Source organism: Cervus elaphus, chromosome 8 (genome assembly GCF_910594005.1).
Source record: "Cervus elaphus chromosome 8, mCerEla1.1, whole genome shotgun sequence".
NCBI classification, from domain to species: domain Eukaryota; kingdom Metazoa; phylum Chordata; class Mammalia; order Artiodactyla; family Cervidae; genus Cervus; species Cervus elaphus.
The window spans coordinates 52,822,398-52,966,576 of NC_057822.1; the positions used below are offsets into that span (position 1 = coordinate 52,822,398).

General features: G+C 37.4%; 1 pseudogene; it reads left to right on the top strand.

Moving 5' to 3' along the window:
- The first annotated feature begins 51,502 nt into the window (after positions 1–51,502).
- Positions 51,503–97,626, top strand: LOC122698210 (annotated as a pseudogene).
- Positions 97,627–144,179: the final 46,553 nt, after the last annotated feature.

Sequence of the window (144,179 nt, forward strand, 5' to 3'; positions counted from 1 at the left end):
TTATCTTTTACTTCCTATCTTCCACATTCTTCTTCTTGGAAGATTTCCTCATTTTATTCTCTAAACTTTTTTGTTTTTAATTTATACACTTTAATTCTAATTTTGAAGAGCACATTTGCATTTTTCAGATATTCTTTTTCAATATAAACTTATTCAGGATTCCAGTAAATTCTCTTATCTCTCAAAGATAGATAGCAAAGATTTCATTTATCTATATAAATGATCTGGCTGAGGTTTGTCACTGGAGACACACCATTTTATGTATTTTTAGGTATTTCTTCTTTGACTTCTCAGATTTCCCAGAGAAATATCTTCTGTTCTCCTGCTGAAGGGTATAAGTTAGGCTGCAAATATTCTGTAAGCCCAAAGGACAGCGACATCAACACTTGGAAAGAAAACTCTCATTTAATTCTTCTGATTTTAGTATAGTATCCTTGTATTCAATGGTACTTGGCTTGTCCTAGGTTACAGATACTGTCTTTTATCTTTTTACTAAAGTAGTTCTCCACCTTCCACAAATGCAAATAAGAGGAAAGCCACCTGTGGTAAGCCATTATGTCTACACTTAATAGGTTAATAAGCAATGTCACCTACAAAAGACTGCTACACATTCAGTCCTCTGAAAGTTTGAAATATAAACACAACAGATATGCTTTTTTTTTTTTTTTTTTTTTCCAGTGGCACATAAATTTTATTCGTGGTACTGGGACGCACTGGGGATTCTCCCCTGGGGCAGGGGCCGGGCTGAGCCTGAAGATAAAATTTATTGATCACTTGTGGTAGAATCAAGGATTCTGGTTATCCTGGATGAAGGAGAGTGAGGACCAGGCTGGAGATTGCCAAGCCCAGCTTTCCTGGTTGCATCTGAACTGGGAGCTGGGCTGAAGCCAGGAGTCCAGAGTTGGGAGGCAGAGCATGGGGATACATAGGACAAAGGGAAGGTGAGTCAGAAAAACCAGTCTGCTGGTTACTGTGTTCCTGTGGACAGTGACTGCAGCTGTGAAAATCACTATGGGCAGTGACTGCAGCCATGACATTAAAAGATGCCTGCTCCTTGGAAGGAAAGCTATGACAAACCTAGACAATGTATGAAAAAGCTGAGACATCTCTTTGCCGAGAAAGGTCAATAGAAATCAGCTCAGTCCTGTCCAAATCTTTGTAACCCATGGACTGCAGAACAGCAGGCTTTCCTGTCCATCACAAACTATCAGAGCATGCTCAAACTCGTATACATCGAGTTAGTGATGCCATTCAACCAACTTATCTTCTGTCATTCCTTTCTCCTCCTGCCTTCAATCTTTTCCAGCATCAGGGTCTTTTCCAGTGAGTTGGCTCTTGGCATTAGGTGGCCAAAGTACTGGAGCTTCAGCTTCAGCATCAGTCCTTCCAATGAATATTCAGGACTGATCTCCTTTAGGATTGACTGGTTTGATCTCCTTGCAATCCAAGGGACTCTCAAGAGTCTCCTCCAACACTGCAGCTCAAAAGCATCAATTCTTTGGCGCTCAGCCTTCTTTATGGTCCAAATCTCACATCCATACATGACTACTGGAAAAACCATAGCTTTGACTAGACAGACCTTTGTTGGCACAGTAATGTCTCTTCTTTTTAATATGCTGTCTAGGTTAGTCACATCTTTTCTTCCAAGGAGCAAGTGTCTTTTAATTTCATGGCTGCAGTCACCATCTGCATTGATTTTGGAGCCCCCCCCCAAATAAAGTCTGTCACTGTTTCCATTGTTTCCCCATCTATTTGCCATAAAGTGATGGGACCAGATGCCATGATCTTAATTTTCTGAATGCTGAGTTTTAAGCCAACTTTTTTACTCTCCTCTTTCACTTTCATCAGGAGGCTCTTTAGTTCCTCTTCCCTTTCTGCCATAAGGGTGGTGTCATTTGCTTATCTGAGGTTATTGATATTTCTCCCAGAAATCTTGCTTCCAGCTTCTGCTTCATCCAGCCTGGCATTTCACATGATGTACTCTGCATGTAAGTTAAAAAGCAAGGTGACAATACACAGCCTTGACATACTCCTTTCCCAATTTTGAACCAATCCATTGTTCCATGTCCAGTTCTATCCTGCTTCTTAAGCTGCATACAAATAGCTGTATAGTCAAAGCTATGGTTCTTCCAGTTTTCTTGTATGGATGTGAGATTTGGACCATAAAGGGTGAGCACTGAAGAACTGATGGTTTTGAACAACTCTCATGATATGTAAGAGCAAAGTAAGAATGCTTGGATTAAAAAAAAAAAAATCTAATTCTTCATGATATCTCAGAGTCCATCATTTCAATACTCATTTTGCTATGTATTTGAAATTCAGTTTTAAAGCCAAACTATTTCTTTGGAACCTTTCTTTTATCTATTTTTATCTACCTTCTTATTCTCATTAACTGCTCTTATTGTTCATTATCTCAGTTTTATCTTCATCTCATAATGGAGACTTGATGCCCTACTTAAAACTATGAACTTGGCTCTTCTTGATATTTTTGGTTTCTTTCCTTAATAATGCTTTTCTTCTACTCACTTTGACTATAATAGGAATCCCACTGTCCTACTGCCACCATTTCAAGAAAAGCTCATGTTTCAAGCCTACCCTGAGCATATGGAAATGTTCAAATTGAGGGATTTGAAAAAAAAAAAAAAAAAGACATCAATTTCCAGGAGCCAAGTTAGTAAAGAGATCACTTTAAAAAGTGCCTATCTATTGAGTATTCAAATATGAATTATGAAACATTGACTATAATTCTTAACATTTCTGAGGAGGTATAGAACAAAAGTCAATCATAAAAAATAATTATGTCATAAGAAAGAAAGCACTTATTCACTCAGGGAAAAATATCTGAAAATGAGGATATATAATTATATTGCAGAACATAACACCCTAAAATAAATTGACTTTAGTGAAAAAAATGAAGGTTTAGAGCTTTTTAAAAATGATTCTAAGGCAGTAAATCACAAATCTGGAATACAGATGCCAGATTCCAGATGGCTCATGCAAATGATTGCATAGAATGTGTACGGTACCTGGAATCTAGGTTTCTGAGCTTTCCAAATAAGTTTAGTTGTAAGCCACTCTTTATCACCTAAGGGTTTAGTTTTTAAAAAAGCAGCTATTACTTCTCCCTTAGAAACAATATGTTAAAAATAAAAGCATATGTTTTCAATAGATGCATATATATTCCTATTATAAACACAATTGTTCAGTCACTAATGCATGTCTGACTCATGCAACTCCATGGACTTCAGCACATCAGGTTTCCCTGTCTTTCACTATCTCCCTAAGTTTGTTCAAACTCAAGTCCATTGAGTCATGCCATCCAACCATCTCATCCTTTGTTGTCTCCTTCTCCTCTTGCTCTCAATCTTTCCCAGCATCAGGGTCTTTTCCAATGAGTCAGATCTTCACATCAGATGACCAAAGTATTGGAGATTCAGCATCAGTCCTGTCAATGCATATTCAGGGTTGATTTCCTTTAGGATTGACTAGCTTGACCCCCTTGCTGTCCAAGGGGCTCTCAAGAGTCTCCAGAAATCTTCATTCTTTCTGGAGCTATGTCTTTGCCCTTCCAAAGCAACATATTGGACACCTACCAACCTGGGGGCTCATCTCTCAGTGTCATATCTTTTTGCCTTTTCACACTGTTGATGGGGTTCTTGAGGCAAGAATACTGAAAAGGTTTGCCATTTCCTTATCCAATTATACACAATATGTCAAACTAATAAGTTCATCTCACTTTATTCTATAGATTTGTATAATTATATGTTCTTTCCACTAGAATCTCATGATAAGAATAATAGTTTGCACTTTTATAGCCCTTGCTATGTGACGAAAGCTCTTCTAAATGCCTCATATGCATTGACTAATTCAATTATCATAACGTATTTAAGAAAGTGCCACTGTTACTCTTTTCCAAAGGAAGAAACTGAGAAACAGATTAATCAACTCTAAAATCAAAATGGAAATAAAATCTCCCCAACATTTGGCATTCTTTGTTGCTTTCCAGAAATCTTAGGTCTAATTTAAATATAATTTAAATTATTTCAACAGGAAATTAGAGGCAGGGTGGGATGGGGTTACTAACAAAAAGTATTCTCAAACTCTCATTTTAAATCAGAATTCAATAGCATATCTCACTTATATCAAGGTAACAGTATCTGCACAGTTCTCTATGTATGTAAACAGAAATGGCCCCCTTTTCAACATATTCATAGACTGTTTGGAAGACAATTAGATTTTAGGATGTTGACTTGAAACCTGAGTTATCATACCTAGAAGTTGTGCAATAACTTTAATAACCTAGATAAAAGGCCAGTCACATGTTTCTAGTCCATTATATGAAATAAAGGATGAATGATGTCTTTATTATGTATATACTATAACAATTATTTTCAAACATTAAAGAGGCAAAGGAATATAAAGATGCAATTGTGGTTTGAAGCCATGCAATTCACTTTTAAACTTAGAGGTCATTTGCACTATCTGAGTCTATGATCTATGCATTCAATAAAGAAGAACATTTAATTTAGTTTCACAAATTAAAGGAAATAAAATAATGGATGTTAATGGCAAGTAATTTGCATACATATAACAATTATAAACCAAATACATAGAGAAGAATTAATTCCAAGACAGATTTTCATACCTGAAGTCTCAAGTGAAAAGAAAAAGAAATAATAATAATTAAGATTCTAGAAATATCATTTTTTGGCTGAAGATTAATTCTCACCCTACTCAAGAACAAATCTTATCAATCTTATTGGTAGTTTAAAATATCAGTGTTGGGGGTGGGAGAAAAAAGATTGTCTAATATTACCAAAAATTCAGTTCAGTTCAGTTCAGTCGCTCAGTCGTGTCTGACTTTGGACCCATGGACTGCAGCATGCCAGGTCTCCCTATCACCAGTTCCTAGAGTTTACTCAAACACATTTCCATTGAATCGGGGATGCCATCCAACTATCTCACCCTCTGTCATCCCCTTATCCTCCCACCGTCAACCTTTCTCAGTATCAGGGTCTTTTCAGATGAGCCAGTTCCTCCCATCAGATGGCCAAAGTTTTGGAGTTTCAGCTTCAGCATCAGTCCTTCCAATGAATATTCAAGACTAATTTACTTTAGGATGGACTGGTTGGATCTCCTTGCAGTCCAAGTGACTCTCAAGAGTCTTCTCCAACACCACAGCTCAAAAGCATCAATTCTTCAGTGCTCAGCAGATGGTGATTTTAGCCATTAAATTAAAAAATATGTATATACCCATTTGAGTGCAGAGTTCCAAAGAATTGCAAGGAGATATAATAAGGCCTTCCTCAGTGATCAATGCAAAGAAATAGAGGAAAACAATAGAATGGGAAAGACTAGAGATCTCTTCAAGAAAATTAGAGGTACCAAGGGAATAGTTCATGCAAAGATGGGCTCAATAAAGAACAGAAATGGTATGGACCTAACAGAAGCAGAAAATATTAAGAAGAGGTGGCAAGAATATACAGAAGAACTATACAAAAAAGAACTTCATGACCCAGATAACCACTATGGTTTGATCACTCACCTAAAGCCAGACATCCTGGAATGTCAAGCCAAGTGGGCCTTAGGAGCCATCACTACAAATAAAGCTAGTCGAGGTGATGGAATTCCAGGTGAGTTATTTCAAATCCTAAAAGATGATGCTGTGAAAGTGCTACACTCAATATGCCAGCAAATTTAGAAAGCTCGGCAATGGCCACAGGAAAAGGTCAGTTTTCATTCCAATCCCAAAGAAAGGCAATGCCAAAGAGTGCTGAACACCCTCTGTCCATCAGATCTAATCCTTTGAATCTATTTGTCACTTCCACTGTATAACCGTAAGGGATTTGATTTAGGACATACCTGAATGGTCTAGTGGTTCTCCCTACTTTTTTCAATTTAAGTCTGAATTTATCAATCAGGAGTTCATGATCTGAGCCACACATAGCTTCCAGTCTTTTTGGCTGACTGTGTAGAGCTTCTTCATCTTTGGCTGCAAAGAATATAATCAATCTGATTTCAATATTGACCATTTGGTGACGTCCATGTTTACAGTCTTCTCTTCTGTTGTTGGAAGAGGGTGTTTGCTATGACCAGAGCGTTCTCTTGACAAAACTCTATTACCCTTTGCCCTGCTTCATTCTGTACTCCAAGGCCAATTTCCCTGTTATTCCAGGTACTTTTTGACTTCCTCCTTTTGCATTCCAGTCTGCTATAATGAAAAGGACATCTTCTTTGGGTGTTAATTCTAGAAGGTTTTGTAAGTATTCAAAGAACTGTTCAACTTCAGCTTGTTCAGCATCACCGGTTGGGGCATAGACTTGGATTACTGTGACATTGAATGGTTTGCTTGAGAAAGAACAGAGGTCATCCTGCCATTTTTGAGATTGCAACCAAGTACTGCAGTTTGGACTCCTCTGTTGACTATGATGGCTACTCCATTTCTTCTAAGGGATTCTTGTGCAAAATAGTAGATATAATGGTCATCTGAGTTAAAATCACCCATGCCAGTCCATTTTAGTTCACTGAATCCTAAAATGTTGATGTTCACTCTTGCCATCTCCTGTTTGACTGCTTCTAATTTGCCCTGATTCATGAACCTAACATTCCAGATTCCTATGCAATATTGCTCTTTACAGCATTGGACCTTGCTTCCATCACCAGTGACATCCACAACGGGGTTTTGGTTTTGCTTTGGCTCCATCTCTTCATTCTTTCTGGAGTTATTTCTCCACTGACCTCCAGTAGCATGTTGGGCACCTACCAATCTAGGGAGTACATCTTTCAGTGTCCTATCTTTTTGCCTGTTCATACTGTCATTGGGGTTCCCAAGGCAAGAATACTGAAGTGGTTTGCCATTCCCTTCTCCCATGGACCATGTTTTGCCAGAACTCTCCACCATGACCCATCCTTCTTGGGTGGCCCTACACAGCATGGATCATAGTTTCACTGAGTTAGATAAGGCTGTGGTCCATATGATCAGATTGGTTAGTTTTCTGTGATTGTGGTTTTCCGTCTGTCTGCCTGCTGATTGAGAAGGACAAGGGAGATTCCTGATGGGAGAGACTGAGGGGGAAACAGTCTTGTTCTGATGGGCAAGGCCATGCTCAGTAAATCTTTAAACCAATTATATTTTACCAAAAATACTCATGAACTTACATTTAGATCTTTAATCCATTTTGAGTTTATTTTTGTGTCTGGTGTTAGAAAGTATTCTAGTTTCATTCTTTTACAAGTGGTTGACCAGTTTTCCCAGCACCACTTGTTGAAGAGGTTGTCTTTTTTCCATTGTATATCCTTGCCTCCTTTGTCAAAGATAAGGTGTCCATAGGTTCGTGGATTTATCTCTGGGCTTTCTATTCTGTTCCATTGATCTATATTTCTGTCTTTGTGCCAGTACCATACTGTCTTGATGACTGTGGCTTTGTAGTAGAGTCTGAGGTCAGGCAGGTTGATTCCTCCAGTTCCATTCTTCTTTCTCAAGATTACTTTGGCTATTCGAGGTTTTTTGTATTTCCATACAAATTGTGAAATTCTTTGGTCTAGTTCTGTGAAAAATACGGTTGGTAGCTTGATAGGGATTGCATTGAATCTATAGATTGCTTTGGGTAGAATAGCCATTTTGACAATATTGATTCTTCCAATCCATGAACACGGTATGTTTCTCCATCTGTTTGTGTCCTCTTTGATTTCTTTCATCAGTGTTTTATAGTTTTCTAGGTATAGGTCTTTGGATGGCTGCTATCCAAAAGTCTACAAGCAATAAATGTTGGAGAGGGTGTGGAGAAAAGGGAACCCTCTTACACTGCTGGTGGGAATGCAAACTAGTACAGCCACTATGGAAAACAGTGTGGAGACTCCTTAAAAAACTGGAAATAGAACTGCCATATGACCCAGCAATCCCACTTCTGGGCATACACACTGAGGAAACCAGATCTGAATGAGACACGTGCACCCCAATGTTCATCGCAGCACTGTTTATAATAGCCAGGACATGGAAGCAACCTAGATGCCCATCAGCAGGTGAATGGATAAGGAAGCTGTGGTACATATACACCATGGAATATTACTCAGCCGTTAAAAAGAATTCATTTGAATCAGTCCTAATGAGATGGATGATACTGGAGTCCCTTATACAGAGTGAAGTAAGCCAGAAAGATAAAGAACATTACAGCATACTAACACATATACATGGAATTTAGAAAGATGGTAATGATCACCCTATATGCAAAACAGAAAAAGAGACACAGAAATACAGAACAGACTTTTGAACTCTGTGGGAGAATGTGAGGGTGGGATATTTCAAAAGAACAGCATGTATACTATCTATGGTGAAACAGATCACCAGCCCAGGTGGGATGCATGAGACAAGTGCTCGGGCCTGGTGCACTGGGAAGACCCAGAGGAATCGGGTGGAGAGGGAGGTGGGAGGGGGGATCGGGATGGGGAATACGTGTAAATCTATGGCTGATTCATATTAATGTATGACAAAACCCACTGAAATGTTGTGAAGTAATTAGCCTCCAACTAATAAATAAATAAATAAATAAATAAATAAATAAATACTCATGAAAAATAAATAGCTTTCAATGTGCAGTGCATATCCAGACTTGATAGAAAGAAATAGATTTTTGGATTAAAATAATACTCAGAATTCAAGAATAAATATTTTCTTTACATATGTGACATATTAGAGTATCTGAAAGAATGTTGATCCATTTAACTTAAAATAAATGTATGGTTTTTTTTCCCCAAACTTTCTGAACAGTCTCCATATTTAATAATTTCAAAAGTCAAAGATAGCATAATATTGTATTTGTTAAAATAAGTTACACTCATGAATTGGATGAAGTACTCACAAGCACCAGAACAGGCTCTTTAAATATGTCTTTTATTATTCACTCATGGATACCAATAAAGCAACTGAAGGGAAAACACATCTATGGAAGGAGAGGAAAAATACGAACTTTGCCATCTATTTCTTTAATTCTAGGACCCTTAATGTGCAATTCTTTAGGTTTTCATTCAAACTGGAATCTTCTTTTATTATTTAATGCAACCACAGATCTACAAACACTTGTTAAATCCTCAATATCAGTTTGTTATCCAAACTTGACCTGACATTTTATTGCATTTAATACTGTGAATACAAAATTTTTATGACTTTGTCCTCCTCATTTTTTTTCTATTTGTTTTTTGTTCAATTTCATATTCTGCACATAACTGCTTCCTACATTAACTTAAGAAACATGTGTGGAGCACTATATGCCAAGTTCTGAACCTGAATAAAGTGCTTTAACTAAAGAGCTACACCATTGTTTCATTCCTCCAATACAAAAGGTGGTAGATTGTCCCCATGAATGTTCAGTTCAGTTCAGATCAGTCACTCAGTCGTGTCTGACTCTGCGACCCCATGAATCGCAGCACGCCAGGCCTCCCTGTCCATCACCAACTCCCGGAGTTTACTCAAACTCATGCCCATCGAGTCGGTGATGCCATCTAGCCATCTCATCCTCTGTCATCCCCTTCTCCTCCTGCCCTCAATCCCTCCAGCATCAGGGTCTTTTCCAATGAGTCAACTCTTCGCATGAGGTGGCCAAAGTATTGAAGTTTCAGCTTCAGCATCAGTCCTTCCAATGAACACCCAGGACTCATCTCCTTTAGGATGGACTGGTTTGATCTCCTTGCAGTCCAAGAACACCACAGTTCAAAATGTTACTTGTGTTCAATTAACTTCAAGTGATGAGGACAATCAGAATACCTACTAAATCAGTGGTACATTGCCTATTCCTTAAATAGAAGGCTAAATCTCATGAAAACCCAGGACAAATAGTGTCTGAGGAAGCTTGAATGTAATTGGGAAAGTAGAATCTCAGCTCTTACACCTGAGCTATTTCACTGACCCTGGTAGCAATCTAAATTTGGATCCCTATTCTAGCAATCTTACTTTTAGCAAAACACAGATGTCCACAACATTTCCCTCTTTCTCTGCCTCATATTCCATTTCTAACCAGCTAACCAGTTCTATGTTAATCTAGTCCATACTCCTGAGAGGAAGAATCCAGTAAATGAATAATATCCTTCTTATGCATACACTTGTGATTTAAGGATTTATTTTCAGGAAGTTCCTTTGAATTATATTAACTTGTGAAGAATTCATTGCCTCAGCTTACCCAAGGCACTGTAGAAGATTTCATGCTTACACAATCACAGCCAACCCTATATTTTCCAAGAGCCATATATACCTATGTAATACTCTTTGACTATTGAGATTTTCTCCATTCTCCTCCAATATAAGCATAAATTTCTTTACCTGGTTTACATGATCCCCTAAAATCTATCACCATGCTGTTGGAAAGTGTTTATTGCAATAGTCAAGTTTTAATCAATAAATTATAAAGATTTCCTGGTCATTTTCATTTATTAGCTCTAGCCAGCGTTAAGTAATTTGTGGACTATTATACATGGGGAAAGCAGGAAAATGCACCTATATTATACACGACTCACACTATATAATCGGCCTTGGATAGCTGCCTCTTATTGCCTCTTTGATTGCATTAAAAATACCAGGGAACAGGTACAGCTATATACTCTTAAAAAAAAAAAAGTTTACTTTGAAAAACTATATTTTAACAAAAAGCAATTGCTTAATGATTTGTTATTTAGGTTTCAGCAGAATTTGTGAGACAACTTGTTCAGAACTGAATGACAAACTGGTTAATAGAATTATTTCCATTTTCTCTCTTCAATTTCATTTCTCCAATGTTACATACAAAACCAAATTATTTGGTCAAAAATCCTTTGTACTGTGGTAAAAATAGATACTGTGAAGAAAAGTGAAGAAAAAATCCTAATGTGAGCATCCCAACAGCTGTCTCCAATATACAAAATCATAAAGTTAATCACTTAAGCAGGAATAAAACTCTATTCAAATAAGTCCCATGAAAATAAAATTTTAAGATGAATAACTGGCATAACTGCCAGTTATGTATTAGATGTTATGTAATAACTGTAATATGGAAACTGTTAGAACATAAATTATTTAGGTAGAAAATAAGAGTTACAATAAATATAAAAACTATATTTTGTACCTTTACAAAATAATTTTAAAGCAAGCTTCAATTTTTCCTCAAAAATTACCACATATCAAACTTCTGCATTTGATATCAAATTTGCTGCTATTTCCTCCAATTTTCTAAATGCAGCTTGACCATCTGAAAGTTCTATGTTCAGGAACTATTGAAGCCTCACTTGGAGAATTTTGAGCATTACTTTGCTAGAGTGTAAGATGAGTGCAATTGTGTGCTAGTTGGCACATTCTTTGTCATTGCCTTTCTTTGGGATTGGAATGAAAACTAACCTTTTCAGTTCTGTGACCACTGCTGAGTTTTCTAAATTTGCTGGAATATTGAGTACAGCACTTTCACAGCACTATGTTTTAGGATTTGAAATAGCTCAGCAGAAATTCCATCACCTCCACTAACTTTGCTTGTAGTGATGCTTCCTAAGGCCCACTTGCCTTTGCATTCCAGGATGTCTGGCTCTAGGGAAGTGATCACACCATTGTGGTGTGAAGAGATCACAGATGAGATGAGAGGAACCAGAGATCAAATTGCCACTATCTATTGGATCACAGAAATAGCAAGAGAATTCCAGTAAAACATCTGCCTTATTGACTATGCAAAGCCTTTGACTGTGTGGATCACAACAAACTGTGGAAAATTCTTCAAGAGATGGGAATATCAGACTATCTTACCTGCCTCCTGAGAAATCTGTATGCAAGTCAAGAAACAACAGTTAGAACTGGACATGGAACAATAGACTGGCTCCAAATCAGGAAAGGAGTACATCAAGGTTGTGTATTGTCACCCTGCTATTTAACATATGCATAGTACATCATGCAAAATGCCAGGCTGGATGAAGCACAAGCTGGAATCAAGATTGGCAGAAGAAATATCAATAACCTCAGATACACAGATGACATCACCCTTATAGAAGAAAGTGAAGAGGAACTAAAGAACCTCTTGATGAAAGTGAAAGAGGAGCGTGAAAAGGTTGGCTTAAAACTCAACATTCAAAAAAACTAAGACCACGGCATTCAATGCCATCACTTCATGATGCAAATATATGAGGAAATAATGGAAACAGTGACGGACCTTATTTTCGTGGGCTCCAAAATCACTGCAGATGGTGACTTCAGCCATGAAATTAAAAGATGCTTGCTCCTTGGAAGAAAAGCTATGACCAGACTAGACATCATATTAAAAAGAAGAGACATTACTTTGCTGACCAATGTCCATCTAGTCAAAGCTGTATTTTTTCCAGTAGTCATATATGGATGTGAAAGTTGGACCATAAAGAAAAGTTGAGCATGGAAGAATTGAAGCTTTTGAACTGTGGTGTTGGAGGAGACTCTTGAGAGTCCCTTCGACTGCAAGGAGATCCAACCAGTCATTTCTAAAGGAGACCAGTCCTGAAGACAGATGCTGAAGCTGAAGCTCCAAAACTGTGCCCACCTGATGTGAAGAGCTGACTCATTGGAGAAAACCCTGGGGCTGGGAAAGATTGAAGGCAGGAAGAGAAAGGGACAACAGAGGATGAGATGGTTGGATGGCATCACCAACTTGATGGACATGAATTTGAGCAAGCTCCGGGAGTTTGTGTTGAACAGGGAAGCCTGCTGTGCTGCAGTCCATTGGGTCACAAAGAGTTCAACACATCTAAGCTACTGAACTGAACTTGTTGCTATTTCAAAAAGTTTGTTTGTCTCTGTCAAAACTTGGTTGTAAATATGTGACTACAAGTGGCAGTGATATCTTAAATTAAGGGGATAATTGATTTAGTAATGATCTGAAATGAATTAAGTCTGAATATCTTATATCACAAAACAAAGATAACTTATTTTGAATTCAGGTTAAAATGGGGGGAAAGTGAAAGCTGCTCAGTCGTGTCTGACTCTTTGCGACCCCATCGTCTATAAAGTCCATGGAATTCTCCAGGCCAGAATACTGGAGTGGGTAGCCTTTTCCTTCTCCAGAGGATCTTCCCAACCCAAGAATTGAACCTAGGTCTCTCACATTGCAGGGGGATTCTTCACCAGCTAAGACACAAGGGAAGCCCACGAATACTGGAGTGGGTAGCCTATCCCTTTTCTGGTGGATCTTCCTGCCCCAGAAATCGAACTGGTGTCTCCTGCATTGCAGGATGATTCTTTACCAACTGAACTATCAGGGAAGTCCTAAAATGGGAGAAGAGGGGTCGGGTGGTATTTAATATGCCTTCTACCATTCAAATTTATAATTTTTGAAAATTGCTCTGAAACAATCCTGTAGCTATAGATAAGATGCAAACACTGATCTATTCTAAATTTATGCTTTCCCGCTTAGTTTCCTTTTCAAAGTTACAGGTCATAGACTTGTTTGAGACTGGGATAGAAACATTTTTCCCTCACCACAGAAAAAATGCAATAAGTATGCCTTCTCAAAATTTTGCCTGTAATTGATTAGGGTTATGTTGTAGGCCATTATTCAGATCAATGTACACTAGATTAAATATTTCTGCCCTAGAACTTTGTATTTAAGGATATAGCTATCCAGTTCCCATTGTAAATTTTTCTTTCATTGATTCAACATGCACTCAGTAAAAACAAACTGCCTGACTTCATATCAGTTAGGACTCTCACGGCAGATAATCCAACTCTGTCTCTGAAAATTTCAAGGGCAGACTTTAGCCATAATCAGATGTAAGACCTCTAATGTCACTGGAGTTTTTCTCTATATATGCTAACTCCTTTTTTCTCTGTAGAACTCTACTTTTTCACAACTCTCTTCAAGGTAAAAGGTAGCATCAACAGTTTAATGCTTTCTACTCTCATTCTATTTTAATTATAGAGAGAAAAAAGTGAAATGATTTTTCTCAGAAGTCACAGCAACATTCTAATGCATCCTATTGGCTCTGATTATAAACCATTTATTGTAGTTATATTCTGATTTTCCAGGCCTGTGTACCCATCCTTGCTCCTATATATCCTCAAGATTAGGGAAAGAACCAAATCCATCAGAAACACTTGAGAAAAATACATTAACACCTGCAGGTAATCTGGAGTATGATTTTCAGAAGAGTAAGTGGCTATGTAAAGTTAAAAATAAATAAATATACCAATATTTACTCTCTGGCACATATGCCCTTAGTGATAAAAATAAATAAAATCCTAGGTCTCAAAAATATCTCTGGTTTATAGACTGAACATCCCATACACCAAATAGTACAAAAACAAACACCTAGATAACAGGCCAGTGAGTTCTCTTATTACTGCATAATTTCTGATACTTCCTAACTGGTGACCCTGTTCTCCAGTTAAAACTTTCTCCAAATGTAATTTCTAGTGAAAAGTCTTCTTTATAAAACTAATCCAAATGATGTTAAAATATAAAATGCTTCCAATAGATATTAACTGTTTCAGTAAGCCTTACCTTTTATGAGCTTCCCTGGTTGCTCGGATGGTAAAGCGTCTGCCTACAATGTGGGAGACCTGGTTTCAATCCCTGGATTGGGAAGATCTCCTGGAGAAGGAAATGGCAGCCCACTCCAGTATTCTTGCCTGGAAAATCCCATGGACAGAGGAACCTGGTGGACTATAGTCCGTGGGGTCACAAAGAGTCGGACACGACTGAGCGACTTCACTTTTATCTTTCAAAGCAAAAGTAATCCTCCTAATAAATGCCACTTTTAAATGTCTTTTTACCTTTTTTCTGACAGATTTCTCAAGGTTATTAATGAGAATCCTAAATAATTATGGTGCAAGGCCCTTTATGTTCTGAAACCTCCAATTCCACCTATTCTGAAAAAAACTTTTGATTTTCTGGATACCTTAGCCATTGAGCCACTTTATTTGCTCATTTACACCTTTTTTCCCACTTTAATTTCCAGTACATGTTTATTGTTACTGAGACCTGTGCTTAAATCACAATTTCTCTTTCAGTAGCTATGTGATATGCATAACTTTTCTATTTCTTTATTTCTATAGTAAAAAAATCACATTTGTTAATCTATGGAATCATTGCAATATTTATAAAAATACTTTATATGAAAGCAACATGTAAGTAATATTGCTTAATCAATATTAGGGCTTTTTGGTGCCTCAATGATAAAGAATCTACCTGCCAGTGCAAAAGACTCAGGTTCAAACCCTGGGTCAGGAAGATACCCAGAGAAGGAAATGGTAACCTACTCCAGTATTCTTGCCTGGAAAATGCATGGACAGAGGAGCCTGGCAGGCTACAGTCCATGGGGTCACTAAAGAGTCAGACACAACTTAGCGACTAAACAACAACAGTCAGCATTAATTTTCATTTTCTCCTCACTCCTATTTGCATCAATGTCACTCTCTATTTTCATCAATTTATTGCCAACCACCTTACAAGTTTTGCTCAAGCAATCTCTTTAATGTATTCATGGTCATTCAGTCACCTTCTACTAATAATGTAAATCTTGAATTGTAGTTTTTTGTAGAGCTCAAGTTTTATTTTATTTATTTACATATTTTTTTGAAACAATTGTAATTCACTTTTCCAGACAGACCCTGCACTCCATAATTTTTAAAATGTTGATGAGAAAAGTTTAAAAAAAAATAGGACTAATCTTGGTGCAGATTCAATAGTCAACCTATTAGTGACGCTACATATATATATATATATATATATATATATATATATATATATATATATATATTTTTAAATTATACAGCCCAAACTTTGAGCAATGTGTTGCCAATCTACTGCATTTTTTTTTAATTACATGTGTAGCACTCAGTATAAAAATAATCCACCAAATCTGAGTCCATGGGTCAGCTGTCTTGGAATATAAGGCTTGTATATACTCAGGAAAACTGGTCCACTTAGAGGTCATAAATCCAAGATGGCTGGCGCCATTATAAGAAGAAGGAAATCTGAATACTGAAATATAAGCACACAGAAGAATGCCACGTGAACACAGAGGCATCAACTGGCATTGTGTGTGCTCAGTCATGTGCGACTCTTTGCAACCTCATGGACTGTAGCTCACCAGGCTCCTCTGCCCGTGGGGATTCTCCAGACAAGCATACTGGAGTGGGTCGCCATGCCCTCTCCAGGGGATCTTCCCAAACCAGGGGTGAACCCAGGTCTCCCGCATTGCCGGCAGCTTCTTTACTGTTTGTGCTACCAAGGAAGCCCTACCACATATCAAGAAATAGCAAAATTGACAGCAATTACCACAAGCTAGAAGAAAGGTTTTTGTCAGGAAATTAATATAGTGACTATCAGAATCTTAACCAAAGAAGTTGAGGTGGGAAATTAAGTTTTGAGTATTAAATGATTTGTTCTATTGTATAGGTTTGTATGGAGTGAGGCTGTAACTTTAACTTAAGCATTGTTTTCTGAACAGAATTCATGTTATTACCATTACCCTAACTGGCTGAAATGTTTTTAATATCTAAGTTTAAGATGTAGAGGGAGGTAAATTAATTCCAAAATTTCCCTGAATATGCTGAATTTCCCTGAATTCACTCATAGGTGTGTTGAGTGCTTGCACACATACACATGAACACACTTTCAAACATGTCACTTTACACCTAATAACATGAGTAGTTTAATTAGCCTTGTGAAAGGACCAGGCTTTATAAACACAAGACAAATCATTAGGATAAAGAACATAGCATCAGACCATAAGAGTAAAATAGTTGAATAACTGATATACATGACAGATTATGGGATATGTATTGTGTCGTACACAATACATATTATGTGTTATAGTATGTGTTGATGTCAGTAGGTGACATGTTGTAGTGATTTAGTTGACATTCCCCACAAATTATGGAAATTTCAGACATTTCCTCAGGATAATAGAAATAAGTAAATGCTCCTAAGCACAAGTGTCATTTTGTGGAATTCAAGTGATGATAGGACTTTCCCAGGTGGCTCCGTGGTAAAGAATCCGCCTGCCAACACAGGAGACACAGATTCAATCCCTGAGTAGGGAAGATCCCCTGCAGGAGGAAATGGCTACCCACTCCAGTATTCTTGCTGGGAAATCCCATGGACAGAGGAGCCTGGTGGCATATTATTTACATATTATATTATAACATTATGAATTAAATATAATTTATCTAAATATAATAAATTATATACTAAGTGGTTAGATATAATTATAGATATGGTTAGATATAAAATAAGATCACTGCCAAAACTAAGTCATAAAACATGGGAGCAAAGTTGGTGTATCTGATGTGTAAAAAATGGTGTATCTGATTCATGTACATTATAGTTAATCTCAAGTTATGGTGGATCAGATGACCCTCTTGCCCCAGAAAGAAAGAAAAAAAAAAAATCCTACCTCTATCCAATATTCTTTTGGTTTAAACCACAATCTCCTCTAAAATGAGATTATTAACATATTGCAGCTAGCACTTCTCAGCCTTATGCATGAAAGTATTTAGCAAGATTTTCTTTAAGAGCTTCTGTAAAGCTAGGGGAAAAGGGAAGCAGATGAGGAAATGGGATGGAGACACCAAATCCTAACTTGCTTCCTGATTTTATACACAGCTGCTATTGGGGAAAGCATTTAAAGTACTGGTTCACCAGTTCTTTTAAGTTTTCTTATAGCTGCCATCAGAAGGTTTACAGAATTGCCCTAATATTTGTGTATATCTCTTCAGACTCTAATTTATTCCAAATCTGCAGTACTTATAATATGTACATTAAATAATACAAAATTTTAAAAATTTTCTCTTGCCAAAGGATAAAATGACAACCTACACACTGGAAAAGAATATTGGCAAAGTACTAATGGAAAAAGACTCATTAAGAATACATGAAGAACTCTGAAATCTCAACCATAAAAAGAAAAAAATTCAATGGACAAAAGACATGAATAAATATTTCACAAAAGAAGACATACAGATAGCAAATAAGGTCATGAAAAGATGGTCCACATCATCAGCTATTAGGGAAATGCAGATTAAAATCATGATATCATTTCAGTCCTTTCAAAATGGGTAATATAAAAAAAAAATAGTAACAGCTCCAAATGTTGCAAGGATATAGAAACATTAAATCACTCACATACTGCTGATAGAAATATAAAATGGTAAGGCCACTCTGGAAACAGTTTAGTTTGTAAACTGTTTTAAATATAAACAGTTTACATTTTAGTTCTTGTAAAACTAAATATACTACTACCAAACAATCCAGCAAAACACAATCTCACACATTATCCAGAGACATAAAAATGTTTTCATGCAAAACTCTGCACATGAATGCAGGTAGGAATGATTAGGAACTTTATTCATAATGGCCCAAAACCAGAAACAACACATTCACCCTTCAAAAGGTGAGTGATTAAACAAACTGGTAAGATACGGTACACATCCATATCATGGAATGCTCAGTGCTCAGCCGCTCAGTCATGTCTGACTCTTTGCAACCCCATGGACTATGGCTCACCAGGCTTCTCTGTCCATGGAATTTTCGAGGCAAGAATACTGGAGCAGGTTGCCATTTCCTACTCCAAGGGATTTTCCCAACCCAGGAGTCGAACCCATGTCTCTTGAGCCTCCTGCATTGGCAGGTGCATTCTTTACCATGGAATACTTCTCTGCAATAAAAATGTGTTACTGAAAAACACAATAAACTGAATAAATTTTCAGGGAATAATGTAGAGTGAAAAAAGCCAATCCTCAGTGTTCACATACTATATGATTCAATTTTCTTAGCGTCCTAAAATTATACATTTATAGAAATAGAGAACAGATTAATGGTTGCCAGTGGTCAGAGTCAGAGAACCTGAGGAGTAATGGGTATGGCTTTAACAGGGCAACAGGAAGTATCCTTATGATGATAGATTTTCCAGGAAGTGGAAAAAATCAATGCCAACATCTTGGCTGTAATGTTATCGTAATATAGTTTCATAAGATGTTATCACTGAGAGAAACTGGGTAAGAAATACAAGGGATCCCTCTGTATGATTTCTTAAAACTGAATCTGTATCCATATTTATGCCAAAATAGCTTAATTAAAATTTTGATTTTTAAAAAATCTTGAATAAGAAATCAGCCTATTTTAGTATATCAAAATAAGGCATTTAACTAGATTAATTTACTTAAATTAGTGTTTCCTTTCAAAGTTAAACCACCTGCTTTTCAAAGAGAAATTAGCATATCTTTTGTAATTCATTTAAAATCAATGTTATCTGAAAAAAATAATTTCTATCTTAACACATAGCATTTTATCAAAAAAAAAAAATTTAACTTGCCTATCTCCTCTGACAGGCTGCTTTCAGAACACCATTTTCTTTATCTTAAATACCTAGAACAGGGGCTAGCTTTTAGTAAAATCAAAATGAAATTAAATCAAATGACTGAATAAATTATAGGTTGTCAACTCAATATTGCAACCAGAAGTAAATTATTAAATTGACTTTGTTAGCAGTACACTGAAAGACAATCATTTAACTGAACAGTATGTCCTCTTTCCCCCCATTATGGCCCTTGCTTGTTTCATATTGGGTTTGGCCAAAAAGTTTGTTTGGGTTTTTCTGTTAACATCATATAGAAAAATCTGAACGAATCTTTTGGCCAGCCCAATATATTCATTAGTTGATTAATTCCTCCTCTTCTCTACACAGTTGGTGCACATTTAGAAGATGCTCCTCACCTCATGTTAATTTAGAAGGCAAATCCATATGGACAATTCAAGATGCAATAGGACTGTAGACACTACAGTGGCCATGTTATTTACATTTAAATATATAAAGGATGTGTGTATATATATAAAACTCCCAACTTAAAGCTGACCCAGTCAGTATATAACAGTGAGCGACTTGCAGTCAGTGGCATACTGCATAACTTCCCATGGGTAAGGATAAAGGATGACGTCCCAGGAATTTACTTTTATTTTTAAATATGTAAAACTGTAGTCAACATATATTACTAAAATGTCAAAACAGTAGTGCTAACTCTGTTAAGGGAATATGTGTGTCTCTGAGGGTAGAATATATAATTTTCTTTGTAAGCATCTTTCTTAATTCTAGGAAAATGTCAGAAAAAATAAGATCTATATACTATCTGATTTGGTGCCTAACTTAAAGAATCAGTATGACCTCATGAAAAAGGACAGACTTTATTATACTATTCTTTTAATTTCTTGAAATGTGTATTCATTAACTTAAAGGGAAGTGAATGGAGAAGTCACAGTATAAAGGGAATGGCCTCAAACACTGAGTATAATTAAAATTGGAATAAGGATGAATAACTGACTGATATTAAATTGTTAGAATTCTTAAAAGGAAACATTATCATGTAAGAAATTATTTGATACAAACACACTAGGACACAAACACCAGAACACTTTTTAAAACATAAGACAGAAATATTTTGAACATTTTAGATGTGGATCAATAATACAACTGATGACTCATTCCAGTTTAAGAAAGGATGCTTTGGTAGAAGTGAGAAGACAGCCTCAAAACCAAAAACCACACTTCTACTTCCCCAAGTCAGAGAAACGGTTTCTTACAGCTACTCCCCAGATCCAACGACACAGTCATTGTAACAGGGTAGGATGTGATGTATCCGTGAGTGTACTGTGGAGAAAAAAGATCGAGAACCACTCAAATAGAGTACAGAACTCTATATGGTGATTAAGAAATGAAATGTGATTCATTTTTCTGACAAAAGAAAAAAGATGTTGAATAGGATTATCTTGTATTTAATTTTTTTCATTTATTTTTATTAGTTGGAGGCTAGTTACTTTACAATATTGTAGTGGGTTTTGTCATACATTGACATGAATCAGCCATGGATTTACATGTATTCCCCATCCCGATCCCCCCTCCCACCTCCTTCTCTTCCCGATCCCTCTGGATCTTCCCAGTGCACCAGGCCCGAGCACTTGTCTCATGCATCCAACCTGGGCTGGTGATCTGTTTCAACGGAGACAACATCACTCATTATCAGAGAAATGCAAATCAAAACCACAATGAGATATCATTACACGCCAGTCAGGATGGCTGCTATCCAAAAGTCTACAAGCAATAAATGCTGGAGAGGGTGTGGAAAGGGAACCCTCTTACACTGTTGGTGGGAATGCAAACTAGTACAGCCACTGTGGAGAACAGTGTGGAGATTCCTTAAAAAACTGGAAATAGAACTGCCATATGACCCAGCAATTCCACTCCTAGGCATACACACAGAGGAAACCAGATCTGAAAGAGACACATGCACCCCAGTGTTCATCACAGCACTGTTTATAATAGCCAGGACGTGGAAGCAACCTAGATGCCCATCAGCAGATGAATGGATAAGGAAGCTGTGGTACATATACACCACGGGATATTACTCAGCCATTAAAAAGAATTCATTTGAATCAGTTCTAATGAGATGGATGAAACTGGAGCCCATTATACAGAGTGAAGTAAGCCAGAAAGATAAAGAACATTACAGCATGCTAACACATATATATGGAATTCAGAAAGATGGTAATGATAACCCTATATGCAAAACAGAAAAAGAGACACAGATGTATTTAATATTTTATATAAATTCCTAAAATATGAAGAAAATTATTTTAAAGCCCTTCATTTCAACTAATCCTCAAAATGAAAATATTAAAAAAAATTTAGATTTAAACATAATGTAATTAGTATATACTTGCTTCATAAATTTATTTTATTACTGTCTATTACTAATTTAAAAAATAACAATGCAAATACAAATTAAGGTTGTTTTGTGGTTGTGTACTAAAAATAATGTCTAAATAATACCACTAGGAAGTGTTAAAGCAATAGTATAGTACCATAACTCTATTAATGCCATTTACTAATGAATAAGAATACATTGTTTTTCTTTATCACAGCTTGAAGAGCTGTGATGTTTATTCAGTTGAGTTCAGTAGGGCACAAGACGCTTTCCACTTTTACTGACTTAAACACAACAGGAACCATATGCTCAAACTGTGACGCACTGACTGGCTGTTAGAATGGCTTTCTTCACATCAGTATGTTGAAGGCCTGCCTGTTAGTCTTTCCATTATGAATTATACATTTAGAGACCTATACATCAATGAAATTATTATTACTTACTTTGATATTATCTCATAAATTGTAAACCCACAAATATAGAATCGTGATCTCTATGTCTAATTGTACAAAAATATAAATATATACATATACATGCATGTTAAAATACAGATTTCAATTATATTTAAAAAGACTGAAGGATAACATAAAATTCAGTAAATATATCCATAGATCTTGTTTTTTTCACTGATTTCAAGGTCCAACATTACTAAATTATAAAAGGATACAAAGTTATAAATTTCATCCCAAAATACAGATAGCTATCACTGAAGTCATCTAGCTATTTGATATTAGTTATAATCAGGTTGATTCCTCTTCTCTATTTCTATGGGAAAGCAAATCTGTCTTCAACATACATAAAGAAAAAGAGTGAGAGTGAGATAGAGAGAGAAGGAGGGAGGGAAGGAAGAAGGAATCAAAAAAAAAAGGAAGGAAGGAAGGCTGATAGAAGATATATAACAAGTATCTTTCCTATTTCCAGGGTTGCCAGTTTCTGTCACATTTTAAACTTTTTTTCTTGTTTCTAACTTAACTGTTTTTCCTGTTTTCCATTCTACTCAGTGAAGCTTTGTTCTGTTCTGCTTTTTTAGTTTCCCTCTACATTTACTTATACATTTAACTATACACGGTTCTTGTTTGTGCACTAAAATAATCTGGTCAAGTGTGGGATTTTACAGTTCAGCCTCTACCTTGACTTTAACCTTTTTTCAGATCCCTGATCTTTAGAAGCTGCTCACTGAACCACTTGCTCTCAGCTCGAGCACATTCCTACTGCTCCCTCATCATTCCTGTCCACAATAATCCATTGAAATCCTAGATAATTATTGTGTACAACACTTTCATATCACTGTCTTTTGATGAATCCTTCTCTTCTTTCAGAAAATGGCACAGAAAAGTTATTTTCCAAACAAAGGAAATGTTTGTCCCACAAGAGGAATTCTAATGCTAGCTCTTAATTACTTTGTTGTTTGGGACTTCCCAGGTGGCACTTGTCAATGCAAGAGATGTAAGAGACACTGGTTTGATCTCTAGATGTGGGTCGGGAAGATCCCTGGAGGTGGGCATGGAAGACCACTTCAGTATTCTTTCCTGGAGAATCCCATGGACAGAAGAGCCTGGCCAATGTCCATAGGGTCACAAAGAGTGCATGCTAAGTCACTTCAGTTGTGCCTGACTCTTTGCAACCCCATGGACTGCAGTCCACCAGGCTCCTCTCTCCATGAGATTCTCTAGGCAAGAATACTGGAGAGGGTTGTCATTTCCTTCTCCAGGGATCTTGCCAACTCAGAGATCCAACTCCTGTCTCTTACTTCTCCTGCATCAGCAGATGGGCTCTTTACTACTAGCACCACCTGGGCATCCTATACACTATTACCTTACTGCTTCCAAACTCAGAGAGAAACTAGTTACATTTCTTCTCTCTTATCTTTTAGTTTATAGGTAAAGATGAAGACAGGGAGTAAAATGATCAAAGGCCATTTCAAATCAACAGTGCTCAACTTCAACATTTGAAAGCCTGGCTTCAAATAAATGCACAATAAATTCTTGACCACTCCTTTCTTCACTAACTATTAGCTTTTAAAGATACAAAAAGGAATTCATATTCTAATAAGTCACATTTATATAAAAGGGATGTACTTTTGTCCTGAGTTTGTGTGCTTAGTATTTTTTTTTTTTTGTAGTTCAGAAAGAAAAGGAAAACACAAAATTCTTCTGCATCAAATTGCTGAATTTTCAGAAATTACCTAATTCATATGTTCTCATCAGATGTGATATCATGCCCTAGACCTGGTGCACTGTAAATTTCTGGAAGTAATTGGGAGGATTGAAGCTGACATTTTATGAATGGAGTCAAAGATGCTAGATTACCTAAAATCTATAGGTCTCTACCACCCAAGAAAGATTTATACTATATTCTTCCTTAATCTTTGAATATTCAACTGTGGTATTCATGAAACAAAAAACATGTATATAAATATCCAAGCATAGAACCTAACCCAAGCATTTAATGTAAACACAAAGGCTTTTTTTTTTCTTCCACAATATGCATAGTAAATTTGAGAAGCACTGTTCTAGAGTACATACTGAAGTGGGCAGCCATTCCCTTATCCAGGGGATCTTCCCCACCCAGGGACTGAACCAGGTCTCCTGCATTGCAGGCAGATTCTTTACTGTCTGAGCCACCAGGGAAACCCCACAGGTGAAAGAGAAGAGTGAAAGAGCTGCTTTAAAACTAACTCAACATTAAAAGAAATGAAGACTGTGACATCTGATCCCATCACTTCATGGCAAACAGATGGGAAAAAAGTGGAGACAGTGACAGATTTTATTTTGTTGGGCTCCAAAATAACGATGGTGACTGCAGCCATGAAATTAAAAAACACCTGCTCCTTTGAAGAAAAGCTATGACAATCAAGCCACTGTATCAAAAAGCAGAGACATCACTTTGCCGACAAAAGTCCATCAGTCAAAGCTGTGGTTTCTCCAGTAGTCATGTATGGATGTGAGAGTTGGACCATAAAGAAGGTCGAGCACCAAAGAATTGATGCTTTTGCACTATGGTGCTGGAGAAGACTCTTGAGAGTCCCTTGGACTGCAAGGAGATCAAACCAGTCAATCTTAATGGAAATCAACCCTGAATATTCGTTTAAGGACTAATGCTGAAGCTGAAACTCCAAAACTTTGACCACCTGATGTGAAGAGCCAACTCACTGGAAAAGACCCTGATGCTGGGAAAGATTGAGGGCAAAAGAAGGAGGCAATAGAAGATGAGATGGTTGGAGAGCATCACTGACTCAATGGACATGAGTTTGAGCAAACTCAGGGAGATAGTGAAGGACATAATATTTCAAGATAGTGAAAGTAGTACAACAAAATCTATGCTACATAGAGTGGCAATGATAAGTTCATGACATGAAAAGACTAATCCAGACACTTGTCAATCTTTCAGAAGTTATATACTTATAGACTTTTATTGAATTAATTCAGATTTTTTTTTCCCCAATTTTGCTTCTTCTTCACCATGGGCAAGTTTCTTAGACACTTTATGACTCAGTTTCCCTATCTATAAAATAATACCCGTTTCATAGACTTATTGTAAATATATATGTGCTAATATGCATAAAGCACTTGGAACTGATAAGCACCAAATAAATATTCCAATCATCATTACTATTAAAACTGATAAAGGAGGAATAAAAAGTGTAAATTGCAAGGACAGCTTTTTTCAGGGGGGACTGAAGAGGATTTACCTAGGCAAGCATTATAGTTAACTCATGAGGAAATGATGGGGATATTAAGTTGCTGACAATGATGTTAGAAATATATCAGGGAGAAGCAAGCTTCAATTTACAAAGTATCAGGATAGACAAGGAATATATAAGGTGATCATATAATTGAATAGAAACTTGAGCTGACAAGAATAGTTCCACATGTGGTATGGGGAATCTATGGTCTTATCTAGAGAAATGAACAAAGGAAAGGTACAGAGTATGTATTTCCACATAATTTTAATATAAATGAAAAAAAGAATAAAAAGGATATCAAGAATAATCTTCAGTGGGAAATTATTATAAAAAACACAAAAAGCTAAAGGGAATATGTTAAAATGGGAGGGGAAAGCCCCACCTAATACAAGTATATGTATGTTATTAACCATAGAAAATCACACCACTTGATGGTCAGCCATCTTTTTCCAACCAGAAATTTACCTAAATCATTATTCCAAAATCCTTGAAGTTATTAGTCTCATGTAATAACATTCATCATTCAGTAATAGCCACAGTAATAATATTAATGACAATGATAATACTCTTAATAATAATATGGCCAATATCTAACACTACTTATTATTTATTTTTGATACCAAAGAAAAAACAAAGTGTCAATTGTTATGAGAAGACAAATGTACAAAGCCATTAACAAACAGCTGTATTCTAAACTCAGTGCTTTTGACATACAAAACAATGACTCCAAAAGTCAGTTTACTGAAACAAACTTACTTTTAAGTTCTCTTATAACTCTTTTCACTCAGCTTTGTTCATAAATGTTACTGGATTTTTCAGTTTCTTCCCATCCATATCAGAACTGTGTCTTTTTGACAAGTTTACTTCTTAAAAAATTAGTACATAGATATTTCTTGCAATTAATGTCAGCAAAATACAGTAAGATTCTCTAAGTCACAAGAATTCAGTATGTTGGTTCATTGGAAATACTTGTCATTGGGGTTATCTACACTGAGACTTATGTACCAGAAGGCAAAATATTAATGTCCAAAATATTAGATTTGAAAACAGAGTGACAAAAAGACTTAATAAGAAGGATTAATATAATATTAATTAATAAAGAAGTATTTTTGAACTTCTAATGAATTATCTAATCTTTACAATTACCCAGTGAGAAAATATTCATATCACCATTTTGATGAAGAATATAAGACACAGAGAATCAATATTCTGAAGATGACTCTGAGAATGAAATCTTAATGAAATGAGTTAATGTAACCCTAAAGGAAGCATCACTATGAACAAAGCTAGTGGAGGTGATGGAATTCCAGCTGAGTTATTTCAAATCCTAAAAGATGATGCTGTGAAAGTGCTGCACTCAATATACCAGCAAATCTGGAAAACTCAGGAGTGACCACAGGACTGGAAAAGGTCAGTTTTCATACAAGTCCCAAAGAAAGGCAATGCCAAAGAATGCTCAAACTACCAAACAATTGCACTCATCTCACACCCTAGTAAAGTAATGCTCAAAATTTTCCAAGCCAGACTTCAACAATATGTGAACTGTGAACTTCCAGATGTTCAAGCTGGTTTTAGAAAAGGCAGAGAAACCAAATATCAAATTGCCAACATCTGCTGGATCATCAAAAAAGCAAGAGAGTTCCAGAAAAACATCTATTTATGCTTTATTGACTATCCCAAAGCCTTTGACTACGTGGATCACAATAAATTGTGAAAAACTCTGAAAGAGATGGGAATACCAGACCACCTGACCTGCCTCTTGAGAAATCTGTATGCAGGTCAGGAAGCAACAGAACTGGACATGGACTGGTTTCAAGTTGGGAAAGCAGTACGTCAAGGCTACATATTGCCATTCTGCATATTTAAATTCTATGTGGAGTATACATCATGAGAAACGCTGGGCTGGGGGAAGCACAAGCTAGAATCAAGAGTGCCGGGAGAAATATCAATAACCTCAGATGACACCACCCTTATCGCAGAAAGTGAAGAGGAACTAAAAAGCCTCTTGATGGAAGTGAAAGAGGAGAGTGAAAAAGTTGGCTTAAAGCTCAACATTCAGAAAACTAAGATCATGGCATCCAGTCCCATCACTTCATGGGAAATAGATGGGGGAAACAGTGGAAACAGTTGCTGACTTTATTTTGGGGGGCTCCAAAATCACTGCAGATGGTGACTGCAGCCATGAAATTAAAAGACACTTACTCCTTGGAAATAAAGTTATGACCAACCTAGACAACATGTTAAAAGCAGAGACATTACTTTGCCAACAAAGGTCTGTCTAGTCAAGGCTATGGTTTTTCCAGTGGTCATGTATGGATGTGAGAGTTGGACTATAAAGAAAGCTGAGCGCCAAAGAATTGATGCTTTTGAACTGTGGTGTTGGAGAAGACTCTTGAGAGTCCCTTGGATTGCAAGGAGATCCAACCAGTCCATCCTAAAGGAGATCGGTCCTTGGTATTCATTGGAAGGGCTGATGTTGAAGCTAAAACTCCAATACTATGGCCACCTGATGCGAAGAACTGACTCATTTGAAAAGACCTTGATGTTGGGAAAGATTGAGGGCGGGAGGAGAAGGGGACAACAGAGGATGAGTTTGTTGGATGGCATAACTAGCTCGGTGGACATGAGTTTGGGTAAACTCCAGGAGTTGGTGATAGACAGGGAAGCCTGTTATGCTGCAGTCCATGGGTTCACAAAGAATCGGACATGACTGAGTGAATGAACTGAATTGAAACATTTAGCTGCAATGGCAATTCAGAACACGATTATATTTATAATTGGTTTCAACTGTCAAATTATTATTAACATGTCTGTCTACCTTTTTATCTATCTATAAAACAGAATTATTTCTTTTTTAGTTTTAATGACTCTTGCAAATTTGTTCATGAAGGATTTTAACATATAAATATATCAAGATTAATATGAATTCAGCTTCTCTTTCTAGTACAGAATTTCTAAAGCAAAAGTGTATATTAAAGTGCTTATTAGAAAACAAAGAACTTATTTTTACCCTTACCCTAGAGTCTAAATGAAATGTGGCAATAAAACAATTGCCAATTGTTTTATTAAACAATTAAGTGAATAAACTCAACCTTACTCTTAACAAAGAGCAAGTATTCTTATGCCATATATCCTTTGAGATGGTATTTTTACTTTGGAGAAAACATGAAAGAAGAGATTGACAGAATAGCAGTAAGTACTTTTTTCTCTCCAATCATATTTTTATTTGATTTAATCTAGTTTTATTGCACGATGATATTTACATTAAATCGGGTTGCTATGGAAATAAGAGTGAGATCAGGTATCTACATGACATGACATTACCTAACTTATTCGCCCTTAATTTAATAGGACATAAATTGAATTCACATGCAAGATGCTTAAGGAAATCTGTCACTGGTTTTGTGGTTTGATTTCTGTATATGGCCCTTTTACTTGACAACAATAATAAATTCACATCATAGTAAGACTAGTCTAGGAATCATTCCTACTATCCATTATCCTTGATTAAGAAGTGAAGTGAAGTGAAGTTGTTCAGTCATGTCCGAATCTTTGTGACCCCATGGACTGTAGCTTACAAGGCTCCTCTGTCCATGGAATTTTCCAGGCAAGAGTACCGGAGTGGGTTGCCATTTCCTTCTCCAGGGGATCTTCCCAACCCAGGGATTGAACTCGGGTCTCCTGCATTGCAGGCAGACACTTTACCATCTGAGCCACCAGGGAAGCCTTTGATTAAGAAAGCATCTGTCAATGTATTTATTTATACATGACTGCTTTGCACATTGTGCAAAATACTAAAATTTGTAACCAATAGGTATATATTTTATCTTCATAGAGTTTACAATCTAGTAAAGAAGACAAAATAGCTGTATAGAAAAAAACACAACAACTATAGATTTTAAAATGCTCAAACTAATAAAGTAGATCATAAAATATGGAGGCGGGAAATCTATCAGCTTGTGAGTAAGTGATTTTAGAGAAGTTTAAAATAGTTACATTTTTAATAGTTCACTCTGAATATACAACTTAAAATGTCAAAGTATAAATGATGTTTAACACTATGTTTGGGTTTTTGAAAGTATTTGAAACAAGTAATGTTCACAACAATGGAATTTTACATATCGTTTAATAATAATGAATATTTTAAAATATTGTACAAATGAGATGATTAGGCTATAGAACACTTTATAAATTAATGCTATCACTTCATATTCCACAAAAAGTGAAGCTCAAAAAGCTTTCACTTGCCCAAGGTGATCAAGTTAGTTAGCAACAAATATAAGAATACAAATTCAGTTCCTGATTTTAAGACCAGGAACTTACTATATCTCTCTAGAATAGATTATGATGTCTACCATAAAACCTCAAATTCAGAAGGTACTCAGGATACTGTAGAGCTTTGGGAAACAAGAATGTAAGCACTATTTCTATCAGCCCACTTCCTACAGAGTTAAAAAAAAAAAAATGTGATTTATCTGTTTTCAAAACCAGATGGAGATCTTATATTTGAAAGAAAAAAAGATGAAAAGATGTCAGGCAATAAATGTGCATTATCTGTGCAAACGTACTCAGTGGCTAAGTCATATCCAACTCTGTGACCCAATGAACTGTAGCCAGCCAGGCTCCTTTGTCCATGGAATTTCCCAAGAATACTGGAGTGGGTTGCCATTTCCTTCCCAGCCCAGAGACTGAACTCACGCCTCCTGTGTCTTCTGCATTGGCAGGCGGATTCTTTACCCAGTAGCTACCTGTTTATTATCTGAATGGGCCTAATTCTAGTGTTTTACATACATCACATAAAAATTCACAAATTAAGAACAAAATATGATTTAATGTAATATCTTCTATAAATGAGGTTTTCAAACACACACAAAGAAGACTAGAACAAAAGCTTTTTAAAAATTTGGGAGTCAAGGAAGCTGTTGTTTAGCTCTAACAAATATTTACACGTATATGTTTTGTTTTTTTCAGATTTCATCTTATCAGTTCAGTCAATTCAGTCACTCTTTGCAACCCCATGAATTGCAGCACGCCAGGCCTCCCTGTCCGTCACCAACTCCTGGAGTTTAGGCACACTCATGTCCATTGAGTCGGTGATGCCATCCAGCCATCTCATCCTCTGTTGTCCCCTTCTCCATTTTCCTGTGTTTGGGAATGATCTCCAATAATCCTATTGCTTGCTTCATTCAGGTCTCTGCTTGAACTTTCACTAATCTGTTTCATTCCTTAACATTCTATTGAAACTAGTACCTGCCTCCCAACTTACATCTTCCTCTCTCTTCTTATACTACATAATCCTTCTTCATCAAATGTCTTACCAGCTGAAATATTAATATATTTGTTACTTTGTCACCTGACTGTTGGTTTATATTTACTGGAACAGAAACTCTACAAGAAATGGGAACTTATTTTATTCACTCTTTTATCCACCATGCCTAGAAAAGAACATGACATAGAGTAGAAACTGTACAGATATTTGATAAATCCAAAAAAATTACATAATTTTTACTAAGTTCCTCAAAATTATTAATGACTTAAAAAATACTAAGTGAATGTGATCATTTATTATTAAACACTAATCTCTTGAACCACATGTTTAGAAATAGGCCAGTCTATGTGCTATGCACTAATTATTTAATTCCCACAGCATTATGTGAACTTTTCACACATGAAAAAAATAAGGTTCAGAGATATTAGGCCACCAGCTGAGTTAACATAACCAGTAAATGGCAGAACCTAGATTGAATTTGGCTTATCTAATTTGGAATTCCAGGTTCTTTTGGTAGATATCTCATGTAATAATTAAGAGCATCAGGTGGATTTTATTTTTCCATTTCTGGATATAAGTGAAATGAATAATTCTGTGTATGCATAGTGGTCATATAGTAATGATTAAAGATATAATGGGAAACTATCACACTTTAAAGACTTTTTTTCTGTCTCAGAGAAACAAAAAATTCTAGGCTTTTCCCTCTAAGGAATGATGAAAGGATCTAAAAACAGCCCCAGAAACATAAGATGTCAGGGTTAATTATTGCTCTGGACACTCCAAAATCTAATGTGGAGACACTTTTATGAGGATAATCTGCTTCAAAATATGTCAGCCCCAAAATTCTAACTCTTTCCTGAGGCTTCCTGAATTACAAATTTTCTGAAGCTGAAATACAAGAAAGGGTGATTGTGAATCAGACACTCTACAAAATGCCCTTTTCCACATGCCATATTTTAGAAGCCTCTCCATATTCAAACCATTGCACTCTGGCCCTTTAATTACAAGACAGATCAGGAAGAAAAAATTAAATGAGCAAAATGACAAACTGATGTTAAAATCCATTCCTGAATTCACTCATAATGAGGTTTGTGTCCATGCCCTAAAACACCTGGCCAAGCCTTACAATGTCATTCATTTTACTAAGTAGATAAAATGTTTTTACTGTCAGAACATACATAGCAGGTGTGGTAAAAGAAGTAACAATTTTATTACATAGGGCTTACAGCAATGAATGTCTTCCTTGATAGCTCAGTTGGTAAAGAATCTGCCTGCACTGCAGGAGACCCCAGTTCGATTCCTGGGTCAGGAAGATCCCCTGGAAAAGGGATAGGCTATCCACTCCAGTGTTCTTGGGCTTCCCTTGTGACTCAGCTGGTAAAGAATCCGCCTGCAATGTGGGAGACCTGGGTTTGATCCCTGGGTTGGGAAGATCCCCTGGAGAAGGGAAAGGCTACCCACTCCAGTATTCTGGCCTGGAGAATTCCACGGACAGTCCATGGAGTCACAAAGAGTTGGACACACTGAGCGACTTTCATTTTCACTTTCAGCAGTGAAACCAATGTGTTTGGACACTTTGAGTATATCTTACAATGCAAACAAAGGTGACTGACATGAGTTTGTTCAGGGTCCACTCTAGTTGAGCATGTAATGAGACATGCCGAGTACAAAAACTTCCATTTGTTTTCCTAAGTCATCTGAAACTTCAATGTTTTCTTTCACATACTTTTGTCAAATAACTAAAGGACTAGGCAGAATTACTGAGTCAATTTTAGATGATGTAAACTTCATTGTTCAATTAATTTCTCATTTTAAAACAATTCTATATAATGAGAAAAATACATATCTAACCAAAGGAATTTGCACTTTATTCGTGATAGTCTCCTTCAGCTTAAATTAGAAGTATAACACAGTTCTTCAATATTTTATCTTTCTTTTGATTCCATTTAGAATCAAATTCACAATTTTTTTTTTTTTACTTACATTTTTATTCAAAAGTCTCAGACCTGGTTTCCCCACCTCCAGATTTTTTTTGGCCTTTCAACTCATAACAGTTCATGTAGTCAGATTAAAAACCATATCACATTGCTTTAATTGTCATCCTTCTATTAATAATTCTTCAGTGATAGGTATACCTTAAAATAAAATTCAAGTTCCACAGCTTGGCATTCATAAGCCTCTGTTTGGCCTCAAACTGCTCTATCAGTAATAACTTCTACTTCCTCCCATCTCTGTGCCTATCCCCCTGTCTGAGTGGACCTCTCAACCTTTCAAGACTATTTTAATGTTTATTTCTCCCACAATGCCTTAATTTACAATTAGATTTAAATATTAAAGACACCTTGTATATAGTTAGAACTGACCTCTTATTTCTTTCTTCAAAACTCAAAGTTGGTCTGATTATAATAAAAAAGTGAAATATTTGAAACAAGCAATTAAGAAGTAAAATTGTCAGGAACTACCAACTGATTAGAACAGGTAAGAATTTGGGATAATGTTTAAGTTTCTAACTAATTTAGTTTAGTAATACTAGTAACTGGTAACATATAGAATACAAAGGAAACCACAAGACAGAAGAGGGTAGAGTTGGGTAACAGAGGTGCTGAGCTCAGTATGAGGGAAAATAGATTTGAAGAATCCACAGGACACAGGAGGAAGGAACATTTGGATGCATCATTTTTAGCTCCAGAATAAGCCAGACTTAGAAATTACCGTTGGATCATTTAGCATAAATGTAGGGTTAACACTAACAGGGAATGAGATCAATTAGAGGAAGTACATATAGAGAGGAAAGACTATGGAAGACCAAAAAAGTTATAATAGCAAAATGAGAAACTCAAGAGACTAAGAATAAATAGTAGTAAGAAAAGAATTCCAAGGAAGATAAAGAAGTGAAACACCAGAAAAGCTAAAGAATAATAAGTCATTCATTAGGCAATATAGCTTATACTTATACTAAGATATATAACCAAAAAGTGTTTATTATATTTGTCCATAAACAGACTACGGTGTCTTTTTCAAGAGAAGCTTCTGTGGAGTGATATTATCAAGGTACCTGGCCACTAGAAGAGGAGTGATTGGTACCCAGGAAGTAAAGAACAGGGATTTGCACTATTCTTTCAAGGAGTTCAGTTAAGAAGGAAAGGATATAGAATGTAAAAAAAAAAAAAAAAAGGGAAGGGAGATTGTTATAAATTTGTACATATTGTGCTACAGTAGACTTAGATGTATTTATACTCTTTGGGAAAGAAAAGAGGAAGAGATAAATATGAAGATACTAGAGAGAAAGAGAAACAACATATATATCTAATATAAACCTGTATTTGTTTTTAAAAGTGTATGTATGCATGTATACATGTATACATACATATATATACATATATGTGCATATTTTGTTGTTGTTCAGTTGCTAAGTCATGTCCAACTCTTTGTGTTCCCATGGAATGCATCATGCCAGGCTCCCCTGTCCTTCAGTATAATGCAGAGTTTTCTCAGATTCATGTCTATTGAGTCAGTGATGCTATCTAGCCATCTCATCCTCTGCCATCCCCTTCTCCTTTTGCCTTCAACCTTTTTCAGCATCAGGGTCTTTTCCAATGAGGAGGCTCAGCATTGCATGGCCAAAGTATTGTAGCTTCAGCATCAGCAAGATCCTTCCAACAAATATTCAGGATTGTCCTACTTTAGGATTCACTGGTTTGATCTCCTTGCTGTTCAAGGGACTCTCAAGAGTCTTTTGTTGTTGTTCAGCCACTCAGTCGTGTCCAACTCTTTGCAACCCCAGGGACTGTGGCATACCAGTCTTCTCTGTCCTTCACCATCTCCTAGAGCTTGCTAAAACTCATGTCTGTTGAGTCAGTGATGCCATCCGACCATTTTTCCCTCTGTTGTCCCCTTCCTCTCTCACCTTCAGTTTTTCCTAGCATCAGGGTCTTTTCTAATGAGTCAGCTCTTTGCATCAGGTGGCCAAAATATTGGAGCTTCTGCTTCAGCATCAGTCCTTCCAATGAATATTCAGCCAGCAGTGATTTCCTTTAGGGTTGACTAGTTTGATCTCCTTGCAGTCCAACAGATTCTCAAGGGTCTTCTCCAACACCAGAGTTCAAAAGTGTCAATTCTTCAGCACTCAGCCTTCTTTATGGTCCAACTCTCACATCCATACATGACTACTGAAAAAACCATAACTTTGACTATATGGACCCTTGTCAGCAGAGTAATGTGTCTGCTTTTTAATATTCTGTCTAGGTTTGTCATAGTTTTTCTTCCAAGGAGCAAGTTTCTTTTAATTTCAAGGCTGCAGTCACCATCTGCAGTGATTTTAGAGCCCAGGAAAATAAAGTCTCTCACTGTTTCCATTGTTTCCCCATCTATTTGCCATGAAGTGATGAGACCAGATGCCATGAACTTAGTTTTTTAAATGTTGAGTTTTAACTACCTTATTGATTCTCATCTTTCACCCTCCTCAAGAGGCTCTTTAGTTCCTTTTCACTTTCTGCCATTAGAATATTATCATCTGCATATCTGAGATTGTTGATATTTCTCCCAGCAATCTTGTTTCCAACTTGTGACTCATCCAGTCCATCATTGTGCATGATGTACTCTGCATATAAGTTAAATAAGCAGGGTGACGATATACAGCCTTGTCATGCTTCTTTCCCAATTTTGAACCAGCCAGTTGTTTCATGTATGGTTCTAACTGCTGCTTATTGACAAACATACAAGTTTTTCTGGAGACAGATAAAGTGATCTGATACTTCCAACTTTTAAGAATTTTCCATAGTTGGTTGTGACCCACATAGTCAAAGGCTTTAGCATAGACAATGAAGCAGAACTAGATGTTTTTCTGAAACTCTCTTGCATGATCCAATGAATGTCGGCAATTTGATCTCTGGTTCCTCGGCCTTTTCTATACCCAGCTTGTACATCTGAATGTTCTCAGTTCATGTACTACTGAAGCCTAGTTTGAAGGAATTTGAGCATAACCATGCTAAAACGTGAACTGAGCACAACAACTGTGTGGTAGTTTGAACATTCTTTGGCATTGCCCTTCTTTGGGATTAAAATGAAAATTGACTCAAGTCCTTGCTGAGTTTTCCAAATTTGCTGACATATTGAGTGTGGCACTTTAACAGCATCATCTTTTTCAGGATTTGAAGTAGCTCAGCTGGAATTCCATCACCTCAACCAGCTTTGTTTTTAGTAATGCTTCCTAAGGCCCACTTGACATCTACTCCAGGATGTCTAGCTCTAGACGAGTGACCACACCATCATAGTTATCCAGGTCATGAAGACTTTTTATTATTATTTCTGTGTATTTTGCCACCCCTTCTTAATCTCTTCTGCTTCTATTAGACTCTTATCATTTCTTTTCTTTACCCTGACCATCCTTGAATGAAATGTTCCCTTGGTACCTCCAGTTTTCTTGAAGAAATCTCTAGTCTTTCCCATTCTATTGTTTTCCTCTATGTCTTTGCACTGTTCATTTAAGAAGGCTTTCTTATCTCTCCTTGCTCTTCTCTGGAACTCTACATTCAGTTGGGTATATCTTTCCCTTTCTCCCTTGCCTTTCACTTCTCTTCTTTCCTCATCTATTTGTAAAGCCTCTTCTGACAACCACTTTGCCTTCTTGCATTTCTCTTTCTTTTTGATGGTTTTGGTCACTGCCTTCTGTATAGTGTTATGAACCTCCTTCCAGGTATTCTGCCTACTAGATCTAATCCTTTGAATCTATTTGTCACCTCCACTGTTCAATCATACTGGATTTGGTTTAGGTAATATCTGAATTGCCTAGTGATTTTCTCTACTTTCTTCAATTTAAGCCTGAATTTTGCAATAAAGAGCTCATGAGCTGAGCCACAGTCATCTCTAAGTCTTGTTTTTGCTGACTGGATAGAGCTTCTCCATTTTCAGCTGCAAAGAACATAATCAATCCAGTTTCGGGATTGACCATCTGGTGATTTCCCTGTGTGGAGTCATCTGTTAGGCTGTTGGAAAAGGTATTTGCTATGTCCAGTGTGTTCTCTTGACAAAACTGTTAGCTTTTGTCCTGGTTCATTTTGTACTCCAAGGCTAAACTTGCCTGTTCTTCCGGGTATCTACTGACTTCCTAGTTTTGCATTCCAATCCCCTATGATGAAAAGGACATATTTTTTGGTGTTAGTTCTACAGGTCTTATAGGTCTTCATAGAACCAGTCAACTTCAGCTTCTTCAGCATCAGTGGTTGGGGCATAGACTTGGATTACTGTGTTGCTGAATGGTTTTCCTTGGAAATAAACTGAATTTGAGGCTGCAACCAAGTACTGCATTTCAAACTCTTTTACTGACTATGAGGGCTACTTCTCAGGGAGTCCTGCCCACAGTAGTAGATTCAATGGTCATCTGAATTAGATTTGCCCATTCCTGTCCATTTTAGTGCTCTGATTCCTAAGATATTGATGTTGAATCTTGCCATCTCCTGCATGACCATGTCAAATTTACCTTGATTTATGGACCTAACATTCCAGATTCCCTATGCAATATTGTTCTTTAGGGCATAGGACTTTACTTTCCCTACCAGACACATCCACAACTAAGCATCATTTCCACTTTGGCCCAGCCATATCATTCTTTCTGAAGCTATCAGTAATTGCCCTCCACTCTTCGCCAGGAGCATACTAGACACCTTCCGATCTGAGGGCCTCATCTTCTAGTGCTGTATCTTTTTGCTTTTCCATACTGTTCAGATTTCATGGGTGTACATTTATACAGCTGTATGTTCTGATAGACTGTTGCTCAGTCGCCCAGTCATGTTCGACTCTTTGCGACCCCACGGACTGCAGCACACCAGGTCTCCCTGTCCTTCACCATCTCCCAAACTATGCTCAAGTTCATGTCCATTGCATTGGTGATGCCATCCAACCATCTCATCCTCAGATGCCCTCTTCTCCTTCTGCCCTCAATCCTTCCAAGCATTAAGGACTTTTCCAATGAGTCGGTTGTTTGCATCAGGTGACCAAAATACTGGAGCTTCAGCTTCAGCATCAGTCCTTCCAATGAGTATTCAGGGTTGATTTCCCCTAAGATTGACTGCTTTGATCTCATGCATAGTTCCATGTTTTATTTTGTTATTGCAAAGAAATAGTCCAGCAGGATGCAAAACAAACTGAAGATTTGTAATCTATGAAGCTAGAGGAAATTCTGGTGGGATGTTTATAAATTCTTCCTTTTTTCCTTATTTCCTATCATTGTCATAAAAACAAACTAAAAGTTTAGCAAGAATAACATAAATGTTTTAGGATTAAGAAAAGAGGACAAACACCTTTGGAATTTTGAAAACATAAAGAAATCTAGACCTTAGTCCAGGAAGCTCCTCATTTGGTGACGTGAGTTCCTAACACCTCATGGGGATGTATGGCCAGGGAAAGACAAAGAACTCCTGCACATCTAGACAACTGGACATTAATCCAGAAAGAAGGAATCATGTCAATGCAATAACTATGTGGCACATTTGAATTTATGGAGTTAAATCAGTTTTTTTATGACTATAATTTTCTTAATGACGTATGGTGAAATGAATCATGAAGCTGTTCATCACTCATTGAATGAATGAATGAATACATAAATGAAATGAAGATGGTACAAGTACTAATTTCTTAATACTTATTATCATCATGCTTTTAGGCATCACATTTCATTTGGTATTGGTTATTGTTGTTCAGTCACTAAGTCATGTCCAACTATTTGCAACCTCGTGGATTGCAGCACATAAGGCTTCCTTATCCTCCACTATCTCCCAAGATTTGCTCAGGTTCACATTGACTGGGTGATGCCATCTAACAACCTCATCCTCTGCTGACCTCTTCCCTTTTGCCTTCAATCTTTCCCAGTATCAGGGTCTTTTCCGATGAGTTGGCTCTCCACATCAGGTGGCCAAAATATTAGAGCTTCAGCTTTAGCATCAGCCCTTCAATGAATATTCAGGGTTGATTTCTTGTAGGACTAACTGGTTTTATCTCCTTGCATTCCAAGGGACTCTCAAGAGTCTTCTCCAGCACCATAGTTCAAAAGCATGGTGTTGGTAGCAAGGAAGTAGCATGGACAAATAGCAAGGAAGAAGGATCTATTAGGGTAACTCTAAAGCAGAACATGCCTGACATTTTAGAGCACAAAGTAGCAATGTTAATGTTATAGTTCAGGACCCCATGAGAATCTATTCATTTGATCATTTAGGTCCTTTAAAAAAAAAAAAAGATTTAACTAGCCTTATATTTTTAAAAGGATATGTAACAGTCAGACTACTTGAGATTTTAATTTCCTTTTTAAGAGTTTAATGTTACTAGCATATATCTTTCTTCATCTTTTTTCCTACTGTTATATCTAGACAGACCTAATTTTGATCTTCACTCTACTTTTTACACATAAACTAGCCTCCCTTTAAACATGACTAGACTTGTTTTTTCTGGTTTTTCCAGTAATCACATGTGGATGTGAGAGTTGGATTATAAAGAAAGTGGAGCACCGACGAATTGATGCTTTTGAACTGTGGTGTTGGTGAAGATTCGTGAGAGTCCCTGGTACTGCAAGGAGATCAAATCAGTCAATCCTAAAGGAAATCAGTCCTGAATATTCATTGGAAGGGCTGATGCTGAAACTGAAACTCCAATACTTTGGCAACCTGATGCAAAGAACTGATGCTCATTGGAAAAAACCCTGATGCTAGAAGGCAGGAGGAGAAGGGCACTACAGAAGATGAGATGTTTGGATGGCATCACCGACTCGATGGACATGAGTTTGGGGAAGCTCCGGGAGTTGGTGTGGACAGAGAAGCCCGGCATGCTGCAGTCCATGGGGTCGCAGAGAGTTGGACACAACTGAGCAACTGAACTGAACTAAGGCTACCTTTACATTTGAGATAATGACAATCTATATAACGGTCATATTCCTAGAAAGGATTTGTTATTTTAAGCATTATTCTCTTATAAGAAGTTATTCAGAAATAGATTTAATATTTAAGAGTTAAAAAGAACTTTCAAAATGTAAAGATTCCTGACAGCTCAGTTTGCAGTTTTGGTTTTAGATTTCAGTTCTCAACAAATAATATCTTACAGCCCTATGAGCTATAAGAAAAAACAATATATCAAAGACACAAATATGAATAGTATGAAATATAAACTAGTGAAAATTGTAAGTAAAATCACATTTGGAGTTAATAAAGACCAAAACCAGTTCTTATTCAATGTTAACAAAAAAAGCAAAGAAAATGTCAGCCCCACTGATTCCTGGATAAATGCCATACATTCAACATATTGCTGACTCTCTTATACATTCTAATAATTCTGCTATCCTAACTTACTAATTTGCAGTAATTATCTAATTGTAGTTCATAAAAGTCTTAAAAATGATAATGTTAATTGCTGGGATGTCATTAGCTCCTTTTCTGCACCTTTTATAGCTAGACATGAGAAGAGTAAGGAACTGTTTTTTAGTTTTTAAATTTTCAAAGATCTTAATATACTAATATTATTTTTAACCAAAATTCTTCCTATTACATTCTTTCAAAATATTGGATTTTTCCCAAGCCTCATTAAAATGGTAGATGATTTTCAATGGGGCATATATTGCATTATCAATTCATATCTATATTTATTATAAACAATATACATAATTAAATAACAGTTTTACTTTTCACTAATTCAAATTACTAGTAGTTTTTATTAAAAAGAATGCAGAAATTATATCTCCACACTGACTTAACATGCACATAATTTTCTTAGTTTTTACACATCAAAATTACTAGCTGGAATTATTATTCTTCCTTGGATCTGTCTTCCTTGAATCTATCTTTCTAAGAGACACCTAACCTCATCTCTGAATTTAAAATCTTGGCTGAAGAAAGAAAAGATGCCTTTGAAATATAAAAGTCATTTTAGAAGCAGCAGGATATTGGACATTACTGAAGGTCATCCTGTCACTGAAATGAGCTTACGTGTGTGTGTGTGTATGCTAGCTAATTTCTTCAGTCATGTTCAACTCTTTGTGATCCTACAGATTGCAGCCCATCAGGCTCCTCTGTTCATGGGATTTTCCAGGCAAGAATATTGGAGTGGGTTGCCATGCTCTCCTCTGGGGGATCTACTGACCCAGGGATGGAAATGTCATCTTCTGCAACCCCTGAATTGCAGGCAGATTCTTTACTGCTGAGCCACCAGGGAAGCCTGAAATGAGGTTATATTTCCTATACTTCCTTTTAAAATGACAGTGTCTTGCATACAGCTATTTTTTTTTTTTACTAGAAAATAAGAAAGTGTTGGTCCTTTAACGGACCAGAACCTGGTGGTCTGAAGTCCACGATGAGAAAGTGAAAGAAGGAAAGAGGCTAATATTCCCTGGGTTATGCAGCCAGCTTTCTCGCTCCAGGGAATCAGCCAGAAATACAGAGATAAAGAGGGGAAGAAAGAAAGACACTGGGACCAAAGCTCTGATGCAGCAAAGGTGTTTTAATCAACAGGGCTTGGGCATATATATTGTCTTACAAGGTAGTTATTCTCAGCAAAGATAAAGATTAAAATTCCAGACTTACAAAACACAAGGTGATCCCTACTAAAGAGAGAAGAGGGTACTTATCACCATAAGGAGAAACAAACAAAGGAAATGCCTGGATTTCTCAGCCCCAGGAAAGGCGTGCCTCTCCTCTTAATTCCTGAAAACTCAGGAATTAATAAGGGCCAAAGGTTTCCTGACAGATGCAAAACAGCACACGGGAAGCCTCCTGTTAAATGCATCCTGACAGAAAGCACCTACATTTCCAAGTTCTGACTCCTGTTCTAATTTAACTGATAGAGGGGAAACTAAGCTTTTTTTTTTTTTTTTTTTTTCCCCATATCCGATTTAGCCCCAATCACTTTCCATATTAGTAAGTCTAGACTAGGAAATATATGTGTGCTTGTATGTGTGTGCATATGTGTGTGTATTCATTTATTTTATTCTCATAGAATGGTCAAACTCACAGAAGCACTTGCTGTCATGATTTTGATGACTATATTCAAATAATGGATGACAGGACTTAATGAAAACATTCTCCATAAGAGCAACCCCAGCTGTCACTGCTTTAGGGCAAGAGTCCTATTGGGGTAGAAACCCAGTGATTGGTTAATACGACAAGTGAGATTAGATTTAGAAGAGATCAATAGAACAATCCTGTCCCACAAATTTTATTATTATTTTTTCTACCCTCTGAGCTGAAATGTAGGATCTGATTGATTCATTATATTACTGTGTCCTCAAACATAGGTCACTAGACAGAGTGTGTAATGCATACAAGAGAGCCTTAACTTTTAGTCACTGTAACCACCCAATAAATTCCATATATCGTATTGTTTTCTTTAGCTTCAAGGTTTATTCTATGTAAAACTGTCATTTGTCTTATGATTCCTTCATGGTTTAACTGATATCAGATGGAGACAGTAAATAGTAGCCTTTCAGCATTTTACCAGTGAAGTTGTACTTCTGAAAGAGAATAGTGTTGAATATTGTGAAAGCTAGAATGTCTATGAGTCTTTTTCATGTTGAAAGATTTTCCTCTATTCCTACTTTACTGAACTTTAAAATTCTTTCTATGATTTAGAATACAGTCCTTTATCAGATGTGTCTTTTGCAATCCGTGCTTTTCCAATCTGTGCCTGTCTCCTCATTTTCTTTACATTGTCCTTTGTGGAGAAATTTTTAAGAAAATCCAGCTCATCAATTATTTTTTCAAGGACAATGTGTTTAGTATTGTATTTAAAAACTCATTGACACACCCAATGCCATCTAGCTTCTGTCATTATTTTCTAGGAATGTTACAGTTTTGTCTGTGATCCATTTTAGTTGTTAAAAGAGCTTAGTTACTGATTCATTGTTACTAACTGAATGCTACACCTGTCATCATTTTAGTCTTTTCCATATACTTATAAATGGCACTAACATAAAAATGATACAACATAATTGTTCCTCTCTTGCAATGATTTTATCTTCAAACATATCTTGCATGTCCATTTTCTATTGTTATACAAGGTATTTTGTTATTGCTAATAACTGTGACACTGTTAAAATCTCAGTTTCAAGCATCTTAAATCACCACTTATTTTCTTTTCAGCTGATTATCATCCAATACCTCCATATTAGGAATATTTCAACCCTACTGGGACCCATAATCTATTGACCACTTTTTCAATGTCTCTTAAAGACTTAAGTTTACTTCTTTTCCATATATCCTAAAATATCTTTCATCTGCCTTACTTCATGTTAAGTACTTGACTAAAAATCATTATTAATTCTAAGTTTATTTTCCCAGTTTATTTACCTTTGCAGCTGAATATGGACAACCAAAACCATGCTGACTGGCCCATTACTTCCCCACTAAAAAAACAATATATATATATATATATATCACCTCTTATGCTAGGATCCTATCTATCTATTTCTCATTATATAACAAATTCTTAGAAGAGTCATTAATCACTTTCTTGAATCTCCAGTCAGGTTTTTGCAATCCCCTCTCCTCTCCCACACAACACCACCCCTACCACCACCACTATAAATATCTCTAATGTGTCAATGACCTCAGTCTTAGTCTAAGGTGCTTCAGTCATACCTGATTCTTTGTCATCCCATGGACTGTAGCCCACCAGACTCTGTCTATGGAATTTTCCAGGCAACAATGTTGGAGTGGGTTGCCATTTCCTTCTCCAGGGGATCTTCCCAACCCAAGGATCAAACCCAGATCTCTTATGTCTCCTGCTTACCACTATTGCCACCTGGGTGTTAAATACAACAGTAAAGTCTCAGTTCTCCTTTTTTCAAATAAAATTTTCACAAAATAGCCTAAAATTTGGCTACCGTGATCTGGTTCATTATAAATTTTCTAATCTCATTTTCTACTACACTTCTAACCCTGCTTCAGCCATCCTTTTTATTCTTCTTCAAATTATGAAGCATTTTCCCATACTAGAATATTAGACTTGATGTCTGTTAGAAAACGCCGCGGGAGAAAGAAAAAGCCGCCTCTAAGGACTGGTGGTAAAGGCCTTTTATTAAGCGTCGCTCTCGCTCTCGGGCAGAACTCCCGGGGGGCTGGTGAGTGAGGAGACAAAGGGAGTCTGCAAGGAATGAGGGGTCGGGAGGGGTTTATATAGTCCGGGCAGGCATCCAGGCCAGGTCTTTTCATATAAGGAAGAAAGCGCGGGCTACAGCGGTGGTCAGTGTCCAAGGGCTCTGTGTTGGTACCTGATTGGACCAGGCTGCAGGGGGCCAGCCCCTGGAAGTTTAGCCAGCCTCCGGAATTTGCCTTGCAGCACTTTCCCGGGGGCATGCCCCGACCTTTCATCCCGGCCTTTTAGTTATAGGACAAGGGGCGCCGGTTCTCTCTGGCTTCTTCCTGCTGAACGGGGGCGGCGAGGGGTAGGGTGTGGCCAGGATGACAGGGAGCGTCTGCCGTTAATTTTGTCACAGAGTGTCCGTTGGAAGCCCTTGGTACTGCTGTCGCAATACCATCAGCTGAACCGTGTTGAGCCGCTGTTTGACGAAGGCCAAGAGCTTATTTAAGAGACAGGGCCTGAAAGTTAAGAGCAACAAGAGGATTATGAGTGGTCCCATTAAGGTCGAGAGCAGGGTGGTCAGCCAGGGGGAGTTTTGGAACCATGATTCGAACCAACCTTGCTGGGCTTCCCATTCCCTCTTTCTGCGCTCTAGTCCTTCTCTTACTTTGGCCATGGACTCTCTTACTACCCCTGTATGGTCTGCGTAAAAGCAAAACTCTTCTTTGAGGGCTGCACAGAGGCCCCCTTGTTGTAAAAAAATCAGGTCTAGGCCTCGTCTGTTCTGTAACACCACTTCTGACAAAGAGGTTAGGGATTTTTCCAAGGCCATCATAGACTTTTCTATTCGTGCAATGTCTTCATCAATGGCGACTCTCAGGGTGATTAGACCCTGATGTTGTGTGGTCAGGGAAGCAATGCCCGTGCCTGTTCCGGCTGCCCCCAGGGCGAACAGCGTTGCTAGAGTAATAGCTGTAACGGGCTCCCTCTTATGTCTAGGAGCTGGGGTATCTTGGTCCCAAAAGTTGTAGAGGACCTCTTCTGGGTGGTATGTAATCTTGGGTACTACTACTACCATGACACAGAATTCTCTGCTCTGGTCGAAGACAGCCAAATGGAGACAGGGCGTCAGCCCAGTCCATGAGCATATCCACCACCCCCCCGATTTCGGGAATGACGTAGGTCTTATCGGTGAAGTTGGTGTCATTGTCAGTCTGGGCGCACAGGGTTTGTTTATCTGTAGGAACCGTGCCTAAGCAGGTCCCCGAACCCCATACTTGTTTCATGGTAAGGCCCACCTTGCGGTCTCCCCAAGAGCACTGTGGTGGGTTAGAGAGAGTGGATAAGTTGTAGGTGGCATTTAAACCCACGGCCTCGTAGTAAGGTGGGTGTGAGGTGTAGAAAAGCCAGCAGGATTGAGTCGCATTAGGATTGGAGTGGTTAAGGGCCCCGTAGGTTTCTTTGATCAAGGCCCACAGGGGTTCTTGGGTTTCTGGTGGGTCTGTCTGGGTTAGCTGAAGAGAGGGGGTAGGGGTAGGCGAGGTCACAACATTTGCGGCATTTGTCCCTTGTGGTGAGGGGCGGGGGGGTGTAATAATCTGGTTGGGCCCCATAACATAGGTCTGGGCGGGTTGTAGGACTTGCTGAACATACAATGTTGCACTATTGCTTCCCATACCATAGGTATCATATATCACTACCCCCCAGGACAGCCCGGAAATCCATCTATTTTCAGTCCGTCCCTGCTGTGTGAATGATAGTCGGATCTGGTCGCTGCATTGCCCTGGGTTGGAGGGTCGTCCCTGCCAATCTGATTTTGGAAGAGGACCCGTGAAGGACATATTGATCAGGTCTGGCCTGGTCACCGACCACTTCCGATACCCATCATTGGAAGTGACACAGCCCCAGGATTTACAGTAGCGGCTCACCATTCCCCCACAGGTTTTTATGTTTTCTCGCTGATGTCCCGGGCAGGCATAAAACCCGAGAGACCTGACCCTACACTTGGAGTATCCTGATTGTTCGATTAATTTTGTAAGGTTAAAATATAAGTCCGGCCACCACTTATCTTTCGGTTGGGTGGCTGTGGTCCGGTTTAGCTCTTTGTAGGTCTCTCCATTTTTTAAGATCCATGTGACTTGAAAAGGCTGGTGGGGGCTTTGGTAGGTGTGCCCCCCTTTTTCCAGGACCCCCAGTACCTCCAGAGTAACCCAGAGTAGAGAGTCCTGCATTGTTCTGAGGTTGGGGTGAAGGGGGTGTGGCAGACAACCAGCCCCGTGGGTCTCGTAGGGTTGGAGCTGGTAACCAGGTCAGGGTGTCCCAAGGGAATAGCACCTCAGGAGTAGGAAGCAGATGGCTAGGTATATGAGGGCCAGGGACAGTCGAAGAGTGGAGGACCAATCGCGGGGGGCCGCGGCCGCTAATCCAATGGCAAAAAGCATGGCCAGAGCTGTGATTGTCAGCAGCCACAGCGGGTGGTGCCAGGTCAGCATCGGATATCGGGATGTGGTCCCCCAATTATTTTGGGATTGACGACAGAGGGGTTCGGGTGATGGTCAGTTTGGTCGGCCCCGTGAGGGTGGAGCAGTAGGAGTGATTGGGAGGAGGGGCCTGGGCCGGGGCTACCCCTGTCTCTGGGAGACCCGGGGGAGCTCGTTTGAGCCGGGTCAGGTGATACCAGGGCTCGTGTCCCAGCAGTTTGGCTGCTGTGGGAGTGGTGAGGATTACAGTATGGGGCCCTGTCCAGCGAGGTTGTAGCGGGCGGGGACTCAAGGTTTTTAGCAGTACCTGATCTCCCGGGGCCAGAGGCTGAGTTGGCCCCTCGTCGTCTGTCGGTTGTGGCAGGACCCGGTTTGCGTGTTCTCTCAGCAAGGATCGTAGGAGGGAGAAGAGGGGGAGGTACCCCGCAAGTGGGGGGGCCTCTCCCTCTGGGAGGTGAGTCAGGAGATAAGGCCTGCCGTAGAGCAGTTCAAAAGGGGTCAAACCTGTTTTGGAGTGTGGCGTGGTGCGAATGCGAGTGAGCGCCAGAGGAAGGAGGTCGACCCAAGACAGCCGCAGTTCTGAGGCAAGCTTGGTCAGGTGCGTCTTGATGATGCCGTTCACCCGTTCTACTTTGCCTGACGATTGGGGCCGATAGGGGATGTGGAGATGCCAGTCGATGCCCAGAGCCGTAGCCACCTGCTGGGAGATCTGTGAGATAAATGCAGGCCCATTGTCAGACTGGAGGGAGTTTGGCAACCCAAATCTGGGAATGAGATGGGTCGTCAAGACTTCTGCCACCGCCGCTGCCGTCTCTCGGGCGGTGGGGAAGGCCTCGACCCATCCTGAAAAGGTATCCACCAAGACCAGCAGATAGCGGTAGGTTCGATATCTGGGCATGTGGGTGAAGTCTATCTGCCAATCTTGTCCGGGCATATGTCCCCTTAGCTGGTGAGTCTCCTGTGGGGGTCGGAGTCCTCCTTGAGGAGAGGTGGAAGCACATGTTAGGCAGGAGCGGTGGACCGCATATATGGTCTGTCTGAGATGTAGGGGAGAAAAGACAGGGCTGAGAAAGGAAAAGAGAGCCCTTGGCCCGATGTGGAGGGTATTGTGGATTTGGGATATTATGGCCTTAGCCTGGCGCTCAGGAAGCACCGGTTTATTATGGAGTAGTATCCATCCCGACGGGTGCCTCTGAGCCCCTTCCTGTGCCAGCAAGGCTCTGGCTTCTTCGCTGGAATAATCTGGGTTGAGGGTGGATCTCAAAGTCAGCAAGGGCTCGGGGGCTTATTGTAAGGTGATTTGTCGAGCCACTTGATCTGCCATATTATTACCCAGAGCGACACTGTTATGAGTATTTTGGTGTCCCTTGCAGTGTATGATAGCGACCTCTTTGGGCAGAGATAGGGCATCTAACAGTCGAATGATGTGGGGGGCATTACAGATGGGGGATCCTTTAGTGGTCAGGAAGCCCCGCTCTTTCCAGATTGCCGCGTGAGAATGGGCAATCAAGAAGGCATATTTGGAGTCTGTGTAAATATTGGCCCTTTTTCCTTTTGCTAGGTGTAAGGCTCTAGTTAGGGCTGTTAGTTCAGCCTTTTGAGAGGTCGTCCCGGGTGGCAAGGGCTGAGCCTCCAGGACTTCTCGGGTGGTTACCACAGCATAAGCCGCCCTTCGGTTTCCATCAGGATCTCGCTTTGAGCTCCCATCGACGAACAAAGTTAGCTCTGGATCTGGTAGAGGTTCGGAAAACAGGTTGTGAGGTGGTTGCATAAGGGACTCAAGGACCTCTGAGCATAAGTGGGCTGGGGGTTCTGAGGAGAGGGGGAGGGAGGGCAACGAAGAAAGAGGGTTTAATTGTGGAGAACGACTCATGGAAACTTGCGGATTGTCCAAAAATACCAGGTGAAACTGCTGGAGCCTGGATTCGCTGAGGTCAGAGAGAAATCTAGAGGCTAAAAGATCGCCAAGGCGATGAGGTGAGAAGATGGTCAGGGGCTGACCATGAATCAGCTTTTTAGCATCAGCGTACAATGTTGCTGCTGCCACTAGTGCCCACAGGCAGGGGAACCATCCCCTGGCTGTGGGGTCAAGTTGTTTGGATATGTAAGCAACAGGCAGCAGTTCGGGGCCAATCGGTTGCACCAGGGCTCCAAAGGCTATCCCTCCCTTTTCATCAGTGTATAGATGGTGTGGATAGTTGGGATTTGGGAGAAAGAGAGGGGGTGCAGCCAATAGGGTTGAGCGTAAAGCGTGGAAGGCCTTAGTCACTTCAGTGGGGGAAGACAGTGGTCCTGTGGGAGTCTCTTTAGCAGCGGCATATAGGGGTTTGGCCAGGGTGGCGTAGTTCAGGACCCAGTGTCGGAAGAACCCCATCAGTCCTAGGAAGGACAATATCTGGTCTCCGTTGGCCAGAGGACAGATGGACCTGAGGAGGCTACACCGATCTGCCGTCAGGGCCTTAGTGGTAGGGGTGATTTTGAGGCCTAGATAGACAACAGAAGTCTGAGTCAGTTGGGCCTTGGATTGTGAGGCTCTGTAACCCTGGGAGCCGAGGAAATTAAGAAGAGTTGCAGAATGTTGTCGGGAGGTTTTTTCTGAGGGGCTGCAAAGGAGCAGGTCGTCTACATATTGGAGGAGGGTGCTAGGGCGGAGCGAGCATCTGGCCAGGTCTCGGGACAGAGCCTGTCCGAAGTAATGGGGACTGTCTCTGAACCCCTGAGGGAGTACAGTCCATGTGAGCTGGGTGGTCAGCTGAGTGTCGGGGTCAGTCCAGGTAAAAACAAAGAGGAATTGGCAGTCGGGGTGGAGTGGGATGGTAAAAAAGGCATCTTTGAGGTCAATGACGGTAAAATGAGAGGTTTTGGGAGGTATGGAAGAAAGGAGAGTGTAGGGGTTAGGGACAAGTGGATGGGCAGGGACCACCGCCGCGTTGATCAGGCGGAGATCCTGCACTAGCCGGTAGTCTCCTGAAGCCTTTCGAACAGGAAGGATGAGCGTGTTACAGGGGGAAGTCGTGGGGATCAAAAGACCCTGTCCTCTGAGACGGTCGATGATGGGCTTTAGTCCCCTGAGGTTATGAGTAGACAAAGGAAACTGGGGCTGGGCTGGGAAACAGGTGGTGTCCCTTAGCCGGATGAGGACTGGAGGGTGGTGCCGAGCCACCACCGGGACTCGGGTGTCCCAGACCTCAGGATTAACAGAAGAGGTTGGAGGGTCAACAAGTAACATTAGGAAGGCCCCTGACGTGGGAGCCGATCCTGGAGTCAGGTGAAGAGTGGCCTTCAGCTTAGCGAGTATATCTCTTCCCAAGAGAGGAGTAGGGCAGGAGGGGATGACCAAAAAGGAGTGGGTAAATAGGCAGGAATCTAATTGGCAGGACAGTGGTTGGGTTTGGAGGGGACACGAGGGTTGGCCGTCAATGCCCATAACCGAAACCTGGGAAGGACGTAAAGTGCCCCCGAAAGAGGAAAGGACCGAATAGGTAGCCCCCGTATCAACTAGAAAGTTGATGGACTTACCCGCTACCTGGAGCGTTACCCTAGGCTCGGCTTGGGTTATTGGGGTCCCCGAGTCTGGGCGGCATCAGTCATCATTGAAGCTCAGCAGTTCCGAGGCCGGAGGAGGGCAGGAGGTCTCCCTGGGGCGCTCTGGTCTCCGGCCCCTAGAGGTCGGAGCCCGAGAGGCCCGGAGACAGTCACTAGCCCAGTGTCCTCGTTGTTTGCACAACGGGCACGGCTTGGAAGGAGGCAGCGGATTGGGGCACATCTTGGCCCAGTGTCCTTCTTGGCCGCACTTGAAGCAGGCCCCCGGAGGGGGGTTTTGGGGCCCCGAGCCCGCCGCCGGCCGGAGGGCTGCTACCAAGGCCTGGGTTTGCTGGTTTAGGAGGCTTGCCTGAAATTCGGCCTTTTGTTTGAGCCTTGCCTTTCGGCTGGCCTCAGCAGTTTCTTCACAGGCGTTATAAACTTTAAAGGCCATTTTTACCAGGTCTCGAATAGGGGTCTGAGGGCCATCCTCAGCCTTGGCCAGTTTTTTTCGGATGTCAGGTGCGGACTGGGAGATAAAACGATTGGCCAAGGTAGCTGCCCCCATGGGGGACTCAGGGGACAGTCTGGTGTATTGAACAAGGGCCTCAGTCAGCCGATTAAGAAACATGGCTGGGTTTTCGTCGGGCCCCTGAGTCACCTCATCTAGTTTGAGGAGGTTTACTACTTTATGAGAGGATGTTTCCATCCCATCGAGAAGACACTCTATCATATAGCGTACCCGCAGCTGGCCGCCACCCCCTTCCTGGTAGTTCCAATCAGGGTCGGTGTCAGGAACTGCCTGAGCCCCCGGGGGGGGGGGGGGGCGCTCGGGGGAGGGGTTGGCACAGTGCCGCTGGTCGGCCTTAGCCCTGGCTGCCGTCCAAATGGCCTGCCTCTCTTCGGGGGTGGTGGTAGATCCCAGGATGACATATATGTCCTGCCATGTTAAGGCGTAGGCGCGGGTCAGACCAGTAAACTGCTTAATGTACTGAGTGGGGTTGGAGGAAAAGGATCCCAGCTTGGCCTCAATCTGTGCTAAGTTCTGGAGAGAGAAGGGGACGTGGACCTGGGCCAGGCCGTCGGCTCCGGCCACTTGCCGCAGAGGGAGTAGCGGGGCTGGGGGAGGGGGCGGGGAGGCCCCTGGAGGGTTGCTATGGGAGCAAGTGTGGGAGCTAACCGGAGACGAGAAGGGAGTGACGGGGGGAAGAGGAGGATACAAGATAGGGTTAATGGCCGGAGAATCTGGGGCCATCAGTGAGGCCTCAGGGGCGGGAACAGGAGCAAAAGAGGCCGGAGTGGGGTTAGAGGGGGAGGGGTTAGGAGGGGCCGGAGTGGAAGGGGAGGGAGTAGGAACCGGAGAGGAAGGGGAGGGGGCCGTGGGAGAGGCGTAGGGAGGGGGGGCCACCAGATCTTCTGGGGGAACAGAGAAAGCAGAGGACTCAGAGGCGGGAGGGGTTGGCTTAGCTCGGGAGGGTGGAGTCGGGGGGGCCATGGTGAGTAGGATCTGGCTAGGAGCACACGTAGTGCACAGGGTGGGGCGAGAGCGCAAAGCCCAAAAGGCCTGAACATAGGGGACCTCAGACCATTTTCCCGTTCTCCGGCAGTAATTATCTAAATCACGGAGGACGTCAAAGTCTAGTGTCCCTGTGGCTGGCCATTGTGAGCCATTATCTAGGGAATACTGAGGCCAGGCCTGTGAGCACAGAAAAGTGAGCTGCTGGGGGCAGATATCTCTCTTTAGCCCTAGAGTCTGCAGGTTAGCTAGCAGGCACTCTAAGGGGGTGGAGTATTGGGGATCGGGTTTGGAGGCTGTCGATCCCATGGCGACCACGGGGCGTGGAGGCAACCCCCGCTGTCCGAACGTCTTCGGACGAGTTGAGGGGAGCCGGAGGTCCGTGTAGTCGTGGGGAACGTCTTCCTCACGACCGCAGGGACCCGGAAAGGCTGAAGCCGGAGGTCTACTCAGCCGCTGGGGACGTCTCCCCACCAGCTGGTGACCGGGAAGGCCGGAGCCGGAGGCCGAAGCCGGAGGCCGAAGCCGGAGGTCTACTCAGCTGCTGGGGACGTCTCCCCACCAGCTGGTGACCGGGAGGGCCCAGTAAGTGCGCACTGGTTACGGAGCCCTAGGAGGTGATCGCCAGGGAGGGCAGGCCCCAAAGCCAAAGGGACTTACCCCGTATCCTGCCGTCCGGGGGGTTGGTCAGCCGCCTGGGTCCGGGGCTACCGCGGCGGTGGAGCTCGAGGAGGGCCTCAATGGCGAGTGCCGGGGGCCCCTCAACCCGAGCCCCACGTTGGGCGCCAGATGTTAGAAAACGCCGCGGGAGAAAGAAAAAGCCGCCTCTAAGGACCGGTGGTAAAGGCCTTTTATTAAGCGTCGCTCTCGCTCTCGGGCAGAACTCCCGGGGGGCTGGTGAGTGAGGAGACAAAGGGAGTCTGCAAGGTATGAGGGGTGGGGAGGGGTTTTATAGTCCGGGCAGGGCGTCCAGGCCAGGTCTTTTCATATAAGGAAGAAAGCGCGGGCTACAGCGGTGGTCAGTGTCCGAGGGCTCTGTGTTGGTACCTGATTGGACCAGGCTGCAGGGGGCCAGCCCCTGGAAGTTTAGCCAGCCTCTGGAATTTGCCTTGCAGCACTTTCCCGGGGGCATGCCCCGACCTTTCAATGTCCTTCTGCCCTCAGAATTTTCCTCTTATCCTCTTCCCCTGAGAAGTTGTGCCAATTTACTTTTCAATAAGCCATGCCATTTGATGATCAGAATTACTTACTTTTCATGTAGGCATATTTGCAGTCCTTTCACCTACAATTAGGGTATTTGTTCCCTGCATATAAAGTCTTTCTACACCCCAAGTTTATAAAGATTCCTTCATATTTTATCTTCTAAAATCTTTATTATTTCACATTTAGTTTTACAAGCCACCTTGATTTAACTGTGGCATAAGGTATGAGTCAGGGTCAAGTTTTCATTGGTTTGGATTTCTAGCTGTCCCAGTATCATTTACGAGAAATAACAATTTTCTAATATTCTTCATTTCCACCTTTGACATTAGTTAATAATCCTAATATGCATGGTTCTCTTTCTGAATACTACACAATTCTCCAAAGCTGCACTATTACTATTTTAGACTGATTTATTTGCATCCACAAGGAGTTGTGTGTGAATTTTAGGATGTTTAGTAGCATCTCTGGCCTTTACCCACTAGATCCCAGCCAATCTACCCACTCTTCATTCTCCCCACCTCCAACCAAAACATTCAAAATGTCCTCACACATTGCAAAGTGTCTCCTAGAGGGTCAAAATTGCACCTAGTTGAGAACTACCGCTTCCTAATGTTTATGGTTTTACCTTAGTCGAGTCATTCTGCCATAATAACTGTCAGTTTATAATAAACTTTACTACGTAGGCCCATGGTTCTCATCCTGTTCTTCAATAGCGTCTTGACAATTCTTGCCATGTTGAGTCTCTATACTTTTCAGAATCAAATACCATACATCACAAATATATTTTGAATTGAACTAAATAATTTTGGATAAAGGCATCTGTAAACAATATCAATTCTGTCAAATCATGAATATTGTATACTCTTTTATTTATCTAAATCTTATACAGTTTGCTTTAGTACTCATCCATAAGTTTATATGAGCTTCCCAGGTAGCACAGTGAATGCGGGAGATACAGGAGACATGGGTTCGATCCCAGGGGACACTGACTTACAGCAAAATAAAACAAAAAAGACTTGGTTCTTTCACTGACAGTCCAACATGTAATAATTGTAGGGTTATTAGGTTTGGCAATGGAAGTTAGTTAACCATAAGAGATCAGAGGATAGATAAGAAATGTGTGGAGTTTCCAAGAGACAGAAGATATGTGGGTTTGATATCCAGGTCAGGAAGAGCCCCTAGAGAAAGGAAATGGAAACCCACTCCAGTATTCTTGCTTGAAAAATCCCACTGGAAGAGGAGCCTGGTAAGAGTCAAAAGAATTGGACATGACTGAGTGATTAAACATGCATACATGCAAGGATTGGGATCCGGAAATTAGTTCTTGAAAATATCCAACTATCTAAGGACCTGTTGCACCAATTTCCCTGCAGCACAAAGTACTTCATTCTCCACCCTGAACTCCCTTCAGGGCGTGTCCAAAGATAATAGCTATAGCAGCACAAGATTCAATCTCCTAAGAGGCAGATGACAAGTGCCCTTGTTGTTGTTCAGTCACTGGCAAATGCCGTTGGCAAGTGCCAAAGTGTAGTTGACAAACCCATGCATATATAGTCAACTAACTTTTGGACATGGAACAACTGACTGGTTCAAAACTGGGAAAGAAGTATGGCAATGCTGTATATTGTCATCCTGCTTATTTAACTTATATGCAAAGTACATCATGGGAAATGCTTAGCTGGATGAAACAAAATCTGGAATCAAGATCTGCAGGAGAAATATCAATAATCTCAGATATGCAGATGACATCACCCTTATGGTGGAAATTGAAGAGGAACTAAAGAGCCTCTTGATGAAAGAGGAGAGTGAAAAAGCTGGCTTGAAACTCAACATTCAAAAAACTGACATCATGGCACCCAGTCCCATCACTTCATGTCAAACAGAAGGGGAAACAATGGGAATAGTGATAGACTTTATTTTCTTGTCTACAAAATCACTGCAGATGGTGACTGCAGCCATGAAATTAAAAGATGCTTGCTCCTTGGAAGAGAAGCTATAAAAACCTGGACACCATATTAAAAAGCAGAGACATTACTTTGTTGACAAAAGTCCATATAGTCAAAGCTATGGTTTTTCCAGTAGTCATGTATGGATGTGAGAGCTGGACCATGAAGAGGGCTGAGTGGCAAAGAACTGATACTTTTGAACTGTGGTGTTGATGAAGACTCTTGAGAGTCTCCTGGACTGGAAGAGGATCAAATCAATTAATCCTAAAGAAGTCAACCCTGAATATTCATTGGAAGGAAGGACGCTGAAGCTGAAGTTCCAATACATTGGTCACCTGATGTGAACAGCTGATTCACTAGAAAAGACCTGATACTGGAGAGATTGAAGGCAGGAGGAGAAGGGGATGACAGAGGATGAGATGGTTGGACGGCATCATTGACTCAATGGACACATGCTTGAACAAACCCCAGGAGATGGTGAAGGACAGGGAAGCCTGGTGTGCTGCAGTCACAAAGAATTGGACATGACTGAACAACTGAACAGCAACACGTTTTTGACAGTGGTACTAAATGTACAATGGGAAAAGGACAGATTTTTCAATAATTGGAGCTGGGAAACAGCATGTCCACATGCAAAGTGAAAGAAAGTTAAGTCGCTCAGTCGTGTCCAACTCTGTGATCCCATGGACTACAGCCTACCAGGCTCCTCAGACCATGGAATTTTCCAGGTGGAGTACTGGAGTGGGTTGCCATTTCCTTCTCCAGGGGATCTTCCCGACCCAGGGATTGAACCCAGGTCTCCCACATTGCAGGCAGACACTTTACTGTCTGAGCCACTAGGGAAACCCAATGTAAAAGCCCACATGTAAAAGATGAAGGGATCTCCTTATATCTATAAAAGCACTAAATCCCTCCAGGATGACATCAGCTCTTCATGACTAATAGAATTTTTGTAATTTTTGTAATTTTACTTTTGTAAAATAAGTGCTTGATTGCACTGAATTCTGCCTTCACCAAAATCATATAGCAGTCTCTCATAGCTAACAGAGGTGCTGTCTCTCAGGCTGCAGTCCTCATTTTGCCCCAAACAAAGCTTAACCAGCAACTCTCAAGTTGTTTCTTTTTTCAGTCGAACGGTTTATATCTGGGCTCTCTATTCTGACTCACTGATCTATGTGACTGTTTTTAGGCTAGAACTATATTGCTTTGTGCTCAGTCAGTAAAGAAAGCTGCCTGCAATGCAGCAGACCCGGGTTCGATTCTTGGGTTGGGAAGATCCCCTGGAGGAAGCAACGGCAACTCACTCCAGCATTCTTGCCTGGAGAATCCCCTGGGCAGAGGAGCCTGGCAAGGTACAGTCCATGGGGTCATAAGAGTCAAACATGACTTAGTGACCAAACTACCACCACCATGCTGCTTTGATGACTATAGCCATATCTTTGTACCGTAGCTTAAAAATCAGGCAGTGTGATGCTTCTAGCGCTGTTCTTTCCCAAGACTTCTTTGGCTACTGTGGTCTTTGTGGTTCCATACAAATTTTAAGATTTTTTTTTTCTATTTCTATCAAAAAATGCCATAGGGATTACACTGAATCTGTAGATCACTTTGTGAAGCATGACATTTTCACAATATTATCTCAATCCAAGAACACAAAAGATATTTCCATTTATTCGTGTCAGTTCCATCAATTTGTTTCATCAGTGTCTTACAGTGTTCAGTATACAAGGATTCACCTACTTAAATTTATTTGTAAGCACTTTATGTTTTGGATATTATTTCCTTCTTAATTTCCCTTTCAGATTGTTAGTCTTTGACTCATAGACTATTTAGGAAGATTTCTTAATTTAAAATCATATACATTTTTAACTTTTTTTTAATTTGTAGGCAATATACATTTCCAATGGTGAAAAACCTATATGATGTTGATTCACTGAATTCTGTTGAGACTTCCTTCATGTCTTGCACATGGTCGATCTTTGTAAATATTTTATGTAAACTTGGAAAATTTATGTTCTTTTCTTAATCTATTTTTATTGAAGCAACACTGGTTTATAACATTATACACATTTCCCATGTACAACATTCTATTTCTACTTCTGCATCTAGAGCGTGCTCACCTGCCCATTATGCCCTCCTCCTGCCCCTTGGCTTCAACTGAAAGTGAAAGTGAAGTCGCTCAGTCGTGTCCGACTCTTAGTGACCCCATGGACTGTAGCCTACCAGGCTCCTCCGTCCATGGGATTTCCCAGGCAAGAGTACTGGAGTGGGGTGCCATTGCCTTCGGTGGCTTCAAGTAACCACTACTTAATTCTCTGCATCTACCCATGCGTTTGATTTGGTTTGTTTTTAGTTTTTTGCGTTTTTGTTTTTTTTTTTTTGCTTTTTATATTCCACACCTGAATGAAATCGTACTCTATTTGCTTTTGCCTTTTTTCATCTGATTTACTTCACTTAGCATAATACCTGCAAGTTCCATGCTGTAGCAAATTGCAAGATATCAACTTTTCTTTTTCATGGCTGAGCAGTTACCCATTGCCTATATATATGACATCTTCTTTATCCATTCACCTGTTGATTTGTACTTAGGGTGGCTCCACATCTTAACTATTGTAAATAGTGTTGTGATGAACATAGGGGATGCATATATCTTTTTAGTGTTTTCATATTCTTTGCATAAATACTCAGACGTGACATACTTGCATCTTATGGTAGTTCTATTCTTAATCTTTAAAGAAATCTCCATCCTGTTTTCCATAGTGACTGCACCAATATAAATTCCCACCAACAATGTATATACATTCCTTTCTTTTCACATCCTCACCAACACTGCTCTCTGTCGCATTGAAATTAATTATATTCCTTTTATTTGAATACTCTGTGTATATCCATTATAGTTAGCTTTGTAAGAAGATTATTAACATTTTTACTTTCTTATTTATTTAAAATATTATTTTAAATGTTCTGAAATCATTGGGGATTTATGTGGTTTTTTCAATCTTTGCTTTATGCATTTGAGTCTAAGTTATTCATTACATAAAAATGCACACTTACTTTACCTTTCTGATTAATCAAACTTTCAATTATTTAGAATATACTACCTTATTTCTTGAGCTTCCTTGGTGGCTCAGATGGTAAAGCTTCTGCCTACCATGAGGAAGACCCGGGTTGAATCCCTGGGTCAGGAAGATCTCCTGGAGAAGGAAATGGCAACTCACTCCAGTATTCTTGTCTGGAAAATCCCATGGACAAAGGAACCTGGTAGGCTACAGTCTATGGGGTTGCAGAGTCCGACATGACTGAGCGACTTCACTTTCACCTTATTTCTATTAGAAATATTTGTTTTTACAAATAATTTTTACAAATATCTTATTGTGTTTTTACACTTGCTTTGTCAAATATTAATGCATTACTCCATATTTCTTTTAGTTATATTTAAATGTTACATAATTTACTTCTGTTTCTTTGAACTTGTATTAATATATGTATGCTCATACACATATATATAGCTTTGCTTTCAATGTGTCCCTTTGTACAGCTTACAGTATTGGCAGTTATTATTTTTTCCCTTACATTTTAATTTCAATATTCAGTTCACTTATTTTATGAATTTCTGAAATACTTGTTTCTAAATGTACATTTTATAATGATTCTATATTTGTCCTTCTTGTTCAATGTTATTTTAAAATTCTCTTCATTTTTCTTACTTTATTTGGACTATGAATTGGATCTTTTCAATTACATTCCTTACTTGCTTGTCACTGGTTTGATATTCTTTTAGTGATTATCCTTCAGATTACAACATGAATCCTTGATTTAACAAACTTGATTATTAGCAGGTACCTTTCACCTTTCCTTGTATGCCTGGAAGATACAAGGACTTTAATTTCTTTAATTTTCTTTAGTACCCTATCATATATCACCCTATCATATACTATATTTATCATATAATACATATATCTCACTCAAATGATATATATGTGTATAATATATATATTTATCATTTTCATAACTCGTTAGTGCTTCCTGCATTTCTGACCTTCCATTGGGGTCCATTTTCCCATGTAATGAGATGCTTAAATGTCTTTAATATGAGTTTTGTTAAGAAATTCTCGAAGAATTTTTTTTTTTTTACTTTTGTCTGAACATTTCTTTATTTCAATTTTGTAAGTGCAAAAGTATAACAATAGAGTGTGAGTGGGGTCTCATCTTACTGTTTCTATACAATCTCAGGTACAGAACCAGCAGATACGAATGTATATTAATTCATGGAGACAATGGCTTCTATAATCCAAAAATCCATCATCTATAATCTAGTGTGAAACAAATTTGCCAACTAGAGTAAAATGTATGTGGACAGTTATTTGTGCCCCTTAGCCTTACATATCAACTCGAAGTTTTCCAAACATCTTCACTTAACTTCTGTCATTTCCTTTCCCTTAATCAAGTAATGTATTTCATTTGCAGTAAAATTGATTCTTTTTCTCACATGCACATTTGAGTTTCTCACCTTCCTCATATTTTGTCTTTTATTTATATACATACAGGGAATATTTACATACAGGAAAACATTCCCAGCAGTTTGTAGTTGTACGGATTTTAACAAATGCACTAAGGCATGTATTCACAGTCACATTTCCATACAGAATAATCCAGTTACTGGTAATTTTTACCTTTACTTTTTTTTTTTTTTTTTCTGAGTCAGGCTTAATAGAAGTTTGTCATTTTTACTGATATTTCCTAATAATTACTGTTTTTAATTATTTTCTTTGTTTATGTTTTATCAGATTATGCTCTTATCCTTAATATTTTCTGTCTTCTGTTTGCTCTAGATATTTTTTTAATGTCCTAAAGTGGAAGCTTAGATTACTAATTTAAGTAAATTCTTCTATTTTAATGTAAGCCCTTAATGCTATAAAGTTCCCTCCATTTGACAGGACTGTGTTAGTAATTGATAGTGTCTTGCTTTCTAGTGTAACACTCACCTTTTACATTTCCTGACCCAGCCCTGGAATCAACCATTTCTCCAACACACACTGCATTCATTTAGGAGGAAATGACATGGTATTAGAGACTACATTGGATTATTAATGTTTGCTGCTATCGTGTTTGCTCTTTGCTTCTAACCATTTTCAATTGGGGAAAACAAAATATTTTATGTAACCACAGGGCTGTTAATTTGACTCTGATTAGCTAGCTGGATAGATAAGATAAGACAAGCAGGCAGACAAACATAACCATTTTATCCTGATATAATTTTCATTTGTTTCAATGACCAGTATGTTTATTTATTGATTTGTTCCAAGTTACCACCACAGTGGTCTCAATATCCTAAATTATCACTTATCACTACTGAAAAGGGTTTTTAAAGTTGTTTTTTTTTTAATAATTCTTTATGTTCTTAATGTTCCTACCAGGTATTTGAAGTCCAATTATTGTGTTTTAAAGCTATATTGAATAGTTCCTTACAAAGTGTGAATGCCACTAACTAAGCACAGGAGCTCATTTGACTTACTTCACTTGTGAGTTTTGGATATTTTATTAGATCTTACTATATAATTATAAAAACTACTTTCCAGTTTGAAAGTGAAATCCAGCATGATCAACTGATAGAAATCGTGCCTCCATTTCTGAGTCCTTTATTTTCTCTTCTCCAAAAGGTAGCAATTTATTTTAATAACCTTACTTTTTTTTTTGGTCCATATCTGTCCACAGTTACTTAGCTGTACAGATATTTTACTGCATAATAATATACATTCATTTTCTCTCTTTGTCTTGAACTTTCTACTATTTAGAAGGGCTAATATTTTGCTCTGATGTTGATATTTATGTTATTATTATAAATCTTATTTCCTCTTTACTTGAACTTATGTTTGGATTTTCTTCTACAAACAGTATCAGATTTGCTAGTGACCACTTTTTCCTTCCTGTCTCTTTTTGCTAGCTTCTGATTTGAAATAATGCTTGTGTTATTAATACACATAAGGTTAAGAGCAAGATGGCTATACTTTATATTCTTCAATTCTTTTCTCACTTTTTAATTTATTTTAAACTTACAGGTACTTTCACAGTTTTGGCAGTTGAAATGCATCTAATGGGGGCATACAGCCATTATACACTGTATTTCTTACTCATAACTGTTCTAGCCTTAGTTATCTATATAAATCTATATTCAATGCTCACCATTAGTCCTTATGTTGTTGTCATTCTAGCCATTTTGATCATAATGAGTGTATTCTTGTGAAGGGCAATTAATCAATATTTTAAAGACCTTGCATGTTCCTAAGAGACTGATTTAAACATTTACACTTGAAGGTCATCTTAATGGATAAAATTCTTGGCTCACATTTTCTCTCTTTGTATATCTTAATTATGTTACTCCCTTGACTTCTTGTATAAAGAACTGCTGTCAAAAGTTCTGCTAATGATCTAATTTTGTTTTCTATTACAAGAAAATAAAAAGTTATAACTTGATCTCCTCCTCCCTTTCATGATACTAAAAGGATCTTAACTTTTTTTAAAGTACAAAATATTAGCCATTTTAGATTAATGTTCTAGGATTTGGGAATTACCTTTTAATTTGTGGTTAAAGTTTCTGTCTCTATTTTTCTTTTTATAATTATTTTAAAAATTTAATGGCAGAAGACTTTTCTTGAATGATAGTGTTTAGCAGTTATTTTGTTCTATTGTTGTAATTTTATTATCCATGGTCTACTATTCCATGTATGCATACATATATACCAGAAGAATCCTCTTAAAAAGTTAAATCTGTTAATTAATTTTTGATTTTAAAGTTCTCCTTCCTTTTAAACCTTTCAATAATTTTTTTATGTGAACATTATAAGCACTTGTTTACTTCTAGTTTATTTCTTATTACTGAATGCGTGTGTCTGTTTGTGTGTGTGTGTGTACATACGTTTTCAAAAAGACAGATATAGAGGATTATTCTGAATAGACTGGATATATAATATACCATATTCAGGATTCTGAATGTATGACATATATTTTCAGAAACCAAACAGATACACATATCAATATAAAAAGAGAGTGTGTTCATGGGCTTCCCTGGTAGCTCAGATGGTAAAGAATCTGCCTGCAAAGCAGGAGACCCGAGTTCAATCCCTGAGTTGGAAAGATTTCCTAAAGAAGGAAATGGCAACCCACTTCAGTATTCTTGCCTGGAAAATTTCAGTGGACAGAGGAGCCTGGTGGGCTATAATCCATGAGATGGCAAACAGCTGGACACCAGTGAGTGACTAACACTTTCACACACATAAATATATAAATAAAAGGTAAACTCTTCCTTTCTCTCTTTCTTTCTTCTGTGTTCTTTTCTCTCTGTTTAAAAAACTATCCAGTTCTGCCATTCCCCACATCATCCTAATTGATATCCTCTCTGGCTTTCCTGCTCTCATGACTTCATCACTTCTCCTCTTTTTATCTAAATCCCCTCTTTTCTTTATGCTCACTTTCTCCTTTATGCTCCATTTGGAAGGGATTTTTTTTCTGTTTTCTTTTATATATATTTGGGTGTGTGTATATATATCTGTGTATGTATACATATATATATAATTCATATAAATATATATTATATATGTATGGTTTATATGCATACAGATATAGTTTATATATGCGTGTGTGTATGTGTGTGTACACATCTCTGTGTGTGTGAGTACTGTTGTTCAGTCACTAAGTTGTGTCTGACTCTTTGCAACCCCACAAAGTGCAGCATGCCAGGCTTTCCTGTCCTTCATTATCTACTAGAGTTTGCTCAAACTCATGTCCACTGAGTTGGTGATGCCATCCAACCATTTCAGTCTCTGTCATCCCTTTCTTCTCCTGCCTTCCATCTTTTCCAGCATCACAGTCTTTTCCAATGAGAAGGCTCTTTGCATCAGGTGGCCAAAGTACTGGAGCTTCAGCTTCAGCATCAGTTCTCCCACCGAATATTCGCAGTTGATTTCCTTTAGGAATAACTGGTTTTATCTCCTTGCAGTCCAAGGGACTCTCAAGATTCTTCTCCAACACCACAATTCAAAAGCATCAATTCTTTGGCTATCAGCCTTCTGTATGGTCCAACTCTCACATCCATACACAACTACTGGAAAAATCAGCTATAGCTATAGCTATAGCTTTGACTATACAGACCTTTGTCAGCAAAGTGATGTCTCTGCTTTTTAATATGCAGTCTAGTTTTGTCATAGCTTTTCTTCCAAGGAGCAGGTCTTAATTTTGTGGCTGCAGTCACCATCTGCAGTGATTTTGAAACTAAAGAAAAGAAAATCTGTCTCTGTTTCCACTTTTTCCCCATCTATTTGACATGAAGAGATGGGAACAGCTGCCAGGCTCTTAGTATTTTGAACGTTGATGTTAAAGCCAGCTTTCTCTCTCTCCTCTTTCACCTTCATCAAGAGGCTCTGTATTCCATTTTGCTTTCTGCAATTAGAATTGTATCATCTTCACATGTGAGGTTGTTGATATTTCCCCCAGCAATCTTGATTCCAGCTTGTAGGTCATCCAACCCAGCATTTCCTATGATGTACTCTGTGTGCTAAGACACTACAGTCATGTCCAAATCTGCAATCCCATGGACTGTAGCCCACCAGGTTCCTCTGCCCATGGACTTTTCCAGGCAAGAATACTGGAGTGAGATGCCATGCCCTCCTCCAAGGGATCTTCTTGACCCAGGGATCAAACCCATGTCTTTTATGTCTCCTGCAATGACAATCTTCAACATTAATGCCACCTGGGAAGCCCCAGGATGTACTCCACACAGAAGTTCAATAAGCAGGGTGACAATATATAGCCTTGACATACTCCTTTCCCAATTTTGCACCATTCCATTGTTCCATGTCCAGTTCTAACTGTTGCTTCTTATCCTGCATACAGGTTTTTCAAGGAGAGAGGTACGGTGGTCTGGTATTCTCATCTCTATGAATTTTTCACAGTTTTTAAGTGAACCATGCAGTCAAATGAAGCAGAAGTAGAATTTTCTTTTTAAATTCCCTTCCTTTTTCTATGATCCACAGTTGTTGGCAATTTGTTCTCTGATCCCTCTGCCTTTTCTAAATCCAGGTTTTACAGTTGGAAGTTCTTGGTTCTCATACTGTTGAAGCCTAGCTTGAAGATTTTGAGCATTACCCTTACTAGCATGTGAAATGAGTGCAGTTGAACAGTAGTTTGAAGATTCTTTGGCATTGCCTTTCTTTGAGATTTGAATGAAAACTGACCTTTTCTAGTCCTTTGGCCACTTCTGAGTTTTTCAAATTTGCTGGCATATTGAGTGCAGCACTTTAACAGCATCATCATTTAGGATCTAAAATAGCTCAGCTGGAATTCATCACCTCCACTAGTTTTGCCCATAGTAATGCTTCCTAAGACCCACTTCACTCCAGGATGTCTGGCTCAAGGTAATAACCATCATGGTTATCCAGGTCATTAAGACCTTTTCTGTATACTTCTGTGTATTATGGCCACCTCTTCTTATTCTCTTCTGTTTGGTCTTTGCTGTTTTTGTCTTTTATTGTGCTCATCTTTGCATGAAATGTTTCCTTCATATCTCCAGTTTCTTTGAAGAAATGTCTAGTCTTTCCCATTCTGTTGTTTTCTTCTATTTCTCTGCAGTGTTCACTTAGGTAGGGTTTCTTATCTCTCCCTTCTATTCTCTGGAACTCTGCATTCACTTGGCTGTATCTTTCCCTTTTCTCCTTTGCCTTTTGCTTCTTTTTCTCAGCTATTTGTATGGCATCCTCAGACAACCACTCTGCCTTCTTGTATTTCTTTTGCTTGGAGATGATTTTGGTCACTACCTCTGTACAATGTTATGAACATCCATCCATAGTTCTTCAGGAACTCTGTCTACCCAATCTAACCCCTTGAATCTGTTAATGATCTCCACTGTATAATCATAAGTGATATAATTTAGGTCATACTTGAATGGCCTAGTGGTTTTCCCTACTTTCTTTTTTTTTTTTTTAATTTTTTATTAGTTGGAGGCTAATTACTTCACAACATTTCAGTGGGTTTTGTCATACATTGATATGAATCAGCCATAGATTTACACGTCTTCAATTTAAGACTGAATTTTGCAATAAGGAGCTCATGATCTGAGCCACATGAGTATGTGTGTATATAGAATTTAAAATATCAGGTCCAAGATACTCTGGCCACTCTAGCTCATTCATAATTTCCCAGTTATCCCCATACTCACCCTGAAATTCAAGAAAGCAAATACTCTCCCAGTTTTTGCTGATAGCGTCAATAGCCCATCAGAAATTTCCAAACATATTTATTCAGAAATTGATGAATTATAATGCTTTTCAATACAAACATATGTAAAACATATCTGTTGGTGTTTTATCTCCATAAGTTCATATATTTGGATTCATAGAAAGATCTTGTCAATTTTGATCTTTTTTTAACATGGTTTATTTTGTTTTACAGAAAATTCAGGTAACCTATCACACCACTACCACCATCTCGCCAGAATTCTCAGTCATTCTTGAACATTTTTTTTCAAATATTAAAATTCTAGCTTAACCAATTTGTACTGTATATGAGGTCTCTAGTACTATATTCTTTATTTAATATAATCTGTCTTTTTCATTTGACTACTTTTAAAAATATCTACTTGTCTTCAATTTTAGCAAATTTACTAAAATGTTTCTAGTTCTGGATATTCTTTTATTTATCATGTGATATATATACATTCTGTATATAGCATATATAAGAATATATACTATATTATAAATTACTTTGTATAGCTGCATTAATTTCAAAATGAAAGATGTAAGTTAATATCAATGAAATGAGAATAATGAGTAAAATATTTGCAATGTAATAACAGTATCATTTTTATTTATTTTTTTATTTTATTTATTTATTTATTACATTTATTTTTTTAATTTTATTAATAACTTCACAAGCATTTTCAAAAACAGGCAGCATTATATATTTATTTGGTGGTAATCAGTGGCAAAATTTATTCAGGAAAGTACATTGCTTGGCACATGATAGAGCTTCAATAAACTGTGTTGAATACTTTAAAGGAACAGACTATGTGAGACATAAATCTAAGAAAGGAGCAAAAGTATTTGAAAGTCTGTGAATACTTTTTCTATTGTAGTTGTATACAGTGGTGGATTGTTTCTACTCCTCTACTTAATTCAATGAATGTATATGTAATGTAAACAGGCCCAGGCAATTTAACTTCATGAAAACTTTTTACTTTATTTGTTTGCTTACAAAAGTTGAAAAAAATTCATTTATATACAATTTTATCTCAGATTGTAACATATAGGATTCTCGCTCTTCTCTCTTTCCTATTTTCTATCCAAATTTTCTTTATATTTTCTTTATATTTTTAATCAGAGAGATACATTATTAACAAAATAAAATAACTGATTAAGGTGTGAACATCTGCTTTTTTATGTTTTTCAACTATTAAGGAAGAGTCAGGAATTATATAAACAGTCTTCTACAAGAAAGCCAAACATATCTTACAATAAAAAACATTGGTTTAGATATTTTTAAGTTATAAAAATACTATCTATAGTGAGGTCATAATATTTTAGAGCTATCAAACTTCACACATTTACATTAGGGATTCAGAGAATTTTTGAAGGAAAGGTAACTTTAAAGATCTTCTAATTTAGTCCTTATTTCACATAAGATGTACTAGAAGCCCAGAAACAATAAATGATTTACTAATTTCTAACAGCTACTTAGCATTTAGAAAGAGATTATCTCACTTCAATATAGAATTACTTCCTCCTAAAAAGGCAGCCCTTCTACATATTATGTGGAATTACTTTTAAACATATTTTCACATTGAAATATTTGCTATGCCTTTATCATATCTAAATTTCAAATTTTTAAAATAAATTAAAATATGAATCTGGGTTATTATATATTCTGAGAAGAATTAATAAACTCAAATGTGGGTGATACATTTTGAGCACAATTCTCCTATATGAGATAATCATCCTAAACCCGTTGATTTAGAATAATAAAAGCTTTGTATAATAAAAGATTTATTTAACAAGCACATATAGAAAACCTTTAAAGATGCTCTTCTAAGCATCTTATAAATAATAATTTATGTAATTTTATAATATCCTCTGAGCATTTATAGAGTTAGCACTTTATAGATAATGGATATAAAGACAGAGAAAAGATAAATAACTTGCCCAAATTACTAAAGCTAGTAATTAGAGGAATCAAAGTTCTGTGTCTAAACCACAACTTTAAGCAGCACTTCTAAGTATTTAATTTAACTTTTAAACTTCTCTAATCCTTAATCTGCCCCACTCCTTGTTGCCAGGATTTTATAAAAAGCCAAAAGGTGAGAAGATTCTTCAGAAAAACACTATTTTCTAAAACAAAAGCAGCTCTGTGGCCAATGGTCATTGAAAATGTTGGTTGATGCCCAGAAAACGTGAACTTAACATGCAAATATTAACACATTACAAAGGTTCTTTAGGGGATAAATGATAGCAAATAAGATGTGTATTTTAAAACATTATGTGGGAATTCTACCTCTCTAGGATATGGTACTCATTTTGGACGTATCTTCCTCAGAATTCTCCCCCATAAGTGAATGTTCTGATGGCCATGTAGGAAGTTTAAAAGACATATATAAGTGCATAGAAATTTATGTTTTAGAGACTTCATTATAATTCCAAAACAAAATGACTGCCACTTAAAGCTGTCAAAGTTAGTTTGTTGGTTTTTTTTTGCTTTCTCTGCTTATAATAGTATAAAGACAAATGATTAAAGCTAAAATGTTGGCTTTTAGTGTGTTGAACTAATGTTAATAATTCAGGGAAAGTGGCTGATGCATACCTAATAAATAGAGGAGACAGTGCAGGAAAGTGTTGGCTGATGAGCAGTTCTCCCATTATATCCTGTTCAGACTTAGAGGTTACCAGGTTGTTGTTCAGTCAATAAGTCCTGTCTGGCTCTTTGCGACCCTTTTGACTACAGCACACCAGGCTTCCCTGTCCTTCACTGTCTCCCAGAGTTTGCTCAGATTCATGAGGAACCCTAAATAAACTGGACAGCTGAGTAGCATGTTCTGAACACCTTCTCCTTCACCCCTTCTTTGTTACTTTTTTCCTGGTGTAGGTGGAGAAAGATCTCTTGGTTTAGTTAACATGTAGATTTTATTCTGATGAGCTACTCAGCATAAGTAGAAGCAAGGTTTTGTTTTTCTTGTAGGTGTCCCATTCTGAAGAATTTGAGTGTTAAACCTACTTTTTTTTTTTAAAAAAGTGCAGAGTCACCAACCTACTTTATAGAGAACCATGTAAGATGGTCTCTGAGGGCTTGGCCTCCATCAAAATAGGACTCTGAGAATGGAAAGGAGTGAAGCAATGTGGGAGATAAAAAACAGGAAAGCCAAATATCTACCTGAGCCTGTAGATGCTAAAAGATACTCAGTAGGAAGAGTACAGAAATATTTGGTAACTATATCTGAAAGGTTTCTGAAAAGATGCTTTTCCTTTTCAAGTACGGTATTGTCAACCCTGTAGATATGCTGTTCAAGACAGGAAACTTACACCTAACAATATTCTTGTCCCACTTTCACAAATGAGATAACATAATCATATAAAGAGTATTTGAAGATGATTTGATTATTTGATACTCTGGAATTTTAGTTAATTAACAACATTTATCTGTGCATTACTCATAACATTTATATACTTTCATATTAATTATCTTCCTTTAACGTAAGAGAAATAAACAGTAAAACACAATTTACAAAACCAGGAGGGAAAACACAGTCCTCATTTTATAGATAAATTCTGAAGATGAGGTGTTCAGGGATGTTAGCTTACCTATCCACGACATTTAATGAAAAGAAAGCAAGGGACAGGCCAGAAAACAGTATGGGTCTCACACTTTTCAGGTCAAGTGGATGTTTAGCCTGTCACTAAAAAATATGTTCCTAGGGAATGTCTTTTTTTTTTTTTTAAAGAAGAGAGATGTCAATAGGAAAAAAATACAGCTTTGATGGTAATACCAATTCAGATAATTTCACAGTGCATAGTATTACTTCAGCAACAACTTGATCATCTTTGAGCCTGTTCTTGGTATCAAAATTCCTGGAAGCACTTCTTTAAGAAAAGAATGTATAAAAAGGATGTTCAGTAAATGCTGATCATGACTAATATATGAAAATTCAATTTGTTTTCTTTCAGGTTTTAATAATTTATTATACACAAAAATGTTAATATATTACTTTGGCATTCAGAATTTTATATAAGCAGAATCAGAAGATGCAAATTACACTATCTAAAAATATCCAATGAAACAAAATATAACTGTATGTTATGCTGATGGAAAAATCTGGAGTATTTTCATACAGATTGAAGCTGGTACTATCGTAAAGTGTGTGTGTGTGTGTGTGTGTGTACATGTATATTTATGTGTATGACTGTGTATGTGAGTGTGGTGGTTGGGATAAGAATATAATTATATGTTGTATATAAATTCATTAGTAATTTATGGTCAGAATTTCTCAATAACAGTGTATTGAAAAATAACAAAAACCAACATTTTGCAGAAATTAACTAGATTAATTGAATGTCATGGATACGGTTAATATTCATTCCATTTGGGGGAAAATAAAAGTGTACTTCTTATGCTTGTACAAGGAAAATAATAAAATGTCCTTTTTCAGAGAGAAAAACTTAGTAAAAGAAGATTATGCACATATAGACAAAAAAGTGTTGAGAATTTATGGTCAGGTATTGTGAGCATTTTTCACAAGAGACTTAGGATAGAATTGTCAATCACAAAGCTGAAATTCACATTACACAGAAAATGTAATAAAGTGGGCTAATGCAGTGCAAATAGAACTGCTAATAAACACCTAAAATATATGCAGAATGATAAGATGCTAACCGATTAGTTGCTTAAAGTCTATTTCTCCCCACCACATTCAGGCCTGTTAAAAGTTAACAGCCATATTTTTTAATCTAGCAAACTAAATGTGACACTGAGCAATTTTTAATGATACTGACTCTTCCACAGAAATTATAAGCATGAAATTTGATTTTTTACGTAAAGTATGAAGGTACCCAAAGACATGAATGAACCCAAAGACATAATATGGAAAGGTGACAAAAAATAAAAATACTGTTGGGGAAATAAAATGTTAGAGAAATGTCACTAGCTTTATTTTAATAGAGTCTCTCAATACACTTAGGACAGGAGTAAATTTTAGATTTCTGCAGGATGACAAAATCTTTAAGACCAATAAAAAAGTCAAGAAGTACATATTGGGTGTCTTCTACATTATAAATATCTATGAGAAATCAACTAGTTACTTTACAATATTGTATAGTAAAAACCACTACAATATTGTAAAGTAATTAGCCTCCAATTAAAATAAATAAATTAACTTTTAAAAGGCCTTTTAATTCCTGTGCCAGCATATTCTTTCACCTCACTTTTTCATCCAATACTTTCCTACCACGCTCGTCTACAGATATACCCAAGATCCAGCTTCATTACAACAATCACACTCATGCAACCAACAATTATATGAAAAAAGTTTTTTCAGCCCACCAAATTCCTATTTATGCCCTCTCAAAGCAACTACCCTAGAAAATGTGCTTGCTACTCTGATTTCTATTACTATTAAGCAATTTGCCTATTTCAAACTTCATATAAATAGTACCATACTGAATGCATTATTTTGTATCTGGATATTTTGGAGACACTGAGAGATTAATTCTTGTCCTTAGAGAGAAATACTTTTGTTCACTTTTGTTACTCTATGTTATTCCATTTTATAAATGTGCCATAATTTATTGATGTACTTTTATGAATATGGATCTGCAGGTTTTGTCCATTTAGGGGGTATTATGGATATTGCTGCTCTGAGCATGTTTATACATATCTTGTGAACATATGTACATTCAGGGGGATTTAAATCTAAGAGTGAGACTGTTGGTTCAAGTTCACTAATCTTTTCGTCTGCTGTGTCTAATCTGCTATTATCACATTCAGTGTATTTTCATTTCAGTCATTGTAATCTAGTAGTTTTATTTTGCTCTCTCTCTCTCTCCCCCATACACATGTATATCCTTCCCATGTCTCTCCTTATCTTTTTGAAGAGAAAGCACATTATAATGCATTTAAAATCCTTGTTTACCAACTTTAACATCCATATCAACTCTAGGCTGTTTTTTAAATACCTCTAGGTTATTTTGGAATTACTTCTTTTTCTTTGCTTAAGAGTCATATTTCCTCCTTCTCTACATTCTTAGTAATTTTGACTCAATGCCAGACATTGTTTCTTATATCTTTTTGGTGTATTCTTTAAAAATCCTTGACTTTTATCCTAAAAATAGTTACTTGGAAAATTTGATAACTTTGAATCTTGATTTTAAAATCTGTTAGGTAGGACCAGAGCAGTTCCCAGTCTAGCATTTCTTATTCTACACAATTCTTTCCAAGTGAAGCAACCAAGAAGGGATTGATCTCAAAAATATAAAAACAGCTCATGCAATTCAATTATCAAAAAACAAACAAAAATAAATAAATAAAACAAACAAACAAAAACAAGCAACCCAATCAAAAAAATGGACAGAAGACTTAAATAGACAGTTCTTGAAAAAGACTTACAGATGGCTAAAAAGCACATAAAATCATGCATCATCAATTACTAGAGAAATGGAAATCAAAACTACAATGAGGTATCACCTCATACTGGTCAGAAAGGCCATCAACAAAAAATCTTCAATCAATCAATGCTGGTGAGGGTGTGGAACAAAAGGGAACCTTCCTAAACAGATGGATGTAAACGGGTACAGCCACTATGGAGAACATTACAGAGGTTTCTTAAAAAACTAAAAAATAGAGCAACCATGTGATCCATCAATCTCACTCCTAGGTATATATCTGAAGAAAACCATAACTTGAAAAGACACACGCAGTCCCAATGTTCACTGAAGCACTATTTACAATAGCCAGGACATGGGAGAAATTTGATGTCCAACAACAGAGGAATAAACAAAGAACACATGATACACATAAACAATGGAATACTACTCAGCTATAAAAATAACAAAATAATACCACTTGCAGCAACATGAATGGACCTAGAGATGGTCACACTGAGTGAAGTAAGCTAGACAGAGAAAGACAAATATCATATGATGTTGCTTATATGTGGAAGCTAAAAAAGAAAAAAAAGGTATAAATGATCTTACAAAACAGAAATAGAGTTACAGATGTAGGAAACAAACTTGTGGCTAACAGGAGGTAAAGTGGGAGGGATAAACTGGAAGACTGGACTGATACACACACACACATAAATATATATATAAATATAGATGCATACCTATAAAATAACTAATAAGAACCTATTAACAGGGAACTTGTTAGTTCCAAAGTTCCAAAATGCTTTGGTTCATGGAGGAAATCATCAACAACAAAAACAAAAAAGGCACTCCACTGAATGGGAGAAGATATTTGCAAACAATATATTAGATAAAGGGCTAATATCCAAGATATATAAATAATACATACAATTCAATATCAAAACAATGAATCCAATTGAAAAATAAGCAGAGAATATGAATAGACATGTTTTCAAAGAAGACATACAGAGGGCCAAAAGACACATGAAAAAGAAAAGAGTTCAATATCACTAATCATCAGGAAAATGTAAATTAAAGCCACAAAAGCAGCTTAAATCTGTCAGAATGTCTACTGTCAAAAAGACAACAAACAAATATGTCAGGGAAGATATGGAGAAAAAGGAACGCTTGTATGTTGTTGGTGGGATTGTAAATTGGTTCATCCACCATGGAAAACAACACAGCGGTTTCACAAAAAAATAGACTCACCATATAATCCAGCAATTTCATTTAAGAGTATTTACATAAAGAAATAAAAATACTAATTAGAAAAACTATATGCACCCCTGTGTTCACTGCAGTATTAACAACTAAGAAGGTCAATGAGATCTCTACCAAGACACTTCATGATCAAACCACTGAAAGACAATGACAAGAAAATTTCAGACAGCAAAAGAGAAACTATTATCACAGTACAAAAGATCCTCAATAAGATTAATAGCTTACTTCTCATCAGAAATAATGAAGGCCAGAAACAAGCATGATGATATACTACTAGAAAGAAAAATACTGTTAACCAAGAATTCTATTAGAAAAAACATCCTTCAAACATGGAGAATTTAAAATAGTCCCAAATAAACAAAAATGGAGATGATTTGTCACTAGCAGATCAACCACACAAAGAAATTAAAAAGAAGTTCTTTGAGATAAAATGGAAGGACACTAGAGACTACCTGAAGTTTTCTGAGGAAATAAAAACACTAGTTAAGGTAACTACATAGGTAAATATAAAAACACACATGCATTTTCTCATTTGTTCTTCTATTTGATTTAAATGACAACTAAAAAAAATTATAAACTATGTTGATGAATTTTTGTAGAAAGATATAACTTGTATTAAAATAATAGCACACACACACAAAAAAAAATAGCCCAAAGTAGAGGATAGGGAATGGCTATTCGAGAAAAGTTTTAATAAACAATTTAAATTAAATTAGCATTAGATGTTGTCTTAATTAGCACTAGGTTGCTTTAAGTTAAGGAACACAAGGGAAACCATTAAGAAAATAAATTTAAAATGTATAATAAAAGAAACAATCAGGGAATTAAAATGAAAAGACAGACAATAACTGTCAAACCCAACATTACTCACCATGTTAGCCCCTTTTCACAGCACCAGTAATCATCTAGCAGGGTAGCATGAGTCATATTTCCCCTCTTGAAGACAAACTGAATATCTAAATGTGATTCTCCTTAGCACACTGTTTCCCTCTGCTTGTAATGGGTACAAGTTAATTCCTTCCTGCCATCCTTCCACTTTGACCAGGAAGACTGGGGAAGCATCTAATAAGATACATTATTCCTATAAAACCAAGAAATCTTTAAAAAAGGTCTTGTTTTAAATTAATAAACTTTAATTTTAGAGCAGTTTTAGGTTCAAACAAAACTGTGTGGGAAGTATACAGAATTTGCATATACTTTCTGTCCCCATACATGCACAATCACCCCCACTGTGGACATTCTACACCAGAGCAGTACATTTGTTACAAATGGTAAACACATATTGATAACTCTATTATCATTCAAAGTTCATTGGTTACATTAGAGATCACTTTTGGTACTGTTCATTCTATGAGTTTTGACAAATGTATAATGGCATGTATCTACCACTGTATACAGAATAGCTTCAAGGCAGCAAAAATTGTCTGTGCTCCACCTTCATCCCTACTCATCATTTCATCTCTATTCATCCCTGCCTCCTCCTTAACCCCAGGAAACCGCTAATATTTTTACTGTCTTCATAGGCTTGCCTCTTTTCCTACTTATTTATCAACACTCTCACATTTACAATATGGTAAAAATTTTGGTTGATTGCACTTTGACTCTGTGAGTTCTTAACTGGCAACCGAGAGAAAACGCCTAGTTGTTAAATGATTCACCTTGGAAAATAAGGCAGTCAATATCTTATGTTTTCAGTTTCAGGATCTACTCAAAACTTTGACAACAGAGAGACAACTTATAGTCCACTACCTGTTTTGAAAATATATTATTTTTGTTGTATAAGATACTATATGCTTTGAGTAACATTTACAAAAGTCAGGTAATTATAGAAAACAAAATTAATCAAGGACTTGCTACTAAGAGATAACTATTCATACATATTTGAATCTTAGTGGCCAGCCACCGTACTGAACATTATTTATAAAAAACATCCATAAGATTTATCTAATTTGGGGGCCCATTCTTAGATTATATTCATTTCATTCCATTGACCTCATTGCTTTGTTTTGCTTTTCTCTTGGAGGGGGGCAAAATTTCACACTATTAATGTGGCCTAAAATGTTGCTTAATATTTACTACATAAAACATCTTTAAATATAACCAGAAATTGATAATAGTTTTATGTTCTATTTGGGTCAATATTTATACCCGTCCCTCCCTGGTCTAATAAGTGGGGTCCATGACTTGCTCAGAAGGGCTTCCCTGGTGGCTCAAATGAAAAGAATCTGCCTGCGATACAGGAGACCCTGGTTCTACCCCTGGTCAGGAAGATGCCCTGGAGAAGGAAAAAGCAACCCACTCCAGTATTTCTGCCTAGAAAATTCCATGGACAGAAAAGCCTGGTGAACCACAGTCCATGGGGTTGCAAAGAGTTGGACACAATTGAGCAACTAACCTTTACTTATCTTCATTTACTCATTTGTTTTTTTATATTTTTAGAATATAAAAGAATGCTATCTATACAATAGTTAAAAATTATAAAACTGATGAATGCTTCATTTTGTACAAATATATGCTAACCACCTTATAAAACATATCATTTCACAAAAAAATATGAAGTCCGGGTTAGGTATTAGTATTATAATATTGTTGTTATAATTATTGAAAACAAATTTAACTAACACTGGGGAAAGAATTAGTGAGATTAAATAGTTTGTTGAAGGACACACGGTACTAAGGGAAAGGAACAGTACTCAGGTCTACAAGAAATCATCTGTAGGATTTTCAAATTTTGTGGTATTTTTCAAATACCATTCTAGTATTTCTTGAATACTTTTCAGTTCAGTTCAGTTCAGTCGCTCAGTCATGTCCAACTCTTTGCAATCCCATGGACTGCAGCATGCCAGGCCTCTCTGTCCAACACCAACTCCCGAATAATTTTGGGGAAACACACTTCAATTAATACATTGCTAGACTGTGCTGACTGATGAATATTTATATGTGAGTTACCTATATTTAATGATTTGTTTCACCTTGATTTTATCTTGTGTTTGAATTCTTAAAGGTTATATTCTTCACAATGAAATTTAAATTATACTTAAATTTCACTGAACTTTTTCATCAACCTAACAACAGGCTTGAAAAACCTCTTTGGGGAAGTGGTGGGTATCAGGTTTCCTCTTTTTTACCTGTTCCCTTTGCCCTTCAAACTGCAGATTTTCTTATTAAATGGGGAATTGTCCCTACATGCTTAAAGATTGAGTGGAATTTAAAAAAAAAGGGGGGGGGGGAAGAGAGAAGAAATGATAAATCTGAAGGGATATACTCAAACAACAAAACTATGCAAAAATAAAGATAATATATCTGCAGATAAATGGGTGAAAATGTAAAGAATTAGGGAATCTGAAAGAGACACGTGTACCCCAATGTTCATCGCAGCACTGTTTATAATAGCCAGGACATGGAAGCAAGCTAGATGCCCATCAGCAGACGAATGGATAAGGAAGTTGTGGTACATATACACAATGGAGTATTACTCAGCCATTAAAAAGAATTCATTTGAATCAGTTCTAATGAGATGGATGAAATTGGAGCCCATTATACAGAGTGAAGTAAGCCAGAAAGATAAAGACCAATACAGTATACTAACTCATATACATGGAATTTAGAAAGATGGTAACGATGACCCTATATACAAGACAGCAAAAAAGACACAGATGTAAAGAACAGATTTTTGGACTCTGTGGGAGAAAGCGAAGGTGGGATGATTTGAAAGAATAGCATTGAAACATGTATATTAATGTATGTGAAATAGATTGCCACTCCAGGTTTGATGCATGAGACAGGGCACTCAGGACTGGTGCACTGGGATGACCCTGAGGGATGGGATGCGGAGGGAGGTGAGAGGGGGGTTCAGGATGGGAGACACATATACATCTGTGGCTGATTCATGTCAATATATGGCAAAAACTACCACAATATTCTAAAGCAGTAGCCTCCAATTAAAATTAATTAATTAAAATATAAAAAGGAAAACAAAGACATCTGATAGAAGACCATTATCCAAAATACAAAAGAACTCTTAAAATTCAACAAAAAAGCAACCCAATTAAAAATGTCCTTAACAGAAGTCTCAACAAAGAAGATACATAAATGGCAAATAAACATATGAAAAGATGCTGCATATCATTTGTCACTAGGAACAGGAAAATTAAAATAATGAATTGTACTACACATCTATTCAGTTCAGTTCAGCTCAGTCCCTCAGTCATGTTCTACTGTTTGCAACTTCATGGGCTGCCGCACACCAGGCTTCCCGACATCACCAACTCCCAGATCTTGCTCAAATTCATGTCCATTGAGTCAAGGATACTATCCAACAATCTCATGCTCTGTCGTCCCTTTCTCCTCTTGTCTTTAATCTTACCCAGCATCAAGGCCTTCTCTAATGAATCAGCTCTTCACATCAGGTGGCCAAAATATTGGAGCTTCAACTTCAGCATCAGTCCTTCCAATGAATATTCAGGACTGATTTCCTTTAGAATAGGCTAGTCTGATCTCCAGTCCAAGGGACTCTCATGAGTCCTCCAACACCACAGTTCATAAGCATCAATTCTTGGTGCTCAACTTTCTTTATAGTCCAACTCTCACATTCATACATGACTACTGGTAAAACCATAACTTTGACTAGGCAGACCTTTGTTGGCAAAGTAATGTCTCTACGTTTTAATGTGCTGTCTAGGTCGGTCATAACTTTTCTTCTAAGGAGCAAGCAAGCATCTTTTAATTTCCTGGCTGCAGTCACCATCGGCAGTGATTTTGGAGCTGAAGAAAATAAAGTCTCTCACTGTTTCCATTGTTACCCTATCTATTTGCTATGAAGTGGTGGGACCAGATGCCATGATGTCAGTTTTTTGAATGTTGAGCTTTAAGACATTTTTTCACTTTCCTCTTTCACTTTCATCAAGAGGCTCTTTAGTTCCTTTGTTTTCTGCCATAAGGGTGGTGTAGTTTGCATATCTAAAGTTACTGATATTTCTCCCACCGATCTTGATCCCAGCTTGTGCTTCATCCAGCCTGACATTTTGCATGATGTATTCGGCATAGAAGTTAAATAAGTAGGGTGGCAATATACAGCCTGATGTACTCCATTCCCGATTTGGAACCAGTCCATTGTTCCATGTCCTGTTCTAACTGTTACTTCTTGACCTGCATACAGATTTCTCAGGAGGCAGGTAAGGTAAGCTGGTATTCTCAACTCTTGAAGAATTTTCCACAGTTTGTTGTGATCCATACAGTCAAAGGCTTTGGCATAGTCAATGAAGCAGAAGTAGATGTTTTTCTGGAACTCTTTTACTCTTTTGATGAGCCAACGAATGTTGGCAATTTGATCTCTAGTTCCTCTGCCTTTTTTTCAATCAACCTTGAACATCTGGAATTCCCCAGTTCATGTACTATTGAAGCCTTGCTCAAAGAATTTTGAGCATTACTTTGCTAGCATGTGAGATGAGTGCAGTTGTGTGGTAGTTTGAACATTCTTTGGCATTGCCTTTCTTTGGACCCACAAAAGATTTCCCAACCTGGGTATCTGGCAAAGGGACTGAGAACCCCCAGGGAACTTGACTTTGGAGGCCAGTGGATTTTGATTACAGAACTTCCATAGGATTGAGGAAACAGACTCTTGGAGGGCAAAAACAAAACTTTGTGTGCACCCAGACCCAGGAGAAAAGAGCAGTGTCCCCACAAGAGACTGAGCCAGACTTGCCTGTGAGAGTCCAGGAGTCTCCAAAGGAGACATTGGTCGACAGTGGCCTGCTGCTGGGCCAGGGGCACTCAATACAACAGAGCGGGCATAAGTCCTTTTGAAGGAGGTTGCCATTACTGCCATTGCCCCTACCATAGTTTGGACTCAGGCCAAACAACAAGGAGGGTACACACCCCTGCCCATCCATGGAAAATCAGATTAAAGATTTTCTGAGCATGGCCCCGTCCATCAGAACAAGGCCCAGATTCCTCCACAGCCAGTCTCCCCCATCAGGAAGCCTCCCTCAAGCCTTTTATCTTTATCCATCAGAGGGCAGCCAGAATGAAAACCACTATCACAGAAAACTAAACAAACTGATCCCATGGACCACAGCCTTGTCTAACTCGATGAAACACATCTATTAGAATGGCCTAAACTCAGAACTTTGACAGTAAGAAATGCGACAAGGAGGCGAAGCAAGAGAAACTCTCATGCATTGCTAGTAGGAATGTAACAAGAGACAACCACTTAGAGAAACAGTTTGGTGGTTTCTTACAAAAATAAAGATACTACCATATGATTCAGTAATTGTTTTCCTTGGTATTTTCCCCAAGTTGTTAAAAATTTATGTCCACACAAGAATCTGCATGCAGTTTTCTATGCAATTTGATTTAAATTTGCTAAAACTTGGAAGCAATGAACATGCCCTTCAACAGGTACATGGATAAATAAACTGTAATACATCCAGACAATGTAATGTTATTTGGCCCTAAAAAGAAATGTACAACAAGAAAAACAAAAACAAACAAAACAGGAATAAGCCATGATAAGACATAGAGAAATCTTAACTTCATATCACCAAGTGAAAGAAGCAATGTGAAAAGGCAGCATACAGTATGATTCCAAGTATATGACATCTGGAAAAAGGTAAAGAAATTAGTGGTTGCCAAAGGTTAGGGGTGAGAGGAACAAAGAAGGTGGGGCACACAGAATTTTTAGGGGAGCAAAAATATTCTATATGATACTATAATGTGCATATGTCACTATACATTTGTCCAAACCCATGAAATATATACCACCACCAATGCATCATAATATATACTACGGCATTCGGTGGGTATGATGTGTAAAGGCAGGTTCACCAGTGATAACAAAAGTACCACCCTACTGAAGGATGCTAATAATGAAGATGGCTACACATATGTGGAGGCAAGGGATGTTAAATCTCTGTACGTTCCTCTCAATTTTTCTAAAACTAGTTTAAAATATAAAATCATTTTTTGAAAATTTCAATGATAAAAGCAAAACCTAAAGAAAGGTAATTGCTGAATTGGGTGGTTCAAACTTGATCTAGCAAACCCCAGATTTATCTGTTTTGAAATTAAAGTATACCTTAGATTTTAGATCAAATTAAAATTATATACAGGATAAATTTAAATTATAATAAGGTCTTAAAATATCTTAAACTATTTTCTTTAGTTTTAATAGTGATATGAGTATAAGTTAGCCATTATTCACAATATATATCTAGGTCCTTGCCATTATCAGTCTTTTAAAACATGGTCTCATAGCCTGTAATCAAATCTAAAGACTGTTTTCATGATTCATAGTGACAAGATTTCTACTTTTTCCTTGTCACTCCAGAAGAGTTAGTGTTCATATATTCTTAAGATCTTATCCTTCTCTATAAACTTTCTTTTCTAATTATTTTATTAAACAAATTATCTGAATTTTACACATTCCTCTATATAGTTATATCTAAATTAGAAGTTTAAAAAGACTGCATGATTTTTGAGAAAGTACAAATCCCTCCTGATTAAAAATTTTAAACCTCAAACATACACATTTCTCTGTATTTTTAATCTACTTTCTTTTATATTACTCCTCTGTTCTTTGAAAGAATTCGTTTTTCCCTCTCTGGGAAAGTAATGCTGGTGGTAGCCATTTTGGAAAGAGTGCTATGAATATCTAGGTTTATGATGACCAGAGAATAAATGGAACACTTCATCTGTTCTTTTAATTATAGCATAGAAGCTTACAGTGAGTCCAATTCATTTTCCAAGAATCTTAAGCAAAGGTTAATTTTAATGGGAATCTAAATTTTGCCCAATTTTCAAATTTCCTTGTTCAACTTGTGTCTCTGTTTAAATCTGCTAAGGAAATATTGCATTTTAAGTATTTTAGAGTACCTTTAAGACTTTTTCTTCAGAAAGCTGCCTGCACTCTAATTTTATGGTTAATTTATTTCTTATATAAATGTCACAGTTTAGAATATAAGGACCCATTTTCTCCTGATTTGTGTTTACTTCTATCAATGATAATAGAAATCTTAATTTGCACAGTGTGATTATAGGCATTTGGATCCAGGTTAATTAACAAGTATTTTTAACAAGAACTACATAAAAAAGATACAACAGTCACAGGGCTTTTCAAATTGTTCATATGTTTACAGCACAGTTTTGAAGCTGAAAAAAAACCTATAATTCTGCACTGCAATAATGCTGAATGTTATGCTGTTCAATTTATCTTGTATTTTTGTTCTGTAAAACCAGACATGAAATGCCATTGTATAAAGAAGAATATGCATAAAATTATATTCTGTCAAATGTAGGATGTGACAATTGAAGGAGTAAATTTACTTCGAAGTTTAGTATACATATTTTTAAAAATGTTTTACAAGCATCCGTCATATAGTCCATGGTATAAGAATCTGCCTGCAATGCAAGAGACCCTGGTTCAATCCCTGGGTAAGGAAGCTTTCCTGGAGACGGAAATGGCAACTCACTCCAATATTCTTTCCTGGAGAATTCTAAGGACAGAGGAGCCTGGCGGGCTACAGTCTATGGGTTCCAAAGTGAGACATCACTGAGTGACTAACACTACCACCATAATTAAAATTAAAAAAAAAGAAAGAAATATATTTAAATCACACATTTCTCAACAAGTAGATTTCTAAGCAAATATATTTCTATTCATTTCACTTAGATGCACCATTGACTGAGGAAATTTTCAATATTTTCTTGGTAATACTATTCAAAATCACATCCATTTCCAAACTCTCACTATATTTCACTATCTAAAATTTGAGGAAAAAGTACATCAGCTTTTTATTTCTGACTCATCACATTTATCTCCCTACTACTGTTTATCTGTCAAAGAAGGTATAAATAATATTACTGTTCAGGATTCTTATGAGATTAGAAATACGTTCAATTATTTTATATCATTATCTTTTAAAATCACATTTTATTTAGTCATTATTTGCTTTCCTACCGTTCTTTAATTTGTTAATAAATATATAATTTTATGCTCTTCCTTTCATAAACTCTATCTTTCAAAATAACAGATTTGGAGCTGTACAATAACCACACATCTAACATCATGACCAAAAAGCTAATTTTTTAAAAAAAATTGAAGGTTTATCTTGACATTTTTAATGAAGTTTATGGAGGCGTGAAATACTGTGGAGAAGCTAAAAGGATAATGTTGTTATATTCAATTTGCTTTTTTTCCAGCTTCATGAGTTGAAAGGTTAAACAGTTAAGTTGTGGCTCTTCTTTTCATTTTTTTGATGCAGTTATTAGAGCTCCAAATTTTTCTTTAAATCTTGCTGTTGTTTTACTCACTAAGATGTGTCCAACTGTTTTGCGATCCTATTGACTGCAACCCACCAGGCTCCTCTGTTTATGGGATTTCCTAGGCAAGAATACTGGAGTAGGTTGCCATTTCCTTATCCGGGGATCTTCCAGATCCAGGGATTAAACCATACTGCAGGCAGATTCTTTACCACTGAGCCACCAGGAAAGCCTTTCCCTTTAAGTACTGTTACCTACATACTACAAATTATATTATTGCTTTGATATGAATGTTTGTGTCTTCCTTAAATTTGTATATTGTAATCCTAATCCCCAGGGTGATGGTATTAGGAGGCGGGACATTTGGGAGATGATTAGGCCATGAGAGTGGAGCCCTCGTGAATGAGACTTTACTATTATAAAAGAATCTTCAGAAAGATCCTTTGTCCTTTCAGCCATATGAGTTAACAGTGAGATGACCATCTATGAACCAAGAAGAGTGTCCTAACCACAAACCAAATCTTCCCATTCCATAATCCAGGACTTCCAGTCTCCAGATGTACGACAAATAATTTGTCACTCAATTTATGGTAGTTTTGTTATAGCAGCCCGAACACACTGAAAGATATATATATATATATATATATATATATATATATATATATGTATATATTTATTTATTTTTATTAAGCTCTATATTTTCTAAGTGCCACTGTGATTCAACATTAACTTCCAGGTTATTTAGAAGTGTATCTTTTCAATATTCAAATTTTCAGAAACTAGAGAATAGTTGGAGTTTTTAAAGTTCAGTTTTATACTCTATTAATGAAGTGTTTATGCCATTTAAGTTTTGTATGATCACAAACATAATTGGTTTTATAATTTCTACACTGTATCTTTTTTATTTTTCCTTTCATTTTTTTTCTGGATAAAAAATTGTTATTATTTATTTAGAATTTATTTTTGTCTTTACAATATCAACTGCTTAACTCTATCTTCTGTTATAATCATTTTAGCAGTTAGCTTATGTATTACAACATGCTCCCTTGATTTATTTATAGGTATATAAACACATAAGTATGTAACCTTACACAGAAACTATCACATCTAAAAATGTGTGGCCAAACATAAAGACTAACAACACACTGAATTATTTTTAGCCTTAATAGTATTAATTTACTGACGATATGGTGCAGTTCTGTGTTAATTTCTGTCAACCAGTTGTCTTTAATGATGATTGTCAAGGAAATTCACTTATGTGGTTAAAAAGCTAATACTTCAGAGACTTTAGTCAAAGATGTCATCACAATGCTACATGACAGTGCAGTTAAGTTTTCTCCGTTAGTTCATTTCTTCTACTCTCTGCCTTTGACCAATCTCGGTAAAGCACACTGCATAGGGATTGATGCTTTCATTATGTTACCGTATTTCAAGGAGGTACATGGTACTGTCTGAATGTTTGTGTCCCTACAAAACTCTTATGTTGAAAATCAAATGCCCAAGGTGGTCATGTTGGTGGGTGGGACCACTGGAACATGCTTACGTCATAAAGATGGAGTCCTCATGCATGGCATCAGTGTCTTATAAAAGAGGTTCCTGAGACTCTGGCTTCAACAAAAGAACACAGCAAGAAGTCGTCTGCTATAAATCAAGAGGGGCCTCACCCAAACGCAACCACAGTGGTGCCTTTTCCCAACCTCCAGAGCTGTGAGAAATAAATTTTTATTGTTCCTGAGCTAACCAGTCTGTAATATTTTGTGGCAGCAACCCAAATAGACTAAGATAGTATATAATGTAAGGCAAATAAGTAAATTGGCTTTTATATGAATAAACTTATAGGATGGGGGGAAATGAAGGTAATAGTTCTATGAAATCAAATGTGGATCCCAACAAAATGACTAATAAACATTTCAAGTCTTTGCTATCTTAAAAATTTATAAATCCTGAAATTAAATATAAACATGATGTAAGGGACCAACACAATAGTATAAATAGTTCAATGTAATATGTATGAATAGAGCAAAAACTGATGACTATGTTTAATGTAAATGTAAGTGCAGGTATATATTTGTACCTTCTTTACTAAACATTAGAATAAATATTTTAAGTTTCTGAGATGTGATTTCTGGACACTACATGAATATATCTGTTGTCAAAAGTTAGAAACCATGAAAAATCAAGAAAAAATAGAAAATACTAATTTTCCCATTAATCTAGAACACAGGTGGGCAAACTACAGTCCACAGGCTGGCAGCGGTCTTATTGGAATACAGCCACGTCCATTTGTTTATGCCTTCTTTGTGGCTTTTGTCAAACTAGAAGGACAGAACCGAATAGTTGCAAGAGAGATGTTATGTCCCACAAGTATGAAATATTTACCCATTAAGAAAAAGTTTTCAGGTTCCTGATTTAGAAGTCATATGTCATTTCAGAGATTGTATATACCCATAAACACAACACATTCAACCAGTCAGAACATTTCAAATACAATATAAAAATATTTCTTTAGAATAAAATATATTTTCCTCCTTCTGGCCAAACTTAAACAGAAAGAATATAAGGACTAGATGAATAGACACACCTAAGGCGGGGGGATGGGGGCGGGTGGGGGGGAGGGGGGGCGGAGGGAGGGGGGATGGGAGGGCAGGCTGGAGGATAGGGGCGGCGGGGAAGCTATATTTACTCGGCTTGGTGAACCAGGAGAATATTACAAGGGGTAATTTATGTCAGAGAAGAATGAGGTCCTCAGTAAAACAGAGAATTTTATTTGTGAAAATGAACTTAGTGACTTTCATAGTATTTATGAATGTCCCCTGCTTCTATTTTCATGGACTAAATCCAAGAAGAAATTCACCAGAGAAATAATACAGCCGTAAACAGTAATTCAAAAATTCACAAACATAAACTCTCAGAGGAAAAAATGTTTCATATACATGGATTCTTTCATTAAAGTAAAAACCAACCAACAGAAAATCTGACAAAGGCACAAGAAGTCTTTGGATTCCTTCCACCTGACATTGTACCTAATACCAAGGAAAGTTAGGGAAGGCTATCGCAGGCCTATTTCAATTTCAGTGCAATCCTGTTGCAGTGAGGAAGGAAGGTCTTGTCATTTGTTCCCAGTGATTAATCTTGATATTATTTCCTCCAGGGAATCTGCTGGTCTATTAGAAGTACTTAGGATCAACCCTGGAAAGCATGTTTTCACATACTGAATTACTGAGGCAAGGTTGGATTCTTTAGAAATGACACTTTCCTGTCCCATGTCTATAAAACTAAATGTGTAAATGTATAAATGTTATTTTTTTTAACTAAACAACTACTATTATTGTTGTTGTTTAGTCATTAAATCATGTCTGATTCTTTGTGACCCCATGGACTATAGCCTGTCAGGCTCCTCTGTCCATGGGATTTCACAAGAAAGAATATTGGAGTGGGTTGCCATTTCCTTTTCCAAGAATCTTACCATTTATGAATTAATGGAAAAGAAAAAAATATATATATATGAAGATATATGCATATATATGTATGTGTACACTTCACATACTATTATAGCTACTTCTCTCGTATCATTTTTAATATTACAGATTACCCAATCATCTAGTATATTTTAATCTACTTCATTTCCCTTCATAGAAAAAACTAAGAATTTGCTTTTCTTTCATTCCATTGTTTTTTTTCCACTTTATTTTTTAATTGAAGGATATTTGCTTTACAAAATTTTGTGGTTTTCTGTCATACATCATCAATAATCGGCCATAGGTATACACATGTTCCCTCCCTCCGGAACCCCCCTTCCTTCTCCCTCCCCATCCCACCTCTGTAGATTGTCACAGAAATCCTGTTTGAGTTCCCTGAGGCATACAGCAAATTCCCCAAAATTTATAGTACCATATGCAAAATAGAACTGTTTTTTTTCTTTTAACCGGTGTAAACCAACATACCACTGAATAATCTTATGGTTACTGTAAGTAGACCTATAGCTAAAGGGTAAATGAACTAAAAAGACTTTTGGTAGGTATTTTCAAGTTATTCTCCAGAAATATTATACTGTTACACCATTCTATGTCCTCATCAACAGTGAGCAAGGATACCTATTTCCTTACACCCATGGAATGATGTAGTCAGAAAGAAAAGCTATTGAGTCACTAGGTACAATATAAAAATTAGTGATGCAAGTTAGATATAACTACAATGAGTCAAGTACATAACACTAACATCATGCTAGAATTTTATGAAATGGAAAACCACCATTAAACACGAAATACAATAAAAGTTAAAAAAAATTTTGGAAACAAATGAGAATTAGACCTCATATTATAATTACAGAGCAATGTTGTTAGAATTTAGCTTTAGTTAAAGGTATTTTCATACCAACATCGCATATTGATAATAATGGTATCTTATTACTAAATATAAAATTTATTTGTGATCAACAAGCATAAGGACATCAAGAATCTAGAATCAATGTTGAACTATTTAGGGAGCTTCAGGGCAATTTTGTTTAAATTTTATTTCATAAAGATCTGAACATAATGGATAATAAAAAATAATACACCCATGAACTAGTTAAACTAACTTCACTAGACCTTGGTTCCCTCATAACATGCAATGAGAATAATAGTATATTTCATATAATTAGTACATTAAGTGAGTGAAATAATGTATACATACCTTTAGCAATTATCTGGCACATGAAATTAGCTAATATTTACTAAATTATATTTCATGCATTTTTACAACTCTCTACATGAACTAGCTCATTGATTCTCACACATACACACAAACACAAATGTTTTGGAATGGGTACTATGATCATCCACATTTTATAGATAAGAAGGTCAAAGAAAGGAGATTAATTTGTGAGATCACACAACAAGGAAATAGTATTGCCTAAGGGGACTAGCAGGTCTAATTTTAGAGTTTTGATTGAGAATCTCTATTCTTTACTGCAGCTTGTAGTAATCAACTAACATATACCCTCTGTAACAAATATGAATTTTGGAAACTGCAATTTTATGTTGCTTGTTACATAAATTTAATCATATAAGTATTAATTTGATTAATTCATATTTCATATTTTAGCAATCTACAAACATAATTTGAAATAACTTTCTGTTGAAAGTACTTGAAACAGAATTTTTAAGACAGTAGTTTTGGAAGAAAAAGCCTCCTTGTGAGTTTCACAAAGTAAAGAATTAATTCTAATTGTTTAGTTGCAATATTCTTAGCAGCAAGATAGTATCTTTATCTTCCAGCATTTCAGTAACGTCGCAAAGCTTTATTCTCTAAATAATCTGAATGGGACCAAGTATTTTGTTTCATAATTTGGCATTGGTTCCAAAGTGAACATAAGTTTTAAGAAAGGTGTTATCAGCTAAAATTTTAGTCTTAAAGAGTCTTCAGTATAGTCTTGGCAGGACTCACCATAGGGCAATATTCAGTGTAGTGATGAAAAAGCCCCACACTATGAGTAACCCAGGATTTTGAACTGAGGAAAGTTAGATGAAACACCATGTGAAATCCAAAGCCTACTTCAGTTTTCCTGCAATAATAATGGTAAAATAGTTTACCATAGTAGAATTTTTATTTTCATCAAATTTCCAAATTCGTTAGCAAATAATTTTACTTGTGTGAAAGACAGGTGTTGAAGAAAATAGTGGTATTATAATTCCTGAGGAACAGGCAGCCCATTTTCATTCACACATTTACCACTACTTCAGAGAAGGCACTGTAACTTCCATTTACACTCTGCTTGGGGGCAGGAGGAGAAGGGGACGACAGAGGATGGGATGGCTGGATGGCATCACCGACTCGATGGACATGAGTTTGAGTAAACTCCGGGAGTTGGTGATGGACAGGGAGGTCTGGCATGCTGCGATTCATGGGGTCGCAAAGAGTCGGACACGACTAAGCGACTGGACTGAACTGAATAGCATGAACTGAGCCTGTCAAGTAAAGAAGTTTACTATGGAATTTGAGGACCAGAGCTTATATTCTATGTTCATCTGGCTCAAAGACACAGTCAAGCTAACCTCTCTAAACTTGAGTTACATCATCTGTAAAATGAGTCAATAGGAGTACCCATCCATGTGAATACTATCAGGATTAAATAACACATGTAAATAACTTTGTCTAGCACATGATTTAAAATGTGTCGAAGTGTAGTGGTCATTAATTTTAGTAAGAATACCTTATGTTTAATATATGTTTAATATAACCAATTAGAATTAGTTAATTTTTTTCAGTTAATTATACTTTAATTTAGCATTGACTATTATTGAAGACATATTTTTAAAATCATAATTTTATTTACCCTTTAAAATTAATTGTACCCTCACTGCTAAGAATTCATAAAATACACACTCATCCATGCCCACGAATGCTTACTTCATCAGTTTAGTAAAGTGTGGTTTATTTTTTTACAGTTTCTGTGTAAGTTGATGCTTCTTTTGAGGAAATTAATTCTACAAATTTTGAAGCAAATTTCTGAGTGTATTAATTCTAGGATTACCACTGTTAATTAGGTCATATTTACAATCTCTATTTGTATTCCTTGGACAGGAGGGAGGTTTCTTCAACATTTTATGTTGTCTGCACCCATTTCAGGGAGATGAAAAATAGAAAAGAAAATGTCCTAGGCCAAAGGAACAGTATGGCCAGGTGATGTGGGATAAAATAAAACACATAGGAGTCATTTGAAGAAATTTCTTACAACTAGAGCTTAGAGTTCAGGAAAGAGAAGAATGAGCAGTGAGGCTGGACATAAAGGCCAGGTATAGAAACAGCAACATTAGAAGCCAAGTTGAGCTATTTTGATTTTACAGAAGTCACTGAAAGGTTTTAAATTAGGAATTAAAATAATTAGATCTCCCTTCTGAGATTTTTCTCTTGTTCAAGAATAGAAGCAAAGAATGAAAATGGTCTGGTTTGGGTGTACAGCATCAGGAATAAGACAGTAAATGGCTGGAAGTGGAGGCTGCTTCTTTTCAAGTTTCTGCTTTTGGTAATTCCTAGTAAAATATACCATAACAGGGATCACTTAATGAGAGGATGGTTTAGGGACACAAAAGTGAGTTCAATTTCAGACACATTGAAGTTAAGATCCCTGTGAGTGTTTCTCAAGACAGGCTAATATATGTTGAAGAAATAAGCAAAACCTGAAATATCAGTAGCTTAACCCATACACAAAGTCAACAACAGTAAATGGTCTGAGATTTTACCCTATTTTCAAACTAACCAGTTAGGATACTATAGCAACATAGATGGACAAGGATTTCTGTGCTAGACACAAGGGAAATTAGTACTTATACACAGCAGGCCTCAGGAGCTTCAGATTGACATGGGTTCTCTTCACTCCATGGGGGCATGGATGAATACAGTGCACACACTGGGTTCATCAAAGCTGAGGAACCCCAAGTTTAGGAAAGCCCTCATCTTTCTTGATGAAAGTGAAAGAGGAGAGTAAAAAATTTGGCTTAAAGTTCAACATTCAGAAAACTAAGGTCATGGCATCTGGTCCCATCACTTCATGGCAAATAGATGGGGAAACAGTGGAAACAGTGGCTGACTTTATTTTTGGGGGGCTCCAAAATCACTGCAGATGGTGATTACAGCCATGAAGTTTAAAAGATGCTTACTCCTTGGAAGGAAAGTTATGACCAACCTAGACAGCATATTGAAAAGCTGAGACATTACTTTGTCAACAAAGGTCCATCTAGTCAAGGCTATGGTTTTTCCAGTAGTCATGTATGAATGTGAGAGTTGGACTATAAAGAAAACTGAGTGCTGAAAAATTTATGCTTTTGAATTGTGGTGTTGGTGAAGATTCTTGAGAGTCCCTTGGTCTGCAAGGAGATCCAACCAGTCAATCCTAAAGGAAACCAGTCCTGAATATTCATTGGAAGGACTGATCCTGAAGCTGAAACTGCAATAATTTGGCCACCTGATGTGAAGAGCTGACTCATTGGAAAAGACCCTGATGGCTGGGAAAAATTGCAGGCAGGAGGAGAAGGGGACGACAGAGGATGAGATGGTTGGATGGCATCACCAACTCAATGGACATGAGTTTGAGTAAACTCTGGGAGCTGGTGATGGACCAGGAGGCCTGGTGTGCTGCAGTCCATGGGGTCATAAAGAGTCGGACAGGACTGAGTGACTGAACTGACTGACTGACTGGATTTTCAGTGCCATCATGAGTCTGGGATCTGAAGTCAAAGTACTTCAAATTGTTTCTCAGACTTAATTACCTCACAGATCTATCTCACAAGGATATAATCATATCCACTTAATTAAGCAAGATGAGTAGGGTTGGTCTTCTTTTAAATCTACTTTACTTGTAAGTGCTTAAATTGCTGATACATGCCAGCCTTTACAAACAGTTGTAGATGAGTTTTCAAGTAGTTTTGTTTGTAAGAAGTTGTCCAAAAAACACAAAAACAGCAAGACAAAAAGAATATCCTTAATCCTACCAACCTCAGTCCATAGTTAACATACTATAACTATTTTCTCACCTCTTCTTATACAAAAATGTCACAGCAGTAAAACAGATGTCAATAGGATTAATGCTATATATTCAGCATACATATTCAGATATATAAAAATAGATCATTGAAACCAATTTTCTTTCCTTTATTGTTACTATTTACTTGTTTGGTATTCTAACCACTTCAAAATAATTTGAGGAAGATTTTTAAATTTCCCATTAGATAAAATTGAATGTCAAAAATAAATTAGAAATATCAATATGAAGGCAAAGGAGAGTATTTATGTGGTATGTTACTTGAGATGAGTTAACAACTTTAATAAAGCAACAATTTTATTTTAAGATTTCTCAAAACTGAAGTACATATAAAATAAGGAGAATATTCGATACACACTAAAAATATATAGAATATAGAGAAATATATATTCTATACATACCCTAATTCTTTAAAATGCCGACTCCTCAAATTTTAGGAATGTTACAACCACTCAGTTATACAGGTTCAAAGTCTGACGTCAACTCTTTTTTAAAAAACATTTTTATTTTAGGACAGTTTTAGATTTGCAGAAAATATTGCAAAGACAGTATGGAAATATCTCCTCACATACCTGGCACCTAGGATCCCAAGCACTATACCTTATGTTTATTACCACTAATGAACCAACAATGATGTACACTTACTGTATTAGGGCTCTCTAGAAAAAATATAAAGAGATTTTATAAGAAATCAACTCACGCAATTATGGGCCCTGAGAAGTCCCAAGATCTAATAGTAGGAAAGCTGAAGACTCAGGAAAGCAAATGTGTACTTCTGGTCCAAGTCTGAAGACCTAAAGACACAGAGAGACAATGGTATAATTTCAAGTCTCAAAGCCAGCAGTCCCTAGAACGAAGACAAATAAAGTTTCAGTCTGAGTCTAAAGGCTGGAAAAAGACCAAGATATCAGATCAATCAGTCAAGAGAAGTTCCCTCTTAATCACTCAGTCTCTCTGTTCTATTCAGGCTTCAACTGGATGAGGCCCATCCACTTGAGGAAGGACAATCTGTTTTACTCAGTCTACAGATGCAAAAGTTAACTTCATTCAGAAACAACTTCATAGACACAATCAGAATAATGTTTGACCAAATGGGCACCCTGTGGCCTAGTCAAATAAACATACAAAATCAACCATTACATTTATTAAACAAAGTCCATAGGTTATTCAGATTTCCTTAGTTTTCACCTAATGTTCTATGATCCAGGATTCCACTCAGGATACCACACTTAGTTTTCATATCTCCTCTTGGCTTTTAGAGTTTCATAGACTTTCTATATTCAGATGACAATTTTGAGGAATTCTGGTCAGGTATTTTGCTGTCTATCCCTTAATTGGAATTTGATGTTTTTCATATGATTTTATACTACAGTTACAGATTTGGAGAAGAAAAAACACAGAGCCTTATTATATCATATCAAGTACATATTTTCAACATGACTTATAAAGGTTGATGACCTTAATCACCTGGCTAAGGTAGCCTTTGTCAAATTTCTTCACTGCGATGTTACAACTCCCTTCTTTTTAAAGACACTATTTGGAAAGAAGTCTAGGAACTGCCTAGACTTAAAGGGCATCTACACAAATTATTTGGACCTCTTCCACAAGGAAGATTTTTCTATCCTTCCTTCCTTCTTATTTGTTTGTTTATTTAATCATTTATTTGAATATGGACCTAAATATATTTTTAGTTCAGTTCAGCCACTCAGTCCTGTCTGATTCTTTGCAACCCCATGGACTACAGCATAATAGGCTTCCCTGTCCATCACCAACTCCCGGGGCTTACTCAGACTCATGTCCATCGAGGCAGTGATGCCATCCAACCATCTCATCCTGTCATCCCCTTCTCCTCCCACCTTCAATCTTTCCAAGCATCAGGGTCTTTTCAAAGGAGTCAGCTCTTCACATCAGGTGGCCAAAATACTGGAGTTTCAGCTTCAGCATCAATCCTTCCAATCAATATTCAGGACTGATTTCCTTTAGGATGGACTGGTTGGATCTCCTTGCAGTCCAAGGGACTCTCAAGAGACTTCTCCAATACCACAGTTCAAAAGCATTGATTCTTCAGCACTCAGTTTTCTTTATAGTCCAATTCTCACATCCATACATGACTACTGGGAAAACCATGGTTTTGACTAGACAGACTTTTGCTGGCAAAGTAATGTCTCTGCTTTTTAATAGGCTGTCTAGGTTGGTCAAAACTTTTCTTCCAGGGACCAAATATCTTTTAAGTTCATGGCCACAGTCACAATCTGCAGTGATTTTGGAGCCCCCCTAAATAAAATCTGTCACTCTTTCCATTATTTCCCCATCTATTTGCCATGAAGTGATGGGACCAGATGCCATGACCTTAGTTTTATGAATATTGAGTTTTAAGCCAACTATTTCACTCTCCTCTTTCAATTTCATCAAGAGGCTCTTTAGTTCTTCTTCGCTTTCTGCCATAAGGGTGGGGTCATCTGTATATTTGAGGTTATTGATATTTCTCCTGGCAATCTTGATTCCAGTTTGTGCTTCATCCAACCTGGCATTTTGCATGATGTGCTCTGCATATAAGTGAAATAAACAGGGTGACAATATACAGCCTTGATGTACTCCATTCCCGATTTGGAACCAATATGTAGTTCCATGTCCAGTTCTAACTATTGCTTCTTGACCTGCATACAGGTTTCTCAGGAGGAAGGTCAGATGGTCTGGTATTCCCATCTCTTGAGGAATTTTCCATAGTTTGTTGTGATCCACACAGTCAAAGGCTTTGGCATAGTCTATAAAGCAGATGCAGATGTTTTTCTGGAACTCTCTTGTTTTTTTTGACGATCCAGTGGATGTTGGCAATTTGATCTTTCATTCCTCTGCCTTTTCTAAACCTTATGAACATCTGGAAGCTCACAGTTCATGTACTGTTGAAGCCTGGCTTGGAGAATTTTGAGCATTACTTTGCTAGTGTGTGAGGTGAGTACAATTGTATGGTAGTTTGAACATCCTTTGGCATTGCCTTTCTTTGGGATTGGAATGAAAGCTGACTTTTTCCAGTCCTGTGGCCACTGGCATATTGAGGGCAGCACTTTCCCAGCATCATCTTTTAGGATTTGAAATAGCTCAACTGGAATTCCATCACCTCCACTTGCTTTGTTCGTAGTGATGCTTCCTAAAGCCCACTTGACTTCGCATTCCAGAATGCCTGGATATATATTTTAAACTAATATATATATAACTCCAGCTTATAATCAAATACTATTTTATCTATTTTGTTGTTCAAATGTGTCCATTTTTGGCCATTTCAGTCAGCTCCAGTGTCCCACTTACATACTTCAATCACCGTATTGTTGTTTTCTGAGCACTTTCTCACATGTTTTTCACTAAGGTGCTCTGGCCTCATTGTATAGATTTCCTATCCCTTTTCTAGAATCTGTCATTTCTCTAAAAGCCTGGTTTCTTTTACTGGAGAATAGCGTAAGAAACCAATATCTGAGAGTTGGTGTACTTACCACTAAAGTTTTATTGCTTCTGGACCCTCTTTATGAAAAGAACAAGTAAATATATGTGCAAATAGTAACCCATGCATAAAACACATCTAGAATCATTTCTTTATGGTATTATCTGTATCCATCTTACTTTAAACATGAGTTCATAATGATATCTACAATTCAAATCCGTTACCACATAGATAATTCTAACTTCCCTCTCATCCTTCTCTGTAAATCCACACTTCAACAATGAGAAACATGGCTCCCAGCACCTGTCATCTGTGCAGCTAATTGTTCAATTCCAGTATATATAGATAGCAGTATCAGAAATAACCAGTACCCCATGGAAAACAACTTTGTCAATTTAAGTACACAGGTTATGTATGTGAGGCGAGCAGAAGTAATGCAGCTTAGATTAGGAGTAGGCCTTCCTACTTGGTAAGATTATCAGGTAGCTTTCGCTTAACACTGACCACTGTTTGCCAATTAGGACCAATTAGCTTTCACTTAACACTGACCGATGTTTGCCAATTAGGAAATTAGGAACAGGGCGGAAACCCCCAGGAAAGTCCCGCACGCGCGAAAGTATTGACCAATGAAATTGCTTTGCAAACGTGTAACCAATCCGCTTCTCACCCTATAAATTTGTGTAACAGCTTGGGCTCGGGGCTCTCTGACCCACACCACTGCATCAGTTGCGGGCGGAGAGTCCTGGCTCGAGTCAGTAATAAACTTCCCTTCCTGCGAGTTGCATTGTCTTGGAAGCCTTCTCTCTTCCCGCTCAGGGATTTGGACATTGGGCATAACATTTGGGGCTCGTCTGGGATCCCTTTACCAGGGGAAGAGAACACTTCCTGGACAGAGGGGAAGGAGAGATAATAGCACCGGTGCTCAGGAAAACTCAGGGGGCCCAAAAACCCAGCGCTGTGTTGTCTCTGTCCATGTGTTTGTCTTTGGCTCTCCATGTTTGTGTGTGTGCCGGCATTGTCTCAGGCAGGACAGGAAGTCCAGAGTAAATCCGGGGCCCTGTTGTAAAGCAGGAAGGTATCTGGCAAGGAAGTCCAGAGTAATTCCGGGGCCCTGCTGTAAAGCAGGAAGGTATCTGGCAAGGAAGTCCGGAGTAATTCCGGGGCCCTGCTGTGAAGCAGGAAGGTATCTGGCACAGGAGAAAGCTTTCTCCAGCCGGTGTAAGGCCAAGGCCAGTGAGCGCGCTGGAAGGCAGCCGGCTCTGTGGGAAGGAGAGTTCCTCTCCTGATCCCGAGTCTGGTCAGGGGGCCCAAAAACCCAGTGCTGTGTTGTCGGCCTATGTTTGTCTGTCCGTGTGTTTGTCTTTGGCTCTCCGTGTTTATCCGTGTTTGTGTGTGTGCTGGCATTATCTCTGGTTCAATTCCTAATTCCTACTCTTTTCAGGAGTTTCAGTGAACAGGTGAGTGGTTGTGGGGGCAATTGATGAGTCCCGGCCAGGGCTACACTCTAGCGGACTCTGAAGGCCCTACAATAAGTGAGCCTCAGTAACTAGAGCCCAACCAGGTGAAATTCTCCTTTCACTACGATTGTCAGCAGCTGTTGCGGGAGTGAATTCTGACAGAAGCGCGGAAACGGGTCCCAGGGGCTGACGGGAGGCCAACCGCCCAGCCTCATCTCGTGGACGAGGGGTTTCCTCTGTTGCAGCCTAACTGGGATTTTGAGCGAACGGAAGGTAAGGAGCATCTCCGAGTGTACCGCCAGACTCTGATGGCTGGCCTGTGGGCCGCAGCAAGAAAGCCGATAAATTTGGCAAAGGTAAATTTAGTAAGGCAAGAGCCCACTGAGAGCCCGGCAGCCTTCCTAGAGAGGCTAATGGAATCTTTCAGGCAATATACACCTATGGATCCCCAGGCTGAGGGACCTGAGGAGAGATACGACCCAGAAAGAGAATCTCCCATGGAACTCGAGTTCTATATGCTGGGGAAGACAGTGACTAGGGGAGTCAAGACTCGGCACCCCTCCCCGAGTCCTCGGTATATGTTGGATAATTGCAGTCATGAGGAACTGGAAAATTCTGCTGCCTATTAACCTGTCAAATGTAGACTTTGTACCTCTCTATGGTGGAGATCAGACCCAGAAAGTTCTTGCTCTGTTGCACCTGAGGACTCACTCACAGCCGTGGCACTTTACCTTGCTGATCAGTGCTGGGCTATTGATGATATTGTGAAAACATCTGTCCCTTCTAGAGAGGGGCTTCAGCAGGTGAGAACTCTTGGGGAGAGAGTGGTTAAAGCAGGAAATGGAGAGAAAAGAGATCCCATTCCTGTGTCATAGCAGTACTGATTATGCTAAGATTCTGTGGAAGAAAGGAGAGGCCATTGGGTTTTATTCAGTTAAGCCTACAGAGCTGGGAGAATGACATGAAGAGATGAATAAATACCTGTTGGCCTGGGCTGAAATGGCAGGGATGGGACTGGCCAAACAGACATCCGGTCGTCATCGAGCTAAAGGCCTAGGCAACTCCTGTGAGGGTGAGACAGTACCCCATGAGCCAGGAAGCTCGGTGGGGGATCACTCCCCATATTCAATGTCTCATGGATGCCGGAATTCTCAAGCGGTGTCAATCCCCTTGGAACACCCCCTTACTGCCGGTGAAGAAGCCAGGGGGGACAGATTACCTGCGAGAAGTCAACAAACGGGTGAGTGACATACACCCCACTGTCTCTAACCCGTATACCCTCCTGAGCAGTTTGCTGCCTGAATACACTTGGTACACTGTGTTGGACTTGAAAGATGCCTTTTTCAGCCTACCCCTGGCGGCCCAGAGCCAGGAGATATTTGCCTTTGAGTGGACCGAGGAGGAAGGCCAACCGGTAATCCCACAGAGGTTCAAGAGGCTCTGAGTGAGGACCTCTACAAATATCGGACTTGCCACCCAGAGGTCCTTCTGCTACACAATTAATAGCCGGCAAGAGGTCACCTGTTTGGGGTATAAGATCAGGCAGGGGCAAAGGTGGCTAACCCAGACCATAAAGGCCCAAGACCCCCCCGCCAGGTGAGAGAGTTTCTGGGGACTGTTGGATATTGCAGACTGTGGATCATGGGGTCTGCTGAGAAGGCCCGGCCCTTGTATGAGGGAAGTAAAGAGACCCCAAACTGGACTTGGACTGAGCCAATGAAACAGGCTTTCCAGACACTCAGATGGGCCCTACTAGAAGCCCCAGCCCTTGCCCTGCCTAACCCAAATAAGCCATTCCAGCTGTTTGTAGTTCCATGATTGCAGCGAGATACTGGCTGAGGCCCTGGAGGCACAAAAAGGCTTAACTGATGTACCCCTAGACAACAGTGAGCTAGTATGGTTCACCAATGGGAGCAGCTATGTAAAAGATGGGCAAAGGAAAGCGGGAGCCACCGCGGTAGAAGAGTACAGTTGTGAATATGGCTCCGCGAAGTTTTATGCACTGTGTGGCTTTGGTGGGGTCTTAAGTTGTGGTCTGACACACACTGCTGTTGTTCCTCTGGATTTAGTGAAATGCCATATGCAGGTGGACCCACAGAAGTACAAGGGCATTCTTAATGGATTTTCAGTTACACTCAAAGAGAATGGTTTCCATGGTTTGGCCAAAGGATGGGCCCTGACCCTCATTGGCTACTCCCTGCAGGGGCTTTGCAATTTTGGCTTTTATGAAGTACATGCTTGGAGAGGAGAATGCCTATCTGTGGCGCACATCACTGTATTTGGCTGCCTCTGCCAGTGCTGAATTCTTTGCTGACATTGCTCTGGCTCCTATGGAAGCTGCTAAGGTTCGAATTCAAACCCAACCAGGTTATGCTAACACTCTGAGGGATGCAGCTCCCAAAATGTATAAGGAAGAAGGCTTAAAGGCGTTCTACAAGGGGGTTGCTCCTCTTTGGATGAGACAGATACCATACACCATGATGAAGTCTGTCTGCTTTGAACGTACTGTTGCTGATTCCGTGATGTCTGTGTTGCATAAAGAGAAGGGTAGCAATGCCTCTCAGGTCCTCAAGAGACTTGGATTTAGAGGTGTATGGAAGGGACTCTTTGCCCGCATCATCATGATCGGCACTCTGACTGCACTATCTATGATTCTGTGAAGGTCTACTTCAGGCTCCCTTGCCCTCCTCCCCCTGAGATGCCAGAGTCTCTGAAGAGGAAGCTTGGGTACACTCAGTAGATAAATGAAAGCAAATATGGACTGAATCTGCATGCTGATCTGTGTTTGAGGAAAATACAACTGGACAAGAGATAATCCAGGCTTGCAAAGTGTGCCAGCTGATGAGGACAGGGAAAAAGCAGCACAAGGGATGAGGTACTGAGGGGAAGAGCCAGGGCAACACTGGGAGATAAATGAAAGCACTGAGGTAAGACCAGGATCTGTTGGTTCTGGTAGATACCTTCTCAGGGTGGGTGGAAGCCTTCCCCGCTAAGGGAGAGACAGCAATAGTGGTTGCTAAAAAGATCTTAGAGGAGATAGTGCTTAGGTACGGGCTGCCGGTGACTATGGGCTCTGATAATGGACCTGCCTTTGTGAGCCAGATTGTACAGGGGCTGGCCCAAGCTCTGGGGACAAAATGGATAATCCCCAGAGCTCAGGACAGGTTGAGAGAATGAATCAGACCCTAAAAGAAACTTTGACAAAGTTGACAATAGAGACTGGCGGGGACTGGATGACCCTCCTTCCCTTCGCACTCTTTCAGGCACATAACACCCCTTATAAGCTGCCCTTTTGAGCTTCTGTATGGAAGACCCCCTCCTGTGTGTCCTATTTTTAAAGGAAAATGCCTGCCACCCCCTACTTTGGGACAATTCCAGCAAACTCTGATGGCATTAAGTAAAGTACATAACCATGTTTGGAAATTGATTCGAGAGATACACGAGGATATTGGCCCAGGTGATTGGGTTTGGGTAACCTAGATGGAAAGGCCCTTATGTTGTTCTCCTTACCACTCCTACTGCTATCAAGGTCGACGGGATTGGACCCTGGGTTCACTGCAATCATGTGCGGCAAGCCACACCAGAAGAACAGGAAAAAGCGTGAGCAGAATGAAAGACGAGTCCTCACCAGTACTGAAACTCGTCCGCCGGGAGGTCTCCTAATTCTCCTGCTGATCAGCGACAGGAAGACTCATGAGCTGCTCAACGAGACCTCAGGAATCCACCCTCCTGGGTCCACTTACAGTGTCAGCAGCCCAAGATGGAAAAGAGGAAGATTCCTCTACTTGAACAACAGACAGGGGGGAATGTGAGGCGAGCAGAAGTAAAGCAGCTTAGATTAGGAGTAGGCCTTCCTACTTGGTAAGATTATCAGGTAGCTTTCGCTTAACACTGACCACTGTTTGCCAATTAGGACCAATTAGCTTTCACTTAACACTGACCGATGTTTGCCAATTAGGAAATTAGGAACAGGGCGGAAACCCCCAGGAAAGTCCCGCACGCGCGAAAGTATTGACCAATGAAATTGCTTTGCAAACGTGTAACCAATCCGCTTCTCACCCTATAAATTTGTGTAACAGCTTGGGCTCGGGGCTCTCTGACCCACACCACTGCATCAGTTGCGGGCGGAGAGTCCTGGCTCGAGTCAGTAATAAACTTCCCTTCCTGCGAGTTGCATTGTCTTGGAAGCCTTCTCTCTTCCCGCTCAGGGATTCGGACATTGGGCATAACAATGTACAGGTGTTGTTATGCTTTTAGTTTTATAGAGTCCACTCAGCATCTCTTTATCTTTGGTTTTGCAGTTTGAATATGATATGCCTATACCTTTGGACTTCTCTTGGTTTGTTGGGGGTTTACTTCCCCACTACTGCTCCAGCTGCGTTATTGCTCTAAGATTCATCGTGTTTCTTTTCCGGTGTTGAACACCATGAGAGTGACCCATGGGCTCGGCTTTGGTCTGGATGAGTTGACAGTAGGCCTACTGAGGAAAGCCGAGAGGGCTCAGCTGGAGCCCTGCTAGTTAATTCCACTGCCTGCCTCGAGTGTGCAGTGAGAAGCATTGGAGGAACCGCTGCAAGGGCAGCAAGAGGACGGGTCTCTATGAGCTACTAGGGACCACAGAGAAAGGAAGAAGCAGGCCCCCGTCTCAGCTGACCCTACTTACCAGACAAAACCCCACCCTGTGGGATCCGGAATGCTGGGGCTGCTCCTCAGAGGGCAGCCCACGAGTCCGCGGCACCAGGGCCACGTGGATATATGGCTCTTCAGGGTTCCTCGTGTCCTCAGGGGAGCAGGGCCGGGTCCCACTAGCCCCAGGCAGAAGGCCAGGCCTGAAGGCACGTGCCGGTAGGGGCCAGTTTGGCGCGGGCATGTCTTCCAGGCTGCTTCAGCCGGTCCCGGCGTCTGGGCTGTGTAGACACCGACCAGTTCACTAGCTGGAGTCGTGGGGATTTCAGTGCCTCCGCCAAATTCCCACACAAAGGCACAGCATCGACTGAAGCTAGATCTCAAGAGATCTCCTAACTCTTCCCAGCCCTGGCACACGGCCGGGTCAGAAGAGAATCCTGAGAACCTTCATTGTCGAAGAGGCTCCCCAAGTTCCTGACAACAGGGAGGCCGTATGGGATCTGACTCACAATCTTTATACGTCCCAGGAAAAGTATTTTGTCCTGGGCTAATAAAGCTCTGTGTTGAAAGCGATATGTCTTCTATATGTTGAAAAATATTTTAAATGCCATTCTAACATATCCATAGGTTATTTTCTTCAACAGAAAGAAAACCAAACTATGACTTAGTGCTAAACTCATTTTTGATGCTATTCCTAAGGATATCTTTCTTGCTGGAGCTATAACTGTTCTTGCTTTTGGCAATGCAGCGCAAATGCAGTGAAACTTTATGTAAAGTGTGAAACAGGCGCTAATGCCTGGAGAATCCCAGGGACAGCGGGGCCCGGTGGGCTGCCATTTATGGGGTTGCACAGAGTCGGACATGACTGACGCAACTTAGCGGCAGCAGCCTTCACAATGGTTCATAAACCGTCTGGAACCCCCAAAGAATTATTGTTCTAGATACTTCATTGAATAAAGTTTATGAAACCTGGTAAACTTGCCTGTCTCTAGAGCACTTTTATAAAATGCTTGAAAAATTATTTGATTGCATTTAAAGCTGTATTTGAAGAATATAAAAAAAACAAGCTAGGAAGAAAAGAAAAATGAATCAAACTGCTTTGAAAGCAAGTTGAAAATAGGAGCAGCATAATAGGAACAAAACTTGAGCTGCTTGCTATTGACCGAAAGTATTAAAAGAACACTTGCAGTTCAGGAAATAAATTATTTTTTCATTGTGATGGTTTGAATGATTACTAACTGAATCAAAGACATAGCAATCAGCAAATTAAGCCACCTGCAATATACGAAGTTCCCATAACGCATTAGTGAAAGATTTTTGTACACATGCTCATACAGGCACATACATACCCACAATAGTTTAGAGATATAAAGAGAAAAATATCAGATTAGATCACTCTTAGCAGTGCATTACGAATACTATCAAATGTGTAAAAAGAAAAATTAGCAAAACTTATTTGATTGAATTTTATCTTCAGCATAAAGCAGAGATTTAAATTGAATATTTCCTGCCTTTTTTTTTTTTTTTTCCCTGTGACAAATGAGTGAGCTAGCTCTTGAGGGAAATCCATTTCCAAAATGCATTTATTAGGGCTTTACTCAAGTGCAAGGAAAGAAGATAAAGTGACAGGTCAAATTTAGTATAATATGGGTTTGAAAGGATTTTTTTTCCATCTTGAGTAAGTATGAGACTGATTTACCAATGCTCAATCTATTACAAGGCCTAGAAAACTTCTGATTACATATTAAAACAATGAACACTATTTTTAGGAGCACAACACTTGAAAGCCTAATTTTGAATTGAGGAACTTGATATTCATGTTCAAATTCAAAATCTGGTTATATTGAGAGAGAAACAGAAAAAACACATTCACTCATAACTGTGGTTCCACAAAACAATCATTTCAAATTTTTGGTCTTCAACAAAAATTAGCTAAATTGTATTTAGAAACTTGTTCAATCCTGTCAGCCTATTCTCACATATGTAAAATGGGATTGTTATTGTTTAGTTGGTCCAGTTGATATGATGGGTAAATAAAGTAAGTGCAGAGACCTGGCACCTATCAAAAAATAGATACTCATTAAATACCATTCCTTCCCCTACTCCTTTTAGGAATTTAAAGAGTTAATGACAAGATTTGTTGTTGTTGTTTGATTCAACTACTCACAAATAGGGCCATTAACCCATTATCAACAAAATATCTCTACTATAATTCCCAAAGGCTGTAATATCCCTCTGTGAATACAAAATTCTGTCCTTTCTGTATCTTTTGTTACCACTGATTGTGTTTTTTAATCATACTTTGCATAACAATATTAAACATCAATTAGTGTCATGTACTGGGCAGGTGTTGGCAGAAATATAAGAAAATTAAAAGAAATCAGTGCCTTAATTAGTTGAGACCACAGTTCATTTAAACATAAGCAAATTAAATACCTTATAAAGAGAATATAATATAAAAATATTGGTAATTTTAATTTCCCCACTTTTATACCCACAGATACAACTGGTAATACACACATCAATTTTCTAGAACCTCAAATCTTTCATGTCCTGCCTTCCAAAACATCCATTCTTCAGTCTCATTGAACCATCTTGTATCCTCACCTCTCTTCATTTTTCTAGTCATGAAATTTATCCCATATTTGTGTATTCCTTACAGGCTTTCATTGTAGTGATACTCTGATTAGAACATTCAATCCCTTCATCCTTCTGGATAAGACTTGAAGTTCAAAAAGGTAATATCTATGCAATGCTGTGGATAGATTTAATTTACTTCACAGGCATCATATGGCTACTCAAAAATAAATATTTACTTGACATTTACTATATGTAGAACTTACTACATACATTGGGAATGTGAAGTAAACAATGCAGATTGTTGTACTGGCTACTTTGTACTTATCATTTAACCTTCGACAGTTAAGTTTTGTCAATCTTAAAATGAAACTGTTAATACTTACATTGCTTGGCTTCCATGCAGATTAAAGCAGGGAATAGATGTAAAACACCTACATATAACCAGATGTGATATTTTTATTATTCTTGTTATTATTAATGCTAATCTAAGTATTTCAGTCATAGTGGCAGTGCAACCATCTTGAAATACACGTACTAAGGAGAAAGCAAAGTGAGGCTAAGTTCACCCCTTACTTTAAATGTTCCCTGTCTCTTATCTATCAGTAAATCACTACATATAAGACCACATATGGCATAATTACCTAACGTTTTAACATTATTGTACATTTTCCAGAAGAACAATTTCTAGGAAAAGAATGTAAAGTTGCAGGAATATTAATGCTCTAGGGTTTTGGCAGTTCTCCCAGAAGTGCTACAGATAAATACCTGAACACTTTCTCCTTCAGAATCAGCACATTTAAGTAGAATTCTGTTTAGACTTTTTAACTGTGACATATGTTAATCCCACTGTGAGTTTCTGCGTGAAAATAATGTTAGCAAAATTTTAACATGGTATTATCAGGATAACTTGCCACTTTATAGTAAATATGCTATAAATATACTGACTTTTGGGAACTTATACTTATAAAAAAGAATTCAATAAACCATAGTTTGATGACCTGAGAGAGTGTGTGTGTGTGTGTGTGTGTGTGTCTGTGTACACACTCAGTCATGTCCAGCTCTCTGAGACCCCATGGACTGTAGCCCAACCAGGTTCCTCTGTCCAGGGAATTTTCCAACCAAGAATACTGGAGTGGGTTGCCATTTCCTTCTCTGGGGTACCTTCCCAACCCAGGGATCTTTTGTGTCTCCTGCATTGGCAGGCAGATTCTTTATCAGTTGTGCCATCTGGGAAGACCTTGATGATCTGAGACCAGCAATTATTCATTGAAGGGTCAATAATACCCTTAATATATGTTTAAATAATACTCTTAATATTTTCATAATTCATCTTCAAAATATAACATTATATATTAATATACAATAAAATTTTATATTAAAATATTTTAATTTACTGTAAGTTTTACTTGAAAGTGGTTTCAAATAGAAAAATTCATTCACAAGTTAATGTGGTTTAAGATGTATTTGAAATTAAAATTTCCACTAATGACCAGTAAGTAGATTAAAGTTTTATATATCCCTGTCAAGTTTTTGCAATTAATTTTGGTGTTTGTTAAATACATTTCAAATATAGAGAATGATATAAGAATTTTTTTCCAATGAAAGTTTATCTATTAGGATTTCACTATTTAATAGGCATACTGATACTTTAAAATGTACAGAACCAGAATCAACAAGAGAGTCTAAAAACTGTCCCTGTATCAATGTGTATCAGAGAGATGGCTTAGGCTCAGTGCTGCAGTCTTCAAATTATGGTTCCTGTTTCATAAAAAATGGAGAGAAAAAGAAGTAGGTAGAGAAAAGCAAGAACAAAGAATGGGAGTGAGAAATTGGAAGAAAGAGAGAAGGAAGACAGAAGTTCAGAAAAAACCTGGTCAGCTACTTGGAAAGCATTCCCTTTGTCCAGCCACAGTTTTAAATAAGGGAAGAGACATAATTTCAAACATTGGTCTATTGAAAATTAAAGATGACTAGTCATAATCAAGATGCTGTATTTGATATTACTGCTATTTTTCCTTCCTTAATGGGAACGCCCCTGATTTAAGTCATCGTGAAGAGTTGGCTACTGAGTGTATGTAGGTACCTCCTCCCTCTCTCACAGGCATCAGAGTCATGCCACTGCTTTATAGGAATAGTCCCAGTCAGACCAATGGTATTAGTTAAATGGTATCTTGAGATCCCTTTAATATCACTACTATAACTTCTCTAAAAATATAAAATAGCAAAAATAAGCTTTATAACTTGTATGGTTTTCATGTTATCAAAGGCGTGAGACATTAACATACACAGGAGAGAAATAAGGATGTATGTGTTCATTCAAATATCTGTAAGTATAAGTTTTAACCAGTTCCTCTTTCTAAAGAGGAGTGCCCTTCACAGGATATGGAGACAGGCATCACTAGTGTTACCTATATGGAGTAGATAACCCATTCTTGAACTTTTGATTCTGCTCAATTCGAATATGTTTTGAATTAGATTTTTGAGGAAGAAGACTTATTATGAGTTGGAAAGAGAACAAGACACTCTTCCAAAATGTACTGTTTAGCCTTATAATAGCCCTGGGAATTAACTATATATATATATATATATATATATATATATATATATATATATATATATATAAAATTTCACTTAAAAATAAGGAAACTGAAGCATAAAACGTCTAGAGAGTAATTTTACTCTAATGATTGTGGGAACACCATGCATAAAAAGGGCTTCCCAGGTGGCTCAGTGATAAAGAATCTGCCTGCCAATGCAGGAGACGTGGGTTTGATCCCTTTTTTTGGGAAGATCCCCTGGAGAAGGAAATGGCAACTCACTCCAGTATTCTTGCCTGGAAAATCCCATGGACAGAGGAGCCTGGTGGGCTACAGTCCATGAGGTTGCAAGGAGTCGGCCCTGACTGAACACACATGTGGGCACGCAGGCACTCAGGGATAAAGAATTCTTTTGAAACACATAACCAGATGAAGAAAAACATCTGAAGTTTGATTGTATATTATGATGATGGTGATGACTTACAGATTCTTGCTCTGATATTTTTATGAGTAGGAGAAATAGACCCTCCAGATTATTTCTTTTATCTACAAAAAAAAATAGTCCTTGTGATAAATACAGTGCAGATAAAATGTATCTATAAGAGCAACTGAACTTGTTTACTGAAAATATCTTTTGACAAAATTGAATTTATTCACCTAAGCCATAAAGTGAATTCACTGACGAGTTGTAAAGAATAGAAGTTTTCTCTAAACCAGAGCCACAATACAAGGTAAAATATGTATATCAACCAATGTTTACATGGATATATTCATAGAATGTATCCATATATTTGTTTACATATATGTTCCAAATACCCCCCTCTACCCTAAATACCTCATTCCAAGTACCACTCTTTATTTCAGTTTCTAAGTAGTAAATTACTTGAGCCAAATCCTATCCTGCTCATTTAGGCAAGGATAAATACACTCCTGATAAAGTTTGCCCAACTTTTAACCTGGCAACCCACTCCAGTATTCTTGCCCCGGAAACTCCATGGACAGAGGAGGCTGTCAGGCTACAATCCACGGGGTCACAAAAGAGTGGACACAACTCAATGACTAAACAACGACAACTTGTGCAGAGATGTCACTGGGACATCCAGAGATTGGTGTGTGTTCCCAGAAACGTGAATCCCCGCTTTGCCTCAAGACGGACTCTTGCAGACTGAAAGAATGAACACAGGGAAGGTTACCACTGTGTACTGTGCAATCCCAATCTCCCCATCCAACCACTCTAAAGTATTTACTAGTTTTGATGTAGAAATTATGATGCAGAACTAAATTAATAAAAAAAAAGAATATGAGTAGCAAAATAACAGAAAGAAAAATAAATGACTTTAATTGTTCACACATGAGGAACATTTTTCTTACATTCAATTTTCTACACTGATTATTCTCCTTAGTCTTCGTAATTTAGTTTCCTTTATCAGTATGCTACCTAAAATGTTGTACCAAAGGTCAACGAAGACCTTCTGAATACTAACCTTTCCCTAGATCTCTTGATCTTTCTGAGGCTTTTAACTTTACAACTATACCTCTGTAATTTTTCCTCTCTGGACATTTGCTGCATAGGATTATCCTGCTCCTAATGAATTGTCCTTTTCTTTCTCTATTCTTTCACTCAGGAACCTGACTTATTTTTATGAATTTTACCAATCTCTGTCTATACTAATGTATTCCATACCATTATCTCCAGACCTAAATTCTCTCCAAAAGGTCAGTCACAAATTGGAAATTCCAACTGGCTTCTGGTATCAATATGTAAATGTGCTAGCATCATTTCACCCTTAATAAGTGAAAAAAAAAAAAAAAAGCAAACTAATTCTGTGCACAATGCATGTGTGTATGCGTGTGTCGTATAAATAGCTGCTGAATTTAGGTAAAGGGTATATTGAAGTTCTTTGTAATGTTCTTGCAATCTGTGAGTTTGAAATTATGCAAATTTTAAATTTTACCAAAACAAACAAAAAAAATCAGTTGAATTTGTACTTCTTTCTCTCATACAACTTGCACTCATTTTAAGCCAGTTGTCTAACATTAGATTGCTTGCTTCAAATCCTGGTTGTTGCATTTTCAACTACTATGACCTTTGTCTATGTACTAAACCTCCATAAACTGTATCCTTTCTATAAAATAAAGGCAATACTGGTACTTATTCTATTGGATTATTGTGAAGATTAAGGGTGATAACCCATATAAAATGGTTAGTTTATAATAAGAACATAAGCATCAGTTTATACAGTTATTAAGACTGTTATTTCCCCTGTATCTTCTTTTTTTTTCCCCCCTGTATCTTCTAATCAGTTCATACATTTGTGAATCCTATATCTGCAATACCATTATTCCTTTCTTCAATCTATCCACATTGTATGGTTTTGCTCTGTACTATTGCAAAGATTTTTATGACTCCCTGCCTCCAAACCATATTTATAACTACTAGATTAATGGACCTATAGTACAATTCAAATTGTGTATTTTCTTTCACTGATGAGCTCCTATTATTTCCCCATTGCCTCCCAAATTGTTCAAGGGCCTCCGCTTGACATTTGAAGTCTTCTAAAATACAGCCCCAATCTACTTTATACTATCATTATCTCCCATTATTTTCTACAACTAGCCAATATTACAATCAGAACACCTGATAGTCTACACGTATGTCTCACACTTATGCCCTGTTCTCATGATGTGTTAAGCTACTCCTTCATCTTGACTCCTCTTTCTGATTAGAGGTTTCTTCTGTCCAAATCATTCTCACAGGTATTAAATAAGGTGACATTAAGGCAACTGTTGTACAGGATAAACCCCCAAATGTGAGTAGTTTAACAGACAATAGCCCCCAGTAGATACCCCTGCTTGGAAGGCCACTTTCTTATACAAGGTAATTCAGGAATCTAGTCTCCTCCAATCACATGCTTCTGCCACTTTTAATTCATTACTTCCAAGGTTACTGTGCTCATCTGTATCAGACCAGTGGAGAGAAAAGGAATGTGAATGGTTTTAAGGGCCACACCTGGCCCATATCATTTTTAAATTCATTCCATTGTCAACAACTCAGTCATGTGGTTACACTTCAAGCTGGTTGTGTGCCCAGAAAGAAGAAACAGATCTTAGTAAATACAGTCTGCCACACTACATTCTGGGTACATTTCAAATATTCTCTTTCCTGTGAACTTCTTCTTATACCGTCCAGGAAGATGTCATGTACAATTCATAATACATACATAGGAGCACAGCAATGCGTTTACATTTCTAAATTTAAATTTAGTTATTAGAAGATGTTAGTAGTAAAAATTTTGTTAAAATTGTTATTAAAGTAGATTGTGAAACAAGTTAATGCATCCTCTTTACAGAATCCATATGGAATGAAACATATTCATCTGTATAGAATAATATTCATATTGAATGGCAAAAAGATCAGTTACTCAATCTTTAAGGTCCCTTTTGGCCCTCTGCTTCTAATGATGAGGGACTTCCCTGGCTGTTTGGTGGTTACGACTCTGTACTCCCAGTGCTGGGAGTACAGGTTCCATCCCTGGTGGGGGACCAGGAACTGAGGTCCCACCTCTAAATGGCACAGCCAAAACTAAATACATAAATAAATGCTTTTAAAGAGGTATTAACAGGTGTCATTCCATTGTCTATTGTGACAGTGGACACAACTTGTATTAGGTTTTTAAGCTTTCCAGATGACAATGCAAATGGTGTTTCCATAGAGTAGATGTTTGTGACCAATATCTACATTATTTAACTGAATTAAAGGGAACTAAAGAAAACTGAAGAGCATAGTTTCCCTATCTGATTATGGAGAAGTAAACCTTATTGCAATTTAATAATCCAAATTGCATTGCCCAAATTTTGAAAGTATGCTCTGAAAGCCAACTGTACTGCAAACTGAATCAGACAATGTAGAATGCAGTGGGCCTAACCAGATAAAACTGTACTTGGTGTTTTCACTAGCTGCACAGATAGCTTTTTCCAGATGTTTCCAGGAAACATCAGCTCATATAGAGAGATTTATTTGTTCATAAAATAAACTTCAGTGCTAATACAATGAAACTCAAGATTTTTACCATATTACAGGTGGAATTATAAGTAAAATAACTTTAGTTATAATCCCAAAGAAAAGAATGCATAATTTTTTTAAATCACCATTTTTAAATCAATGCATAATTTTTCTTAAAATTATGATGGTGACCTTAGTAGAGAAATATGCAATCAAAATGATAATCCTCACGTTAGTCATATGCATTTTGTCTATATCAAGGAACAAAATGGGAAACCTCAGGAAGAGATTTTCAAATTAAGTAACGAATATGTTGCATGAGTAGAAAATTGCAAACATGCTAAGTCACTTTAGTCATGTCTGACTCTTAGCAATCCTGACCCTAGGAACTGTGGCCTGCCAGGCTCCTCTATGGGATTTTCCAGGCAAAAATCCTGGAATGGGTTGCCATTCCATCCTCCAGGAGATCTTCCCAACCTGGGGATAGAACCCTCATCTCATATCTATTGCATTAGTCAGCTTCTTTATTGATGCCATCTGGGAAGCCTGAGTAGGAAATTAATCAGACACAAATTGATGTAGTGGTTATTGTGAAGAATTATCAGACTTACAGTTAAAATTGGAGTCACTGATATTAAAGAACGGATGACACACAGAATTTTGCATTTGGAAAGATGCAGTCACCTGAACACTGTAATACTGTACAGATAAATGAAATACAACTTGAAATATAGAAAAAGGGTTTATGTCTTCTCCATATTTTGGATGATGGTAGCCATGAATACTTAACCAATATATTTGGGGAATATTCTTCAAAATATTATTAATGGAATAAGCGTTTTAAAAAGTGATCTCTAGCAACACTAAAATATAAACATTTCCTATTCTCCATTTTTTCTATTTGTGTATGTATATGTGTGTTTTGTTTTGCATTAAATTTGTTCATAAGAAAATTTGAGTAGTTCATTTCTGTTATAGGAAAATGTCAGCCTGTGAATCATTTGCATTTGCAAATGTGTTAAATAAGATTATAGATACAATGGCTACAATAAGATTGTAGATACATGGCTAATGGCTACTGTGTATTTAGCTTTTAAAATTCCTGATATTTTTATGTACTTTACACACAATATAATTTAGATACTGGTTTATTCATATCCTGCTTCCCTTTTCATACACACATAATTTCAAATGCTGCTATTTTTGCCCCATGGCCACCTGTAAACTTATACCTCTAAATTATAATTAGTTCCTATTACCTAGCTATTTGGGGAAATGTTATGTTCTCATTTTTTCAACTTTTTCTGGCTCTAATCTAAAACACATATGGATTACTAATTTTCAAAGTATAGTACTATAAAAATTATGTTAACATAAAAAGGATACTAAGAAAACTTACTACTTTCATATGTATAGAGTTTTACAGTCTTATTAATTTGATCATTTATTAAAAGCTTAGAATGGGCATGACAATAATTCAGTGTGCTTAAAGTTATAGTCTTATGAATTTTAGTTTTATGTTGTATAATTCAAAAGAGTAAAAATTTCAAAGACAAAAACTATACATGTCCATTGTAGTAAAAGATCTATTCTCCAAAGAGATTTATCACAACAACAGTCCTTACATTATTGCAAAATAAAATCATATATTGGTCCTTGACGTCCTGAAAGTTTCATAAGATTTTATAGTACTGTGTTCTAAAGTTTCTGTTTTATTCCCCATCTATTCACACATGTCTGAAAACAATGAGAAGTTTCATTTTATTGAGGTATGTGTTTTAATTTAACAAATTTTGAAATGTCAGTATAACTTCAGTGAAGAGCCTAACTGTAAAACTAACCACCTAGCATTTATATCTCTATGCTGCATGGCTATTTTAGTTCAACATTGTAACCCATGGAATCCACAGTGTCACCTAATGAAGTGTCTTTTATCATCTTCATTTGATAGCTGAATAAAGTGGGGAAACATATTGTGAAAATTATGAATATTTTGTGAATATTGAGTATATTTGAGACGTCCACTTCCAGAATGAAGGGGCAAATGGTATTTGACTAACTCTCAGCTGAGAACAGCTGAAAAGCTGGACAAAATACAGAAGGAGAGAGAGATGGATAAACAGAAAGAGAGAGAGACAGGAAAAACTTGAGGAGTCAAGACCCTGAATAGACTATGTGTGCATCTTCTATTGTTGCTCTAACAAATCACTACCAGTAGAGTGGCTTAAAACAACACAGATACAGTGTTACAATTCTGGTAAAGAATCCTCCTGCAATGCAAGAGACCTGGCTTTGATTCCTGGGTTGGGAAGATCCCCTGGAGAAGAGAAAGGCTACCATTCCAGTATTCTGGCCTGGAGAATTCCATGAACTGTAGAGTCCATGGGATCACAAAGAGTCACACATGACTGAAAGACATTCATTTCGCAGTTGTGGAGGTAAGAAGACGAGAATGAATGAGACTAGAATGAGTCTTAGGAAGTTCAAATCAAGGTGTTGGCAGAGCTGGAAGGTTTTTACATAATGTGCACATGTAAGGAAAGTTGAATTAACATTTAATTTGCCTAAATGCCAAGTACTCTAATAGTGAAACAATTTGAAGGAAGAAAAATAAAATAATATTTGTCTCTAGCTCCATCCTTCAGGAAGAGACTCATTTTATGGAGGAAATGTACATTCTGTGTATTTCTAGTTTGTTTGGTTTTCTCCCCCTTAACAAAACAACAATATATAAAATAAAAAAAGAGATTATTTGGCTAATTGACAAAAAGAATCCCAGAGACAAGGTAGGAAATTTGATTTCTAAATATTGGTCAAAGGTACTAGTATTTAGTTATTGGTAATAATGATTAATTTGATTGACAATACTGTTTATAAGTTAACATTACTACATTGATTATCAGCTGTTAGTATTTAAAGTCTTAACGTACATTAAAAATACAAAAAAGAGTTAAGAAATAGGAAGGGTAAAGTGAGAAAATCTCACATATTTAATTAGAAAAAGAGGGTAGGCCAAAGGCAATATTTGAAGAGATAATGGCAGAAAAATTTCCAGAACTAATGGAAAGAAAATAAGCTAGAGATTCATCAAGACAAAAAAATTTCCATGAAGGATATGTGAGACAAAATCCATAATAGATGTTTCCCATTCAAATTGAAACCTCGAAAACAAATAAAAGATTTTAAAATTACCCAGGAAAAAAAAAAAAAAAAACTACCCAGGGCAGTCAGATTTTCTTTAAATAAGTGGCAATTAGACTGATAGTTGATTTTACAAGAGCAACGGTAGAACATAGAAAGCAGTGGAATGTACTAAAAGAAATACATAGCAGTATAAAATGCCATATGCAACAAAGCCACATTCATGAAATGAAATTAAAACATCTCATAGTAGGATAACATGAGAAAGTCTGAAGTAGGCTGACTATCCCTAAAGGTAATTCTAATATAAATAATATATATCAACAGAAGAAAGGTGATTTCAGATCAAAAGTCTGAAACATGTGTAGAAACAAAAATAAAAGTAATGTGTGGTAATAACTAAACAAGAATAAAGCCAATGATAATTTTTATGAAATAAAGAAATATAATGTAACTACAATTCAAGTGTTCTAAAGAATTTATGTTTTTAAATACACTTTGTTTTTAGATCAGTTTTAGGTTTACAGAAAAATTGCAAAGATAGTACTGAGAGTTCCCACACAAGGCACTTCATTTTCCCAGTAACTAAAATCTTACACTACACTAATGTGGCACACTTGTTATATTTTCAATGTCCTTTTTGTCATGGAAGGTAACATGTAGGTAACAATCAGGTTCCAAGGAATAAGACATAGACATCATTGGGCAACCACTATTCTGGATCCAATATTGTTTCTTGTGACATTGCTATAATTACCTTATTAGTTATAGGAGAGTTGTGTTTTGTCAGTCCTATGGAATTTTGTACATAGACATCATGTCATCTATGAAAAAGACAACCTTATTTTTTCCTTCCCAATTTGTATACCTTTTATTTTCTTTGCCTGTCTTACTGTACTAGCTGGTAAATACAGCACAATATTGAATAACAGTGATGAGAGAAAACATCCCTGATGTGTGATATTAGTGGTAGGTTTCTTATAAACATTCATTGTCAGGTTAAAGGAGTTCCCTGTTATTACAAATTTACTGAGGAGAGAAAACTATGTTACCATGCTGGCTTTGAAGATGAAGAAAGTGGCTCTGAACCAAGAAAGATAGGCTACTTCTGGAAGCTGGAAAAGGCAGAAACAGACTCTACCAGAGGGTTTTCCATTATGCTGATGTCGGGTAAGGTATGCTGTGTTCTGCTTAGCTGCTCAGTTGTGCCCAAATTCTTGCGACCCCATGGACTGTGGCCCTGCCAGGCACCTCTGGAGCCCACCAGGCACCTCTGTCCTTGGGGATTCTTCAGGGAAGAATACTAGGGTGGGCTGCCATGCCCTCCTCCAGGGCATCTCCCCAACCGAGGAATCAAACCCAGGTCTCCTACATTGCAGGTGGATTCTTTACCTTCTAAGCTGCCAGGGAAGCCCAAGAACACTGGAGAGGGTAGCCTATCCCTTTTCCAGGGGATCTTCCTGACCCAGGTATCAAACCAAGGTCTCCTGCATTGCAGGCAGATTCTTTACCAGCTGAGCCACTAGGGAACCCTGGTAAGATATGGTAGAGCAGAAAATTCTATAGTCTTATATGATTATGATTAAATTTCAGTCTTAAGGTGGGCCTGAATTCCTGGGATTTAACTTTTTCAAGTGTTTCTTACCCTTCACCACCCTTAAATAAGATGGGAAGGCTAGAGGGTATTGGATAGAAAAGGAAGAGATTTAAGTATATAAAGAATCTGATGTTTGATAGCTGTCAATAAATATAAGAAAAGGTGAATTTTTCAATAACAATGTTGGTGTATTTGGTGTCCACGAGTTCCCTATGGCTGTCATAACCAATTACCACAAACTTGTTGGCTTAAAATAAGTGTGCTGTCTCACAGAAGCAGTGGCAGAGCCACGCTCATCCGCTGGCTCTAGGGAACAATTTTTCCTTTCCTCTGCCATCTCCTGTTGGTTCCAGCTGTTCTTTGGCCATGACAGCGTAACTCCAACCTCTGTCTCTATTTCCCTTGGCATTCCCCTATGTGTGTCCACTCCCATTTTTTTCTTTTATAAAGACACATAATCAAATTTAGGGATCAAAGAAATCCAGAATGATCTCAAGATCCTTAACTATATGTGCAAAGAATCTTTCTCAAAAAAAAGGTCAGATCCACAGGTTTCAGGGATTAGAATTTTCACATATACTTTTAAGAGGCCATAATTCAACTTACTATACTACCTATATAGAAAAGAAAATTCCAGGCAAATTAATAGCTTAAAGGCAAAAAAAAGTATAAACTTAAAAAGTGATATCACAAAAGATTGTATTTAAAACTTCAGGATAGGATTTCCTAAACAATATACAAAAAGTATAAATTGTAAATAAAATATTGATAAATATGAGATAATTATGTTTAAATTAATAATCATATTCATTAAAGAACAGTATAAAATAGTGAAAAAGTTGATCTCTGTATCCATAATATATTGAGAAATACAGCATATCCATTAGAAAAAGTTAAGCTACTAAAACACTTGGTACATACAATTTGTGAAAGGATTTATGACAGAGGAGGATATTCAAATAAACCACAAAAATATTAGATGTATTCAAATTTATTAGTTTGCAGCAAGTGAAGTAAAAGTAATAGTGGCTCAGTCATGTCCAACTATTTATGACTTCATGGACTGTAGCCTGCCAGGCTTCTCTATCCATGGAATTCTCCAGGGAAGAATAATGGAGTGGGTAGCCATTCCCTTCTCCAGGGGATCTTCCCAACTCAGGGATCGAACCTGCATCTCCCAGGTTGTAGACAGACTGTTTATTGCCTGAGCCACCAGGGAAGCCCAAGAATACCAGAGTGGGTAGCCTATCCCTTCTCCAATGGACTTTTACAACCCAGGAATCAAACCAGGGTCTCCTACATTGCCAGTGGATTCTTTACTAGCTGAGCTACCAGGGAAGCCCCAGTAACCAGCAAAGTACACATTAATTCCACAATATGGTATCCCTGAACACACACAGATTTGCAAAACAAAAATTCTGAAAATGCTGAGTGTTGTTAGAATAAGGAAAAGGTAAGTTCTCATATATATTTAGTGCAAGTAGAAATTACACAATCTCTTTGGAGAACAGTTTGTCATCACCTAAAAATGTGATAGGGCATCTTTATGTCTATTTATTTTTTCCTTTCTGATCTAGCAGTAGTAAAAAATGACATGTGGAAGAAGACATAGTTTAAAAAAAAATTACCAAATTGACAACCTGCTAGAAAAAATAATCTAAAGATGCTCTTTCTGCACACTGAACCGAAGAGGTAATTAAAAATCCAGAGACATCTCATTGTGGGAAGAGTATTCATACACTAGTTGAACAAAACCTAAGTATGATATATGTAACATTTCAGAAGAGATTACATGCATTTATTACTAAATTTTGGTCCTTCCCCTCCTCTTGTCCTTCCTCTATTTCCATATCCACCATTAGCTCAGGTTAGAAACAAAGTGAATAAAATGACTGTTCATAGCCCTTAAGGCTAGGTTGAAGGGAAGAGAAAAAACTGAAATCTTATTCAGTGAAAATAAAATCAAATCCTACACATATTAGAATAGATGTAATGTCAAGATGAAGCCATTGAGAATTTAAAGAATTCAAAGACCTGTTTATACAATTCCGAACACATACTAGATTAAATGTACATTCAATTAGTATTCAAAAGACAGAGTTCAAAATCTGTAAAACTGTGTCTCTTGGAATAATAGAAAATTTGTCATAATTTGTTCATGCTGCAGAATAAATTAATGAATATTAAATTCAATATAGCAAGAAGCATAAAAACTGAAAGGAGAAATTAAAGGCCAAATGATATAAATTGAAAAAGTCATTTGCGTGCATGCTAAGTCACTTCAGTCATGTCTGACTCTGAGATACTGTAGCCTGCCAGGCTCTTCTGTCCATGGCATTCTCCAGGCAAGCATATTGGAGTGGGTTGCCATGCCTTCCTCCATCTTCCTGACCCAGGGGTTGAACCTGTGTCTGTTATGTCTCCTACATTGGCAGGCAGGTGTGGGTAGCTGTTCCGTTCTCCAGAGAATCTTCCCAACCGAGGGATCAAACCCAGTACTCTTTGACTATGACAGCATAACTCCAACCTCTGTCTCTATTTCCCATGGCATTCCCCTCTGTGTGTCTCCCACATTGCAGGCAGATTCATTACCAGCTGAACCACCAGGGAAGCCCCTTTACCATTAGCACCACCATTAATGAAAAAATCAGGAACAAACCAGAACAGGCACCACTAAAAATCAAATTATTTCCAAAAAAAAAAATAATAATAATAACTTAGGTATTCCTAATCAAAATGCTAGAAAAAGATGGAAAGTTTAGAGCAATGAGAAAGGTACAAAAGATGTGAAATTAAAAGTCATGTAACATGAATATTTGATATCTCTACATTTTAAAATAAAGAGAAGTACTAGAATCCAGCAGATTAGAAATATACAAATTCATTGTTGCAATTCTAGAAGTTTTCCCTTGCTGAAAAAAATAAATACTTCAGGGAATTTTGATTTAGAAAATTCTGGAAGAGTTATATTATTTCATTAATCTATTCAACTCTAAATAAATAATTCTTCAGTCATAGTTGGAGAAAAAATCACTGTCTTAATCGGGAAAAGGTTGGGACAATAGGGAAAAGGTTAACTTCAAAATTAGCTAAATCATCATTACTGCCAGATGACAGTGGCGCAACCTACAACATTCAAAGGGAAGTCATGATTCAAGAGCATCATGACAAGCCATGGTTTCAGCAAATACTAAGGCAAACACGCAGACACTCTAACTTGAGAAAACTGGTATAACAAAAACCTTTGGACATAATGGAATATTTTCAAGTATACATTTCAAAATCTGTGTATTATCTGATTACTCAAAATTAAAAAATGAGGAATGGAAGTTATGATAACAAGGTCAATAGTGACTATTAATTCATTTAAAATATGGCATGAATATTAAACGTCTAAAAGAATTATAGAGCACGGAATGCAAATATCAAAAAAGCCTGGATAATATATATAAATAATAACCTAACTAGCAAGAAAATAATTGAGGATAAGGTCATAGAAGAAAAAGAACTGACTTTAAAGCGCTCAGATTTCATAGCAGAGAGTGTTTTGATTCTCCCTCAAAATATTTACTCTATTTTAATATTCTGTATATGTGTTTTATTCATATTTTCATCTTTTCTCTCCATCCATGCATTCTATAATAGATGCATCTTATATGTGCAAGTAAAGATTTCTGCTCACATGCTTACCCAATATTGATGATGCTCAAGTGTGAATGGCAGGATTTGTATTGTTTCTTTATATGCTTTTCGGCCTTGTTTGAGAACTTCATTACTTGTATGAATTTTTAAAAACAAAGAGAGTGTTATAAAAAATAAAGACTGAAGGCAAAGATATTAAAAAAAAATTGGTAATGACTAAGTCTGTCTGGAGGAGATGGATCATTATTTCCTTCTCTCCTTTTCTTGAATTTGCTTCTCTATGAATAAAAATAATAAAATATTATAAGAGGAAAGATGAACAATGTCACTGAACTGAGTAGTATGTTCTACCTTCTTTTAAAGCTCTGCTTTTTGCAAGTCTCAGGTAGGAACATTAAAATCATTTGTCAGTGTCCCATGTGTGACCTATACATTTTAACAGGAGATAGAAAATGATTGTTTTCAGTGGCAATGAGGTGGTCTAGGGAAGCAGTCATTTGGGAGCAAGCATATCTTTTTAGAGCAGCCATCGTGGCTCAGAAGTTTAAGAATCTGCCTGCAATGCAGGAGACCCAGGATCAGTCCCTGGGTTGAGAAGATAGCCTGAAAAAGGGAATTGCAACCTGCTCCAGTATTCTTGCCTGGAAAATCCCATGGACAGAGGAGCCTGGCAGGCTACAGTCCAGGGGTCAAAAAGAGTCAGATGTGATTGAGTGACTAATACATATATACCTTTTTGTAATCCTTAAACTGGGCTTCCCTGATAGCACAGTTGGAAAGAATCTGCCTGCAATGCAGGAGACCTGAGTTCAGTTCCTGGGTCAGGAAAATCCCCTGCAGAAGGGATAGGCTACCCACTTCAGTATTCTTGGTCTTCCCTTGTGGCTAAGCTGGTAAAGAATTCACTTGCAATGAGGGAGACCTGGGTTCCATCTCTGGGTTGGGAAGATCCCCTAAAGAAAGAGACTCCAGTATTTTGGCCTGGAGAATTCCATGGATTCTATAGTCCATGGGGTCAAAGAGTAGCCAAACCTCATTGGCGACTATTTAAACATAAAGATTAGTTTTATCTCTCAAGTCCTGTATACAGCACCATTTTTTTTAATATGAAGGAAACAATCTCCTATTATGCAAATATACATATTTGATCCCTTTATAAATTTCCCAGGAATCAAATTTGTTTTCACTTTATATCTTAAAATGTTTAAATATTTGACTACATTATTTTCAATTATTAAGATTACATCAATTTAAACAATTGAATTCATAGTGAAGAGAAGAATTCTCATTAATATCCTTTAATTAATTGTTGACTTTTTTTTTTTTTTTTTTGCAAATAAAGGCACTATGCAGGGATAAAAACATAGGAATGGGATATTTCCATGCCAGACATGAAAACACTGTGAATTAGAAATTCAGAAAGATTTAAAATGTATTTTTAAGCAGTGAACATTGATATTCTGAACTATTTCCACTCTTTTAAAATCCAAATTCTTAACAGCCTGTAGCAGCATTTCAGAAGCACTACAATTTCTGCCTATAACATTTCAGCAAAAAATAATTTCAGTCAGCATTATCAGACAATGGAACCAACAAAAGCCAGAAATCCACTTGAAATGTCCTTCAAATAGCCAAAGATGAATTCAAGTGGATACAACATGTAAAAGCAGAAGATGAGGCCTGACTTTGATATTTATTTGTTCTGACAGAGTAGTTTTGTCTCTATATAGATCTCAGTATATAAGAAAAAGGAGGGGGAAAGGAAGCTGTAATGTGTCACCTTATCTAAATAAGGTACCTGTCATTTCTGGGATTTTGTTTAAACTATGATAGATGTTCTTATTCAACAAAAGAACCTCTTTTCTTCTTAGAAAACTGGTCTTTTAAAGAGAAAATAGTACAACTAAACCACATTTCCATACCGGAAATGCTATGAAAAATGGGAAACCTACACCTTGATATAAGATAGCCCCGAATTTACAGGAACAAAGTACAAACCATCTGCAAGTGACCAAGGAGGCTGTTTCCTTTAATGAGAGTATCGTATTGACCTATTACTGCTTTTTTTTCTTACATATTTGATTAGCTTTAATGTTTTTTATTACCTTTTTATACATTTTATTTATATGCTATTGTAATTTAAAATAAATATATTGATATATTTCATCTTTGTCCACCTTTGTGACACTGAGCTTCTAAAACCCTTGGAATTTCCTAAGTGATAAGAGCAATGGAGAAGGAAATGGCAACCCACTCCAATGTCCTTGCCTGGAGAATCCCAGGGACGGGGGAGCCTGGTGGGCTGCCGACTATGGGGTCGCACAGAGTCAGACACGACTGAAGTGACTTAGCAGCAGCAGCAGCAGCAAGAGCAATGAAGGTATCTTTTGTTATGTTGAATGAGATGACTTTGGGGAAGCACTTAAGGACTGAGGTCCAGTTGACAGGATAATCAACTGTGTGATCAGAGGATTAGAACCTCCATTCCCATTACCCTGAGCTCAAGGGAGGGAAGAGAGGCCTGAGACTGAGTTCAATCACTAATGACCAGTGATTTAATCAATTGCATCTGTGTAATAAAGCCTCAATAAAAACTCAAAAGTGTAGGGTTTGGGGAGCTCCCAAGTGGGTAAACATGTCGAGGTACTGCGAAAGTGGCAGGCTCAGAGAGAGCATGGAAGCTCCTTGCCCTTTCCACATATCTTGTCCTATACATCTCTTCCATCCTGATTTTTATCCTTTTATAATAAACCAGTGATCCAGTAAGCAAAATGTTTCCTGAATTCTGTGAGCTGCTCTAGCAAATTAATCAAATGTCAAGGAAGGCGGTGTGGTGGGGGAGGTGGTTGTGGGAACTTCTGATTTAGAGCCAGTTGATTAGAAGTACAGGTAACAACCTGGACTTGTGACTGGTGTCTAAAGTGGAGCATGGGGGTCCAGGTGGCAGTCTTTGTAGGACTGAACTATTAACCTATGAAATTTCATGCTAATTTCAACAGAGTGTTAGATTGAGTTGAATTCTGAGATAACCTGCTGATGTCTTATGGCAAGATCTACACATACACATTGAGTTGGAATTGGGTCCAGGAACCCCCCAAAAAATCTGCTTCTTTTGTCTTCATGGAATTTTGAGAATTTTTTTTGTTTTTTTACAGAAAAATATGCCAAGCAAGTTATACAGTATAATATTTCACCTGGCTGGAACTGGAAAGAAATGCAGGAATTTTTGTTAAACAGCAGGTGAATAAAATGGGGAGATCTGTTTTATTCATTTTATTTCTTCCCCATCTACCATTCTTATTTCTGGAAACAGCATCCTATCCAAAGAGTGAGTTAATTAGGGATTCATTTCCTCAACCACATTTGTTTGTAGTGAAAAATCAACATATAGACCAATGATCAACAATTTCCAATCTTAATTCACCTTCCTTCTTCTGTCATGGTTGAAGGTTTATGTAGAAGCTACTGTGCTCAGTCATTTGGTCATGTCTGACTCTTTGTGAATCCATGGACTGTAGCCCTCCAGGCTCCTCTGTCTGTGGGATATTCCAGGCAAGAATACTAAAGTGGGTTGCCGTTTCCTTCTTCAGGGGATTTTCCCAACCCAGGAATCCAGCCTGTGGCTTCTGCTCCATTTCCTGCATTGCAGGTGAGTTTTTTACTGTTGAGCCACTGGGAAAGCAACATGAAAGTGTTAGTCACTCGGTTATGTTCAACTGTTTGGGCTCCCCAGGCTTCTCTGCCCATGGAATTCTCCAGGCAAGAATACTGGAGTGGGTATCCATTCCCTTCTCCAGATCTTGCCCAACCAGGGAATGAACCCAGGTCTCCTACCTTGCAGGCAGATTCTTCACTTTCTGAGCCACCAGAGAAGCACTGGGCTTTCCTGCAATGAAAGAGACCCAGGTTCGATCCTGGCTTGGGAAGATCCCCTGGAGAAGGGAATTGCAGCCCATTCCAGTATTCTTGCCTGAAGAATTCCATGGACCGAGGAGCCTAAGGGGCTACAGTCTGTGGGGTCGCAAAGAGTCGGACCCAACTGAGCGACTAACACACACACACATATCAAAAGTAAATAATTAATCTAAAATCTAGCCAGACTAATCACTTAAAAAGAAAGTAGACACAAACGATCAGTATCAAGAATGAGGAAGGAGGAATTTAATACCACCGCAGATTCTAAGCTAAAGAGGCTGAAAGTGGAATATAATGAAAACTTTTGTCAATTGATTCTTCAATTTAAATGGAAAGCACAAACTACCAAAACTCACTCAGGAAATAGATTAACTAAATAGCTCAAATTGAATGCATAATTATTTAAATTCCAAAGTTCTTTCCACAAAGAAAACTCGGTGGTGAATTTTACAAAATATTTAAAGGTGAAATGACACCAGCACTACACAAATTATTTCAGGAAATTGAAAGCTATTGACTACTTCCAAATTCATTCTATGAGGCCAGCATTAACATGATACTAAAAGCAGACAAAGATACTATAAAATAAGAAAACTACACTCCAATTTTATTCATGAACAAAACCCCAAGGCTATATGTTTAGCTCTGCTACAAATATTTAAGAAAATGTAACTTTTTCATAGTATTTGAATTTGCCAAATAAATAGAATTCAACAATCTAGATTCTGTTCATAAGCACACTTATAATTCAATAGGAGTTTCAGCACAATTTAAAGTTTGGTCATTGGAAAAACTTAGTATCTTCTAATTTTGAGACACATATAATTTTTTATTCAGAGTGGACTTTATTTCAGGGGCTGCTCCATTAGTTTTCTTAGAATTTTAATTAAGTAATTACCTTTAGAAAAATCTTTCTAAAATGTTTATGACTTTTTGTTAGTTTTTATAATTGTCCCTTGGATTGCAAGGAGATCCAACCAGTCTATCCTAAAGGAGATCAGTCCTGAGTGTTCATTGGAAGAACTGATGTTGAAGCTGAAACTCCAATACTTTGGCCTCCTGATGCAAAGAGCTGACTTGTTTGAAAAGACCCTGATGCTGGGAAAGATTGAAAGCAGGAGGAGAAGGGGACAACAGAGGATGACATGGTTGGATGGCATCACTGACTCAATGGACATGAATTTGAGTAAACTCTGAGAGTTGGTGATGGACAGGGAAGCCTGTTATGCTGCAGTCCATGGGGTCTCAAAGAGTCAGACACGACTGTGTAACTGAACCAAACTGATAATTGAACAAATGGTCCCTTTTCTTCAACACATTAAATTCTAATATTTTACAGTCTAACTTATTGGGAATGAAACACATTGAAAATGAATAGCTATAGCATATGCTTACATCACCAAGTTGAGATGTTGTGAAGTGAAATCATGTGTTTAAAAGAGTTGAAGAAATGATGTGTTGTTGTAAAATTGTCTATAATGACATTGTTCAGTAGAAATTTAATGCAAGTAATATAATTTTTTTTTCTTATTTTTTTTTTCTTTATGCTGGAGAGGTGTGCAGAAAAGGGAGCCCGCTTACACTGTTGGTGGGAATGCAAACTAGTACAGCCACTATGGAAAACAGTGTGGAGATTCCTTAAAGAAACTAGAAATAGAACTGCCATATGACCCAGCAATCCCACTCCTGGGCATACACACCGAGGAAACCAGAACTGAAAGAGATGCGTGCACCCCAATGTTCTTTGCAGCACTGTTTATCGTAGCCAGGACATGGAAGCAACCTAGATGCCCATCAGCAGACGAATGGATAAGGAAGCTGTGGTACATATACACAATGGAATATTACTCAGCCATTAAAAAGAATTCATTTGAATCAGTTCTAATGAGATGGATAAAACTGGAGTCCATTATACAGAGTGAAGTAAGCCAGAGAGATAAACACCAATACAGTATACTAATGCATATATATGGAGCTTAGAAGGATGGTAATGACAACCCTGTATACAAGACAGAAAAAGAGACACAGACGTATAGAACAGACATTTGGACTCTATGGGGGAAGGCGAGAATGGCACGATCTGAGAGAATAGCATTAAAACATGTATATTATTGAAAGGTTGTTGCTGAACGATGAGACGCGGGATTCTTGGCCTCCGGAGGAGATGAATTCAATCCGGGGCCAGAGACGAGGCTGGATCGCTCAGAGCTTTTGTGTAATAAAGTTTTATTAAAGTATAAAGGAGATAGAGAAAGCTTCTGACATAGGCATCAGAAGGGGGCAAAAGAGTACCCCCAAGTAATATAATTTTTAAAAGTCAATTAAAATTAAAAGAAATGTGTGAAATTTAATTTAATAATGTATTTTGTTACCCTAATATTTCTAAAATAGTTTCATTTCAACATGTCATCAGTGTAAAAATAGACATTGCTTTTGTGCATGGGGCTATGATATTAAACAGGATAAAGATTAATTTGTAAATATGAGTTCATAAATATGCTTCTAGTAAAAATAATTGTAAATAAAAAACATATACTTATTTGTAATTTTGATTAATTACATATTGAGAAGCAGTACAGCCTGTTGGTTCTAATGGTTAAGGGCCTGATATCTAAAACTAAATTACCTGAATTCAAATCTCCCCTTCCAAGTTTACTAGCTGATGCCCATAGGCCTCAGTTTTCTTTCTTTAAAATCGAGATTAATAATAGTATGTAACTCTTAGGTCATTGTACGATATATGGATTAAACAAGTCAAGTTAATAGGTACATATATATATATATGCCATAGACTAATTCTTAACTCATAGTTTATGCCAGTATTAGTTATTATTATATTTATTATAAATGCAAAACACTTTTCCACTGAGGACTCATAATGCAAACAACATTAATAACCAAAAAACCCTCAAAAACGAATTAAAAAACAACAAACTATCACTTCTTAAAATGTGACATATGAAGAAAATAAAATTGAAATACCTAGTACATTATGAAAGTGTTAGTCACTCAGTCATGTCTGACTCCTGGAACCCCATGCTCACCAAGCCCACCATAGTCCACCAAGCTCCTCTGTCCACGGAATTCTCCAGGCAAGAATACTGGAGTGGGTCGCTATTCCCTCATCTAGGGGATTATCTCGAACCAGGGATGGAACCTGAGTCTTCTGCATTGTGGGTAGATTCTTTACCACCTGAGCCACCACGGAAGCCCCAAGTGTGTTATACATTTCTTTTACACATTTTTAGATTTTTCTAACCTTTCAAACAATTCCAAAGCATAATTTACCTATATGTTTTTAATATTTCTCTTTCTCCTCTTGTTTCTTCTTTCCTAAGGCTACTAAAAATGTTACTTAAACAGTTTGTTTTTTCTGCCTTACTAAGTATAGAAAATTCTAACAAAACAGATCCTTGAAAATGCAAAGAATAATTAGTCATATCCTGTCTGGTCACTTTGGTTCTGAGAAAGAATGACATTATCAGTCCTATGGATGATTTGTTCAGCCATATTCTGTGCTATACTAAAACATAACTAGTATTTGTATTGTATGAGATGGTTTGCTTTACTTCAAAGCCCAGGTGCCTTACCTTTTAAAATATATTCAACGTCTTCAAAACCCACTGAAATGTTGTGAAGTAATTAGCCTCCAACTAATAAAAAAAAAATTTTTAAAATAATAAAATAAAATATATTCAACGTCTTCTTATACTAACAAATAGAAAAGATGGATAAAAGTGAGGAAATTTTTCCTTGCCTCTTTTCTTGACATTTCAAGTATTCTGAGTTAGTGGCTTTTAGAATATGATGTTTTGATGTTCACTTAGCTATTTGAGGAGGCTTCGTTAGTGCCTCAGATGGGAAAGAATCTGCCCACAGTGCAGAAGACTGGGTTTGATCCCCGGCTTGAGAGGATCCCCTAGAGAAGGGAATGGCTACCCATTCCAGTTGGACGTGAGTTTGGGGAAACTCCGGGAGTTAGTGATTGACAGGGGGGCCCGGCGTGCAGCAGTTGATGGGGTCGCAAAGAGTCGGACACGACTGAGCAAGTGAACTGACTGACTGACCCACTCCAGTATTCTTGCCTGGAGAATACCATGGGCCAGAGGAGGCTGGTGGGCTACAGTTCACAGCGTTGCAAAGAATAAGACACAACTAAACGATTAACACTTTCACTTTAGCTATTTAATATGGCAATTAGGACATTGAAAGCTGTAGTGGATTATGTTATTTAACTTTACTAATAATACATAGGCTCAACTGTTAGCTTATTGGACTGAAATATACCTTAAAATATAAAGAGGGAAATGCATATTATTCTGCTCTTCATATTCCCAACTTAGTCTTTGGGAGGTGGAATTATTTGTAAAAGTGTCAACTGAGTTAGGGACAGAAAAAAGCACTAAAAAAATTAAACTTTGCAAATATGATGATAAGTAAGATGAGCAGAGCTAGAAGAATCATTTTATTTGTTATTTCTTGCAGGGTAATTGTGTGAGTAAATCATTGCCTGTCAACAGGAAGATTAATTTTGTACTTAGTCATAATTCAGATTTATTCTCAAATATAAGGGTAATTGCCGCCAATCAGGACTAAAATTAGAGATAAAAATGCTCAGAGTGGTGTTACTAGTTACTACAGAAATACTTTTTAAAAGTAATGGGTTCTGCAAAAAATGAAAAGAGCAAAATTTACTCTGCTAAAATTTCGCTGGCCTCTCTTCAACTTCCTTTCCTCTGGTACTAAGGTCTAATCTAATCCATAGAATTTCAGGACATATTTAAGAAACTGATAACCAACTTCTTAAGCAACAATGAATCTTGGATTAATAAAAGGCATTTCATCACTGGAAAATAAATCCACTTCATAATGAATAAAATCTGATTATATTCACTTATTCTCTAGAGAAGAGAAGATATAACAACTGCAGATTATTTTTAATCATATTTTTTAAAATAGTTTGTTAATAACTCTTAATATATGGGATACTATTTACTCTTTGTTATAAAAGTGTTAGTATTTATCAATATAAAAGAAAAGTCAATGGAAAGAAAATCTACCAATTAAATAAATGAGAAACCAAATAAATTGGAACTATTGCCATGCAATTTTTATATACAGAGTCATTCTAATTCCTTTAAAAATTATGGCCCGCTTTTGATTCTCTCCCCAGAAAAACTCACTTGGGCTTATGAATTCAAATTCTTTCATAAAATTTCAAGGGACTAACAATCCATCCATGAACTCTAGGGTGAAAATACTTGTTCTATTAAAATGAGGTGAAGGTGTGTTTGTACATTTAAAGGGGAAGGTGAATGAGCCCCAATCTCTTCAGAGAGAGAATGCTGTGACTGCATAAAGTTAAATTCACAGAAATCTGCAGTTTGCTATTTTCAGTTAAAATATAATAGAGCCGTTAATATGTCAAACTTCTAAGACCTTTTGTGAGGGAGAAAATATTTAGACTCATCATAGAACTGCACTGACTAACAGTTGCTATAATTTGCCACAGTTTAGTGGGTGTCTAGAAAAAACAGCTATATGACAGATTTTTAGGAGACCGATTCCTTTCATACTGATACATACAGTTTTTTACTTTAATTCATGAATATCATGCTATCTAGCATATCATTCAAAGGCAATGCTATTGCTACTATAAGGTCAACTGCCTAGAAATTATATAAATAGAAATAGATGTGTGCTAATAGTAATACATTTACTAGGTCTGCAGTCCATGGGGTTGCAGAGTCAGACATGACTGGGCAAGAAGTTCTTTAGTCATCAGAAATTTTATTGTGCCATAATAAAAAAACAACTGAAGATTAAAATTAATTATAATAATTTTGCATGCAGTCTAGTCAGATAGTTTAATGTCTGATATAGACTTTCTCCTCCGGACTCAGGGTTCCAGCCATATAATACTCCTCTTTATTATGTGTCCTGACAAGTTAATAGAGATTACACCTGTGACACAAAGTTGGGCCAGAGTTAAATGATATAATTTTTAATGTTTGCCCTCAAAATCCTCATAATCTTTCACATCTTCTGTAACACCTTATTCTCCATTTCTCAATTCCATGGCCTCCTCATCCCTCTTGCTACTTCCTTTCTACGCAGGAGACAAGGACCCCACTGACCAAAAGCTGTCAGTTTCTACCTGGATAAATGTGGATATATTACTTCAACTCTGAGACTCGTCCTGTCCTGTTGCAAAAGGGTAAAGTAATGCCAAGTTGTTATTAGGATAGAATGAGACATTTGGAAGAGAGTGCCTTGTTCATGTTGAGTTAGGACTGTGTTTCTGTTGGAAGAAATTATCAGTTAATAAAATATGTGAGTTAGACCTCATATTGGGTAATTAACTTCTGTGGGTTTTCTTGTTTTTCTTAAAAAAAAAATTGTAACAGTCAATATTTATTAAGTACTTTTTTAAGATTTTTTTTTTTTTTTTTGGCCACACTGGGCAGGCATGCAGTATCTTGTTTCTGGACCAGTGGGCCACCAGGGAAGTCCCTGGGTAATTAACTTTTGAACAGAAGGCTTTTAAGACCAAAAGGATGAGGTTTCAGGAAGAAATAACTAAACTGCAGTCTACAAAGTTTGCTGAAAGGGACCTTTTCAGTGTACCTCAGGCTATATCTGTGTGATTCACTTTTCTAAAGGCCTTTTCCAGACATGAGTCTGACTAAATAATACATGAAATATTCATTTAAAATAGCTTAATAAAATATATTAAATTCTGAAACTTTTTCTCAGGTTCAAATTATTTTCTTGGCCTATTTGTTGACAACATTCAAATTTTCTTCCTTTGAGAAACAGGGAAATCATATTTTGTCGGAAACTCAACTTATAATAAGCACAAGAATGAAATTCCCTGGTGGCCCAATGGTTAGGATTTAGCACTTTCTCTGAGAAAATGGCAGAGAACCTGCATCCAGGTTCCATCCCTGGTCAGTGAGCTAAACTCCCACAAGCCACACGGCACAGGCAAAAATAAAAAAACAAAAACCAAACAAACATCAGAAAATGGAACATATGTAACATACTGCATTAGGCTTGCAAAACAAAGTTTCCAAAGAAGAAAGAGAGAGGTAGCTTAATAGAAAGTAGTAAAAGTACATTATCATTGACAAAGTTCAACTACTGTAACAATGGTTGGCAATATGTTCACTGGCCATAACTGGACAAACTTTGCTTTTCAAAATGTAAGTTCTTACTTATTTTATCTTAACAAAAATACTGATTGTTCTAAGTAGTTCTAAGAGATATATATGTTCATGTAGTATATGGGAAAATGCAAGTGAAGTTAGTTACCATCATAAATAAACAATTAAAGAATCTCAGAAAACCATGAAATTGTCCATGAATTTTTGGTGAAATATTAAATATAAAACTTCAACTAAGTGTCTGAGTATTTTAAATCTGTCATGGTATCAAAATCTGCAATACTATGTCATAGATGGTATTATTTATTTCAGGGTTTACTATAATGGAGATGATGTACATTATACATTATGTAATGTACAAATACATTAAAGAATGGTACATTGAAACAGAAAAATTATATAATACATACATATTTACTTGTGAAATCTCATTTCTAACACCTTTTCAGTAGCTCTGACTGTGAAATAGAAAAGGCAACAGCTCATGAGGCATATTTTCAATCATCTTGAAATGCCCTTTACCCTAGTAATTTACTTTCTAGCTCAGCATGCATTTTAAATGGCTACTTTGCTAAAATGTGAAAGATGTTAAAAAGTAAAATGAACATATCATGCACCGAAGAAGAATGTGGAGAGAAATTGAGGTCATTCAAATTATTGGTAAGAGGCTTGTAACTCATAATGATGATCATGAAGATGAAAAGATGGCAGGGAAACTGGCAAGCGACTATGAGTAAGTTGATTGTATAAGAATGATGTCATTTCCTTCATTGGGCAGCACAGACCCTGTGGAAGCACTTGTCACTGCCCTAAATGACATTTCCCAATGTCAAGTCAGAACATAAACCAATCATAAATCCTCATAACAACAAGTGGTCAATGATGGCAAATTGAGTAATATTAATAAGGTTTTTATTGTTCCAAGATTTTGATCTTTTTTGGCTTCATTTTTACTCTTAAGTCACATTTTCAGTGTATTCTAATTGCTTAAATATGTTTTCTTGTACCTATTCAGATAAATTTATTATCTTTGTTCTAAATTATACTAGAATGACTACTTTCTCCCTCCTAAGTTCTGCTAATTCTACCTTTTCCCCAGTAGACTTACATGGTTTAATATTTATCACAGTGGTATTTGAGCTTAAAAGTTCCCTCTGCTGTTATTGTGGAAAATAAATAATAAAAAGTATTGCACAGCACATTGCAAATAAGGATATTTTATTAACTTGGATTAGAACAGTTCTCACTGGAGTTCAAGTTACAGCATCAAAGAACTACCCAAAAACGTCTGTCTGAGATAAAATAACTCTGATAACTGTCATTGTATAGGCCAGTAAAATGAGGAATGTTAAGTAGTTTTCCTAAGGTGTTAGAATAAAACACCAATATAAAATCAGAAACAGAAATGTAGGAAAGGCACAAGGAACTTTCTGGATTTTCTGACTTCATCATTATTTTATTTATCTCTTCTGATGAATAGACTTGCTTCGTCTAAGTACAAAATTTATAACCTGGCATTTCTGAAACATTGTTTTAGATAACAAATCTCAGAGGTAAATTTAATGCTTAATCACAACAATTATATTAAATAAGATCATGCTTTGATATTGTATTTGTAATTTATCTGGTTTTAATTTATATGAGTGCTATAACATTTAATTATAAATCTTTTAGGAAGCAAACTGTGAAAATAAATACAGACAACAACAGCATCTACATAACTTATTTTGTGCTTTAATCAAAAATAATAAGCAATTGTTATTACCACCACTAGCCACTCCAAGTTATAATTTTAAATATATGATCTTTCTGTTCCAGTTTTTGGAACATGTATAGTGTGACAAATTTTCTTTTCTTGTCATATATTATTTGGGATATGGAGAAAAATTGCTTAATTTTTTATACAATATAATCTGGATTGAAGTTTTCAAAGACTTCTCAATACTGAAATAAATAAGAAAATCTTTAAAATTAACTATTCCTATGCCTTTCATGGGTTTGAAGACTGCTGTCCTATTTTCATCCACTTACCTTAGCCAAGATCTCTACACTTGTATCTTTTAATCCTACTTCATAACTGAGTACCTCACTTTTTTAATCATATAATTAAGAAACTTTTCTAACTGCCTCCAAATTTGCCTGTTCCTGAATATGTTTGAAATCAACATTAAAATCAAGCAGAAAAATTTCTCATACCAAAAATCCAGGACACCTTTTCCATTTGTTGGACTGGTTTTCCATTGCTTATGAAGACTCTAATACACTGTCCACTGTGTTTTCCTAGGTCTCTTTTGGTATTTTTACTTATCAGCTATTTCCATTTATTGCCTATCTGCATTTCTAAAAATGTGATTTTATTTCTGCCCTAAGTCTAATCATTTTCACTTCATTTTATCGTACTATCTGCCTATTTCTTAGTTCAGTAGTGTTGCAGATTTTTTACCCTGATTATTCTCTCTCATCTCTCTGCTCTTACAGTGGAAAGCAATTTTGAAAATCCTATACATGCTACTTTTTTAGTCAATTGGAAAATATTTTTCAAAGCATATTGCCATTTTTCCCTAGGATTTTTTAAGTAATATTGCTGAGAAATATGATTCAAATTCGTCCAGGCATGGTTATGGGCAAAGGGAATCCTGAAGGCAAGTCAAAATACTGAACAACTTTCAGTGAACTACAATAGTCCTCTGATTGTTCCTGAATTCAATTCAATACCAAGGAAGTAAAGAAAAATAAAAGACTCCATCTGTATCATTTAGCTTTTGTTGCATAGAAAGCAATCCCAAAGCTAGTGGCTGAAAACAATAAACAGTTATTAGGTCATCATTCAGTGGACAGGAAATCTGATCTGGGCTCAACTGGGCATTCTTCAGAATAGGATTTGCTACATGATATACAAAAGGTATAAAATATAGATAAAATATTGATAAATATGAGATATAAGCATATTCAAATTAATAATCATATTTATTAAATAACAGTATAAAAAAGTGAAAAAGGTGATCTCTATATCCATAATATTATAGTACTATATGATCAGTGGTTGGTAGAATCTACAGATGGGGAGGAACTGAAGTTACAGAGAGCCAACTATAAATTTTAATCAGCCGTTAAAAAGAATTCATTTGAATCAGTCCTAATGAGATGGATGAAACTGGAGCCCCTTATACAGAGTGAAGTAAGCCAGAAAGATAAAGAACATTACAGCATACTAACACATATATATGGAATTTAGAAAGATGGTAACGGTAACCCTATATGCAAAACAGAAAAAGAGACACAGAAATACAGAACAGACTTTTGAACTCTGTGGGAGAAGGTGAGGGTGGGATGTTTTGAAAGAAAAGCATGTATACTATCTATGGTGAAACAGATCACCAGCCCAGGTGGGATGCAAGAGACAATTGCTCCGACCTGGTGCACTGGGAAGACCCAGAGGAATCGGGTGGAGAGGGAGGTGGGAGGGGGGATCGGGATGGGGAATACGTGTAAATCTATGGCTGATTCATATCAATGTATGACAAAACCCACTGCAATGTTGTGAAGTAATTAGCCTCCAACTAATAAAAAAAAAAAAAGAAGTTAAGAGCATTCCTTAATTGAGGGTATATAAATTAAGAAATTCTTTGCATACACCAAAATCGCTCTACATGCAAAGACCATTTGTAACTGTGGCCCTGAAAATGCTCTAAATATTTAATTTATAGCATCCCAATAAGAACACCAAGTTAGGACACTGCTTTCTATTTTATTCACAAAAAGACTAAAATTAAGTAATGCTTTTTATCACTTAAATGTAATATTGACTCTCACAATTACGGTATTATTCATAGGTGTCTGAATAACTAGAGCTGACCTGAATTGTGAGATTAAAATCCAAACAGAAGAAAAAGGAATAGTTTTCCTTTTCCTTTTTCTTTCCTAGATCTTGGAATTTTATCAAATGTTTAAATTACACATTGGCACACTATCTGAGGGCGTGGGGGTAAGGTGTGTGGCTCAGAAGCAGAAAGTCCGGGGAAAACCAGGCATCCGGTTTAGTGAAGCTCAAATAAATAATGTGGTTTTCAAGCTAAACTAAAATGTAATTTCCTCTTAAAGAAGTAGCATGTAGGATACTTTTGCCATGTTTTTAAAAACTTGTGTAGGAAATCCCCTGGCATTCCAAAGGTGCCTCTGAGCTTTCACTGCTGGGACCTGGGGTTGATCCCCAGTCGGGGAACTAAGATCCTGCAAACTGAATGGCATGGCCACAAAAAAAAAAGAAAAAGAAAAAGTAATAAACTTATTTAAACAAACATATAAAGAAAAAATCTAAAGTTAAATAAATATTGTTAATGAGAAATGACTATAGCATAGGGACTCTACTCAATGCTTTGTGGTGACCTAAATGGGAAAGAATTCCAAAAAAGAGGGGATATATGTATACTGTATACTCTTCCCCGGTGGCTCAGATGATAAAGCATCTATCAATGCAGGAGACCTAGGTTCAATCCCTGGGTCGGGAAGATTCCCTGGAGAAGGAAATGGCAACCCACTCCAGTACTCTTGCCTAGAAAATCCCATGGACGGAGGAGGCTGGTGCAGGCTACTGTCCATGGGGTCACAAAGAGTAGGACACGACTGAGCGATTTCACTTCACTATGTATACTATAGCTGATCCACTTTGCTGTATAGCAGAAAGTAAAACAATGTTATAAAGCAACTATATTCCAATAAAAAATAACAAACAAATAAACGTTGAAAGCATTTTTATTAGATTAGTCTGTAAGACTGTTATTTTCTAATGAAAATCATGTCATTGACTTGTAATAAATATGCAACAGGTATTTCTAAAGGTATGTAAATATGTACATACAAAATAGGCTCTATGCAAGAGATAATAATGACAGCTATTGAGATAATCATTTGAACGATTTTTCACATGCTTTTATTGTCCCCAGTTAAACTATCTGTCATTTACTATTACCTCAGGAAGCAGAGAAAGAATATATTTACATCTTGGCATTATTTACCTCACGTGCTAGTCAGGGTACTGTGGAGAAACAGAACCAATATGATATACATATAAGAAGAAATTTATTGTAAGAAAAAGACTTATACAATTATGGAAATTGAGAAGCCCCATAATCTCCACTCTGCAAACTGGAGCCCCAGGAAAGCTGATTGGTGTACACAGAGTCTGAAGGCCTGAGAACCATAGGAGGTGATGTTGTAGATTACAGTCTGAATCAGAAGTCCTGAGAACCACAAACGTGGAGAACAGTCAAAGATTCAAGTCCCTACTCAGACAATCAGACAGGAAGAGCCAAATTCTTCCTTCGTCTCTTTGTTCCTTTCCAGGCCCTTTGTGAATTGCACTGTGTCCATTCACACTGGGGAGGGTAAACTGCTCTACTGAGTCTGTGGATTCAAATGTGAATTTCATCTGAAAATATCCTCACAGACACTCTCAGAAATAATGTTTTGTCAAATATCTGGACACCCTGAGATCCAATCAAATTGACACCTAAAATTAACCATTCCACCTCACTTTCCCAAAGCTCTCTTGGCAAGAATTCAAAGAGTGAGGGCAGATGTGTTGTACAATTATTCATGCTTTTCAGTTCTATGCCTGTCTGACTTCCAGAAGATTGTTTCTCAGATTACATAATACTTTTTTCAAAATAATATCATAACAACACAAAAATAAGGTACAGGTAGCATTATATTTCCTTATTCCCCCTGTGATATAAAATTGTTTACATTATGATAGATGATTATTTATGTAAAAATTTTGTAACTTTAAAGTCATGTTTATCTCCATAGTTCAGTGAATGTATGATTCTATTACTTAATGAAAAATACAATCAAATATACCCATTTTCAGGATGTTTAAATGACATATATTTCCTGATTTAAATATTTTTACCATCCAGAGTGGTGACCAGATTATTGAAATAATCACTAATATACTTAGTTGCTGGAAAAAGTGCAAAATATTTTTTTTCTTAATATTTATCAGTAGATAACACTCTTATTCAATAAAATTGTATAAAGACACATTCTTAAATATAGAAAGAAAACTCTCATATATAACTCATAAATTAAAATGTGTGGATACATAGTTATAAAAGGATGAAAATGCATATCAATGGTAAACCATGAAACATAATGAGTTTCATACATTATTCTTGGAATACCACAAACTCCTACTTTAGAAAGCCCTAGACAATAGTGGAAGTATGACTTTCCCATCAGAAGTGAATAATACAATTACATTTGATGTGATGTATACTTTAACAGGGATTCAAAATGATGTTTACCAAGATGTCTTTATATCCTTAAGTACTTTCATCCTTCTATGCTCTTCATTAAAAATGTATTTTGTGTGACCAGAAGCAATATTAAATAACCTCATAAGACTAAGGTTGTGTGGTTCAGTGGCATAATTTTAATTGCCTTAATTCAGAGATAAGTCCTATTTTCCAGGAGGATACTTGTTTCTATTACTTGATAAAAATGATAAATCTATTAATTTGCATCATTGCAAACAGCAGTTTTATCAGATAGTGTATCAACATATTACATGCTATGCAACAAAATCCTGGAGGCAAAACAAAGTGAAAACCTTTATTTAGTAGATTTTGTTCTTGCCTTGATATTTACATTAACATGCAACCTAAATAATCTTTTTCATCATCAAAACCCTTTGGCAAAACAGTAACTAATACTTGATACCTTCACAAAGATGGTTTTATCCATCATTTTAAAGAAAACAAGAATGAAGTCAGAGTAATATATTTGAAATATGGAACACTTGGTAGTGAAAGGAGATGCTTAGGAATGTAAGGTTCTGGTATTGTTGAAAGCTATATTTGAAATCAGAGTGTTGGGAAGATTCTTCTAAATATTCTACTTGAATCTTGTCTTTATAATTAAAATGTAAGTTCAAGTAAAGGGAAAGAATGTAAATAAACCTAGAAAAATTTAAACTTGGTCTAAGAAGAAAAAAAAACTGGAATATGGAAAAATTCAAATGTAAAAACATTCTATTATCTTTTTAAATCCTGGGTGACATATGACTTTCTGAGGTGATAGCCACACCTTGAATACCTAGAAACCAGAGAAAGAGTTGACTGAACGAATCCCATCAGGCATAAGATGGAACATGGCAGCTGACTCAGAATCAGCACAACAGGGATTCATGGAGAAAATAAAAAACTGGAAAAATATCCCCCTCCCTTACTAAATGATAGGCATTCTTACATTTCAAAAACCTGTCCCTGAGTTTTTTCCTACAAGGCAGTCAACAGGTAAAAAGTTACAATTCTTTGGAAACATCAGTAATCAATACAGGATTACCTGTGGTCATGGTAGGGCATAATTGTGCTTAAAACAAGGAACTAGGACAAGCTGATTATGCTTTTAGTTTCTTGGAATTAATACTCTAGAAAAGCTTGTCTGTGAACAACAACATACAACTTCCTAAAAAGGATGGCATTGTGTTCTTTTTGTCTATGAAATTCAAATATAGTTGCATTCCCACTGTGTTATTATTCAGGGGTTTGCTCTATGCAAAGCCCATATTCAACTGAAGATATTTGCACAAAGGGTAGGGGTGTGTTGTAGATGATATTCACTGAAATTGAAACTCCGTCTCAGAAGAGATCTTTTTTGTAGAGTCATAGTTCCTGTGTCCTGACAGAGTTACAAAGTCGTCTTACAGACACATTGTAATGACACCTCAATGATGCTTCTTAATGAAAATAAAATTGACATTTATAGTGGATGCTTAATAGCACTGACTAATGAGGTTACACTACTGTATTTAACAGGAATTGAAGAAACACTTTTTAACATGTGTGTTACCCCTACCAGGGGATTGAAAGCTCTTGCCAACTGGTATGTTTTGTTCATGCTTTATTCTAGCAGTGACTACCCAGGACAGTGGCTGCAAGGTCGTGGGCATTCAGATGCATGCAGACGGAACGGAAGAATGAACTCAAGGGAAGGAATAAGTCAGCAGAGTACAGGATATACCAATGCTCAATGATTTTAAATCATTTCAGACACCCCTGTCCTTTCTCAGACTACCAGGTGTTATAGCCTGATGCTCTTAGAGATTCTGCAGGAAGAGCCCGTGATACAGCCCAAAACACTCTGGATGTAGCTCAGGTTTTGTCTGTCATAGCAGTTCACATTTCCCTTGAGGAGACATTTTGGTTTGTTCATTTTCATTGGTTTTTTGTTTGTTTGTTTGTTTTGTTTTGTTTTGTCATCAGCAAGGGAAACTCAGAAATTGAGTTATAGTTGGAAGGCCCATAATAGGGAGATAACTACATGAGCAAAGAAATATATGCACACAGGTGAGAGAGACTGAAACTCCCACACTCTCCTCTAGGTTCTAGATCAGGGGCCACCTGAGTATTTGGGGAAAATAAAAGAAAAAAAAATTAAACAGGAGTGACAACAATAAAAATAAAACAAAAAAATATAAGCTAACAATATATTTTAAAGGTGAATATTATATGTCAACTAAGAGCTCCATACCATTTTCAAGCACATCTTAGTGGGAAAAATTATGTTTGTCATTAGTTACAAAAATGACATTTGGAGATAAACCTATATTTGACATAAATTAAGAAAGAAGAGTTACAGAGGTATAATTTTCTACCAAAGACTAGTTAAACAATTTCAGCCAAATCTTTGCTCCTGTGATTTATTAGGAACAGATCTGTCCTTGGAAAGACACGAGTGTGCATGCATGCTCACAAACTTCAGTCATGTTTGACTCTTTGCACCCCTGTGAACGAGAGCCCTCTAGGCTCCTCTGGTCCATGGGATTCTCCAGGCAAGAATACCAGAGAGGGTTGCCATGCCCTCCTCCAGGGGATCTTCCCTACCCATGAATTGAACCCACCTCTCCTGCATTGCAGGTGGATTCTTTACTGCTGAGCCCCTGGGGAAGTCCCTGGAAGGCCCCAGTCCCACTAATTTCACTCATTTAACTAGTAACTCTAAGTGTTAGAAGGATAGTTTAAAGAGCTTTGTTTACCCAATTATCAAAATCCTTTCCTTTAAATTGGGGCCTTATTCTTACAAAAGTTCTCATAAACTGGGATGATTGTTCTATTATTTTTCTAAGTTTTTCTCTTTTCAGTAACTGCCATTCTAGACCTACTTTCCTAAAGCCTTACAAGGCTATAGACTCATTATGTTAGTTCCTAATTATAACTGCTACATTTTATTCTCATGTATTGAGAAACCTGGACCGAGATGACATTTTGCCTTATTTATGGACCTGTCATCAGAATGCGAGTCAATTGGAAAGAACTGCATGTAGAAAAGTGCTTCTGATAATACCTCCATATCCTTGTCACAATAGCATGTAATAGCTGCATGGTTTGAATGGAGTCACAACAGAGAAAACTGTATCTTTATATGTCCTAAAGTAGGATAAAAGCTTTTTTTAACTTAAAAGTCAATAACTCTACAGAGATTTATGATGAATATGACAGAGGCAAGTCCTACATTCTTTCTGGCACCCTGTATGAGCACTAACAAAACCAGTTATCAAGTGAATTGTAAGTATCTGGAGAACATTGACTCTCTCTCTCAGGACCTAGAATAACATAGTTATTCAAATTTTTAAAATCACCAAAACTCCAGCTTATTCCTTCCAGCATTACCCTGAAGACTCTGGGCATCTCAGTAAAGCACGTGTTTAAGCATTTGAGCTTAAATGGTGTCACTTGAAAAAGACTTTATCCCACCTCTAGAATGTCCTGTAGCCAGCCTCAATGGAAATGTACATGGGTCACATTTATGTCATATCCTTTGAATTCTTAAACAAAGTGTCAAGTTTGTCATGTACATTCTTAACATCTAGATATTTCCATAAATAATACAGAATTGTACTTGTGTTTCAAGACCAAACCATAATGGCTTCATTTTGAATTATTTGCCTTCTAGTTTCTATCCAAAAAAAAAAAAAAAATGACAAATTAACAGAGAAAAATTTGCTGACTAGCCACTCAATAGGTTTTCCAACACCCACCCTTAACCTGTTAACCTTTAATTGAAAAGAAATCATCTGAAAGCTACATAGATTATATACCAGTCCATTACACTTAGAACTGTCTTCATGAAATAAAATGTGTATTTTGTCTTTGTCTTTTATTAAGGGGGTACCTTAAAAATAGGCATGTAAATTTTATTCCTGATCTTTTCTAAATAAACTGTTGAAGTTATCTTCTGATAAATTGTTTAATAGCACATATATAAAGATTCATCAAAGAAATGTCTTATAACTTGTATTAGAAAACATTGCATTGTATTTCCCTGATCTACTTTCACAAATTAATAATGAGGTGACACAGCCTATCACAGTCCCTCATGTGCTTTAGATTTAATTTATATTCAGACCAGTAGCTAGTCTTGTTCTATATTCTGATTCATTACCTGGCTCTTGCTCTTTTTCCTTGTTTCAATGATATGTAATGCATTTGTGACTCTTGGCATAACCTACTTTCAATTGTTAGGGGAGTGAAAAAAAAAAATACCAGGAAGAAAGCAACTGATAAATCTAATGTGCCCTAAAATGCACATGATTTCAAGATAAATATGAACACTGTACATAGGTGTGCCAATAGAAGGTAAAACTGCATTCCAAAATATTTTAAGACTGTGAGTTTTCTTGAGTTATTCAGAATTTAAATGTAGTTAAATTCATCAATCATTTACTGAATATTTATTCTGTGGAAATTACCATGTAAGACAGCTTCATAGGAGTCCAGAAATAGAAGTCAGGAAAAGTAGCTTCTGTTCTGGCCAGATCAGATTTTTTGGCTTTGGAGAAACAAATTCTCTGAGCTTTGGGTTAATTGGCTATAGAAGGCAGAGCCCTTAGCTCCCTGTCAGTTCAAAAAGTTTACTGTTAACTTGGAGACATATCATACTTTTTATTTCTGTAAGCTTATGATGGTGCTTGAGACACATGTGCTAATCACTTTTACATGGAGCAAAATTTGTTTTAATTCTACAACAAAAATTTCAAGTAAAAGTGATTTTAGCAAACAAAACCCCTTACCTATTAATTTTGACTCAGGAGAATGTGGAGTAAGGGATTTATCTATATTTTCAAAGATGCCCATGCCATCACAAAGAGTCAGACACCACTGAGCTACGGAACTGAACTGAACTCAAAGACGTTTAGATTCTCAATGAAAGAATATTCAGTGGAGGGCCTTAAACAAAGAATAAACAATATGAAAATTACAAAGGAGCAAAAGTTACTTGACAAACTTGCAGGACTCTAAAAGGAAATTCACATTTTTTAGCATTGAACACATTAAATTTCATCCCACTTCTATTAAAAATAAAATATTAATATTAAAATAAATCTAAATATATCCAGAAAGTTTTGCTATTAAACCTGATGTTTCTTTTCAAATATATAATTATAATCTTCTTATAATAGCATCTAAATAAATCCTTAGTTTGAATATTTGATAATTCAGAACTGCATATTTGTGACATAACAATCATATATGTGAAGATTCTGGATAAATATTATAAATATATACATTATGGATTTTCTGTGGATAAGATTGTGTTTATTATTTCATGAATATGGAGTAAAAGCTTCAAGGAAAGAAATAGATAAACAGAGTTAAAAACTGATGCTCAAAGCATCTATTACATCAGATGCATTCAACTAGCAGAAGCTATTGATTTATTTTTCAAAGTTCTGGTGGTTTAAAAGTGTCACTGTCTCTGAATTCACGCATTAAACCATTTCACATCTGAGTGTGTAAATGTACAATCTGAATGAAAGGGAAAACTGGAAGAAATATGTACATTTAATTCAATAACTCATCCTTAATTTAATTTTAAACCAATCATTCTCATATTAAAATGATACTAATGTAAGACCCTAATGATGGCAAATGCATTATGTCACTAAAACAGAAATCCTGACTAAAAAGCTTCTGTCCAACAAAAAAACAATCAACAAAATGAATAGGCAACCTGCATAATGGGAGAAAATATTTGTAAATTATATATCTGATAAGGGGTTGATATCCAAAATACGTAAAGAACTCATACAATTCAAAAGCAAAAAAACAAAAAACAAAAAATCCAATTTAAGAAATGAGCAGAGTATTTGAATATACTTTTTTCCACAGGAGACATACAGATAGCCACAGGTACACAAAAACATGCTCAACGTCACTTATCATCAGGGACATGCAAATCAAAACTGCTATGAAATATTACCTCACACTGTTAGAATGGTTGTTATTGAAAAAACTGAAGTAGAAAATGTTGGCAAGTATGTGGAGAAAAGGGAACCCTTGTGCACTGTTGGTGGGACAGAATGGAAGTTCCTCAAAAAGTTAAAACTACCATGTGATCCAGCAATTCTACTTCTGGGTATTTATCTGAAGAAAATGAAAAAAAAAAAACTAACTCAAAAAGATATATGCATCCATTGCATCATTATTTACAATAGGCATGATATGGAAACAATGTAAGTATACATGGATGAAGCAAATATGGTATATACATATGAAATATTGCATATTCAGTTGTAAAAAATGAAATCTTGTCATTTGCAGCTACATAGACAGACCTTAAGGGCATTATGCCAAGTGAAATGAGACAGAGAAAGATGAATAATATATGATCTCACTTATGTGTGGAATATAAAAAACAAGTAAAATCAAGCTGAAGATATAGAGAATAGATAGTTGCAGAGACAGGGGCTGGGAGTGAGAAAAATGGGTGAAGAGTATAAAAAGGTACAATTTTCCAGTTATAAAATAAATAAATCATGGAGATTTATTTATCTCTAGCATGGCAACTGCAGTTATTAATACTGCATTGCATATTTCAAAGTTGCTAACAAAGAAGACCTAAAAAGTTCTCATAAAAAAAAAATCTGTAACCACAAATGATGACAGATATTAACAAGACTTATTCTGGTGATCATTTCATACTATCAAATCATTATGCTGCACACCAGAAATTAATATAATATTGTATGTCAATGTAATTCATGTTTAGCTACAGCTGATTATTAATGCTACTGTAGCTGGCTTACACGCTTAAGGGCTACCATCTCTCAGTTCATTAAGAATTTCCTTGCTCCCTTCGCATTCCCACCAACAGTGTAAGAGGGTTCCCTTTTCTCCACACCCTCTCCAGCATTTATTGCTTGTAGACTTTTGGATAGCAGCCATCCTGACTGGCGTGTAATGGTACCTCATTGTGGTTTTGATTTGCATTTCTCTGATGATGAGTGATGTTGAGCATCTTTTCATGTGTTTGTTAGCTCCCTTTGAAAACAATAATGGCTCAAGAAGTTCCTATTTTCCAGAAGTCCTCATGTGGTACCTTATTTCAAAGATAGCTTCATGATGGGAATTCAAACATAGGATGATTCCCAAAAAACCCCACTATGCTTTATTATATTGAAAGCTGCATTTATTTATTGAGAGTATTGAGGAAGACTTCTTCAATGTTAATAACATTTACTTCAGCTACAAGATGAAAAAGGCAGAAACAGTGTCCACGAAAAGTTGACGATCAGTTGAGACAAAAGTGACATTTTCATAGGCTTTCATTCAGTATTTATTTAACATGTCTCTGCTATTAGTACATAGTACTATGAGATTCAGTTGAAATTTGTTGAGTGAATACATAAATGAGTGAATAATAATTTTTTGAGTAGATATTATGACCATGGTATTGAGCTAAGCTTTGATGATATAAATGTGATTCAGCTGAGCCCTTCTTTTGAGATGTCTGCAGTCTATTGAAGGAGGCAGAATCATAAGCAACAATTTGATTAATATTATAAATAAGCTAATATAGAGGCCCTGGGCCCTATTAGCTCAGCTAAGAAGATTGAATAGGGAGGACATATTGGACAAAAAAGAAGAATACCATCAAGTTGAATCTTGAAAAGTAGCTGGAAGAATAGAGAAGTAAAGGAAACGTGATCCTAATAGAGGGAAAGGCAGGAAAAAAGGCAGGTAAGCAATTCACATAATTGGAAAGTACCAACAGCTTGGAAATGTGGGAGCTTAAGGATGTTGGCTCTCATCTCACACGCTAGTAAAGTGATGCTTAAGATTCCCCAAGCCAGGCTTCAGCAGTACAGAACCGTGAACTTCCAGATGTTCAAACTGGTTTTAGAAAAGGCAGAGGAACCAGAGATCAAATTGCCAACATCCGCGGAATCATCAAAAAAGCAAGAGAATTCCAGAAAAACATCTCTTTCTGCATTATTGACTATGCTAAAGCCTCTGACTGTGTGGATCACAATAAATTGTGGAAAATTCTGAACGTGATGGGAATACCAGACCACCTGACCTGCCTCCTGAGAAACCTGTATGCAGGTCAGGAAGCAAGAGTCAGAGTTGGACATGGAACAACAAACTGGTTCCAAATAGGAAAAGGAGTACGTCAAGGCTGTATATTGTCACCCTGCTTATTTAACTTCTATGCAGAGTACATCATGAGAAAAACTGGGCTGGAGGAAGCACAAGCTGGAGTCAAAACTGCTGGGAGAAATATCAATAACCTCAGATATGCAGATGACACCACCCTTATGGCAGAAAGTGAAGAAGAGCTAAATAGCCTCTTGATGAAAGTGAAAGAAGAGAGTGAGCTTTAAGTTGGCTTAAAGCTCAACATTCAGAAAACTAAGATCATGGCATCTGGTCCCATCAATTCATGGCAAATAGATGGGGAAACAGTGAAAACAGTGAGAGACTTTATTTTACTGAGCTCCAAAATCACTGCGGATGGTGATTGCAGCCATGAAATTAAAAGACACTTACTCCTTGGAAGGAGAGTTATGACCAACCTAGACAGCATATTAAAAAGCAGAGATATTACTTTCCCAACAAAGGTCCGTCTAGTCAAGGCTATGGTTTTTCCAGTGGTCATGTATGGATGTGAGACTTGGACTATAAAGAAAGCTGAGCACTGAAAAATTGATGCTTTTGAACTGTGGAATTGGAGAAGACTCATGAGAGTCCCTTGGACACAAGGAGATCCAACCAGTCCATCCTGAAGGAGATCAGTCCTGGGTCTTCAGTGGAAGGACTGATGTTGAAGCTGAAACTCCAGTACTTTGGCTACCTGATGTAAAGAGCTGACTCATTTGAAAAGACCCTGATGCTGGGAAATATTGAGGGCAGGAGGAGAAGGGGATGACAAAGGATGAGATGGTTGGATGGCATCACTGACTCGATGGACATGGGTTTGGGTAAATTCTGGGAGTTGGTGATGGACAGGGAGGCCAGGCATGCTGCGGTTCATGGGGTTGCAAAGAGTCGGACATGACTGAGCGACTGAACTGAACTGAAATGAAGGAAGGTGGATAAACCTTGGGTAGAATATAATGAGTCATTTTTTACCCAACTCTCCTGACTACAATAAGAGACAGTTTCTATTTTAGCTGATCTTAAGGAATTTATAAAATATTAGGAATAGAGATAAAGGTGTTTTTAATTCCATAATCATAACATGGAAGAATAATATCTATCAAAATTTAGCATATTTTCAGTCTTATAATGTACATGTCCATATTATATGAATGTATGTGTAAAAGTACTGATGCCCATTTTTAACCTATTTTGAAACATATTATACATAATTTGGGCATCCCTGATGGCTCAGACGGTAAAGAATCTGCCTGCAATGCAGGAGACCTGGGCTTGATCCCTGGGTAAAGAAGATCCCCTGGAGGAGGAAATGGCAGCCCATTCCAGTATACTTGCCTGGAGAATCTCATGGACAAAGGAGCCTGGCAGGCTATAATCCAAAGGGTCGCAAAGAGTCAGACACGACTGATCAAATAAGCACAGCACAGCATACATAATTTAATAGCTTTTTTAGCTTACAACATTAAACCTCATTTTATTTTATTAAATATTATTAAAATAAAGTTTTAATGGCTTTCTATTACATGTGAATATTACAGATTTTAATAAATTTATTTTTAAACAATAAAATTGTTTTAAAGTTTAAAAATATTGAAATAATAATTCCTTATAGCAGTGTGTGAACAGTCAACATTAAAACTTTCTG